The sequence below is a fragment of the Phocoena phocoena genome, chromosome 12, assembly GCF_963924675.1.
Source record: "Phocoena phocoena chromosome 12, mPhoPho1.1, whole genome shotgun sequence".
NCBI lineage: Eukaryota > Metazoa > Chordata > Mammalia > Artiodactyla > Phocoenidae > Phocoena > Phocoena phocoena.
Window position 1 is genome coordinate 59,040,408 of NC_089230.1, and position 144,179 is coordinate 59,184,586.

Genomic DNA, 144,179 nt, shown 5'->3' on the forward strand with positions numbered 1-144,179 from the left:
ACTTTCTTTTCTGGTTCTCACAGCTGCAAGTGTTTCTGAGCTTCATCATATGTGATCATTTTAAACAACTAAGCTATAAAGCAAGTGTGGCCCTCTACCTTCTATGTCCATCCCTGCCATTGCACACAACATTCACAGCTTCAAAGGTTTCCCCAGGGGTCCTAGCCCAGCAGAAAATCATGATTATAAGCGACATTTGAGTGGATTTTTAGAATTAGTTTATTAACAATTACATCCAACTCAAGGCTCTTTATTAACAGTATCAAGACAGTCGCCCAGGATAGAACTCAGTGCTGCTGTGTTATCCTGGCATGAAAGCAATTTCTCACATGGGAAATGATCTCAAAAATTATCTGAAGGTCGGTATTGGGAGATGATACCTTCTTCTAAGATTAGAGAGGCTGAAGTCATGGAGGCCAGTCTGGGGCATGGGGGTGGGCTTCACTTTGCCATGCCATCTTGCTGGTCCCTTAGGACCAGCATTTCCATTTGAGAAATTAGGCAAGTCTTAGGGTTTGACTGCAGCGTATCTTCGACACACTTCTCCCACTAATCCCACTGTTACAAAGGAAGCCTGGAGTGAAGCATTTCTGTTGCCTTGAATACAAACTAGGTCGTCACTTGTCCCTAAAAGTGATTTAATTGACTCATAATCGTTTAGAATATTCCTTGAATATTGTTCTTTTACCAACAGATTGGTGCATTTGTAAATTGTTTCTTAAATATAAACAATTCATATGTGACAATTTTATAAAGACAGCCCTAGTGGAATCATTTCAGCTTCTCTTATGAGCCGGAAACTGAGACATCTCCAATAGCAGTGTGCTCAGGTGAGAGCAATGCCTGTTCTGTTTTCAGGAGTAAATTTTATCTGCCCTGAAGTAAAATGCAACGAGGTGAGACCTTTTATGAATCTGGATTAGAACATCTAGTTTTGGATTAAATCTAAATGGAATTGAGCCATTAACACTCCAGGAAGAGGGAAGAAAAACAGCTCTTTCTCCTAATGTTTTATCAGTAATCATGCCATCGGGGAACAAATGGGGGAGTAGAATATTATCCAAAAAAAAATCTGTGATTACAGAGTCCAATTATGGTTATTTCATATATTGATTAACCTGCTTTTTTTTTTTTTAAAGGTAATAATTACGTTACCATTTGATTTCTAAGAAAAGAGCACATTTTCTCTTAAGGGTTTGTAATACTGAAGATTATGGATAAGTCAAGTATCAGGACAAGGTGATTACTTAACATCTGTGACCAAGTAAAAGGCTAAAGGAGAAAATCAACCAACATCTGCACCGTCAGTAAAATACTTGGCGGAAAAAAACACAAGTGAAGTGTGATTAATCACCGTGGATGTATGATTGAGTCAATTGACTGTTACTTTTTCATGATGATTAATCAGCTACAAAAATTATAATTGTCCCACTTCTAGTGGCTGCATGCTGTGCCCGATGACATCAGCTGGGGCTATAGATCCTCAATGTGTGGTTTTCAAAAGAATATGCAAATACAGCTGAGTAAGGAGGGGTGGGGCTTCAACTCCATTGTCAGAATCACCACGGAGTCCTCTCCCTTCTATTATGGTTGGAGTTTTCTTAGCAGCTTCCAGAGAGGGCAGTTCTTGTGCTATTATGAGTATTTCATAACCTCATCACCACCACAAGGGAAAATTAGAGAAACCCATTTCTGCAAATTGGCCATTGTGATCTCGTTCGGGAGATGATCAGATCCTCAGTGACTTATTTTCTTCCTTTTCACTGATTTCTTTTGTGATTAGCACAAATATATGTGCAAGGAATGATACTCTGTAGCAGGGAGTGGCTGGGGACCTGGGCTTTCAGTTCATTCCCACATTTCACTCCCTTAGCACATTTGTGGAGCTAGTCGAAGGATCGGGGTCACAAATGTCCATCAGAATTTATCTAGGAACATCAGTTTACTAGCCATGACTGTGTGGTGAAGTGCGATTATCAGAATAGGCTTGCTTGTAAGTGTGAAGATATTTGTAAAGACTATTTTCCACGACATTCCTAAAACCTCAAGGCTGTAATATGTTTTTTGTCGTTGGCTCTGCACACCTGTTCCTCACAGGGAGTACAGAGAACAATCCAGTACAGAATGAAGCAAAGCACCCATTTTCTCTACAGGTTGGGGTCTTCTGGTATCGCTGGCAATGACATGATAGTGTTGAATGAAACCCTTCATCATTCTACCTGATCCACTCTTCTTGTAAATTGATTGTTATCTTAAATTCATGGTTTACCTGAAGGGCTTAAGGTACTAAGGTCTGACACAGTAACCTGATTAATGAATTATCCCAAAGCAACTTTGTCTCATCAAGCTAGATCCAAGTATACTATTGAATTCCGCAGAAGGGCACCACAGGGCAAGACCCCTGGTCCTCCATGCATTGTAGTTCACTTTCACCATCTTTCACCCTGAGAAATCAAACCACTTTCAGAAAACGTAGTCCACTTAAGGCTGGAAATTCAGGCTGTTATTTAGACGTTCAAAATGGGCTGATTTACTTGAAAAAATCCTTAGAGATAACACCTTTAGAGAAAAAAATCATCTTTTACATTCATTAAAAAATGACGGGGATTTCAAATTTCTTCTCAGCTAGTACTAAGCAGACAATACCTTTCTGAGCCTTCAGCTGTACATAAAGTTCACACTAATGATCTGTAATGAAGTGCTTCATTTTTGCACATCCAGCATTTTCCCTTTAAAGTTCAAGAAACAGCACAAATTTGCCAACACTATTCCCCTTTTAGCACATTGGCTTTACTTCCGAACTGAAGCACTAACATGCCTGGAAAAAAATATTTAGTAATTTTTCTACTTGTGGGTCTTAACATATCTACAGATTCCAATGCGGTTCAAAGACACAGCCTTTGAACACGCATTCCCCCCCCCATTTCTTTCATTTTAAATAGGAATTATTAACAGCGCTCTCTTATATACACATGTTCTTCAAACCCACAGAGGCCTTCAATTTTATTAATATGAATCACTGAAGTCTCTCTAACTTCTTGTATTTAGATAAGAAAGAGAAACGTGGGAGCTCTAGTCTCTTGAGCTTTCTCTAGGTACCTACTAATTGTTAATTATTAGAGACTAACTAAGTCACTGAAGTGAGTCATTTGGCTGGTGTCTCAAATGCTGTCATTTACTACTACACAAATCAGCCTGGTGATAGAGTGTCTTTAAATTAGGTTACAACCATGCCGTTATTGGACAGGGAGTAATTGATAAAACCATTAGTAACACTTGTAGAGATAACAGCTAGCAAAATCATGCAACCATAATTATTCCTAATGGATACATGCTATAAATTGTGGCAAGAAGAAATGTTGCTTTATCTTTCAATCAAATCTGACAGTCCTGGAAGATTACTGTAGACTAAATGCTCATGTATGAGAAAGTGACCTATCAGAATCTCTTTGCTTTTTCTTCTCCTTCTTTCCCATCAAATTATGGGTTCTTCTTTTGTAATTTCTTTCTCTGATAGCTTTCAGTGTAAGTCAAATGTAGATCTTTTATTGGTTGTCTTTTTTGTGGGTTTTAAAGTATCTGTATTTTTTTCAATGACACATAAGACACCACGAGGCATTTCAAAACGTAACACAGAGACAGTTACAGATTAAGGCAAAGAACTTCGAGTTATGGTTTATTTTTCAATAGCCAAACTTACTGTTTGGCAATATATAACTTTTCTCTGAATTTTGATGTTAATATTCATTTAGCAAAGAAAGATCTCTGGTTGTAATAAAAATTTTCTATTTTTGGCTTACTTCGATTCTTTGATTTGAGAATGCAAAAAGATAAATCTCTATGGGGAAAATACAGAGATAAGTCCAAACTTCAGCAAAGCTTTCTTACTCTACTGATACCCTCTATGATGTGGCATTTCCAAGACATGTGAACATGGCCAGCAGTAAGTGAGGAAAACATACCTAGCTATTTTCTGAGTTTAGAATTGTTTAAATGTATAAATAAAAGTTTCTTTTTTTTTTTTTTTTTTCCTCGGTACGCGGGCCTCTCACTGTTGTGGCCTCTCCCCTTGCGGAGCACAGGCTCTGGATGCGCAGACTCAGCGGCCATGGCTCTCACGGGCCCAGCCACTCCGCGGCACGTGGGATCCTCCCGAACCGGGGCACGAACCCGTGTCCCCTGCATCAGCAGGCAGTCTCTCAACCACTGCGCCACCAGAGAAGCCCAGTTTCATGGTTTTTTAATCTATTTTGTTGATATGATAATCATCATAGGTTGAATAAAATCTTTCAAAGACTTCAGTGGCTTTCTCTATCTCTGTTTCCAAGTATCAAGAGATTTCAATTTGTAAAGAGTTAGTGATTATCTTACCTAAACTTCTCAAGAATCAGAAATATAGAGAATTTAAATAATTTTCTCAGGCTAAAAGAAAATCTTAGTTTAGGCAAATCTATATCTGGAACTCAGTTCTCATGGGTTCTGTTGAGTGTTACTTTCCGTTTTCACAAAATTGTGGATACTCTTAAACATGAAGTAGATTCTATGGGATCTTGTACATGATAAGTGTTCAAAACATGTTGGTTGACATACTAACAAATAATACAGGTAAAAATTTTGTAAAGATGAATGATAAATATATGGTATTTTAATTTTCTCTTAAAACTGGGTTTTAAGAAAGTACTTGGAGGGGAAACAAGTTATAAATTACTAACACATCCACACACATGCAGGTCTGCACAGCTGTTGGTCAACTCACTCCATTTTTCCTATTCCTCTCACATTATTCTTTAGTACATAGTAGGCCTGGATAGAACAGCCCCTTTCAAACAGGGCTAACACTCGAAAAGAAACTCACAGATTACCTTGTATACATATCATCAAAAGAAGAGAAAGCGCATAACAAAACATGTGCAGGCAAAAAAAGTACAAAAGGAAAAAGAATAGCTACAGTAAATAACAAACTTCAGACAAATATTTGTCTTTATTCTCATAATTTAAGGAGAAAATTATTACTAAAAAGTCTTAAATGAGATATAAAAGCAAAAAGAAACAATGATAACACACTAGAAGAATATAATACATAAGCTAACAGAACTCAGAAGAGAAATTGAGTCAAACAATAAAACCATTTCATAAATTAAAGCTACAAGATGAAGCATAAAGACAGAATAAATACTGCTGCAAACAGTGCCATGCAGTTCAAGCTTGAAAAAATTATATAAGACAGAATGTAAAAGAACAAAGAGAATAAAAGAATTAAAATGAACATTATAGATATTGGAGAAAGTTAAAGAATATCCCATGTATACATACTCCTGTCTCTAAAGAAGATAACAAAGCAAGTGGAACAGAAATAAAGTTGTAATAGAAGAAAACTTTTTTTAAAAAAATAAAGAAAATAAAGAAAATAGAATATGGGATATCTGAATGCCACATGAGATTTTGGGGGGAGGGGAAGTGCATTATTAAAACAATCAACACTCAGATATATTCTAATAATTGTATTTAACTGCAAAGATAAAAAAGTTCATCATATGAGAAAAAGGACCAGAAATATTAAATAATCTCTAAAAGTTATGGCCAAAAGTGTTCACAGGCACATTAAATTTCCAAAGACAATGAATGAATGGTCATTGCACACTGAAAAAACAACTTAAACAACTTAAAAAGTTGACCCTAAAAAGTTATGACCAGTCCAATTATGGTCTATGCATAAAAGCAACAGAAAGATGTTCAAAACCTTCAAGAACCCCAAAATAAAGAATATAGAGATCTTTTTGAAAATAACTATTTAATGAAAATACCTAGCCATTAATCAAAATAAGGAATTTGAGAAAGAGGAATCTGTGGTGTAAAATTATTGGTATAGAGCTAAGTGGAAACTGATATTTTAAAAATAATATACCTAACAAAATATCGAAGATTGTCAGGAAGGGGAGGTGGAAGAAAATGTAAGGCTACTCATTTTCTTTATGTAAGGTTGCTGGGAAAAGATGTAAGTTTACTTAGAGTGAGGTTATATACTTTCAGGAAGTTAAATCAGTGAATAGGGTTCTATTACTTTTTGTTACTCATTCAACAAAAAAGATATTGATCAAGTTCTTTTATTTCCACTCCTCTAGGTGCTAAAATCAGTCCAAGAATAAAACCTTTGTATATACTTAAAAAGTTACTGGGGGGAGGGGGGTTTAAAAACAATAACAACAAAAATCATTACATAAAATAATAAACTTAAGACAAAATACCTGCTATAGTAAAATAGAAATAGAAGGCATTTACCTTTTAAAAATAGAGTATTGCTGGATGGCATAACATAATTCATTTTTATGTGGTATATAAGACACTAAACTAACAGAATATCTCAGAGAGTTGGGAAATAAAAGAAATGACAAAGACCTAAGGTAGTAGAAGAGGAGGAGTAAGAAGAGGAAGAGGAAGAGGGGAGAGAAAATCAGGATCTCAACTTCTAAAATGGCTTAAATATATGAAAAATGCATTATAAAAGACCAACTTTGTAATGATAAGGGTATAAGTCACAATAAAAACATAACTGTAATAGAGATGTGCCAAAGGTCAGAGCATCAAAATGTGTAAGGGAAAGATCATCAGGATTATGATAAACTATGGGAACACAACTCAGCCCCTAGCAAAACAAGTAGATAAAAAATAAATATAATTAAGATTAGCGATAGGGGTAATTGTGTACTTGAAATTACTTAGTTTTCATGTGCCCATTGACTATATATGAATATTTACTTAAAATCAGACCATAGAGAAAACCACAATAAAAAAAGGATAAATTAGGAGGTTGGGATTAACATATACACACTACTATATATAAAATAGATAACCCAAGAAGGACCTACTGTACAGCACAGGGAACTATACTCAATATTTTGTAATAACCTATAAGGGAAAAGAATCTGAAAAAGAACATATATATATATATATAAAACATATATAAAAAACTGAATCACTGTGCTGTACACCTGAAACTAACATAACATTGTAAATCAACTACATTTCAAGTTAAAAAAAAGTACAACTAATATTGATTACATTCTATGATTACAATGTAGTAAAACTAGAAATTAATAATAAAATCATAGGCAAAAATTCCTATAACTTGGAAATTTTTAAATATGAAATCTCTTTAAAAATACAGAAAAAGTAAAAAATAAAACAAAGAAACTACATACTAGATTGGAGATTATATAGAAAATAAATTGTATGAATATACTTTACAGCAGAACCTGTAGGACACGGCTGAAGCTACACTCAAAAGAAAATTTAGAGCATTAATATTTAGAAATTAGAAAAAGATAACTAAGAAAAAAATTAATTGAGATAAAAGCGAAAGATAAACTGATTGAAATTGTAAAATAGGTCAAAAAGCTTCCCCTCTGAAAAAGGAAAAAAATGTGATCAATAACTAGTCGGGGCTTCCCTGGTGGCGCAGTGGTTGAGAGTCCGCCTGCCGATGCAGGGGACATGGGTTCGTGCCCCTGTTCCGGAAGATCCCACGTGCTACGGAGCGGCTAGGCCCGTGAGCCATGGCCGCTGAGCCTGTGCGTCCGGAGCCTGTGCTCCACAACGGAAGAGGCCACAACAGTGAGAGGCCCGCGTACCTCTCCCTCAACCAAAAAAAACAAACTAGTCAAAGAAAAAATTAGGAGTGATTGAAACATGGAGAAAACATACATTAGAAATAAGAATTTTGTTATAACCACAAATACAGAAAAAAGTAAGAGAATGCTTTGCCCAATTTTGTGCAAATGTATTTCCAAACTTTATGAAGTAAATGAATTTTAAAAAATTTAAATCAACAAGAATTGGAGAATGACCCTTGTCTTTTTATTTTGGCATAATACTCAGATACATTTTATCTCCATCTTATCAGTGCTGTTATTCGTGATGCTTTTGACACCAAAATGTATTTTAAACTCTGTACAGCAAGCTCATGCTGAGAGCTACAGACCTGGGGACTGTTTCCTCCATGTTAAGAGAAGATAGACTCGCAGTATCAACTGGACAGAGAAGTCTGAGAGCTTCTTTCCTTTTGTTTAATTGAATAACTAACTCTTGGAAAATTCTCCAAGGATTTTAGTGACAAAATAAATAACATCAGGCATTTCTCTTATTATTTAATTATAGAAATATTTTCTCTGTTCTATTTAGATCTTTATAATGAGGCAATAAATTTAAAAAATAAAGACAAAACAAAAAATAACAATGTCATACTAGGTGCTATACCATGTCCCCTTCATTCACATTTGTGCGTTAATTAGGAGTTTTGTTTTCTACTATTCCTTCCTTTTGAAAAGAATGCTTGAGAGCTTATATTATAGGTACTTAACATACTAATCATTTCCTTTATATTTGAATAGATGGTGCTGAATTTATCCCTTGAAAATTAAAATATCATTGTGCTTCTATCACTCTCTACCCTGTGCCACAATTTCCTCCTCTCGTAAGCTCCTTTCTTTCCAATACCCACATATTTCATTGTTTTTAAGGCAGCAAGATTTATCCTGGTAAATATCACTATAATTTTCAACTGGTAATGTAATTATCATTTTTTGGTGTTTTATCAACAATACAATTGCAAAAATAATTGTGTAAAAATGTATGTCATTTAAGTGTAACAAAATCACATTTGTGAACTTTAAAGTAACTGCAAGACAAGCGCCTATTCTTTTTGTATCATGGGGTAATCCATGTTTTTTGAATCCATCAAGTTCAAACTCCAGCCCTGTTTGTGTGTAATTAGCAAACATCATTTCTTGAGTGTTACTGTGGTCCAGTCATAGAGGAACTGAGGGAAAGTAAAGGAAACAGGTACCCAGGCTCTGACATAGAGACTATATAGCTTGATAAGAGGAAAGAACAATTATTGGAAATAACCTTAAAACTCTTACGAAGCTCATATAGAATAAAACAAATGTAAATATTGAATTTTGAGCAACAAAGTCCAAGAGAGATGGAATGAAGTAGGTAGGGTTAATCAAGAGATGTTTCAAGCAGTAAAAAGATACGGAAAAGATTATTTAAGAAGAAATATTGCGAATATAATCTTCAAATGTGCACTTGATTTTTTTGTTTTTGTTAATTCAGGGTTCTTACAAATCCATATACATTAGCAGATTAAGTACAAAACAAGCCAATTTATTCTTATATTTACTTATGTGATAAATCTCCGAGCAGTAATCTTTCCTGGTAAAAAAAAAAAATGAATTTCAAATATGTTTCCATAACATGAAAGTCCTAATATATTGCCTTTTAACTGATCATTTTGATGTGTTTTATGACTGTTAACTTGTTAATTCTCAGTATACCCCTTTGAGAAAGATAGAAGAGGGAATTATTATAACCCCAGTTTATTAGTCAGAGAGTGAATCAGAGAAAGGTGAAGCACCTCATATCGGGTCACACAATTGGTTAGTAGCAAAGGCAAAAAATGAACCGTGTCAGAAGTCCCCAGCCATAGGCAACTGTGGCTGCCTTCAAAACATCAATCAGCAAACGTATTATGTTTTTTTAATGACATGTTAATGGTTTTAAAAAACCTCTCTTGGTTTAGAATATAAACTGGTATGTGAATATCACAAATTAAGTCAGTTAAATTAGTTCCAGTGAAACCCTTTGTCCTTTAAATGAAAAATTAACCAACTTGGTACATAGATCAGAGCCAGACTAGCTTTAATACACTCAAATTCATATAAACCTCACACTTCCCTGGAGAAAGTTGAGTGTCTAAAGATTTAATTCAAGTTCCAAGGTCAAGCTAAATAGATGTGAATTTCTTCTTAAAATGAGAGTTTCATTCCAATAAGTGTCTGACTTCAATTTGCTGCTTCTTCTCATATTGGGATGGCGTGGCCCAGGTCACCAAAGAAAGATCAAATCACACAGAATTGCGGAGGAATGCCCTAGAAAGGTTATTCTTCCACTGGTCAGGCAGGGGGCAAATAAGCAATTAAGTGAGCAGCTCTCTCCAAGAAGATGAGGCAAGGTGACAACCCGTCTGCTTTGCATGGGGAAACTTGGGTGAAGAGTGTCCTACCTTGCTGTCCAGATGCTTTCCGTAAACCTGATAGCTTTGATTGTATTTTGTGGGCTTATAGTATTGTTGAATGATATATGACAAATAAAGCTATTATAAATAAAATGAATGAAAAAGTCAACACATTTCTATTCTGCTTTTTTAAATGCCATGTCAAAAAGATCAGATATCCAAACGTGTAAACATATATGAAAAATCTCACCTTAATCTCTAATTGATAACCATGCTTCATTTTGCCTGAGTATCCTCTAACGCTAGGTTTTGTTTTTGTCTTGTTGCTGTTTTTTGTTTGTCTGTTTGTTTTAAATAATTCCTCATTGTTTGGAAGTGTTCTAATAAGGAAATGGCTGAAGTTTACAGTTTTGTAATGGTTTTACAGATTTGAGAGAGGGTGTGGGTGGGCAGTTTCCCTGATTTTCAATTCACATTTTATTCTAAATATCAAAAGAGATAACAGGAAAATGCTAAATGGATAGAATCAGGTTTTGTTGAAATTTCTAGCAAAGTGTGGTCCTTTGGTGCTCTAAAAAACTTTTCAATAACAGTGATGGCAATGTGTAATTTAGTGACAGGAAAAAACAATTTTCAAGAACTTTATTAGTGAGATAGTGCCATATTTTTAACATAACCTCAGATGAGACCTTATTAAATTGAAGAAAATGATGAATCTCCATTAACAGTATAACTTTTAATCAAGCTCTTAAAAAGAACATTTAAAGTCATAACTTAAAAATAGCAAAGTCTTGATTTTGTTACTAAGAAAATCAGAACTTTGACATACATTTTAGAGAGACACAGTCTCAAAAATGCAGGACGACTTCTCTGTAGAACTTTAGAAAGTCATTTCAAAGACAAGCAGACCTAGATAATTAGAGCACACGTAAAAAACTGCGAGACCATCAGTCGATGGTGCTCTTCAGAGACCGTGTCAAACTAAAGAAATTGCAGGAGATATTGCTGAGCTTGAAAACGTGGCAAGGTTGAAGACAGGAAGTCTGAGGACCACCTGGAACCTGCAAGTGTGAGGTCTAGAAAAAAAAATCACCTGAGTAGAGTTAGTTGAAGTATTTAATATTTTAAATGGCACAGATAATAGCAACATGAACTGCTATTTTCAGGGCCAGAAGAACATAAATGTCAATTAAAAGAAAACAGGTGCAGAACACATGGAAGTCTCATCCATGCCGGGAAGAATAAATGCGCAGAAAAAAAGATTTCACAAGAAGGAATATTATGGTAAAACTCCTGACGTGAGCTGGAGCAGAAGGCATGTATCCTGAGAGGAGAAGTTGGTAAGCAATCTCTGAGTGTACAGACCATGCTATTTCCATTTTCCCTTCCTCCTAGGCCAGAACAACTCAATGTCCTTGCTACCTCTCAGCAACCATCACAGCTCATATATGATGAACATTTAATGAAATCAACATGCTGTTAAAATTAAGAAACATGACTATAGTTATCTTAACTAACTTGCTCTACTTCACTAACTCGAATTGAACTTTAAAGCTAAATTGAAAGAAACCAGCATTTAAAATCAAAGATGTTCTCTTTCAATGAAAGCCCTGTGCGTTGTTTCCCACTAGCTCTGCAACCAGTTCAATTAATTCTGTGGATCAAAATGTGTTCTCATCAAATAAAGCTTGGAAACAACAGACTCTCCTCTCCTCTTGGAGAACCACAATGCGCATGAGCTTATTAAAGGCCCTGGGAAGTTTTTCAGTAAAAAATAAATGCCTGCTAATTGAGTTGAACCCGGAGTTTCTAAAACTTTTCCACACTTTTTTTTTCTTGAGGAGGTGGGATTACAACTACTTATTGACATCTCAGGAAGTTAGAAAACAGTGTAGAATGTGATGATCTAGAGTAATTGGTCCTTAGTTACCTTTGATGCCCCAAATGTGAGGGGTCCATTCAGTCTAGAAACTTCTAGAGATTTAGATCTCAGGGGATCTCAATAAGCCTGGGTGAAGTCAAGAAATGTGGACTTGCCTAGTTAATCTAAATTCCTTTGAAGTCTACAAACTAACCTTGCATTACCAGGAACTTAGCAGACCATTTTCAAAGGTCTGGAAAAGATCTGGCTCCCTAATGATAATTCCCATCCTTTCAGATCTTTCTCTTTGTTACTTTCACCAACAATCTGATCATACAGAAACCTTCTTAATCTATCATTTTATCCAGTCTGGCCTATTTCTTTTTCCACCCATTATGGCTGGGTACTTATGTTATCCTCCGAACTGCTCTTTCCCAAGCACCTCAGTTTCTTTTTATTCCTACTCTTAGCTTAATCTTCAGCCCTTCTGTATTGGGTTGCCAGAGCCTTTTCCTCAGCCTGAAAACACGTTCAAGTCTCTCATCCTAGAAAGTGTTCCCTTGATTCATAATTAGCTGCTGACAGAGCTTGACCTTCTGTTTTTCATAAATTTCTCTGAAGACTTGTCCTCCCACACCCACCATTCCCATCTCTTTGCTGCCATAACTTTAGGTCTTACCCTCTCAACTCCTATAAAATTATTCTCATTAAGTTACTAATATACCTTAAACTAAATGCAATAAATATTCTAAAGACTTTACTTGAGTGTAGTTTTCCCTTCATTTTTTTACCTGATTGGTTATTTGTTCTATGTTGAAAGTCTTTAATCTCCCTGGAATTTATGGTACCTCACACCCATGGTTTTTCTTCTATCTCCAATTGTTCTTCTCTGACTCCTTTGTGAATTCCTTTTCTTTCCTTACCTGTAAGACTTTGTTGCCCCAGTTCCATCCTTAGCACACTCCTTTTTACTTCGGACATCCTCCCCAAGGATCTTAATCACACTTATCTTGAACAGTTTCACATTGTAAACTGATGTCTCCTGCATTTACCGTTCAATTCAAGCTCCTTTCATCTCTTGTCTGGATTACTGAAACAAGAGGCTGACTAATAGTAGTCTTATCTCTGGTCCCTTCCTCAGAACATCTGCCCTCCATTTGGCCAGAGTGATCTATCTACATTCAAAGCTGACTCCTCTGTTTCTCAAATCTTATAAGTTCAGAGGAGACAGGAAACATGTGTCTGTCTACCTCTCCAACCTCTTTTTTCTCTATCCCCTGCCTTATTGAATGGCTTGTTTGTGCTACTCTGCTTACGACATGTCATTTACTGCTTCTCTTCTTTGCTCATCAAGCCTGTGAAATTTGCTCAAAGACAACTACTCCCTGCTCCCACCACCTTTGTGCCTCGTTCAAAACTCAGCTGATATGCCACTTCTTCATAGAAACTTTTCATACCCCCACCCAGGTTGTCTTAATTATCTTGCCTCTGTGTATGGTTTTACTACCTATAGCTTGCTGTATGTAGTTTGTTTCAGTTACTACACTGTAATATAATTATAAATTTTGGTCATTATTTCCTCTCCTAGATTGGGGATTCATTAAGGTGAAGTGTCATATCTAATTCATTTTGTATCTCCAGTGCCTGGTAACCTTGCCTGAAACAGAGCAATTGCCAGTAAATGCTGGTTGAAGGTAGTGTTGAATGAATGATAAGAGCTCAGTTGTTCAGGCCTGCTGTTACATGGAGCATTGCTGCATCTTCCTGGAGATGATGGAATAGACAACTTCCATTCCCAAATTAAGATACCTGAATTAAGCATTCCTTGTTTAAGACATGTGATCATCACATTTTGTCTATCACTTTGACTATTCGTTTGAATCATATTTTAAATGTACTCTGGAAACCTACAATTTAAGGAAAATAACAGTGAATTGAATCATTTGCAAAGCCAAGAATACTCTAAACATAGGAATTATTCCACTCCCTCTTCTTTCCTCTTTCCTTCATGTATAAAAGACCTGATGTGGCTTTTTTCCTACAAATTTGGATTTCCAGGTTTTGAGTTACTTAAAGTGATATACCCTACACTAAATTGTATTTATGAGTCCAGGCAAAGAGCCCAGCTTAGAATATGTGATGAAACTTCAGGTTCCTTGTAGTTTTTCCAGTTTTGTGCCATTCGCTCATTAGGATAATGAGGATTTCAGCAGTTCCATGGGAAAAGCTTTGAGTTCCTCTAGTGAAGGGAATCATATAAACATAAAGTATTCTGCACTAACTTCTGTCTGACTGTCATTATCTTTTAAAAAAGTGAGTGGATTTTTCCCCTGGAATTATCTTCAAAGACCTCTTTGTAGTTGTATTAGTCAGGAAAAATTCAATGTCATAGCCTGAACTTTCGTTTTTCCCCACGTAGTCCATATATGTTCCATTGTTCCACAAATAAAGAGAGGTGACTGGATGATAAGGGGATTTTTTTCAGTCATTTTCAATTAGCTGCAGAATGTTTCTTTACAGTAGCTTGGTTTCTGGTTAGCTGACCCACAGAACAATGACGACCACTTTACACTGCAGAGACAGTGCTGACAGGGGGATAATGAGAGAAACTGTCTCGGGGTTTCCCATTAACAAGTGTAACCAAAGCCCCCATTGGCCTTGCTAATGTGTAATAGCATATTACGCTATTGGTGAAGGCCTTTAGGAGATGGCAGACAAAGTTGCTTAATTAGTGGCATCTGAAGTGTTACCTCTACTGCTCTCCCGAATCTTCAGTTTCCCTACAGTTTCTAATTATTTTCCTTTGAATAAGAATACAGTACCAGATTTCCCAACTTCATTATGCTCTTTCCCCCCCTCATCTGAATGGGTAATCAAGCACTACTTATTTCAATCAACATACACTCAAATAGAACCTAACCACAGACGTATGAATACAAGCAGTTCTGGTATTGATATTGATTTTCCAGTAAATCATCTTAAACCCAAATGATCAAAAATCAAGACAGGTCAACATCAAAGAAACAGGAATATTGGCATGAAAGCAAGCTCCGTTGATTGGTACAAATTAAAAGATCATTTATTAGTGATTATGCTGTATAATACTGCCAGTGCCAAATGAATGCAATTAAGATGAAATGGGCCCCTGCAGCTATAGGGGTTAATAAAGACTGAATTCCTAATGATTTTTCCATTAATTATGAAGATGTCCACAAAACAGCCTTAACAAAGTGGTGGCCACCTCAGACAAATCTTTGTAATCGGGATAAAACACCTTCTTTAATTGGCACATTACTAAGATAATGTAAAGATTTCAACAGTTCCTAATCATTACTTTCTGAATACAAGGTAGGAAGAAAAAGGGTTTAGAACTTATGTGAGGAACAAAGCTAGGAAAGTTGATGTTTTGAGAAATCTGAAATAACTCTTATGAGAGTCTGATTAATGGCATTGTTTCAAGCCCAGAAGACCCAATGCAAAGAGCATCTTCCTATTTTGCATAATTAAATTAATCCCTCGTATACCAACAGAGTTCTTCTCTTGTCTACAAATATGATTTCTGTAAGCCCTAAAGTGGTGAGGAGGGAAGAAGGGCAGAAAGAAGGAAGAAAGGAGAAAATAGAAGGGTTGAATTTGTAAATGATTCTCAATTGGTTGGGGAGCACATTTCATCTTCCAGTGACTGGGAACAAAAGCAAATCCATCCAAAGATGTACATTCAATATGCAACTAAGCTTAGATTTAGAATTGAATCTGTGGCATTTACCTGGATGTAACAACATGGTCCTATCCATGAGCCAGTCTAATCTAATCCTGGTGGAAACAGAAAATATAAAATCCAAGTCTTTCTATTACTTAGTAGAAGTTGTTTAACTGATCTCAGAAAAAGAACATTTTTGTTTCTCTTTTTAAGAAAAATATTTCACAACATGCTTTTTAAACTGAGGACTTCTGCAAGCTTGTATCCCTCCTTAAAAACAAAGAGGCAGCCAGTGCATCAGTGAAAAAAAATCCCAGAAGAAAAAGAACATTAGGAAAATGTGACAACTCACGTTGCTCAAAATGAGTCAGGGAGAGCACTTGTTTGGGGGGGGGTGTGCATCTGTGTGTGTGAGAGAGAGAGAGAGACTGAGAGAGAGAGAGTGAGAGAGAGAGAGAGAAGATGAGGAAAACTGAAGATGAGGAAAACTGAAATCTTATTTCATACATGGTACAAGTATAAAATCTCAAAAAAAAAAAAAAAAAAAAAACCCAGTGTTGCAAGAGGCATAAGTTTCTGAACTTTTGTGTCACGGTTGACACACTTTAAGAAGTGAACATGCCAACTATAACACCTACTGATGGCATCCTCTCTTGTCTCTCATTCTACCTTTTCTGTGGTTTTCAGTTGGGCATGTGTGACAGAGATTTCTGTTGGATCAACAAGTTTATACCTATTTTGCAACTTGATGCATGTGTGTGCATGGCTTAACATGTGACCATCTGCTACTCATGGGCTGCTAGGGACAGGTGTGCAGATGTGCCTCAGAGCCAGACAGTCTTGAGTTTGGATTCTTTCTCTGCTACCTATAATATTTTTGACCTTGAGCAAGTCACTTCATGTCTCTGAGTCTTTGCTTTCCTACCTGTGAAATGGACAATTAATATTCCCTGCTCATGGTCTTGTTATGAAGTCTAAAAGAAATAGTATATGTAAAGGGCAAAACACAGTGCCTACCACAGAGCAAATAGTCAATAAATGATAGAAATAGTTTGTTCCTCTCCTTTAATTTTCAAAGATTGTTAGGTTGCAATCATTCGCATAAAAATTTCAAATTTGTGTTGCTTAGCAAATTAGAAAGTATGAAGGTTCTAAAGAGCCTCACGAAACCTTGGGTGGGCCTGGAGTTAGTTAATCATGAAACTTAATTTTCAACCTAATTAGTTATCTAATGTGCTTCCAAAATTGTTTGTTATGTTTGCATGTACACCTTTTTGTGATATACAGATGCATTCTGCTCCTTGATTTATATATTTACTTACATGGTAAATATGTAATCACGAGGAAGAAGAGAAAATTAGGGGAGAGATTTTTCTCTTAATTCTAATATTTTTAATGAAATTTCATTGTTACCGGTTGTTCTTCAACTCAGAAATAGAAATATTCTCTTGGGTATGTGTACATGTGCATGTGTGTGACTGCTCGACTGTGATATAAAATGTATTTCCTAGGGTGGATATGAAAAGAGCTTGAAAGCTGCTAGAGTGTAAGCTTCTTAAGGGCCAGACTGGGTCATTTCCACTCTGAAAAGCATCGCTTATGCTGTCAGAAGCAGGAAAAGTGATAGAAATCACCAGAAATAATGCTCACCTCAAGACAGGATTTATGAAAAACTAAGTATGTGTGGAGGAAGTCTTTTCCCAGGAGACAGGAAACTCAACCCCAGCCGGTGCTTTTACTTTCCAGCTTTGATAAACAGCAAAATTTTCTGCAAATTTAAAATACAAATATCTCTATGAAGATGACTGCTCTGGAGGTCATTTTCTGATTTCCTTTAAAGTCATTTAGTTCACTCAAATGTATTCTTCTGAATGTCTTGAGTGCCTTCCAATTGTGCTTCAAGGCTAACCACAAGGGCTGTGTAGCAAGTGTGGAGTTTTGTTTTTTTTTTTTTTTTTTTTGAGAAGAAGCTATTTCATGTAATGCAAAAAAGGGTTATACCCTCTCAACCTCAGGCTTGAGAAGCAAGCGAGCCTGCCTTCAACTGAAGAAACTTTTTTAGAATTATTATGGGGTTGGCTGACTACTCTTTTCTTTCTTTTTTTTCCCCATCATGGTTTGAATTTGTGCTTTCCCTGAGATGTGGTTTTCCAAATTTTATTTTTATTTTGCACATGTTGTTTCAGACTGGTGAAATGTTCATGAATAATGCTAGTTTATTTTCATAACTTTGTTTCATGAGAAGAAAGTTGCCGAGAGACATTTTCTCAGAATGGAGCAGATATGTGTGGTAGGTGAGGACAGACAGATGGTGTCAGGAGAATTTTTGTGTTATGGGGAAGAATAATCAGGGCTGTGCTTTCCCAGATATCCACAGCCAGTCAGGCTCCTCTGAGAAAAGGTGCAATTTGCATGTTTCTTTCATCAAATTTTTCCGATGTCATTTTAATAGTTCAAAGGAAGGGATGTGAGTTCCTTCTTTATTTACTGTTATTTTAATGCCGAACAGTCTTTTTGTATAGCATTTGATTTTAGTTTATAAATAAAGAAAACACCTGAAAATGGTCATTCATGATATATCTCTACACTTCTGAGCCAATTATGGAATTATCAGATCCATGATAATTTAGTAACTTTTATTGCATGCTGGCTAATTTGTACTCATCGTATGCTGACATATGAGCAATACCACTTTTCTGGGTTGCTAAAAAGGACTCTACCTTCTTTATATTTCTGGTAATGAGTTTCATTGCATAATATGAATGAATATCTTTACCAGGTTTATACAGTTGGGTCACCCTTGACATATTAGTGATTTTGAATGTATAGGTAGACCTCGTATACAATCTTCAGGCAATAGGAAATTACAATAAGGTTTAGTTGCGAATTTTTAGTCTCCTCCCAAGTATTTTTGGTAGCAGGTCATTTGCGAACACCCAAATAGATAAGATCAATTTCCTTAAGTACACCAAAAGAGGAGACCTAAGGAACATGATTGCTGTGTTTGGAACAGTATATGCCCAGATTTCAGAAGACCTCGGGTTTAGGTTTCTCAGTCAATGAAATCATATACATCACCCTATGTCTGAGCGAATTTTGACCAAATACATATTGAATTTGAAACCAATCTTACCCTGTTTGCTGAGCTTGATAAACACCCTGCTCAGCCTTTCCACTCCTCAAAAGCAAACCTTTTCACGTTTCACAAATACATTTACACACACACACGCACGTACACGCACGCCTTCAACAACTGTGGTCACCCCCTGCGAAGTTTAACTATTTTTCCAGCTTTCACTCAATCAACATGAGCTCCCACCAAACCCACACCTGTACTTTCCTACTCTCGTTTCTTACACTCCATTATCCCCCCAACCCTCCCCAACCCCTAGTTAATTGTATTGCAGAACTTATGTTCATCACGCTATACTAATTAAGTTCCAGATGGTGGCTTACAGTAGGTAAAGCTCTGGGATGTGGCAACGAACAAGTGGACATGTTATTGCCCTCAGTTTGCGTTTCTGACAGTAACTAAGCAACTGCACTACAGTGGGACATGCGCTGTGATGGGCAGCAGCAGGGACGCTTGAGGGCAAGCCTCAGAGGGCCAAGAGTGTTAGAGAGGACTTGCTGGACTTGAGATTGGCTCTGCCTGTGGCTCGCTTCTCTGATCGAGGCCCATCATGAAACTGGGCAGCCCCGGTGGGGTCTCCTGACTCCGGTCCTGGTCCACAGCCTTGGTGAGAACTATCCTGCTCCGAAACGAAGATGGGCCCAGATCTATGACCTTCCTCTACACACGGCTGGCATGGCCACACCCAGCCTGTTTCCTTAGGTTCCCCTGGGCCAGACCCAGTTGGAGTCAGCTTGCCCTTCTGAACACTGTGCTTGGATCTGCTAAGCATTCTTCTCTCTTTCCCTTCTTCCCTCTGACCTCACTACTTCACAGGCCCACTTTACCATTCGCCTGTGACCCTTAGCTCTGTCCTTACTCCTCATTGTGTTTTCATATATAGGCCTCATATACACCCATCAGGCATTAATAAATTGTAGTAAAATTTTGTTCTTAAATTTTGCAGCTCCTTTCTAAGTTTTCTCAATAGCACCATCTTTATACCTAATTTACACTGGACCTGATCTAGAGGATGACATTCTCATCCTTGAGCCCGAGCCCAATGACATAATGGGCTGAGACTTTGAAAGGGTCTTGAGGAGGTTGTGAGTATATTTTGAATTTGGTAGGGATCTAAATTTCGTGGTCAGAGTGAATGTTACAGAATGTATTTTCCAAAAATGATCAGAGCAATGTTTTTTGTCCCCCGGGTTGTTCCAAAACCTTGTGTTAAATGATGTTTTAAAAGAGTCTATCCCCCAGCCCACCCTGAACGTGATTGGGACATTGTGACTGCCTTGATGACTATAATGTGGACATGCTGTCTAACTTCTAAGACTAAGTCTCTAGCTTCCAAGTGGCTCTAGCTTCCAAGTGCCTAACTCTCTAGCTTCCAAGTGGCTCTCTGTGTGGATACTTCCACTTGGAGACAGTCCACCAGGCTGTAAGGAAGCCCAAACTATACCATGCAGAGTCCTCATGGACAGACCCACTTGAAGAAGAACTGATTGTCCCAACTGATAGCTAGCATCAGTCACCCAGTCTGTGGGTGAATGAGTCTTCAGATGACCCTATCCTCTTGAAGCTTTCCATCTGAGGTTACAGTCATTAGGAAGCAGAGACAAGTCATCTTATGCCATGTCCAAATTTTTGATCCACAGAAACCATGAGTATGATAAATGACTTTTATCACACTAAACTTTGCAGGTAATATTTTTTGCAAAGCCGTAGCAACTAAAACACATATCTAATCATATGTTTTCTAATCTTATTCCCATATTTTCCCCACCTGAGATAACCACTATCTTGAATCTCAAATTTATCATTCCCAACATTTCATGTTTTATAGCTTTTATTGCGTCTATATTTTTACCATCAACAGATATGATTTTTAGTTTAGTTTTCTTTAAGGGCTGTGTGCCACCTTTGGACTTCTTTTTGCAGTCAATAATTATTGCTAAAATTCACCTACATTGATGCTTGTCACTGTAGTTCTTTTGTTGTGACTATGGTATAACATTTTGTGTGAATATACCACGATTTATTTACTTCCTCAGCATTTTAAGGACATTTGCTAAGTTTTTGCCACTGTGAATAGCACTGTTATGAAGAGTTGGGAATATATCTAAGAGTGAGATTTCTGGGTAATATACATGCTCAACATCAGGACATAAATATTCAAATTTGTTGTACCTATTTACTGGTCCTCCAGCAGTTTATGAAAGATATTGTGGATCCAAGGAAGGATTTGGATGAAAAAAGAGCCATAAATTCAAATTCTCCTGCCCCTGATTAAAATGCTGCTTCTTTCACATGAGATACCTTGTCTCACTGTGTTGATGTTTCCACATCTGTCATCATCATAGTCAGACAGTGATTTTGTTATTTTAATTCTCTCTCTCTCACATAGACACACACACACAGATCAAGAAGAACATCCTGCTTTGCATTTGTGTACCCAATTCCTCCTTCCCACCATCCTAGTTGATGATTCCAGTAATTTCTCTAACTCTCCCAGCTCATGAAAGAAGAGGAAGAAATGGGAAGCTTCCAGATACAAAGTCCAGATCTCCAGAGAAAAAGTACAGACCGGACAAAGAAGCTATTGGCTGGCTACTGAAGATTAAAAAGTATAAACTTCTTCATAATTAAATTGACTTCTGTTGACTGATTTATTTTTGCTGTTTCAGAATTAACACTGAAGGTTTGCATTTATTTGTAAGGTGATCTTGCAACTGGCATTATAAAGTGCTAAGTAAAAGGAGGAGGAATGCTTAAGAAGCAAGCAGCTGCCGCTGCAAAACAGAGATGAAGTGAGACACGCAAAGAATGCGTGTAAGTCAGCTCTGTTATAGCAAATCAGGAGAAAGGACAGTAAAGCCATCAGTGGAGAATAGAAAATACTAAAGTGTCCATATATTACTTTGAATGACCTCAGTAATGTAGCATAACTGCAGATGTAACCTTGAGGATTGAAAGGGGGAGAATTAGAAAAGTATTGAAGACTTTTTAAAGTAGAAATTGACCAATTAAAAATCCTGTGTAATATCTTTCTATTTCTTTAGTAAGCTATTGATCAGATGAGAAGAATTACAGAAAAGGACACCAGATAGAAAGATCAGTCTGTCTGTCTATCTACCTATCTATCATCTATTTATCTATCTTTGTAATATAATAAAATAAGTTATAACTTTACATGCATTATCTCACATTCTTTTTAAAACATTTTCCTCAAGTGCTAATTGAACAAAACTTCACAAAACATAAAAGATCAATGAACCCTTAATATTTGTAAAGAAAGCATATTTTTATAAACAAGTGAGATTCCCACAGGAATTCATCCAGGAAAGCAATTTATTGTACCTCACAGACAGTGACACTGCAAAAGAATGTGTTCATCAGTCTCTTTATTTTAACACCAAGATATAGCATTTAATTCAACAAAAGACACCACTGACCGTTCTGTTTTTTAAAAAATAACAGAATTTGATGTTTTCAAACATGCAGTTGTTGTGTCACTTTTATTTGGTTCACTGTCAGTGTACCTTTATGGAAGATGGCTCATTTTAGTACCCTAGAAATACTCTATAAATTCCCTATCTGGGTAATGTAACCGTAAGCTGAAATGCTAGGGAATCACATTTGTAAATAGGGTGGATAAGGATGAAAACAAGAAGAGTTACACCCAATGCTATACCCTCACATAGGCAGGAGTCTAAAGAACATTCGGATAAAGCTGAGACTACTTTTAAGTCACTAGGAATGGTTTCCATGACTTTTTCACCAGAGGGCCTCTGAATGATGTACCCACCAAGTAGCTCAAAACCTTTACACTTATGATGGTTCCTGGTTTCATTTATTTAAATTCAATACAGAAATAATTGCTCTTGATATTGGGTAGTGGGAGATTTATTTTGGAATCTTCAAAAATAGGAAACATAGGGAGGGTGGGAGAGAGGGAGACGCAAGAGGGAAGAGATAGGGGAACATATGTATATGTATAACTGATTCACTTTGTTATAAAGCAGAAACTAACACACCATTGTAAAGCAATTATACCCTAATAAAAAAAAATAGGAAACATTCTGTTGTAAACAAAATGGACTAGATCAGTCATACTCTTCTGGGGTACCCCAGACATTTCTGCTAAAACTGCCTCTGCTAGCGTAGTAATGGGTCTGTAAGAACTTGTCAATGTTATCCAACAGCTAACAGAATCATTTGTGTTCTTGTGTTTAGACCGAAGAGGCTCAAAGCTATAAGCTTTATTTTCTTTTAGCTATAATTACTTCAATTTAGTTTATTAATGATAAATAATATACAAGAAAAAAGTAGTTGATAGCAAGAAGATTGGTAAACAGGACTTGGCCCTATTTCTAAGTTTCTTACGGATAAGTAAGTCTATGATCTTACCTTCCTACTCAGAGCTCTGATTACAACTTGCCACTAAAAACGTGACTGCTGAGAAATGCTGCTAGCCCTTAGTAACTGCTATAGTTTTCACTCTCAAGATAAATGGTTATGTTTTGTAAGGTAGTAGTTTCGAGGTACTATAGCAGTGATGAAGAGTTCAGACTCTAGCAATAGACAGTACTTGATAGAATTCCACATCTTTCACTTGTTAGCTTTGTAATCATGGGCCAGTTTCCTCATTCTTGCCCTATAAAGGATGACTTCAGTACTGGCATCACATTACAGAGGGGTCCTGAAGTTTAAACTAGTTTAAACACGCATGTAGAACCTTTCACATAGTGCCCATTACAGAGTAAGGGTTCAGTAAGTTGGGAGTTAATACAGTTACTTGAACCGGGAGGGCTCTGGATACAAATTTATGCAATAAACTGTAAAGTTAAAATACAGTTAAGGTGAGTTTGAGACAGTGAAACAACAAAATCTGCAGGTGATTAAATAGTGCTTAACTCCAGAGGCAGACACTTTTGCACTGGAGGCATTCAGGGGCAAATGCGGGAAAAGGCCACTGAGTATTGCGAGAGACTCTTCCAGGGAGTACTCAGTCTGGAACATATCCTGGTTTTGTACTAAAGCCAGAGAAGTGTAGTTGAGCATGTTTACACTGAAAGCAAGCCACTTGGGAGAGTAGCACCACCTAGAGAACCTATTGTTCTGTACTAATAGAACTCAATAGGAATAGAAAGAACTAAGCCAAGCCATGTAATTGCCATAACTGATGTCAGTGTGGTTGGGACACAGGGCTTTTCTTTAAGAAGTAGCTTAGAGAAGTCGAGGCAGGGAGACTGAGAGCCCTCTATAGTACTTTGTGGTTAAGAGCTACGACTTTGGACCCGGGCCAACTTGTGTTTGCTCCCCTGCTCTACCAGCTACTGGCTATATGACTTTGGCAAAATGATTTAACCTTTCTGAATCTCAGTGTCTCATCTATAAAATAAGGATAATAATGTCAATTTTAAAGAGTTGTATTAAGGATTAAATGGAATAGTGAATATAAATTGCCTTGTAGAGTTTCAGCTTATTGGGAGTTCTGTAACTGGTAGCAATTACATGGCATTTATCACATCAGCATTGCTCTAAAGAAACAAACATCCATTAGTTCATCAGTGGGTATTAACTGAGGGCCTCCTGTGTGACAGGAGTCATGCATGCTAGTGTCATAAGAAAAAAAAATTCTGTTTGTAGCTAAGGACCCTAGAGAGTTGTTATAGAGGATCTATGGAAACAAAGAGACAGGAATATCTAAGCAAACTTGGGGACTTCAGGCCAGGCTTATTAAAGGAGTGAAGCTGAAATTAGGAGCTGACAAATGAATAGCAGGGGCAGGAGACTTAGTTCTAGAGGGCCTTCCTCGGACTGGGGACAGCATTGCCAGTTGGAGCACAGGTGTGTGGTGTGTTCAGAGACTGGGTGCTGAGCCAGACCAACATAGGTTGGAACAGAAGGAAAACACGGCAATAGATTTTAAAAGCAAAAGGAGTATAACCCTGGAATATGAGCTGTAGCTGCACTTGCCCAAAGCCTTCATTAATTGTTAGGAATAACAAATTCACATGCCAATACCCAGACTGATCACTGGCCTTTAGACTGAAGAATAAGTGTGACAAGTATGGAGAAAGAGTAGTCTTTTTGCTTTTCTTATTTTCCATGTTGTATTATTTGACCTTTATCATGCCTCCAATGTTATTCTCTTGTTCCTACACTTGTAAGAGGAAATGAGAGAAAGTCAAGGAAGAGGGGACAGTAAAGAAACACTTTATAATTTAGCAAGATATAAGTAAAGGTACTGCATTAAAGTACCAATAATAAATGTACTGTGTATATATTTATGTTGAAAATGTGTACATAGTTCATTTCATATGGGATCGATTGTCCAAGAATAATAATCTTGTTTCTGTTTTCATTTTTTAACTAAAACTTAGGAATAAATTAAACCAGTACCCAATCTAATGCTAGGGGGTATACCTATGACATCACTGGAATTTCACATAACAATGAAGTATCTACATTTTTCATTTTACATATGTATAAGGTGAAATTCAGAAAGACAGTGTAACTTGTTCAGTTTTCAAGAGCTAAAGAGTAGAAAATTTGGTACCTGAATCCAACTGGTATGAGTCTGAAGTCTGAGCTCTTTGCATGACATTAGGCAGTGCTGCGCTGTCCACCAGGAGGGGCCACGCCAAGGAAGAGCCCACCTGCTCTTCCTGACACTGTCTGGGTTCCTGAATCTGCCGTTCAGATAAGCTATGTCTGACATGAAAAAAACACAGTCTTATTAAACAGCTGTATTTGTTTTAAGTTCTAAGAACCATTTATCTCAGTTCATTTGACCCAATGTTTCTCCAATATTTGAAGGGTCAAAAAATGCTTTGCCAGATGATGGAATTATGTTATAAAGAGATAAGTAAATCAGTGGGGATGAAAAAATAAAGGGCTTGAGATTTTAGCAATAAGAAAGTGAACAAAATCTTACTCTTGTTTATTTCTCCAAATATTCTAAAGTACAGTCAAAAATGTGTCACAGAAACTCATGCCTAAATTAAAAGCAGTCACTTGCTTTGCAAATGGGGCTATCAGTGCTCCTCTCAAGATGGACAGTCACTTGTTGCTTCTGTTTCATCGTGCAAGAAAGTGATGGACAGTGTGTGTCTGACTGCAAGTTTTGACGCTTAATTGTGATTTCCAAATGTCACAATATGAGGTAGAATTCTTACAGATTGTTAGGCTATTAACGGTGGTAACACATATTTTAAAATCATCCATTAATACAAATAAAGTCAGCTATATTATTACTTAGTAAATATTGTTGTGGTGTATCTAGGTTAATAATAATGCCAGTCTACCCCTCTAATTCCATTGCTTGTGTGCTATTCCAGTCAAGACATTTACATTAGATGAATAAGTTAATAAATATCAGTGAATCAGATTTTGGAAAATATTAAACAAGTATAACTGAGCATGTGACACAAAGTAACTTCAAAAACTCCATAAATAAAGCAGGACTTAAGTGTGAAAGCACTGAGTGTACTTTCTTAGAATACTCTTCAGAATCGTGCAGGGAAGCATGTCATCTGTATTATAAGTTGAGAAGAAGATAAACCAAACCATCAAGTTGCAGTGAGTAAGAAGCTATAGCAAAAGATAACATGAGACAAAAGTAACAAAGAGATTATAGTAAGGAGAAGAGGCTCTCGGGAGAAAAGCCTCAAGCTGTTCATAGCTTTGGTTAAGTGGAGTGCTCTGAACACAGTAGGGACACAATCAATGCCATGACCAATGAACTCATAAATGTGGAGCATCTTGAAATTAATGACAACTTTAACATGTCTGACGCCTTGAACTTATCTTATAAATTGGTCTTTGGAAAGAAGAAAAGAAGTATTGGGCAATCAGGAGGTAATGAAGATCTTGTAAAAATAGCTATCTGCTAAAAGCAGGCTGAGTCCTTGGAAAGTCGGCGTATCTACAAATCAGCAAGCCCAGATGATATACCTTCTATCTGCGGGATGAAAGAAACTGGCAGGCATGCTAACTGCATCATTTACAGTTAGTTTTGAAAAACTGTGGGGATCTAGGGAGCTACAAGAGATGAAAGGGAAAGAAAATACAATGCTCTACTTGCATTTACAAAAGAGATGGAAATAACCCCCAGAAAACTCAACAATAATTAATGTTAAAAAGGGGGGATATTCTAATGGCCTTTATCAAGATGACATTTTGAGAATATCTTCATATCCAGATGGAAGTATTTTTAAGGTTAAAATACAAAAGGAATTTGAATACAAAGGATTTGAATTTGAGTAACATTTCACAATAAAGTGTTTTGTTTGTTTGTTTATAGTTGTTTGTGCAAAACAATTTTCTGGAATGAACTCTGACCACCTAAGCAAAAAAAAAAAAAAAAAAAAATGGTTGGAAGATGGTAAATAGTAATTATAAGTATGGAGTTATCATTTCAAAAATACTAAGGAGATATGACAGTCTTTGATGTCATTTTTATGTGGATAAAATTATTGTGTTTTCATTGAAAAAACTGTTAATAGAATACCTTTTACGTACCAAAAACTGTGCTATGTGCTAGGGCCATAAAGATGAATGAGGCAGGCTTCCTGACCAATTACACAGAAGTGTTTACTTAGCACAGGGGTTTCCACATAGTAAGAATTTAATAATGCTGACTATTCCTATGACTATTTTAATTCTTAAAAAATCTTTACCTAGGGGCTTCCCTGGTGGTGCAGTGGTTGAGAATCTGCCTGCCAATGCAGGGGACACAGGTTCGAGTCCTGGTATGGGAAGATCTCACATGCCACGAAGCAACTAGACCCGTGAGCCACAACTACTGAGCCTGCACGTCTGGAGCCTGTGCTCCGCAACAAGAGAGGCCGCGACAGTGAGAGGCCCGCGCACCGCGATGAAGAGTGGCTCCCGCTTGCCACAACTAGAGAAAGCCCTCGCACAGAAACGAAGACCCAACACAGCCAAAAGTAAATTTATTTAAAAAAAAAAAAATCTTTACCTAGTGGAGAAATTCTACTAGTTTTCCTATTTGGCCTAAACATCATCTTAATTACTAGATCCTGACAGACAGATCAAAGCAGGCAATCTGTGAAATTTCAAATGCATGGGGATGGGATGGGGCAATGACCTTACCCATCCTCCTCTTTCCAGGACTGGTGACTCATGGCTTCACTCAGTTCTGTGACCTCTTTTCACATTCCAGTTATAGAACCAGGACAAATCTTACACATGATATGGACATTGAACATATAGCTTTTCATGTGGATTCCTATAGGGAGTGGGGAACTCTAGCATTATTTTATCATGCTATAGGACTTGTTTTGTACTTTAGACTGTGATGCTCCATGAATATCCATTTTAGAAATACTCTTAGCACTGAATGGAATTTCTTCTCAGTTGTTTTATGTCCTTCCCATATTTTTTGCAACTGTGTCGACAGAAGGTATCATGGACCTTGGCATCTTGTAGTAAGTGCCATCGTTGACATAGAGTGTATAATATGAATTTCAGTTTTTTGGATGTGTCTTATTTATATTTTATTAAAATGAGTTTTAATATTTTTAAATTGCATATTTGGGGGGCAGAGGTATCCCTGATTTTAGAATATGGCAATTTTGCATTGAAATTAACAATCTTTTAATATCATTTAAAGCAGATTAGATTAAATAATCCGTGAGTATATGAAATGTATATTTTATTCAGGAATTTTTATGCTCATAGTTTTGTTGGTCATAGATAGTAGAGAACTCATGATTGTTGTTGTAAAAACACGGCCCTATGAATTATCTTCCCTATTTTACCTAACCGAAACTGAGATCTGGAGCAGTTTTGTTGAATGGTCAATGGCACGCATTTAGTTGAGTCTAAGATTTGAGCTTAAATCCTTGACTTCAGAGCCTGAACTCTGAATCATTCTTATTTATTGACTGCCATGACATGGGGTACCAAAGTACCACTAGAATTCAGGTTCCAGGAGAGCAGGACCCTTCATCTTCATCACTGTGTATTTAGCGTATTACTAACTTAGTTTTTGAACTGCCTTTAAGGTTGATCTCATTATTACACCAACTTATATACAAGAAAATGTTGAAGCTCTATCTAATTTAGAAACCCAGGCTCTTAACCTCTGTGCTGCTTAAGCGTTTCATGAAGTGGCCAAGAACAGAGTCTGAGAATTAATGTCCTGAGATACATTATAAGGTGAGGGGGGAGGAGCAGATCTGTGACTACTTCTGAAAGGACAGACACGGCAAATGAGAATTTGATTTCAAAGAAAGATAAATTAAGTTGTATGTAAATATCCATCTATCAACAGAATGGAAGCATGAGTTTCTGGAAACAAAAGGAACAAGAAAATAAAAGTTAACATTTCCTGTGTGCTATGCCTTGGGCCATATGTACCATCTTTATAATCAAGGACCATGCAAGATAAGCATTTCCTTATTTCCTTGACACTAAGATGCCACTGATTATAACATTCAGTAGTCTTAGTAATAGTGTTTTTCAGTAAAAGAATAAAGCTATACATAAAATATACACATGAAGTATAAGATTCATCCTGCTTATGTAACTTTAAAATGTGGAAAAATAAGTTCACAGAACTGAGTAATTACAGTATGGTCCCCACTTTGAGACATGTAGAAACTAAAGTTCAAAGAGCTTAAGGAGGGGCTTCCTTGGTGGTGCAGTGGTTGAGGGTCCGCCTGCCGATGCAGGGGACGCGGGTTCGTGCCCCGGTCCGGGAAGATCTCACATGCCACGGAGCGGCTGGGCCCGTGAGCCATGGCCGCTGAGCCGGCATGTCTGGAGCCTGTGTGTGGGAGAGGCCACAGCAGTGAGGGGCCCGCATACAGCAAAAAAAAAAAAAAAAAAAAAGAGCTTAAGGAACTTTCTCAAAGTCATAAATCTAATTATGGTAATAATAAGAGCTGAGGTTTATTGAGTACATGCTATGTACCAGGCACTGTTCTAAGCACTTTTTCTATATTAATTGTTTCAAAATCACAACAACCCTCTGAGGTAGGTATTTTATTATCCTTATTTTGCAGATGAGAGAAATGAGATCCAAGAGAGGTTAAGGAATGGATATCTATGTGGCTGGGAATCACCAGGGACCCAAGTGCCCCCTACCCAATATACCAAGCTGTCCTGGCCATGTTAGCCTTTGTTCTGCAGTCTCCAGAGATGGTGCCACCCTCGAGAATGGTCAATGTTAAGACCTAGTTCTTTCTCATTGGCCCTGGTCCACTGTAATTAACCCTTCAATGACTGGGCCCTCTTTGGAGCTATGGCAGCAAGGTTTTTCCATTTTCATTAAAAGCTGAAATATAAATCTCTATAAATCTTAAACCCCTATTAATTGTTCTTTCAATGATTTTCTATATTGCCAGAAAAATCAGTCCTTCTACAGAAGCATTCTAATCATTTCACTGGTATGACCCCCAAAACTTCAATGTCTCCTTATTGCTAAGTTCAAAATTTTTTAGCCTGTCATTGCAGAGATTTTGAGATCCGGTTCCAGTCTTTCATGACCTTGTCTTTCACTGCATTCTGGTGAAGAATACAAAATTTTGTGCCGTGCTCTTTGAATATGAATCCAAGTTAGACCATTTGCTAGCTGTGTGACTTTAGGCAATCATGCTGCCCTCCTGGATTTCTGTTTCTTCATCTGTAACACAGTACTAGCCAAAATGTGTTGAGCACTACTTTGTGCCGTCCATTGCTCACTATCATATTTAAACCTTACAACAGCCCTATGAATTATCTTCCCTATTTTACATAACCGAAACTGAGATCTGGAGCAGTTTTGTTGAATGGTCAATGGCACGCATTTAGTTGAGTCTAAGATTTGAGCTTAAATCCTTGACTTCAGAGCCTGAACTCTGAATCATTCTTATTTATCGACTTCCATGACATGGGGTACCAAAGTACCACTAGAATTCAGGTTCCAGGAGAGCAGAACCCTTCATCTTCATCACTGTTCAATCACTATTGGGAGTCTGAGTGTGTGAACGTGCAGTGCATATTTCAAAAGAGATTCTATAATGAAAAATATTTTGAAAAGACCTGATTTATACCCACCATTTGGGAGATAATCAAGCACTCTTTATATCAACTGTGTGCCTTAACGAGAGAGGAATTGTGTCTGGCGCTTAGCTGAGGTCCAATAAATGCTTGTTGATTAATTCATTGAATAATAAATTCATATCAGGTCATTTACAAAAGTATTACTCACAGACAGGTAGTGTCTGAATATCAACCTTTGTAATAAATTCCAGGTCTATAGTTTCCAGCTTAGTTCAGAATGACTTTCATTTAATACACTGTTGTTCTTCCTCTTGTGTGTATCAGGAGATGAGAAAAACGCAGAAGGCAACAGCTTCTGTTCTACACTCAGACAGCACACTGGTTGCTTCTTATTCCCTAATTCTGTCCTGGCTGCCAGGGAGCTCAGAGCTAAATGTGGTACACAATTGCAGAGCCCAACTGTTACTCATTGTTTCTGATAGAATGATGTTCCCTTCTTCATTACCTGACTTTGATGCATTTATTTTTATTTTAATGGTTTTCTTATATCTATGTTTTTCAAGCAAAAATTCTTAAATTATTTAAAAGAACACACATTTATACATAATAGGCAAATAGATCATAAAACGCTTGCCAGTACTTGCCTCATTAATGCCGACTTCTCAGACTTCAGGCTCAGCCTGTTGAGCACGATGGCTTCTACCTGAAGACTCCGTCCTTATTCAGTGTCCTTGGGAGTGGACTTGTCTGTCTAAGTATTCTGTACTTCTGAAGGTCTTACAGAGCTGTTGAAACCCAACTAAGAGCTTGCCAGAGAATTCCTGCCTTGTTCTGTTCATGGTTTTTTTTGATCACTTCTCAACTACTCCTACTCATGCTAAAGATCCTTTATCCCACTCAAAACCTTAAATATCCAAACCACAAGCCACTAGGGCTGGTTCATTTTGAAACAAACCCCCTACCACTAAAGAATATAAGATTACTTTTATTCACAGAGTTGATCTTGTTGCTCGTGTGGGAATAAAAAGAGCAGTGGATACAGTTTAGGAGGCAGATTCTGACCCCATAGAAGTAGGAAAATTCTAATAGTTATAGCTTTCCAGGCATTTCATGGCTGGCTCTAAAAGTGATGGTCTTCTTTTCATAGGACATATTTGAGCGGATATTCATCTTCCAGGACTGACAGAGGAGAGTCTTCTGAGTTGAGTGGGAGTTTAGACAACACGCCTTCTAACGGGTGTCTCAAAACACAGCTGCTGAATGTGAGAGCAATCAACTATGACGTCTTTCTGGGTTTCATGGTTCTATTTATGTCCTTTTGAAGCTACATCCTTGGTTGAAAAGGCCATTTTTCCTAGAGAAAAGAGGACGATTCTTCAGTCAAGGGCATGTCTAAAGTTCAAGATCTTAAAGATTTATTCACTTATTAAACGTTCATTGGGTTCCAGGCACAGTTCTAGATGTGAAAGGGGGATTAAAAAGATATTTCCTTATTTGGATATTATTTTATTCATTCATTCATCTATTCATTCATATATTTCTCTTTTTTTCATCCCAAATTACAACTTTTTACTGAACGTTCTACTAAGTTTATGGCATTGTTTTAGGCTCTGGGGATATGCAGATAGAAACACTGCCTTCATAGATTTTACGTTTAAGTGGGAGGTACTGACAATAAAACGTTACAAATTAACAGAATAATTTTATTTAACTCTTTGGATTTTCTTCATACTTTAAAAGAAACCCAAAATATGATTTGCAAAATGTCAGCTTGAACTCCCTTCAAAAAGCAGGAGACAAATCCCTCCTAGATGAAGTCTCTGTCAAGGCTGGTAGACCCCAGCTGCACCTTTGTCTTCCTCTCCTGCATCTCAAAAATTGCAACATTTGTTAGATCATTATCTTCACGACATCTTTCTTGGTGGGATTTAAGCTGTGATAGTTTTATCTGAGCCTTCTTCTGTAAGCAGAAACTAACACAACATCGTAAAGCAACTATACCCCAATTGAAAAACAAACAAAAAGCAATGTATATTCAGATGGGTAAAATCATGTGTCATGGTTCACCTCCAGCCAGGTAGACATGTTCTGTTTTTCCATTTTACTTGATGATCATGTATAAAACTGCTATCATTGGCAAGGCCCAGACCTTGATGGTAACGAGAGCTTAGGTTTTCAGTTTTGAGGGTGACAGATGATTACTGCACGGGGTCTGTTAGTTAGCTCCACTGTTTCATCTCTTTCAAGTTTGTCTTTTGTCCATACTTGGATACGCATCAGAGAATGGATAAAGAAGACAGAGAAAATGGTGCCACACTCATAATTAAACCTCGTAATTACTGAGCGCTGACCACATGCCAGGCTCCACCGCGTGTGCTTTGTGTATGTTATCTTAGGTAATCCTCATAAAAACCCCATGAGGTAAGCATGATTATCTCCATTTACACTTGAAGAAATCAGGTCCCTGTGTCATACAGTGTGCTCCAGGTCATCCAGTCAGAGTGTAAAGCCTGGACAGATGCGCGAGGCCTCCCCACCCTTTGCAGGGACTTTCCTCACCTCTTTCCTGCTCCAGCTTTAGGCTGAAATGTAATGTGATTTAAAGGGTGACTGTGTAATGTGGCTACGGAAAGCTACCTGCCCTAGAATTGTGTCACTGCAGGTAGCTTTAGCTGTGTGTGCTGTGACAGAGAAGTAGTTTTCCAAAGAAGTAATGTTGCAAGTTTTCCTTAAAAAGGTATTCTTTAATGAATATGCCTTTTTGTCTCACTAGGCTGTCAATTTCTTTCTGATTTTTCTCTCTATGTTTACCTTAAAGAATAAATTCTTTCATCTCCCCTGAATTGGCTTAGTAATTTAGAGGAAAAGCTGGCTGATACATCATCTCTATATAGAAGAATGAAACCTCTCTTAATTCAAGGAAAACTATTTTAAAGTAATTATCTGCTGGCAAAAAAATAAATAAATAAATAGGAGAGGTTACTTGAAGAGAATTCCTGATACAAATGATAGGATGTAAGATATTTCTAATCTCTAAAGAGAGGCTATCATTGTTTGAATGATTTTATGTTAGTAATGAAAACCCAAGAAAATCAAGGTTAGCATTTTACATGTAGCAATAAAATCGGGAAAATAAAAGTAAGGAAGAACGAAGGTAGAGAAAGGAGAGAAAGAACAGTTAAGTCCTCAGATAAGAAAGAATCTGGAGTGAGACAGACCATCAATGGACACTTTACAGCTATCATCCTTATCCCATTACAAATTCCTGTTTAAAACTGCATTCGAAGGCTTTCCCTGACCACAGTATTTAAAGTGGTATCTGCATCTTGTATCCCCTTACCCTTTTAATTTTTTCTGGCAACTACCAATTTCTATCCAAAAAGATATTTAAATGTCTTCTTATTTGTTTATTGTCACATTTTCCCATTAGAATTACAGCTATGCAAGAGACTATATTTTATTTATCCACATATGCTTAAAAATGGGTCTTGTATAAGGTATAGACACTCAACATCTTTTGATAAATGAATGAATTAATGAATGCATATCAGTGTATGTAAACACAAACCTGTTTATTCAAGTACTGGAATATTTTTTTATCTTACGTAATAAGAAGAAAGCCAATAAACCTATGTATGTAACATAAATTGTGCTCAAATTTGTTGCACATACTCGTGTGAGTACATTCATATAAAAATCACTATGCCTTTTCAACAATAATCTGAGTGTCAGATTGTTTTATGCAACAGATTATATATTATAAGTACACAGAAGAAGGTGCAGATAATACAGTAGTATTGCCGGATGTGGATAGTATGATCACAGTTTAGAATCAATAAAATTGGGAGCATACGGACTGTTAGGATGGAAAAACAAAAGGGTCTGAAGGAACTTGGCCATCTTCATGAAGATGGCTTGCTGCAGTCGCTTTGACACCAGGCTTCATATTTGAAGGGAATGTCCAAGTTATGATTATAAAGATTAAACTGTAGTCATTGTTTTTTCATGAAATTTTAATATAGACTTAATCCTACACTACATATCATGTTCTTATTGCTGTAACTTCTATGCTGTGTGAGCCAAAAACCAAAGAATGTTCTAATGTGTTGTCTGATACAAACACAAGGATATGTCCACTTTCAGTCCATGAAAAAATTAAATATATAAATTTATTATACTGCTCTTTGGTCTATGCCCTCCCTTTTTACTCCTGAGTGCATTAGTTACATTGATGTGAATCCTCTGATTCATATGTTTTGGGCTCTAATTATTGCCCTTATTATTCCAATGCAACCATGCAACTTAGTACAAGCTATAAGCTTGAGGTTTGAAAGAAACAAGGCCAAGCCAAGACGATATTAGTGCATAAGAAGTAGGGTTTTGGGCTTCCCTGGTGGCGCAGTCGTTGAGGGTCCGCCTGCCGATGCAGGGGACGTGGGTTCATGCCCCGGTCCGGGAGGATCCCACATGCCACGAAGCGGCTGGGCCCGTGAGCCATGGCCGCTGGGCCTGCGCGTCTGGAGCCTGTGCTCTGCCATGGCAGTGAGAGGCCCGTGTACCGTAAAAAAAAAAAAAAAAGTAGGGTTTTAACAGAAAATGGAAACAGGGCTTCTTGTGCTGATGGTCCTTAGATGCTATTGCTCTTTAGCATCAGGTCTGTCATCCTGACAGGAAGCAGGAAGTGGAGAGAACAGAGTTTTGCAGGTTCTCTGCATGCTCCCATGTCCATCAGAATAAGGCATGGAGAAAATCATAAAATGCACAGTCCAAATTCAGTGACTACAAAGGAACAAAGTGTCAGAGAGGATGAAGGGGATGCAGCTACAGAGTGCCTGGAGAAAGACTAGCTCAGTCCTCACAGACCACAGGGCATCATGGTTCCCAGCGCCTGATCACTGTGGAACACTCTGGTCCCACAGCAAGGTGAAGTAGAGGAAAGAGCCCTGGGTTAAGGCCAGCAGATCTAGAGTGCACTGCTTATACACTGGAAACATCTGGACTGCAAGGTCTACTTCATAAGAAGGTGGTAAGGCTCACATGGGGTAAAATGTGGAAATGCTCTGCATGGAATTCAGCAAAAACTGATCTGCAAATATGTCAGCTGTCTCTAAAGGTACCTCCAAAGTAATGGGTATATTTGAGGTGCAATCACCAAGTAGTCAGACAGGCCTTTATGGCTTCTGGAAATCAGGTTTCTAACTGTAGTTCACACGTATGTGTAAATGTGTGCACCATTTTGGTGTCTTGGTCTCAAAAGTAAGAGAAATAGTTCCTATTAGTTCCTATTAGAAATAGTTCCTAATAGTTCCTAGACTGTAAATCATTACTAAAATGTAAGTGTTTTGAAGGCCGGGATTATGGTGTACCCTTTGGTACCTCTCCACACCACCTAGCAGAGTATTAGATATTTAATGACTGTCTACTGAATTTAATCAATAGAGGAAGAAACATGAGGAGTCCCTGTTGAACATTTCCATAAACTTTTCAGATTTACAGATATTTTCCAGATCCTTAGAATAACACTCAGCATATGTTATCTTGCAATAATAAATAACCCCCAAAACTTAGTAACTTTCCAAAAGTTTTTCTTTCATGTTCATGTTCCATGTCTGTTGTGGGCCAGTTGCAGTTCTGTTCTCTTTGTTCTGGGACCCAGGCTCTTGGAATGTCCCTTTTCCGGAATATTGCCTGACTTGTAGCAGAGGGACAAGAGTGGAAATACAGGATGTTTTTCATACTTCAGTTTGATGTGTCATATGCCACTCTGTGCGCATTTCATTCGTCAAAGGAAATCACATGACCACTCCTGATGTATAATCCTTTTGCTGAGAGGGGCAATGCCAGTTCCATGATTAAATCTAAAGTTATGGGGAAGTAAAATCTCCCCCCAACCCCCTCGGGACAGCAGCAAATACTTCGGACAATAATAAAGTATACTACAGTTAAAAAAATGAAACCAAAATCCAATCTGAAAACAAAAGAAGATTAAAGTGGGCTTCCCTGGTGATGCAGTGGTTGGGAGTCCGCCTGCCGATGCAGGGGACACGGGTTCGTGCCCCTGTCCGGGAAGATCCCACATGCCGCGGAGCGGCTGGGCCCATGAGCCATGGCCTCTGAGCCTGCGCGTCCGGAGCCTGTGCTCCGCAACGGGAGAGGCCACGGCAGCGAGAGGCCCGCGTACAGCAAAAAAAAAAAAAAAAAAAAAAGATTAAAGTTAAAAAAAAAAAATTCCTGTACTGCCTGCCTGTACTGTAATGTTCAAACTAAATTAACATCAAAATGATACATTTTATACTTGTGAGGAGTTTCTGTGACCCCAATGCTTATTTTTATTACTAACTCAGTGTCTACTATCTTCTTATGCTATTCTTTAACCTTTCCTCACTTTACTGATAGTCTTGTTCTCCATAGTTGAACTAAGAAAACCCACTTTATAAGAGGTTCAGCATGTCATCGTGATTAATGCAGAAAGAGGGTGGGAAATTCTCCTCAAATATCACTCTATGAGCAGTGCCTAACCCAGATGAAGACCTGAAATCTCTCAGCTCAACCCGGTGTCTCTTTTTTGTCAACTATACCAGAGTTGAGTAGTTAGCTTAAAATTTATTGATGGTAGTAAGTAAAATATTTTGGTATCACAGAAAATAAGCAAGTTACCTTATTTCCCATTAATGTTTCTCCTAAGAACCATGTCCTGTGTCCTGTCTAGGATTGTTAGCTTTGAATTTCCTTTGAATCTTCTAACCTTTTGCCTCTTCACTACACTCCATGAACCGGGAAATAATGATATCACTTCTTTTGGTTTCTCTTATTAAAGTGTGTTGAAACTGGCTCACTCCTCCCCTCTGTTGTTGCTTATTCAGTCCTTAGAGGAATGCAACCACAGCCAAGTTCTACAAATGAGGTGTGATAGCTTCCCTCAGAAAATGACTTCACACTTTAATTATTTTTTATGACATTTTCACCAATAAATAATCACACATTTTCAAACAGCACAACATAGAGTTTGAACTCTGAGCCTGGAGGTTAGGAAGCCCTTCATTTATCTCTGTCCACATGATCTGAGTTATTGGTTACTTGCTTTTCAACAAAGACCCATTATAGAAAACTTATATTCCAAGGTAATCATGTCTAATGAATTTTGCTTAATCTTTGCTTACATTTGATTTGCTAAATTCCACACTCATGGCATTTTTTTATCTCTCTTTTTTTTTCCATTGTTAGAAGCTACAGATTTTCCTGAAAAGCTATTGTAGTTCAATATGGCTGTCTTCCTTGACATTTACATGCATCTCAACTTTATTTATTTTTCTGCATAGTACCTAGCTGTCCAGCTGGAGAAATGAAGATCGCACATTCAGCAATTTATGCGATCTCAGCCACAGACTATTTTACTGTCTGTTGAATAATTAGCAATGTGTGTAAAGATAGAATATACAGTAACTTGCCAGACTTTGGGCAAAAAAAGATTAGAATGACAAATAGTCAGACTCTAGGGTCAAATGCTTTGCCAGTGGTTGCATATGTTTATGCCAAAATACATAAAGGAATGTCACTTCAGCACATGAATGATGACAAACACTCCAAGTGGAGCTGCAGTTCATCAATCATTTCAAATGCGCAGATTGGGTTTACCTATATAAACAAAAGCAATAAAAGTACTCAAAGCCTCACCTTAAACAATTCAAGCATGACATGAACACTGTTACTGCACAGTCAAGCCCCATTTTACTTGAGAAGCAGTGAGAAAGGACCCAACAAACTATGATTTATTAAGATTAATAAAGCATATCTTTAATTTAAAAAGTTCTGCTAATATTTTGTATAAATATGAGAATCTCATTCAGCATCATAGCACATCAGAAAGCATATGCGGCAGGGAGTATGATTAATGAACCTTAAAACTGTGGATTTGCAATCATTCTCAACAAAGTTTCAGGTTCAGGTTGGGGAGCAGAGAGAAAGCTTGAAGCAAGAATACACAACAGGTAGGTTGCTCTGGGCTCCATTTTAATGATTCATTAAAAAGGTGACTTAATAAAACTATTACATGTTTCCAAATCATTCTTTTTTCCCCAGGATGCTTTCGAAACTTGGATCTTTTAAACTCCTGCTAATGTTTTAGGAGAATGAATACTATATTTTTGTCCCTCTTTGGTAAAGAGAAAGCCAAAATCTCCAAGGTCATAGATCATAGAGCAGAGCTGAAGTCAGAAGTTCATTCAAGGTTACATACCATTTCTGTTTTTTGAGAGGGTGAGAAAGTATAATTTTCTCATTTACCTATCTTCTTGTTTTCCTCTTCCAGCTGAGTGCTGTGTCTGATACTAATTCTATGATTGGCTCTTTAGAAGACATAAAGCAGATATGTAAGATGGCAATGCCACTGTTCTATAATTAAAGAAAATTCTGCTCAGAGGAAGCAACACAATTTACTAATAATGAAGGCTCTTCTAGGTCTGCATGTTTCAATTCCTGAAATGAGGGACTCAGTTTAGTTGAACTGTACACTCTCAAATTTGAGCTCAAATTTAACAAAAGTGAATAGGGTTCTCTCTTCTTAATTTCATTGAACTTTTAGAATGTAATTGAATGACATGGGGAAAAGTTCCCTGTTCAGGGTATAATTGAAAGATCAGAATGCTTTTGACAATTTTTTCTTCCCTTTTGGCCAATTTTGTAGATTCTGAGGGGTTTAAAGAATTCAGACAAGATATGCCCCATATCTGAAGTAAACCAAATCCCTTACAGGAAGTCATTTTGTTGTCTTGCCTCTTAAGAGGTAGAAACAAACTGGGTGGGCTTTGAGATACTTCTCTGAAGGTGCGAGGGAAAAAAGACTGAACTGATGATAACATTCAAACAGAAAAGTTGATTAAAGTAAACTTTTAAAATACCCCAAAATGATAGAAAAAAATAAGAAATACATCCTTAGGGATGACAAAGGAATAATAGTTTAAAATGGCTAATTGGACATTTGTATGTTAAATATCCCAGGCTTTCCACATTCCTTGGAAATAACAGTGGATGGGGTGGTGGGAGGGGAGGTCCAACAGGGAGGAGATATATGTCTACATATAGTTGATTCACTTCGTTGTATAGCAGAAACTAACTCAACATTGTAAAGCAACTATACCCCAATAAAAAAAAGAAAGAAAGAAACAAGGGACTGGGGCATAACTTTGTTCCACCACAAATTCAATAACTAATTGAACAATTGCCGAGCAGACAAAGTGTAAGCTCTGAGAAATTCAGAGATGAAAGAGGACCCTGTCTCCAAAGAACTCACAGTCTACTGTGGAAAAAAAATAACCATTCCCCTCAAAAATTATACTTTGGAGTTGCCATTTAGAACAAGAAGAGCCTTGATTCATGGAAAGTTTTGTGTAAACTTTGGCTTCATCACTGTCCAGACCCAATTACTATGAAACTCATTCAGGTTGAATTTAAATTGCTGATTTTCAGCTTTTTTTTTTTTTTTTTTTTAACAAACATCATTAGATTTTAATTTCTTTCCCCAAAACCTGTTTGCATCAGATTAAAAGGGCAAGTGGACTTTTTCTTGACAAATCTAAGATTGCAGTTTGAGCTGATAGCTGATATACATACACATATGTATATATGTGTATATATTTATTTTTTAAGTTAAAACTACTTTGTAGTAGGTATTGATAATGTAGATAGACCCCAGTAACCTCTATCTTGGTCTGGATTTGCCTAAAAGGCAGAGCCTTTTATTTGGGATCGGATAATTCTCTTGTAGGGGCTGTTGCATATATTGTAGGATTTTTAGCAGCATCCCTGGCCTCTACCCACTACATGCCCATGGCCTCTACTCCGGAGTTGTGACAACCAAAACTGTCTCTCAACATTGCCAAATATCCTTGAGAAGGGGGAGGAGAGCAAAATTACCTATGGCTGAGAACCACTGGCATACTGTGAGACTCAGAAGGAGGAAATGTCAGTCCATGGGTATGCTATTAAGCTAGTCACAACTGAGGCATCTGGGGTCTGTTTTTCTGGGGACCCTCTGTCATGCATAAGATGTAACTCTGATTTGGTCACCTCAAGGATGGAAGAAGCCTGTATTTATCCATTTTGTAACATCTGTTGTTGGTCAAGGATCACCCTATGGGGGGCTGACTCCTTGTACTGCTTTGTGCTTGTGTCAGAATGGCTTGGTTTGTTCACACAGGCGTCTCATAAGTCATCACAGAAGTCCTGGGTCAAAAGTATGGAGGTGTTGAGACCAGCTGTTTCTGGTTACACCTGTGTGAGATTGGTTGACACAGCCATGGTTGGAGTAGAAAATAGGGGGAATGTGAAGTGGGGTCCAAAGAGTGTCAAATGTAGCCCAAAGATACATTATGCTACTATTCAGGACTTTGGAACTCTTGGAGGGATACAGTTATGGGAACCGCAAGAAAACAAAATACTTTGGACTGCAATTCAATGGTCTGGTCATTATTTTTCCTCTCTGGATGCCTTTAGAGACAACTAGGGTACATATGTGGGTGCATATGTATAACCTGAGACTGTTTCTCTGGAGAAAGCAAGCAACAGTTAGATGGGCCATGGAGACACAGAAAGTATCCACAGGGTAGAATGTGCCAAAAATAGACATAGTGCACTAAAATTAATATTCACCTTAGTCAGTGACTTTGGATTTTGCCCTTTAATTCATGCATTTAAAATGTATTTAAACTATAATGTCAGGTAAGAGAAGCACATAGAAATTGTGTCAAATTCTTACAGAGTAGTGAAATGTGAGGTGCATAAAAATAAGACAAAAGTATAAAATCCAATTAAAATTTCACAGGAAATTTGCAGCAAGAATATATTTAGTAAAAAAGCCTAATCATGAGTTTTCAAATAAAATGTACATTTGTATTTGATTTTTGTTTCCTTTTTAAAAAATTAGCTCATAAGGTGCATGTTTAACTAAATGTTATATATTTATAATGCTGAAAAACAAGAATGTATGCATATATAGGTATACACCTATGTATGCATTTGTATACGTGCTCAGAATTCTCTTCCACTTTTCATTTAGCTTATTAAAAATGAATACAAACAGACTCTGAGCTCCAGGACCCTCTAAGAGCTTATAGCCTGTAGCAGCTTTCAAGATAACAGCGTCTTCAACCAGAGGAATTCTGACTTCTCGGTCAGACTGTTTGAAGTTCCCAAGGCTTGGGGAGAGGGTGGTCTTTTCAGAAAAAGCCAGTATTTCAAAGAAAAGACATACCTTTTTTTCCCCCTCTTTAGTGCCAAGATTTGAAAGTGCTCTGAAGAGGGGGAAAAAATATTCCCTTTAAAATGTAGTATTTCTCTAAAGAGACCCATTCCTCTGCTCGGCAGACTCCATATGTGCTGTCTGCCAAGTACTCCGTGCTCAGAGGCTCTGGGCCATACCCTAAACCAGCTATGTGAATCAGGTCCTTCTCATAGTAATGACTTAAAATCAATTCTCATGACAGTCTTGTACCACAAGAAGTTTATTTTCCCAACATACGAAACTATGTTGGAATGACACCCATTAATTGGTTAAAGTAGATTATTTATTCTTAAATACCCATAAACTATTTCTTCAATCTGTATTTGGCAATTCTTATTTAAAGGGAAGATGTAATTTAAGTTTGGTCAAACCATATTACATTGTAATATAGTATTTTTCTTTCCAAATCCCCGAAGCAGCTACGAAGACAATTATCTTCAAGAGGAGGAAACCTGGAGTCTGAAAGCTTGCCTGACCTTGGCCAAGTGACTTAACCTCTTGGAGTTGGATTTTTCTCATCTGTCAGATGAAGCCATGTCACAGGATTATTGTGAAAGTTAAATGATGTCATGTCTATACAGTATCTGGCACAGAGAAGTCATCAACCTGCGTTAGTATCTTTCCCCATCATTCAGTCATGAAATATCACTTTAATACAGCATCTCAAGCCTCATTTTCTTTATTTGTGAAACAGCAAAGAGCACCTACCTTAGAATGATGTGGAAAGAGTAAATAAAGGAATCGATGAAAGGTACTTGGCATAGCACTTACTTGATGATAACTGCTCCATGCACATTAGGTAAAGAGTGGTATTAGTAAGAGTAGTTACACAACTTTGTTATCACCAGTAACAAATCTAAAGAGCATCTAAAACATGCATGGTATTGTGTCAGGCGCTGGGGGTAGAGTGTTAGAAAGCATTGGCTGTTAAGGAGCCAGGGCATACACATATGAAAGAGAAATACTAGGAAAAATCAGTATATCTTTAACAAATGACTAATACAGATTTTAAGTGACATAGGGGTAGTGAGGAAGGAGAAATCGCTGTTAATGGGAGTACTTGGGGGAAGGAGACATTTCAGTTAAGAAGAAATGACAAAATGATAGTAATGTATAAAGTGATTTGGGAAAATAAAGGATCAACCAGTTTGTCTAGGGCAAGAGATTGTGTAAGGGACTCATGAGCATCAAGACTGAAAGAATTAGAAGGGATTCAATCATGAGAAGCCTTGGGGCCAGGCTTAGAAGTTTGACTTCTATTTTCAGGAAGAGAATGTCAGTGGAAGGGGTTAGAATAGAAGATTGACAAGCAGAGCAAAAGTTTAGGAAGACTGAGAGCAATATATTTCATTTTTTTCTTAAAATTTCTTAGCCAATTAAAAACTCATCAACAATTAATATGTGAGCTGGTAATTATTGCTATTTATAATTCCAAGTAGAGCTCTTAAAATTTAATTTTAAATATGAGAAAATTGGCTTTCCTAAAAAAATACTGTAAAGCAAGAACCTGGGGAAAAACTAGTTTATTCTCTGGCTCATATGGGGACACGATTCTCCCCTCCCTTGTCTCTTTCTTTATCTCTACTTTTGTCTTTGTGTCAGAGAGAGACAGAGGCATTTATTCAAGAAGTGTCCTCTTGTGAGTCCTGAATAAGAATAACTAATAAAATTCTGTAAAAGATTATAGAGTTTTTGACAAAATTAACACAGCACTCTAGGAGAAAAAGGAGGAGGAGATGGACAAGGGGAATAAGGGGAAAGAAATAGAGCCAAGTGGTAGGCACCACACAATTTGGAAGAACAAAACAAAGGAGAAGACATTTACAGTATAAAAATAAAACTAGCTCCATTTGTGCAAGATTAAAGCTAGAAAATTTTGAGACAAAATAAAATCAGGTGAAGTCTAAAGTTCTTCCTTTCCTGGTGCTGTCCAGTGTAGCCTGGACATAGGCAACAATCACCAATGGTGTGCTCAGCCAGTGAACATGTATTATCAAGGACGCTTTCATACTCCATTCTTTGGGCAATGGTAGAACTGGATAGCTTATAAAAGATTTGAGCTTATCATTCAGTCATAGACCAAAAAAAACAAAAAAGGGAAAGGAAACATAGCTGTCTTGGCTTGCTTGGGCTGCCATAACAAAATACTATAGCCTTGGTGGCTGAAATAAGGGAAACCTATTTTCTCACAGTTTGGAGGCTGGAAAGTCCAAGATAAAATTCCAGCAGGGTTTGGTTTCTGGTGAGGGCTCTCTTCCTGGCTTGCAGATGGCCACCTTCTCTTTATGTTCTGATGTGGTGGAGAGCGAGAACTCTCCAGTCTCTTTCTCTTTATACAAAGCATCAGCCCTCTGGGATCAGAGCTCCACACTTATGACCTCATTTAAACTTAATGACCTCCTTATAGGCCCATCTGCAAGTACACTCACCTTGACGGTTAGGGCTTCAACATACGATTTGGGGGACCTTTGCAAAATTCAGTCCATAGCAATGGGCTATGAGCTGAACATCTGGTCCAAATTTCAGTTTGGTAAATAACTACCAGTGTGTCTTTGAGCTGATCATTTAAACTTTCTGAACCTCATATCACTCATCTTTAGCAAGGGATGGGATGGAGGAGTATTGTTGGGCTAGAGACTTCTGAAGACCCTTTTAGATTTAATATTTTCAGACTGCATCATTATGAATTTTGGTATAAACTGGCTTTATAGATTCCTGCAATCTATCAAATAGTCAGACTGCATAAGTAAAGATTAACCTGACAATTTCTAAGGAATGAGCAAGCTTAAAATAAAGCAAGAGAAAAGGAAAGAACCTTTGGTGGAACCAATAGAAGTGTGACCACAAGTATTACAGTATCGCTGCCAACAGCTGGAAAGGGGTGACGGCAGCAGCAGATGGACTGGGCTAGCGGGCTTCAAGTTGAGAAGTGATTGCTTGTTTAGTTAAAAAATGCCTGGATTTTTGTTGCCAAAATTCTATAGTTTTTGAAAAACAAAGCAAACCCAAATATTCTAATCAGTCTTTTTAGATGGGAACAAAAGCTCAATGCCATCTTCCACAACTAGATTCTCATCCATTCACACCATTAATCTTTGGATGCACATTTTTATTGACAACAACTAATTCTTTGCCACTATAATTGTCAAAGTTTGGTGAAATTCAGATCACTTTCTACCCTTTTTTGTAATTTTTAAAATAAAAAATCTACAAAACTAAAGAGAAAGAGTTACAGCGAGCTTGTCAGAGAGACATCGATAAAGATAGGGATAAATCACATTTAAGATAATTTAAAACTGGTAATTAAAGGAGTGATTTCTAGTTGATGGAGAAGCTTTGAAACTTAAGCATTTTGTGTCCAGTGGAAAAAATATGCCAGCGACTGTCAGAGTACTGTTTTTGTATTACATTGAATTCTATAATATTAGAAAGCCAAGAACATATTTAATAAAGCCACTGTTATCTGTTCTATTATATCTACCAGAATTCACGCCCAGACCAAAGAACCTGAGGAAGTAGGAGAGAAAAATCCTAGAGACAAAGGTGAGAAACTCAGCAGAGCAGAAGTAAGCGCTATGGGATGGATTTTCTCCATCCAGCATCCTAACTGGGGAGTAAAAATACCTTCTGCCTCTTTAAGGTAACTATTTATTTGCCCTGGTATGGACAGAGAACATTTGCTTTAGCTTAAAGGAACAAAAAAAAGAATGTGTGCTCTAATGGAAGAATCAAATTATATCAGAAAAGGAAGCACTTTAAGCTTTATTGCTGTAGATCACTCTGCCTCCAGCTGTGAAACTGATTGATGTTTAAAACCCCTGAGGCACTGGCAGCTGTGGTGGCTGATTCAAATAAGAAAAAAACATGTGTGTGAGTGTGCATGTGGGTGTGAGTGAATGAGTGTGTGTGTGTAGGCGGGGTAAGAAACTATATAGGTAAAATTTATTTTCATAATTCTTTGTAAAATTCTTCTAAAATAGATGGAAGGAACATACTTAGATTAGATATTTAGACAGATAAATAGAAAAATGTGTGTGCATACATATTCCAATGAAGAGTATACTGGGAGAGAGACATATATATACACACACACATACATATACAAAGAGAGAGGGAGAGAGGAGAGAGAGATCTATATGATCAATTAGATGAATGTTTTGCTTCTATGCCACTAAAAAATGAAGGGTAGATGAGTAGTTAAGGAATTAAGTGGTAAGGTTCTTGGCCTTATTTAACATACGCTGATGTAGTTTAGGACAGGAAAAGATTCAGTAAATAGTTGCAAGGTGTAATTGAATTGAATTAGAAAGACACCTAGATTAGAAGGAATGCTTTGCTCTTGATTTCCCAATGCTAGGCTTAGGCCCAAGGAATATTTAATATATGACAAAGAACAAGGCGTGGCTGGGAGGGACACTATGCCCATCAAATAATCCAAATATTTGTTAAACTTACTCTTTCCACCCAGCATTACAGCTGGAAACACAAAGGCTGGGTGTGGAGGCGTTTCTGCCCCCATGGTCTAGGTGAGTGCGAATGAGAACATTTGCATTGGCTTACGTTTGCATAAAACATGTACAGCTTTATCAATCTCCTGAAAAATCTACAGATTTCCTCCAGGTATCCACTCTTTTGTGCTCAATCCAAGAGATCGAAGCTATGATATGACAAAGATACTTTTTTTTTTTATTGAAGGAGTAATGGGAATAACAAAGAGAAAACCAAGAGTAGGTGTTTATTGTGTGTATGTGGAAAATCCTGGAATAAACAAAATTTGAAAGGAAAGAGATATATTCTAGAACCTACAATGTAAACTTCTTTAAAATTACTTTTAAAGATATGTTAAAAAAAAAAGAAAGAAAGAAAACCTCTCAACCAGGTTAAATCAGCTAGTATGAACTGGTTAGAACTCTTATCTTAGGATGAGTTCTTGAAATCTCAACTATTCATAAGAGTATAATAGTGTTTTTAATTGGACCTCTTACTACTCTTCAGTGAGCACTTTTCCCAGAGGAAAAAGCCCTCCTAATCCCATTATAAACCTGCAGTTTTCCTTCCTGCTGTCTGCTGAAGGCTTTCTGCACATAACCTTCAAAATTCTTCAGCTTGCCTCCCCCCCTTTTTTTTTTTTTTTAATAATTTCATTCTTGCATGGTGAGTTAAATAGTTTAAACTGATTTCTGAGACCTATCAGCCTGGAAATTAATTTAAAAATTTATTAAGAACTTTTCAAAGGAATGCTTGTGCTTATTTTTTCTCACCCACAACTTTCATATTATTTCAAGCTCCCTTCCTAGAGCTTGTAAACAGAGGCCTCGAAGACAGCAGAGAAATATGCTGTTTTTATCATCAAAATAATTGTAAAATTGTATCTTGGTTGCATGGACAAATATTGCTGTTACCTTCCTAGTGGCATAGCTAAAATGGAGAAGAATATGATCATTGTGCCAGATGTATCTTTAGCGATTTTATTTTTCTGGTGAAATATTCTTTTTTCTTATATTGGATTTGTTAATATAATTCTCTTGCAGTTCAGGTGACAATGACCTGTTCCCTTTCTCCTTACTCTCCAATATGAACATGAATTCCCCATTACTCTTTTGGGTCTTGTCACTATCTGTCATGGCACGTGTCTCCTGTCTCCCTTTGATTTGTAGCAGGGGAGAAATCAGACTGACTAAGCTTCAACTAGAGTGCCCTCTCCGGAGTTTCAATATAAAAGGGTTTAGGGGTGAAAATCTAATTGCAGGGAGAGCTACTTGTCTTAAGGCTGCACTTGTTTAGAAAATACACGGTTTTAAATCTAACCTTGTGTTTTTTAGCGTGTCTTTGGGGTGGGAGGGGCTGAAACTGCATCAAGACTCTGCTAATTACCTTTAGAGACACTGCCACCTATCAGGCTGCGCTTTTGAAACTCTCCTCTTCCAAATCAGTTCTCAGAAGGAAAGGCAGTTGAGCTTCCTGACATTCAGTGTCCCATAGTGATGTACAGGAAATGTGGTGATATTTGGCAAATAAGTAACCCAAATGTACTCATTATGGAGCGTGGAACTCTATTATGGTACCCCATATTTTCATACTTTTGTATTATTTTTGTCGAAGGTTTCTACATACATTATTTCACCAGATCATTTGTTCCTTCAATAGATATTTCTCTGCCTACTTGATGGAAGGCTTTCTGCTAGCAACTGGATATATACTAGTGGACATGACATCAGTATTATAAGAAAGGCATGGTCTACACAGTTATGAGGTATATATTATAGCAGGCTGGACAAACGCTGAATAGCCAACTATAAAGTGAATAATGTAACTATAATAATTATTAATGCTTCTGAGAAGTTTGGGAGCCCTGATCTTGTTTTTTCTCTGTGAGTCCAGATTTCTCTAAGGAAATGGTATTTAACTGAGATCTCAAAGACAAGTAGGACTTTACTAGTGGAAGGGCTGGTGATGATGATGACAGTACCTTAAGTGAAGGGAGAGCATCTGCTGAGACCACACGGAGACCAAAAGGGACCTGCTTCTGAGGAAAAGGAAGAAGGTCAGTGTGGCTGGAGCCTCAGGAGTGAGCAGAGGAAGAGAAGCCGATTCTCACACTCACTCTGTAAGGGATGTGAACATGCATCCTCTATGCTGTTTTAACAGATGCAGGTGGCAAACTTGGTCAGATTTCCCCAGAACCTTTGCTCTTTCTCTCTCTCAGCCCCTCTCTTCCTTCTCTACACACCCTCTGAGTTTCAGTTACACATCAGGTAGCATTTCCAGATTGCAAGAAATAGAAATATTCGCTGACACTTAAAAACAAGGACTTTATTGGAAGCAGACTGGGTAGCTTCCATAACTGAAGGAAAAGTTAAATAACCAGGACTGAGTTAGATAAAGAATGAGAATGATTCCAGAGAATTCAATAGTAGCAACTCATGAAGAGTCATCAAAAGGCCCAGTTACAACAATGTTATATCCTAGGAGAGAAGAGTTTGACTGGCCTGGTTTGGGCTAAGTGCCTATGTCTGGGTTTAGCAGAAGGAAGGTCCCGGGATTGCCAGTTCCAGGAGAATTACATGAGGGGTAGGAAGTATTGGGCACACTGGGCACCAAATGATTGCTTCAAAGCAGGTCTGTTACCTCCTTCTCTACTTCCTATTTTGCTCCCAGCTAAACTCCCATTTAGTGTTTATTGGCTGCTACATTCCGGAGTGACTGCAGGGGGATCTTGAGTCTACATCTAAGTTATCTAAGGTGTGAATCTCTTATGTAAGTTCAAGGGCTTTGTGTCTCTGGACTTCTGACTGAACTAGTGACTGGAGCCCTTGGGAGCCCACTGTCTTCCAGAAGATATTTATGCTGAGGGACTCTATTCTGGGAAAGTTATGCTTAGATTACTAAGATTATTTTCCAATCAGTTACACAAGAGCTACTTTAAAAATCATTGTAGCCATTTCTCTTTTTATTTTCAAATGAATCATTCTTTTTTTTTTTTTAAATTAAACGTGTTTTTTAAATGGTGGCTTAAAAAATGGCAGCACAAATGGCTGTGCGAACAATGACAACCTTAGAAAAGGAGATTTGATATTGAAAAAGCTGATTTAATACACCTTTAAAAACACTTTTAGGATTATTAAGCGTTTATTTAAAAAATGTAAGCCTATTGGAAAAAATGTATAAGAAAACATAAAATCATCCATTGTAAGATAAACACTGTTAACATGTGGCTGTACTTCTTCCAGTCTTTTTCTTTGCATATTTATGTGTGCTTTTTAAAAGTGGTTCGTATTGTACACAGTTTGTATTACTGCTTTTTTCACTTAAAATTAGACAATGACCATTTCTCTAGGTCATTAATCTTCAACAGCACGTTCTTTCAGATGCCTGCTTAGAATTCTATGTTATGGATAAATCACAATTTATTTACTCATTCTTCAACTGATGAACATTTGGGAAAGTTGTAAGTTTTATTATAAGCACTGCTTCAGTGAGCATGCCCAATACATGAAACTCGGTATGCATGTCTGATGATTTTGATAGATTATCTTCCTAGGAGTACAATTACTAGGTCAAGGAGTAAAGACATTTTAACCAGAAAATTTTACTGATTTACTCTCTCAGCAGCCATGAACCTCTGGGGCACAGCACCAGTTTCCCACTTCTCACAAAATTCATTGTAAAGAATTTGGAAAATGCAGAAATGTATAAGAAAATAAAAAAATCCTCTGTCATCTCATCAGCCAGAGGTAACTGTATGTAACATTTCAATTCTAATCCCTTCCAGGATTTCTTCTCTATAACTATGGATATACACTCTGCATGTGTGAAAGTTTATGCAAAACCTGGAGCTTTGCTCTGTCCACAGCTCTATTTCCAGCTTTATTCATTTTTTTCCTATTTAAGAATAATCTTTAGGAAATTTTTCTTAATGGTTTGCAATATTCTCCCCTGTGGATTTTATGTGTTAAATATTTAGGTTGGTTACTTCTGATTTTTATCATAAATAATGCTCACAAATCTTAGTGTACAGCTCTGATGAGATCCTTGGCGTTAACTTCTAGAGGTAGAACTATTCTGAGCAATGAGCATAAGTATTATAGAGATTTTTGATACATGATGCCAAATTACCTTTTAGAAAGGTTTTAGCAATTTATAATTCCACTAGCAGTGTATGAGAGCATCCATTTCACTCTAACTTCCTTAATGGTGAGTATTATTAATATTTTCCCATCCTGGTTATTGAATATTCAAAAGTGGTACTCTGTTTCTTTAATTTACATGTCTTTGATAACTAGTGATTTTGATTTTTTATATCAACTGTCCATATGTATTTTCCTTTTGTGGCTTTCCAGTTTAGCATCCTTGCAATTTTTTAAATTGAGAGACTCATCTTTTGCTTTTCTTTTCTTTTTTTTTAATTGAAGTGTAGTTGATTTACAATACCGTGTTAGTTTCAGGTGTACAGCACAGTGATTCAGTTTTATATATGTGTGTGTGACACATATACACATATATATTCTTTTTCAGATCCTTTTCCCTTATAGGTTATTAAAAAATATTGAGTAGAGTTCCCTGTGCTGTACAGTAGGTCTTTGTTGGTTATCTATTTTATGGATAAAATCTTTTTCTAGTTGGCTTATAAGAATTATATAATAAGAACACTTTCTCCGAGGAAGAACAGAAAGCAGCTGTGCTCTCAGTGATTCCTGGTCTAGCAGCAGCAACACCTGGGAACTTTGTTAGAAATGGGAATTCTCAGGCCCCAGCCCAGCCTCCTGCAAGCTGGGCCTTACCAAGCCTTACAGGTGACTGGGGCATGCTGAAATTTGAGTGCCACAAGTTAGAATCAAGATGCCTTCTAAACACAACAGGATGTAATCACTCTCTCCTCTGAGTGCCTTTAACACCTGGTTTGCATAGAATGAACTCTATGAAAGTGCTGATACGTGTTCTTGAATGACAAAAATGGCAGTTTCATGGGCTCCAGACTTTTTACAGATTTAACAGTCCTTTTTACCAGAGATGATATTCAAAATATCTAAAACCTGCATCCTCATCCATCAGAAAGAGTGCCTTCAGTGCGACAGGGTCCTTCATGGCCCCTTGCTGTGCAGGTTTTTAACACTTCAGTTGCCAGAGGAAGAGTTGGGAAAAGGAAGGTCCTCCCTGAAAAGGAGCTGGGTGGCTGGGATGCGGGTGGGCCCTCGTGGGGTTTGGGGCAGTATTTATTTACCAACCTGTCCAGAAGTATACAATATTTTAATAATATATACAGCTGGACCTGTGCCTACATGACCTGGACGTCTGCTCTGTTACTAGTCTCTGTTCTGTTTCAGGTTTCTTGATATAATTTTATTGTCCTCCTTCAATGACGACAAACTCTGTGGAGTTAGAAATTGCACCCTCTTAATCTTTTTTACAAGCTGTAGAGCTAACTATTATTCATTTCACATAATAAGTACTCAAAAAGTGTTTGTCGAATGAATATTGATTTTCAATTATGGCTCATTTTGAGGAGGAAGAGATGAGATTTTGAGACGACGCTGCTTAAAGAGAATACACACAGAGAGAGGAATGAAGTCCTTGAGGATTTCATATTGTAACTCACCTAGCTTATTTATTTTCCTGGATCTGTATATACATGACAGAACATTCTGGTGTGATACTTAATTGCTGTCTGTAAAGAAACATCCTCTGGGAACAGGACTCAAAAGTAGTCTTAGTGCTTCTTGCATCAGGAGAATAGTTTTCTTCAAGACCCTTTGCCTCCAGCACCTCTGCAGGCTTCTCCCCAAAAAGTGAGTTAAATGCTGGGCTCTTTGGTGTTTGTGTCAGTCCTTCCAACCCCACCGACTAGGCCAAGCGTACCCGTGTTCTGAACCCCACTGGAACACAGTTGCATCTTTGAGCAAACTGAGAACATTGCCAGTGACAAGGACATCTGTGATTTCAAAGCTTTTTTAAAAATATAAATATTTGTATATACTTTAAAAACATATTTCTGTATAAGATGGTCCAGAGTGAAACTGTTTGATATTGAAACATGTAACCAGAGAAGAACTTTTACAAACGTTATTGAATCCTCCTAACATTTTCTTATAATATCTAAATCAGTGCTGTTTTCCCAAATTCAGCAAGCAAGAGTTACTGCACAATATATCAGGTTGTTATGACAACTGATGATCTAGAACAAGTAAAACCTGTAGGGGTGAAGCGCACCATTCAGCATAACGCACTTTATTCTGTTCAAAAGAAAAGTTATTTTTTCCTCTGCAAATGAGACAATATGATGGGGAAATTAAATTAAATGGTGATGTTATTCCCTGAGGGCAAAACAATTCCATTCAATAAATTAATTTTACATCAGTAACTCTTTCTTTTCTTGAAACTGACAGTAATAACCTGACAGCTTGAAGCTCTAATAAACTTCAAGATCAGAATTACTACTCTACTTGTACAAAAGGGAAGTCAGGAGTATCACAGGTATGGTAATCATTCCCTGTTCATCACAAACAGGAGAAAATCCTCCAAATTCAATTGGACTTATTGCATTTACCTGATGAAACAGGGTACTTAAAATAGTTTTTGACAGCATGTGGTTTGAGCATCCTGACATTCCCTCCCATTCTTTGGGAAGGTCTCTAAACTTCCCTGCCATATTACATTAAGCTATTCTAAATAAATAATACTTGAAGCCTGGAAACCCATCAGAGAAAGAATTGTATCATCCTAATGAAAACAAGAAGGAAGAAGGAGAGGAGGGAGAAAGGTGTGATGGGGATCTGTGGCTTAGATAAAACCGGCCAGGGCCAATGTTTCAATCTAGTGACGTAGGGATTTGTTGGGGCCGCTAAATTTGGGCCAACTGAGCGCATCTAGAAGCTACTTTTTATATTGAGCAGCTGCAATGGGGGGACTCGAAGCTTTGCGCCTTCATTTCCCCATCTCAACCTCTGCTACCCTCAACTGAGCCAACAAGAACAAATACTAACCCCCAGGCGTAGAAGAAGTCGTCTCTTTTACTATTCTTCTCATAGAAACTTTATGTTTCTCTGAAAGTATTTTACAAGCATGACAGAAAACATTATTGCTAATTCCAGTAGACTCACACTGGCCGAAACCTGGGAATTCAGCCAGAACTGAAGACCAAGTCGCCTTTGCATCCTCTCCAGGGTATGACTTCATCGCTAACGCTTCTGTACCTAGACACCAACTCTTGGGTAACACAGCGGCTGCACTGTGCCAAACATCCCGTGCTTATCATTTTTCATTTCCAGGTGATACTGATGAGCGATTTGTGAATGTTAAAAAAAACCCCATTAAGTGGAATATAATAAAGTTGCTTGGTTTCTTTGTCTCACTGAGTGGCTCCAATTAGAGGCCGAAGGAGCCCTGCTGGTTTTTCATCATTCAAGTTTATGACAAAGCACATAGCCCAGAGGTACCGGGATCCTGAAGACTCAAAGAGAGATGTCACCTGTACATCCAGATAGATTACAGAGGTTGGCTAACCTGCAAAGAAACGCGGGTCTCTCTAAAGCAGGAGGCATGTGCTGCCTGTTTTGCAGAAAGTACAATTTAATTGCCATGGTTCTGCAATTATTCACAAATCATGTTGAACAGTGAACAATTAAACCCCAATCTTAGCCCGGCGGTCTTTACTCCAGCTAGTGAGTTATATTTTTAAATGTTTAAGGCAGTTAGCTGAGCACATTTTTCAGCTCAAGCTAACAGACTACTCAAGGTTTTGTCATCTTTGCCATCAATCAGTCTAACCTAGAAACCCATGTTTTTGAATGGAGTATGGAGGTGTCACATAAAAAGAGGGGAACACTTCTGCCTGAAAGAGTCCCAACCCCCCTTCTAAAGAGAAGGGTCTTATGTGCCATTTCCTCTGTGAATGGTTCCCTGGGAAAGAAAGGAGGCATTGATTTTGGTTTTACTACTGAAAATCTCTAGTGCCACCAGAGATCAAACAAAATACTCTCAACCTTATCTTTTCTTTGGAAGCAATAGCTTATTCTGTTGCCTAAAAGTGCAAAGCCAGAGAGGTACTATATTTTTGGCTGGACTCAAATGACCTACACCTACTATAATCTTAGGTTCAAAATGGTTTAGCTCTTGTCTCTCGCTCAGTGAGTAATAAGATGAAAACAGGCCTGGAAAGGACATGCAAGTGATTTCAACTGGCACCTTAAGGCAATTTTAGTCCTAAATAATGGCTCTCGAAGGGCTTGTATAATTGCCCTATTATAGGTGTGATTCTGTAACAATAAAATTGGCATAATAACAATACCTCCACCAGTTGCTTTACATTTCAATTAAAGTCAACACTACGAAATGACCACTGTTACTTAGAATGAATGATATAAAGAAAATGACTTTCTGATTTGAAAAACAACAAAAACAACTTCAGCAAGACCCTCCAAAATGTCTCCTGTGGATCCCTAGTCATATGGAAATCCAATTCAACTTCATTCTCCTGTGAAGTTCCTGAAAATGTAGGGCCAGTTGTATTTCATTCATTCATCATTTATACACCAGAAAGGAGATTGTTGTCAAATACCTAATATGCACCAGGCATGACTCTGAACTTTAGTGACAAAGAGGAGAGCAAAATAAACAAAAACCCATGTTCTCCTGAAGTTTATATTCACAATGGTAGAGAAGCCTTTTCTTCAAAGGGCTTGAATAATAAAACATTTTTGGCTTTGGGGGCCATCTGAAAGCAGCCATATAGATAATACATAAACAAATGGGTGTGGCTATGTTCCAATACTTTACTTACAGAAAGAAGCGGGGAGTTGGATTTGGCCCCTGGATGGTAGTTTGCTGACCCCTTTGCATCCAATGGAATAGTCAGACAGCATAAGAAAAAGATAAATAAGCGAAATCTTTATTAAGAAGAAAACCAAGCGATGAAATACACCGACTTGGCATTTTTTTTTTAAAGGTTCTATCAAGGAAGTGAGGTGTGCAATAGATGGCAAGAACACAGTTGTGTTTTTATGTCACACTGGAATTTCTGTTAGACCTTCTACTCGCTGAATTTTTGCTGATGGCTGCATTCTTATTGTGGATTAATAATAGGATACTGCCCTTCGAAAACGTTTTAGTTTTGTTTTACATTTTAAATTAAGAGATTCTCAAATGCCCTCTTTTCCCTCATCTTAGGGTGGGATGAATTTTTTGTATATAAGCAGTATTTATTTAACTATTCTATAAAATTATCGAGTGCCTGCAAAGGCTTTTAAACATTCCTAACCTTCCTTTCCCTCGTTCTTAAATGACATAAAGTAATTGTGCAATGTTCCTGATTCTGCACCCAGCAAACTGCATCCAAACTCAAATCTGTTGTAATGAGTAAGCCAAAAAAATGCAGTTTGGATTACATCGCCCTCCTTTGACTTTGTATGAAAGAAGTACTCTTCTACTCTCCTTTCAGTGAAGGATTAATCATCACAGTGTTCGCTGGATGAGACTGACCCAGGGTCTTACTGTGTTTTACATGTGCCTGTAAACTATTTTCAAAAAAGAAATAAAAAGGAAAAAAAAATAGTGTCTTAACATGGCAACTACCAAACTTCCTTAAAAATGAATGTTGCTGACGTAGCCAAAAAAAAAAAAGAAGAAAGCCAAGGAGGAAGTGATGATAGAAGTGTTGAGTGCATGCACGTGTGTGTGTGTGTGTGTGTGTGTGTGTGTGCTTTTGGTGTCCAGTTTGCAATTTTAGATAAGGTGGCCAGGGAAGTTTGATTGAAGACCTCAAGGAAGTGAATGAATCTGGAGTAATAGCCCTCCAGGCAGAGAGAACTGCTGGCGCAAAGGCCCTAAAGAATCCTCCATCAGATGCGCCAGCCAATGGTGTCCAGTGATCAAGGGGGACAGGCAGTAGGAGAAGATGAGGTCCAAGAGGAAATGAAAAGATGGGCAGCAAATGTGGGAAGTGGGGCCAGATAGGAAATTGCAAAGACTGTTTTTTATCTGGGTGAGACGGGGCCACAGAAGGGATTTCAGTAGAGGAGTAGAATGATCACCTTGGTTGCTGCCCTGATAAAGAGATTGCAGGGAGGCAAAGGTGGAAACAGGGAGACCAGGTAGGAGGCCAGAATGGTTATCCAGGCAGGAGCTAATGGTGACCTAGACTAAGGTGATAGCAGAGGAGGTGATGACACGTGATGGGTATCTAGGTTATGTTTTAAAGCAGAGCCAGGATTTCCAGAGCATTTGTAGAGTTTAAGAGAAAAAAAATGAGTTAAGAGTGGCTCCAAAGTTTTAACTCAAGCAACTGGAAGAGTGGAATTGCCATTTATTGAAATGACTACCCCTGCAGGAAGAGCAGAGTCTGTCAGGGCCATGGTTTTGGAGGTAATATCTCAGATTTCTTACACCAAAGTGGAGATGTCAAATAGGCAATTAGATATATGAGTCTGGAGTTGAGGGGAAAGTTCTAGGCTGCAGTTATAAATTTGCGAATTGTCAGCATATAGATGGTATTTAAAGCCATGAGATTGGATGATATCACTAAGGATATGAATGTAGATAGGAAGGGAAATATCTGAAGACTGAGCCCCAGGCCATTCTGATGTTGAGAAGTCAGGGAGAATAGCAATAATCAGCCAAGAAGACAGAGTCCCTTTACACTTAGGTGCTTTAGATATCAGTTTGCATCTTTGAATATATGGCTTAAAATTGAAAATTTAATTGAAAGCTGAACATAATGGCAAGTATTTTGTACAAATTTAAAGAAAAATTTTAACATAACAATATCTTGTTCTTCATTAGGATTTTGTACATGTATATTTCTTGGCCTGAAGTCTACCAAATACAAACAACACTTGGCAAGATCTATGTAAGTGGGCCTGGGTCTTTTCCATCTTTCTGTTTAGGGTCTGGCACATACTGAACTTTCATATCCTTTTCTGCAGCGTAATTGATTTTATGTTGGTGCTTGACCGAATTACTTATACTAATCTGAGAATTTCTATGTTTGAGAAAGTACAGCTAGGTCTATGACTCTTCCATTTCATATTCAGAATTTTATGTTTTATATTTGCAATAAGTTTTTGCTAATGTCACTCCCACGCTGCCTGCACAACGCAAGAGCTACCTGTTGAAAAGCAAATCAATTGTTTGTTTGATGTCAAACAATTAGACGTATATGATATTGTAGTGACAAGAAGGCAAATGACATATTCTAATCCTGGTTCTGCCATCAGTGTAATCTCGGCAAATCAGTCTCTCCGGGTACAATTTTCTTATCTACAAACTGCACGTGCTAACATTCTTTCATAACCTTTTGGACCTTTTATCCTATCGCATTGATAAATTGTTTTGGCTTGGGTTAAATTTTCCAAATGATATATGCTATAATAATGGATCGTAATGTACGTTACATAATTCTTTAACTGTATTGTGAATTCAGAATTTTTGCAAAATATTCCACAAACTTTTTATATTTTACACAAAATTCGAGGGGTATGTGTGGTTCTCCATTTGAACAGATGTGGTATCTTCTAGGCTGAATTTACATTTTCTCTACACAATAACAACGAAACAAAACAAGGAAGACTTTCAAATAAAGGTGAAGAAGTAGATGGAAAAGATGGTCACTTAACAAGAGCTGCACTGACTGCTTCCATCTTCCTTTTTTCTCCATGCTCTTTTTGTGTGCTGCCAGATTGTCTCCTAGCTGGAGGTGACAGACAGCCCCAGTCCAGATTGCATCTACAGACAACCCATCTGGGAATTGTCTCTGAGAGTTTCAAAGATGTTCCCTGTGGCAAAAACCACTTTATAAGTCTCTTTTCAAGCTTGAGGTTCTGTTTAAACGTGTTTGAACAGTTATGGTCTGCTGTGTGATGGGGGTGGGCAGTTCTGCAGAGGCAGGGTGGACACTTCCTACTGTCGTTTCTCAGGAGCCGTGCCCTGTGGGATGCACCCTGGGGGTGGAAATAGGCTTGGGCTGACTGCCCTTTACTGCCATTTTGTGTTTGACACTCCTGCTGTCTTATTCTTTCTGTGAAGACTTACTTCCTCATTTTTTTCAGATTCTCTACTTAGGTATACACAGGACAAGGGGAGTTTTTTTGGGGGGGGGACAATATCTTTATCCACTTAAACTTTTTGATTTCTCTCATACTTACCCCTGTGGGTACAGGTCATTTATGTAATGACTTGTGAAACATTTAATATATATAATACAGGGCATTTTATAGTTATGCTATGATGGGTAAGGGAGGCTTGGAGTGTTGGTTCTTTCAGCTGAGGAACCAGGGTGAAAAAATATGAGTTTGTCTTGGCCAAATGAGATGAAAAGGAATTGCTGACTTAAACACATGGGATGACAGTAACATACAACTGGGATCCTGGGTTGGGAGGAGAGAAGAGAAATATAGGAAAGCAACGAGGTAGACAGGGAATTCAGCGTCTCCATTCAAAGTGGAATGTCCAGATGAAAACTCAGTGGAATCAGTAAAGAAATATTTTGTAGCCTCTCTTTGCTTCTCAGAGCATTTGGCTATAAATACAGCTATTTCTCCCCCCTTTCTGATAGAAGATTGGGCCTATATCGCTTTCAGTTATAGCAGGATGGGATGACGTAGTTACGTTTGTGAAGGCTAAGTTTCAAGACTATTGAATTTTGGACAGTAGCACTGTTAGCTATTCTCCCAAAAAAGTACACTACAGAAATGAGCTAGTAGCACACTGTGTCATTTTCGGTGTTAGCAGAATGAGCCATGGAAGGAGAAAAGTTCCAGTGTAAACATTTATGGTATTAGCAATATTCCCTTCTTGGGAGAAAAATCATATGGGGACAAATGTAGTCATAGAAGAGCCACCAAGTGAATGCAAATTTTAAAAATGGAATGATGCTTTATTATGTGAGTTTCTTCAAAACATTCCAGTTAATGTTCTACAGGAGATATTGAGAAGGAAAACCCATAAAGAGTGATAAATTCCTTGGGAATTTTTCTTTTTTAATAGTGGATTTTTGACAGGTAAAGATAAAAGACCTGGGAACAATGTGGTGACACTGGTGGAGATATCCCAGCCAGTAAGAGATCTGGCTGTGAGGAGATGTGAGGAGAGCAATAGAGTAAGTGATGCTACGTGATGCTCAAAGATTAGAATTTGGGGGACAAAATAGATCAGCTGCCAAGGGAACTATGGATTGAACCCACTAGGGTAACATGATGATTTACTTTATGTGTCAACTTGACTGGCCTAAGGGATGCCCAGATAGCTGGTAAGACATTATTTGGGGATGTTCCTGTGAGGGTGTTTCTGATTAGCACTTGATTCAGTAGACTGAGTAAAGAAATCTGCCCTCACCAATGTGGGTAGGCATCACCCGATCCCTTGGGAGGTCTGAATAGAACAAAATAGGCAAAGGGAAGGGAGAATTCTCTCTCTCTTCTTGAGCTGGGATGTCCATTTTCTCTTTCCTTCTGACATTGAAGCTCCTGGGTCTTAAGCCTTTGGACTCTGGAACTTACAGCAGCGGTTCCCCCAGTTCTCAGGCCTTTGAACTTCAACTGAATTCTATTATCTGTTTTCCTGCTTCCCCAGATTGCAGATGGCAGACTATGGGAACTTCTTGGTCTCCATAACTGTGTAAGCCAATTCCCATATAAAACTTCTCTTCTATCTATCATCTATCTATCTATCTATCTATCTCATATTGCTTTTGTTTCTCTGGAGAACCCTGACAAATACAGGTCATGTTACCAGAATAGAATGCTTCAGCAACTTAAAATGCAGGCAAGCATTGGAAAACACAGAACAGTACACATTTAAAAGGGTGGCTCCTAGACAAGGCAGGCTGTTGATTCTAGAATAGACATTCAGAGTAGAAATCACTGAAGAAACATATCCCAATATCTTGATCTCCAGGCAGAAAGAATATAAAAGAACTTCCAACTTTACATTAAGCCTAGAGAAATTTGTAACATAGGTTAGTTGAGATTAGACAAATCAGCAAAGACCAAAATAAGTTCTGGCAGTAGCTCATGAAGGGCCAGGCTCAGCTAGCCAGCCTCAGAAAGCTTGAGAGTCATGTGTGCCCTCCAGGAATCTCCCTGTTGTTACAATAAATTCTGATTGAAAGAAGAGAGAGCTAAGGCTATCAGGAAGAAATAGAATGGTAACTCAGTTTAGAATTCTTCCTTAATAAATAAGGAATATTTATTCCAGCAGTAACTCTACAGAAGCTAGTAATTGCCCACTGCCTTATAAATGGTTGGAATTGGGAATTGATAAGCTTTTCTTTTATGAAGATGAAGGGAGTCGGGGACATCTCCTGCCTCCTCGTCTCCCCTCCTCTATGCATGGAGCATCATCTCCCATCTGCCTACCAGTGTAGAGAGGCACTCTATAGGCTGGCAAACTGTGAGACACTTGCAGGATTCCTCCCTAATGTCAGTGGGGAAAATGGGAATAGTGGAGGTGGCTTGGGAAACTGGTGTGGAGCTCAGGACTGATCAGATGGCAACAAGAAGCAAATGGTTCAAATCCCCAACAGCATCCCAAGCTCTGAACCTTCCAACCTGCGCTATAAAATTTCAATCAGGTCTTTCTCATGGAGGCTGGGAGTTTCACAGATTTTAAAGACAATACCAACATCTGCACAAGAGATTGGTGATTCTTATCCTTATGTACACACATATGCCAAATTGCTGAGTGTGGCACAGGTGTAGAGGTTAAATTTCTTCTGGGTTTACAGATCCATTCTGATCAAGGGAGAAATTTGGAGAATTGTGCCTTTGGAAAGAAATCTAAATGGCAGGAATCAAAAGTTTAAAGTTATGAGGCTAAGAGAACCTTGGTAACTCTGCTGGGTAACCTTGTGCATGGGCAGGAGAGGCAGGAGAGCCTGCAAATATCCATCTAGATCAGACCACATGGAAAGAAACCGCTGGTTTTACAATTTCTGTCTTGAGATTTAGAAGGAACTCCAGCTGCCGATTGACCTGTGTCTTACGATTAGTGGCAAAGGAACAGATTGGGAAGACCTGACTCAAGATGCAGCTAAACCAAAGAGAAAAACCTCAAGACCCTTTGCGGATGGCAGCCCTGGCCGTTTATCATAACACAGAACACTGTTAACACCTGGGTAAGGTGTCCTGCGTTTCAATCAGGGATTGAGATCTTGTACAGGATTTGGCAGTAAGAGATCAACAAAGCTGACGGACTGTAGAAAGTGCTTGCTCCCTGTATATATCATTGTGTAAGGATATGATCACTGCCTCTGTACTATAGGATCTTACAGCCAAACCTGTTGCTATTAAGAACATGCAATTCACCACGGAAAACTTTTAGGAAGGGGAGAGGATTCATGTAAATCTAGGATAATGATAATAAAATCCACGATTTAAATTAGTTATCATCAATCATGTAGGGTCAGAAAAGAAACCCCATCTTCACCCTCACAGAGGAGACAGAGACAAAAAACAAACAGAAAGAAAGGATAATGAGTGACTTGCCTTAAAGGTACAGACTCAATGCCACTGGCCTTTGGGGGATGGGGTGAGATCTCCCACTGCCTCAGATATCCAGTCTGCAGGCCCTTGTCTGTCTAGGAGAGGAATGTGAGGAATGTATTGTGTTAGAAAGGACGAATACCAATGAATCAGGAAGAGCTCCCCAAAGGAATTTTGGGTAAAGTCACTGACACAGTGACTATTCGAAAATTAGTGATCTCTCTCCAAGAAAATGTTGGCTGGATGTCTATGGAACACTGATAGAATCCCAGTCCAATTATTTGGAAAAAAATGACACTTTACTCTGGGAGGGCTCAAGTAATTTCCAGTTGGCAAGACAAAGGTCTTCGTCCCCTTAACCTCCCCATTCTTTCCTGTTCTCACCCACAGTGGGGAGGGTGTCTTTTAGCTTACTAACACTGCAAAGTATCAGGGATGATTTTTCGGGCCTCTCACTGTTGTGACTGACCTTTCCCGTTGTGGAGCACGGGCTCCGGACGCGCAGGTTCAGTGGCCATGGCTCATGGGCCCAGCCGCTCCGCGGCATGTGGGATCTTCCCGGACCAGGGCACAAACCCGTGTCCCCTGCATCGGCAGGTGGACTCTCAACCACTGCGCCACCAAGGAAGCCCCAGGGATGATTATTATAATGTCACGTGGTTTCTCCCTTCTGAGTAACAGGGAGAGCTAGGATGAGATCGCTGGGTGAATGGACTGTGCTGACTTTGACCACAAAGGAAAAACAAAACAAGAGAATGTGACATATCACCTGGACTTCCAAGGCTGATTTTTTTTAATATGAAAAGGAGAAAGATCATTCAGGGATAACAAAAAAGCACTCTCACCATCCTCCCACTTCAACCATGGGTTATCTAGATGAGGTTCTTTTCAGGACAGAATGTGCCTGCATAGCCTTCAGACATGGCTGGTGCCGAGACAGAGTTACCTATTGATCACCCTCCTAAGCTTAGATTCCCCCATTTTTTTCTTTTCTGAGTAAAAGGGTTATGTGGTTCCAGTGAAGTAACAAATGACATTGGTTACCTGGTTGGATATAACAAGGATGAGGAGGGCAGTCTCCATTCTAACCTTAGATTCAGTTTGTACCTTCACATAGAGTGGTGGTGACCTTACATCACCCCAAAGATAGGATCAGCCCCCAGAATGGACATACACAGAGGAATACATGTGCTTTTGCTAAATTAATTTTAATGAAGTGAAACTGTTTGCAAAATGTTTTGTTTCCTTGGCCATTCTGAAAACTGCTTGGGTGGGGGCCAGGCATCTTCTCAAGACCCTTCTCTGGGGTTGTGTAACTGCAGGGAAATGTGAGCTGGATTCTTCTGACAAAGACATCACCCTTCCTCCCTACCCCAATGACTCCAGGCCAGGAGAAAGACACCTTAAACTATTTCCATCACAATAGGGTTATAAAATAGTGCTTCTGATTTTTGTCAGGCTAATTCTCTCTTTAAACCATCAGATTATTTCTCGCCTTAAAATAGGGAAATTCTGGTAATATAAATAATAGTATGCATATAACAAGATATAAAATACAGAGGTAGAGCGCTCATCACCAGAATCAATTCAGGGGGTCTCTGAATAAAAGATATTTCATTCATTTGTTTTAACTAGTTGAAAACTACATTTTATTTTACTAATTTAAAACTGAATCATGGCAGGAGGAGTGCTATTTCAATTTTTTAAAATTCTTAATTCAGTAATAAAATCAATCCAAAACAAAGTTCTTACCAAAGAGTTATTTTGTATAAACGTATATGGCTACTAGTTCATGAATTATATATTCATGTATAATTTATAGCTACAATATTTCAGCTTTTTGTAGACGAGAACATTTTACCCTATGATTTATTGTCAGCATATCACCTGCAACTTTACAGATAGTTCCTATCAATTATAGCTTCATATATATATCACTGAAAATGAAGGATAACATTTAAAGGGTTCTACTTCAATCAATTCTTATTCACAGACTTTGCTAAGGATGCCAAACTTCCCTGGAAACATAATACTGTACATTTGTATACTACTTTACAGTTTTCAAAATGTAGTCAGACATAATGTGTCCAAAATAAATTATTTTGTAGTCTTCTTCATAAGAAACGATATTTCATAGTCAAATGTTGGATTTTAAAATATTTTAAAAAGTATGAGTGTGTTCAAAAAATATAAGAAACTTGACAATAAGGAAATAATAATAAACAGGTAGTGCAATGGTGTGAACTCTTTCTAGCAGCCTTCAACTATTATTATGCAGTGTCCTGATTAAGTCTCTGAACTTCTCTGACTCCAAAGTTCCATGGGTAAAGTAAGACTCTACTAACTTCACCGGGGATGTTGTCAAAACACACTTAAAAATACCTGATTTTATAAGCCAGTTAAGCAGTATTATAACAATACGGCAGGGAGTTTAGGGGGGAAATATGTGAGTGCATATTTGGCCATTTCCTGCAGGCTAAGGCTGTTCAAGCAGAAGCTGAAGACTTGAGTGATGCATGCGACTAGTTGTGTATGTGTGTGTGTGTGTGTGTGTGTGTGTGTGTGTGTGTACAGGTACAGGTGGGCATGCGTGGATGTGCCCACATGGAGGGAATACTTGCTGAGAGATTTGTTGATGGGATGAAAGGTTAATCCTTTTGTTGACAGTATGAAGTTAATAAGGCCTACATTACCACCTTATCAAGGTGCTTTGGGAATGTGAGAATACAGGTGAGACTTGGTTCCTGACTTCCAGAAGCTTAATCTCATTAGAGGGACAAGAAATTTACAGATGAAACAATTAGAGAACAAAACTTAATATATAAGTTTCTAAATTGACTCTGTGGGCTGTGTGTGTGTGTGTGTGTTTGGGGGAAGGCAGTATTAATAAAGGAATGTTCTTGACCAGGAAGAAACAAATGCTCAGACAAATGTTCAGAGTGCCACAAGGCAGTCATTCATTCAACAAAGCAGAGGATTGAAAACCCACCAGCTCTGCGCCAAGTATGGAGAATACAAAGCACATATTTCTCTTTTCGTTATCACTTATTTACAAAAAAAATAAGTGTATTCATGATTCAAAGTACAGTTTATAGATCCTAAGGTAACCAGTGGGCTGACAGCTCGACAGAAACCCCACCTACTTTCCTTTCCTTAAGGACAACAAAGGAACAAATGTATAAACCCCAGAGCTCCAGCTCCAGCATATTTTAAAAATCTATCTGTTTTTATTTTATTTTTTCAGAAAATTAGATTAATTATCTTCTTAGGTCTGAGTGGATCCTTTTAGAATCAAAAGGCTCTGAGGGCTTGTAACAGAAACCACTAGAAACTTGTTATGAAATGATGCATTAACTTAGTAACCTGACAAGCCCTCTCTGTGCTTCCTGCTTACTTCACAACAGTTGAGGCACATCCCATTCTAGGGATCCTTCCCCTCCTGCCTCCCTTCTGGGCTCCTTGGGTACCCCTGCTTCCCAAGCATCTCTCATACTTTCCTATGGTTCATCAATGGTTTATGTATTTGACTTCCCCGCCAGACTATGAACTTTTATATTTTCAGTACTTAGGACTAACATCACATCTAGCACCCAGTGGGTTCCCATGAAAATCTGCTACACAGTGTTAAACAATTCAGAGTCCTGGTTAGAAACTGTGCGTTTTCTAGAGCTATAAGCCATAGGGAACCAGCTTTTGCAGCTGTGGTTTTGAAGAGACAAATTTCACAGACTCCTAGACCTGAAGGGGTAAAAATAAGGTTATAAAGGTATATATTTAATTCTTTCCTTTAGGAAATATATCACACAGGTGGAAAGGGGAAAAAGATGGTAGGCTGTGTCAACAGAGTCAAGTTTTTCACTCTTGGAATATAAAGTAAAACTGAACTGAATGTTACTTGAAATTTTGTCTTTGGGTGGATGGGGTCGGAGGGCGGGGGGCAGAGAGAAGGAGAGAGAGACACTCACTACCATCTGAAGTCTAAGTGAATCCTTTTGGAAACAAAGTGTCAGGAGTGCTAATGCTCACAGCAAGAAACAGATTCCAAGAGTAAAGATCCGGGCTTTGAACCCTGCTGTGAAAGGCGACTCTTTCCAAATCAAAGGGTGCGGGAAGGCTGTAGTTCTGCTCTTCAACTCTGGCACTGATCAAAGCCTTTATTTGCTTCTGCTCTTTCAAACCGCAGATTAGTGCCCTAATCTTTGTATTCTCAACGCATCCAATTCCAAATGTAGAGAATGAAGATTCTCTAACTCCCCCAGGATGCAGAGCCCTCTACACCTGTATTCCTTCAATACAATAAACTCTCATTCATCTGGTTGTCAACGGTTTATAATTGACCATCAAATGAATACTTACTTGTGATGCTCGTTGGACAGAGCTCTCAAAAACATCTTTCTTGTTTAAGCAAAGCCTGATGTGTTTAAACAATAGCAAAATAAAAAATTCTCAGGATGGGCAAAACAGAAAGATCGTCCTATTTCCCTGCTTGACCAATACAGCCCTGGGGAAAATGACTGGGATGTGACCTGCTTTAAGCCTCTGTCTGACTCTTTGCAGTAGTCCTTCAGTGCTCTCTTCCATTAGGGTTCAAACTCCTCTCCCATCTCACGCAGTCCCTCTGTGCTCTCTGCATCAGATACCCAAAGCCCTCAGGCTGTTTCCATTCTCCCCTGCGGCAGGCAGGTAACATTGGAGGAAGAGCAAGGTGGCTAGTGTGTCTGGAGCAGAGAGTGAGAAAAGTAGGAGAATAGGTCAGAGATATGGGGCAGAGGTGGGTCATGTATCACCTTGTATTTTTTTTTTTTTTTGCGGAACACGGGCCTCCCACTGTTGTGGCCTCTCCCGTTGCGGAGCACAGGCTCTGCGGCATGTGGGATCTTCCCTGACCGGGGCACGAACCCGTGTCCCCTGCATCGGCAGGCGGACTCTCAACCACTGCGCCACCAGGGAAGCCCTCATCCTGTATTCTTTAGTAAAGACTTTGGCTTTTACTCTAAGAAAAATGGGCTATATTAACAGGGTTTGAGCCATAGTTCAATTTATCTTGGAAAGGACCCCTTGGGTTGCTATGTTGAGAGTAGTCTAGGCAGCCATCCAGGTGGAGATTACAGAGGCTGGACAAGGTGATGGCGGTGGAGTCTGGATCTATTTTGAAGGTAGAACAAACAGAATTCCCTTGTGGATTTGATTTGGGATGTGAGCGAAAGAAGCATCAAGAATACTAGAAAGGTGGAGTTGTTGCCAGCTGAGACAGAGAAGGCTGAGAATGTAGCAAATTTGAGACATCAAGGGTCCTACCAGAAAACAGGTGAAAAGAGAAAGCTTTTCTTTCTTTTGCAATACGAGATGCACATGAATGGGATTCTGCTCTGCCTACTGGCAATTAGAAGAGGTTTTATAGTTTATAAGCTTTAGGTTGGTCACAAAAAAGGGGGATGAAAGAGAGATTGGTCTGGAGATTACACTTTAGGAACCACTGGCCGAAGAGCAAGAAAGTCTGAAACAAGTACATTCTACAGTTCAAATTTATCAAGAAAAGAAACAGTGTAGACCTAAGCCTTGCAATTCTTTATTGTAGGAAGATCTTAACCCTTCACATGGGGTAATATGAGGAGCTTAGTTTTGGACAGACAGTTCAATCTGTGAGTCTGGAGTTTGGGATGGAGGTCTGGGCTTGAGATAGTAATTGAGAGTTGCTGTCATATATACTTGTCCCTCTGTATTTGTGGGGGATTGTTTCCGGGACCCCCTGAAGATACCAAAATCCGAGTATGCTTAAATCCCTTATTAAAAATGGCTTAGTATTTGCATATAACTCACACACATCCTCCCGTATACTTTGAATCATCTCTAGATTACTTATAATACCTAATACAATGTAAATGTGCACAGGAAATTCAAGTTTTGTTTTTTGGAAATTTCCGGAATTAAAAAACAATTTTTCCATCTGAGTTTGATTGAATTCACAGATGTGGAACCTGCGGATACGGGGGGCTGGCTGTAGATGGAATTTAAAGTCGTGAAAAATGAGAAACAGATGTTCAAAATGCTTAATAATATAAGAACAGAAAGGTGAAATAAAGATTGGAGGCAAAGAAGGAATGATATTGATGTCAAATTTGATTGATACATGTATTTAATAGCTGTTCTTTTGTTATGATGGATCTGTAGAGGCCCAGATCAGGAAGTTTTCTTCTCTTTATTTCTTTTTGTTCTCCTCTTCTAATGTGAGGTGTCTGAGGCTCTGAGATGTTGTTACATGGACACTGTTACACAGCTAGTGTAGCACATTATATTTTCAAAGATGGCCTCAACATTATCTCACATTCCAAGTGCTATTCTGAAATGTGACCTCGACACCCCCTCCATTGAAATGCGAGGTCTTTGTTCCCATTCTTAAATCTGCGCAGGCTTATGACTTGCTTGCGAACAACAAAAGGCGGTGGATGTGAAGCTGCTTGACTTCCAAGGCTAGGTCAGAAAAGGTGATGCAATCTCCACCCTATTTGGTGAACTACCTCTGTTAAAAACCTGAGCCTCCATGCATGAGGTTCAAATGCCGTGTGGCTGCCATACTGTGAGGAAGTCCAAAGCAGCCCTCATAGAAAGAGCACATGGAGAGCTCGGAGGCTACAGTGAGAGAGAGAAATGACTGGCCAGCACCCAGCTGCTTGAGCTCTTCACTCTTCCAGTGCCAACCATTATATTGCTAGCATGGCAACTACATGAGAAATCCCAAGCTTTGCCCAGCCAGGCCTTTTCTGAGTTCTTGATGCACAGAAACTGCAAGAAATAATAAAATGTTATTAAACCACTGAGTTTGGGGATGATTCATTCTAATTTGTTTAACTTTTCCAATTTGCTTGATCACCAAACCCTTTTTTTTGGAGATAAGGGAGGACATAACACTCATTAACATGACTTAAAATTTGTGTCCCATCAAACAAACTTTGGAAAATATCCCCTGTATTCATCAAGCAAATTTTGGTTAGTGATTTGGTTGCTCACAGAGAACTTTCTACAGGAGAGAGGATTGCACACCAGTCAACATGTCTATTTGCAACTCAGTACAAATGTATAAATTAGGATTTCTCTATCATGATTGAATTTGGTTACCATGAATTAGTCCTCAGGGCCTCCTCACTTGGGGCAAAAATATCAAGTACTTAATATGCAAGGCTGAGCTCCATGCCTTGGATGTATGGTAGCCATTCTATGGAATGAGGCAGACCTTCTACTGATATTTTCTAAATGTAATAGACGTACCTTATTTATTTATTTACTTACTTACTTTCTTTCAGAGGTAATTAGTTCTCTAAAAATTTGAGATTTGTCATGAATCATTGGAAGATAGTTTACCATTTTATACTTATCAGACCCTTTTAAAAAATATATATTTAATTATTTATTTATTTTTAATTTTGTCTGTGTTGGGTCTTCGTTGCTGTGCATAGGCTTTCTCTAGTTGCGGTGAGAGGGGGTTACTCTTTGTTGCGGTGTGCAGGTTTCTCGTTGCTGTGGCTTCTTTTCTTGTGGAGCGCGGGCTCTAGGTGCGCGGGCTTCAGTAGTTGTGGCACACGGGCTTACAAGCTGTGGCTCATGGGCTTTAGAGTGCAGGCTCAGTAGTTGTGGCACATGGGCTTAGTTGCTCCGCAGCATGTGGGATCTTCCAAGGCCAGGGCTCAAACCCGTGTTCCCTGCATTGGCAGGTGGATTCTTAACCACTGCCCCACCAGGGAAGTCCCTATACTTATCAGGCTCTTAATTAGGAATTTCAAAATTTTCAAGTGGAGTTTCCACAAGTGTCTTTGTTGGATTCTGGGCACAGTGCTGTTTGGAACCTAGGGCGTCAAAATTTGAAGAGCGGGTACTGACTTCAGCCCTAAGCTCTGTATGTCTCTTGCTACCTTAAGGATGATAGGTCTTGGGAGTCTCCGAAAAGAGCCCCTTTTACTCTGATAACTGACCCTCTCATAATGGACTCCATCAAAGCAATAATGCAGAATCTTTCCGGAGAGAACCTCAAAGACAAGGCTGTATAGGAATATCCTCTGTTCAAATAAAAGTCTACTGACCAGGAAATAGATACAGAGGGAGAAGTTGTTTCTTTTCATTGCAGAGTCACTCATCCATACACATGGCTTTTTCTTAACATCTATAAGCTGCTTATTACCATATTTCTATTTCTAGTCTAGACCTCATATAAGAACTATAAATGATATATAAAATTACCTATATGTCAATTTAAATCTCTCAGAGGTATTTCAAAATTAACATATTTAAAACTTAAAACATGCAAGAACCCCTAAAATGTCACCCTCTTCCAACGTTTCACATCTCAGCAAATAGCAGTCAGCCATATATATAAGTTGGCAACACAATATATTTGATCTCCTTACCATTGTTTGATTCTGCTAAGTTCTTTCTCTTTCCAGCCTCACCATTGACTGGAGATTACCATTAACTCTTACTTGAACTACTCCAATTATCAGAATTCTGTATTTCAGGCAACAGAAACCAACTCTGGGTGACTTACTTAGAAAATTAATGTAGCCTTAATATTGGGTAGGTAACTGATGGTTGAATGCTGGAAAAGTGGTTTTAGCATATCAACAGAAACCATGGGAAGTAAGACTACAGATATCAAAGCCAAGGTCTCTTCATTCAAAGTCACACTTCTGTTTGAGAATATTTGATTGGCTAAGACTAGGAAATATGCCCATATCCCAAGTATCAGGGGATGGACATATCCGACTTATTTTGACATGAGACTTTCCTCCAAATTAGAAAATAGACTTTGATGAGATGACAAAAATCATGTTATTTTCATAATTGTCAACTTCCTCTCTATGGTAAATTAAAGATGGTTCAAAATTCTTCTTCACCCATGGCAGGGGAGGGGAGATTGTGTTCTAAATCTCCTCCCCGTGAATCTGGGCTGGCTTCTCTGACTGCTTTAATTCATGCTGTCCCAATTTCCAGACTCAAGCCTTAAAAAACTAGCAGCTTGTACCTCTTGTTTTTGTAGTATTCGCTCTTGGAACCTTGAGACTACCATACTATTAGAAGCCTAATCCATGGACAGAGACACTGGAGGATAAGATGTCTTGGAGGGAGAGAGAGGTGAGGGAAGGAAGAGAGAGAGAGAGAGAGAGGAAAGGGGTAGGGGGAGAGAGGAAGGGAGGGAGGGAGAAAGGGAGGGAGGGAAGAAAGAAAGAGAGAGAACGAACCAAGGCAGCAGACATTTGATTTTGGAGGCAGATCTTCCAGCCCCAGATGCCTAAACTGGCACCACACGAATAAGAGAACTACCCAGCTGAATCCTTCCCAAATTCCTGACCCATAAAATATGTGAAAAATAAAAGAGTTGCATTAGATCACTAAGTTTTGGAGGTAGTTTGTTAGGAGCAATAGATAACTAGAACAGCCTCCTTGCATTCAACTTTGAATTTCTTCTATTTTCTATACTGCAGCCAGAGAGTATTTTTAATGGATTTTTATCATATTGATATGCTGATTAACGCTTTTTAATAGCTTTCCAATACTCTTAGGATCAAAATCAGTTCTTCAGCATTATCTCCAAGGTCTTGAATGATGTATCTCAGCTGTGTCTCATCTATTTCCACTGTCCGTCTCACTCTCTGAACTACAATCACATTGGCTATTTTAAGTTCCTCCAAAATGCCACACATCTTTCTGTCCTGCAGTCTTCACATCGCTATCCCCTCTCCTAGAAGCCCTTCTTCTATCCACAGGCTTTTCCCTAGCTAACCCTTACTCATTCTTAAGATCTTAGTTCAAACCTCAGTTTCTCAGAAAAACCTTCCCTCATTTCCCAGATCTCTCATAGCTCCTATACTTCTCCAACAGAGCGATCATTATATTCTAATTAAATAAGTCATTGTAAAAGAGTTTTTACCACGTCTTTGCTGCTAGAAATACAAACTTTATAAGATCAGTACCTATTGTTTTTCATTTAATCCTCAGTGCCTTGAACCATTCTCTGCACATAGGAGACACAATAAGTGCTTATTGAAAAATAGATACATGAAAACTGACCTAATATAGATGAATCAATGCTTCTCAAACTTCAAATGTGCAGGTGAATCATATGGGGATCTTGTTAAAATGCAGATTCTGACTCAGTAGGTGTGGGATGGGGCCTGAGAATTGAGTCTATTTCAAACGAGCTCCTAGGTGTTGCCGTTGCTATTGGTTCTGTGGATCCCCCTGAGTAGCAAGGCTATAGAAGAATCATAATTAAGTCGTGAGGGTAACATGGAGCAACCAGTTGGGATTAGTTAATATTTTAAACCTGTGCTATCATTTTAATTTGATTCAATTAATTTCAACAAACAATTATTGAGCCAACTATTTCCCAGGATAGACTAAACACGAATAAGATATGGTTAGTGCCCTCAAAAAGCTCACAGTATAATGGGCATAACTAAAACATAAACAAACTAATGTGAAAAATGTACTATAATAAAAGAAGCTTGAAAATACGGATTTGAGTACAAAATAGGCAGTTGCCAACTCAATTTGGGGAGCTCAGAAAATTTGAAACACATTGGTGATCTAGCATGAATATAAACCACTGTTTTGTTTTGGTTTTGTCTTTTGTTTTGTTTTCTTATTCTATATATGCCCACCTGAACTGAGTTATTGGAGAATTAGTGATTTAAACAATTGGCCTAGCTTCCATATTCCATTCTCAGAATGAGCTGTGTAACTCTTTAGTCCTCCTCTGTACTATGGAAAACATGTTTTTGTTTGTTTCTTATGTCTGTTTATCTCTTTCATTTTCAAGTTACTGTACAATCTGTCATTTCTATCTTCAACTTGGTAAATCCTTTCTAGTCTTTATAGTTAGACTTGAATTAGAAAACAAAATATGCTAGAAAAACAATACCAGAAAGATGAAATGGACAGGAGCTGAGGTGGAGTCGGTATTAGTTAGGGTTCTCCAAAGAAACAGAACCAATAAGATATATGTAGATATACATAAAAGGAGATTTACCATAGGAATTGTTTCACATGATTATGGAGTCCCACAATCTGCAGTGTGCCAGGTAAAGGCCCAGGAAGCCTAGCGGTATAATTTGTTCTGAGTCCAGAGGTCTGAGAACCAAGGGAACTGATGCTGTAAATTCTGGTCCAAGTCTGAAAATCCAAAAACCAGAAGCCCCGACTTCCAAGGGCAGAAGATGGGTGTCCCAGCTCAAGCCTAGAGAGCAAATTCACCCTTCCCACGCCTTTTTGTTCTCTTTTTTCAGGCCCTCAGCAGATTGAATAATGCCCACCCGCATTGGTGAAGGTGATCTTCTTTACTCAGTTTACAGATTCAGATGGGGGTCTCTTCTGGAAACACCCTCACAGAGATACCCAGAAATAATGTTTTACCAGCTATCTGGGCATCCCTTAGTCCAGTCAAGTGAACATATAAAAGCAAGCATCACAAAGTCTTTTATTCAGTAACTCGGTCTTTAATGAGAAATAATTCTTTTTTCCTTAAACATTTTTCTAAATGTTTAAGAATAGGTTGAGCTTTTTTTTTAGACGGGTATTTCCTCATTCACAGGTTGGGACATAGAACCTCATTTCAACCTCTGTGCCCACCCTTAGCTTTATTGCACTAATGATCTCCTGGCTTCGCTAAGGAATAGTCTTCATTCTTTTAAGTTCTTCCCTTTCCAGCACAAAACTTTCCTTAAACACTTCTAAAACGTCATTTCTCCTGAGAGAAGCTAATTAACTATATCCTTCTGGTTATTATTTAATCATTATTTTTGGAGTACCCCAAATGTGTTAAATATCAGCCATTTCTAGCACCAAATCATTACTCAGAGTTTAGTCATTTCTTAATTTGGGGCCTTGACACCTCTTTATTTATCCTATTTATTAATATTTATTAGGACCCACATTGGGTCCTAATAAATGCTCACCTTTTTAGGAAAGCCACATTTCCTGTCCTCTAAGAGTTCTCCAGGCCTTGCTTCATCTCACTTTTCCAATCAACCCAAGGTGTTACTTCAAAATAAGTCTCTTTGACCCAACTCTGTACTCTTTGACTTCCCTCCCCTATTGCATGCATCCACTAGCTTTTCACTGCCCAGGAATGAAATTTAAATTTAAATTTATCTGTGTCTAAAGCATTTATTTATTTTTATTTTTTCTTGCTCTTTCTGTACCAGTCATCTCCTACAATTCATGCCTTTCTAAGAATGTCTGCTGTATTAAAGAGAGATAAACAGAGGGGAAGATACCTTCAGGCTTGGAGTTTTGTGCCCACTCATATCCCTTTAGATAGAGGCCCACTTTCCTCAAGGTTGTGACGGCAGCTGTTTAACTCAGGAGTCAGTGATGAAATGTTTTTACATAACGTATGCCTCTTAGGAAAACAGAATGCCTCTGTTTAGAAGAATCAGCACATTTTCACCTACCACTTCCCAAAATGCAGCCACAGTACTCAGCCCTGAGCTCGTTCTGTGTCAGTGTGATGGAGGGCACAGTTTCTCCAGTTGGGGTTGTAGATCATATTCTCAGGGGTTGCACTTTACTACAATGTTTTTTTCAGTTTATGTTTTTATATCTTCATTTCAATACTAATATAAATACAATTCTGCATTATCTGCTTGATCCCATTATAAGTAGGTCCTGCCTATGGGAGTTCAGTGAACATTTTGAACTTACTGATGAATACATTGGTGCCCATTGCTCTACACAGTGACAGTAATTTTAAGCTTTGTGGTATTGATAAGTACCACTACTACAATGAATGTTATGTGCCTAATGATAGGCATGTATATTTTTAAGTCTGAAAGAATTTTCAAACTTGAGGAACTTTCATCAATGCGTAGAACATGGGCTCTCAGGAAGACATTCCTATATTCTAATTCCAGTCCAATTTACTAGCTCATTGCTCTTGAGAAAGTTGCTTTGCCTTTGTAACCCTCAGCTTCCCAGTCCATAAAATGAGGTTAAAAAATGAGCTACTAAGACCACAGGAATGCAGAATGAATTCAGATCACACACATATGCTTATTTGGTATATAACAGGTATTTAGTAAGCGTTATCTATGATTATGATTATATTTTGTCCTGTGAGCCAGTTTAAATTAAACACCTTCTGCATTATCTCTTTCCCTCTCAGAAGGAGAAGATATTTAAACTCACAGGCATAACTTTTAAAACAGAACTGACTTCTGAAGTGTAGCATGAAGCCACTGGCCACATGCCTATTATAATATAGTACATTATCTACTCTAAATATAGGTCTTTGTTATTATCACCTACAAAGTGTAGCAACTCGTACCCCGATTAAAGAGACTTCTGAAGGTGGTAGGAATAGGGAAGCCCAGTCAGAAAAAATGAAAACCCAAAAAGGCAAGGGTAGTTACCTGCAGAATAAAGAATGAGCAATTCTAACACAGTTTTGCTATATTTATCTCAATATTACTTTCTGTGTGGTCCTAAACTAGTTCTCTTGTTCACACAGGCGGCCAGAAATCTTCCACTAGGCCTAATAAAATAAAAAGGGAAAATTGCAGGGGAAAGATATAGCAAGACAGTAATCTATTGGTTTAGATAGATGAAATGTCTGCTGATACTGTTTATAGGAAATAAGTGTCATCCCTCCCTGCTAAAATTCACTATTTTCTAAAATGAATCCACTTTGAGATGTGATTTTTTTCTCCCACGTTAGACCAGTTGGATTCTATCGATCATAATTGTGACGGATAGCAAGTGATTTGTTTCATTACATTGTTAATGGCTGTAGTGGGAACATTTGAGCTATTACATGAAAAGCTGTGGTTGTGTCGTTGTGAAGCTTCCAAGGATAGAATTTTCTCTTCACTTTTTGTTTCTGCAATAGTCTCCCTTTCCCCTAACGGGGATGCACACTGAGTTTTAAATCCTTTTCCGCTTGGCTTGAGGGAGTTTGCTTTTTACCTGTGTGTCATTGAAAAGTCTGGTATACACGTACTTTGTAGCCAGCCAAGACATGAAAGTGGCACAAGCAATATGCTGGAATTGATGTAAAAAGTTACCATTCCTGATAGACAAATGTGGAAAAGAAGACATGCAAAAAGGAACACATGCATCTGAAAAATTCTTATGAACCTCTCTACTTGGCCAAGTATCACCTCTTACCTGTGTGGATCTCTCTTATAAATCAGTAAAAAGCTGAGTGGAGCTGGGCCCGTCGAAGATAAAATGCATAGGATGATGAACAGCATTTGTCTGATATATTCACAAAGAAGGTGGGCTGGTTTATGCCTTTCATGACAAGCATAATCTAAAACAAATTTCAATCTTAACTTAAAGATATTTTAATGTATCTACTTGACTCACAAGCTCAAGCTCACATTGAACTTAAAAGAAAACCCCTCAGAGCTCAGTTTTCAAAATGCATCAAGTAAGATTTTATATATTTTAAAATTAGTCCAGATGTCATCAAGTTAGTTCTTAATTAACCATTGTCTCCCCTTGAATCAGTGACAGTGGTGGTTACCGCTGGGAGCAAGAGAGGCAGAGACACCTCTGAGTCATTTTAAAGGTGATTTTAACATTCTCAGCAGCCTTCATCCCTAAGGGTAAAACCCTATGTAATGCAGGCATTGAAACCCTAGCCCTTTTGAATACAGGTCAAACATATTCACTTCCCCAGTAGTTAAAAATTTTAAACTAACCTACAAACATATCTAAAAGTTGCTAACAAATATTTACCAGAAATTCGAAGATGAGAATCATTAATTTGAATCACCTTGAATTCAACGATGCTTGTCCTAAAGTTTAAAGTCCTTTCCTATAGGTTATATAATCTGTGTAACTATACCATCCTTGGGAAATTGGTAGGAGAGTTGGTCTGTTTGCCCCTATTTTAGAAATGAGGAGAGAGAAAACCAAGTTGGTGACGAACTCAAGGTTATGCAATATCAGAACGAGAGCACACACTTTCAGCCTGTTCTCTGCCGTTAGACTGCCCACTGCCCTAGTGGGTGCCTCTCCTCCCTTTGAGGACATACATATTCATGTGTTTGTAGTCAGCCGTGGATATTGACACAGACTACAATGAGTTGAAAAGAGAGGGGCAGCTAAAAGAACAATTAAGACTACTGAAAGAAAATAAGAAATTTAATAATTGAAATGTCTTCTATTTCTTAAAAAGAAAAGGAGAGAGAGTAGATGAACCAGATAAGATTCAAATAAAAAAAGAAAACAAAATACATGTAAAATGAAAAATGCAATTGGTTTTGTATCTTCAAACGCTTAACTTACAGGATGGGAGAACACACAATTTAGCTTGTTTGGGTTTAGTTCTCCTAATATATTCTACAGAGTAATTTATTTTCAGGAGAAGCCTCACTGCAGCGCTCCTATTATGATAATGGGAATTTATGCACAAGAGTATTTGTGATCACATCGCAGAGCAATTTTTGGAAGAACTAAGGGGGGAGGAATTAGCATTTTAAAAATAGGGATGAAGGCTTAAAATAAACCTCTAAATTTTCAATCTTTCACTCAGTCTATCTACACACACGCACACACACACACAAAATTCCACAGTGAATTGTCTTATTTGGGCTAAGTGCTTCTCTGGTGAAGAACAAAACTTGTGAGTGAAAAACGGCATAATGCAGAGAATGCCTGCATGGATTTGTTGATGAGAAGGTGGCCGCCCCTGAGGTTGGAAAACACAGCTCCTGCAGCCCCAGACCTCTCTGACCATGTTCACTTTGCTTACTCAGGAGCAGACAATGACAGGCAGGGACTTAGGGGGAGGGGATGAATCAAAGTCCCTCTTACCCTGTGTCTCTCTGCTAGAATTGCTGTCAGCCTGGTGAGGTGACATGAAGTAGGGGATCAATCCAGTAGACACAGGATGAAAATGTAAACAGGGATAAGCTCTCTGTGCAGGCACTCTCTTTCTCGCTCTCTTTCTTCCATCTCATTCTATCTTTTTACACAAATTCCAGGCATTTGAGAGGGTAGGTGTTTTTTGCTGTCATGAACAAGAAAACGCTCAGCACTCAAAGTCACTGAACAGTAGGATCATCTTTAGGGCAAAGCCACACTGCTTTTCGTGAATCGTGTGTGGCGATTTCAAGACTGTGTTACAGAGTGTGCCAATATCAGTGTGTATATTAGATCACTGCAAATACGAATACCCTCGGGGAATATTCTCGCAGAGTCACAGCTTGGGCATATTAATGAAAATAAAGCTGATCGAAGTAGGTAAACTCAGGTCCGTGCACCAGTTTACGGGCACAAGTCAGCTGTCACTGGGTAGGCAAAGGGAGACATAATATTCCAGTCATTTCTCTAGTGGAAGGAACATTAGCCTACTCTCTCTCTTAATTGATATTCTGTGACTGAATCAAGCTCTGCTGATTGCTGACCAGCTCACACGTTCCCCATATGTCTCCAGATTGCTAAACTCAGAAATGTGAGACAGCATCACTGAGTTAGTCTGAGGACAGCCAACCTCAGTAGTGGTTGCTAGACCATTTGTTCCTATAAGGAACAGATAGATGCAAATCAGGAGTCTGGAAAAATGTGTATTTTCAGAATTTTCAATAAATATATTATCTCATATATAAGGCACGACTCAAGGATTCAAATTAATTTCACTGGACAAACATTATTAAATAGTGTCAATTTGCCAGAGTAGGTGAAATATACTGTACAAGAATTTTATTTTCTTCTTTTATATTTGTCCTTTGATGTACATTCCTGTTCTTATTTGCTTGTGAATAGTGGAAACAAAATTATGGATATAGCTAGCACAGATTAACTTCAGAGCAGAAAACTTGTATACTTCAAGTATCAGTTGTTTACTAAAACTTGAGTTGTTAAAACTGAAAAGCAGAATGCAGAATTTCCTGTTCTCATCAGAGTCAAGGGCTAAAACTGTAACTTCTTCAATATTTTACATTTTATTTTTGGAAAAAGTATCAAATATAATGCCCAAAACCCCAAGATGCGTGTTACTACTTTAAGATAATATCAGGGTGTATTCCCACATGCAAGGTCCTGAGCTCTTCTAAGTGTATTAATCATCCCAACAACCATACAGGACAGGGACAGTTTTCATTCTCATTTTACAGATGAAAAAACAGGGGTTTATAAAGAGGTCAGAATCTTGTTCATTGCCCATAGCCCATCTGTGGGAGAGCTGTGATTTGAACCCAGGCAGTCTTGCACTGGAGCTGAAGTCTAATCTCTTTGCTATATGGATCCTTCAGTAACATTAAATAAATTCTTATAATTGAATCTGGCAATGTGTTTCATGCATTATGAACATTGAGAATGTTTATCAAAATAGGAGAATGGGTACCATTTTTTAAACATAAATGCTTAAAAATGGATTGTATCTGAGGTTGCTGTTATGACAGATTGAAAAGTAACATATATACAAATACATTTAATCAATTTAACAAAAGAGACTTACCTTTTTATTAACCTACTTCTTATTATTTAAAAAAGGGAGAACATGCTAGGTTACTCACAGTAATTAGGGGTCTCATATGTGTTTACATGGTTAGCAAGTGTAAATTATGCTGACCTGCTTAGGGTTTGCAAACAGCTTAGATATGATGATGGATCATGGTGTGACTTCCTGTGAGATCTCCTTGATTTTTGCTGGGAATATTTAAAAAGTAAAGGATGTGGCCTTCCCATAGGGATTATAACACTTCTTTGATTTAATCAGTTTGCTTTATGCTCTCAGAGAGAGAGAATTCTCTAGTTTCACTCATCTAGAGAAAACCATACTATTCTTGGTATTTGCAGTAGTGAAGAAAATCACTGTTTTCCTCAAGGGAAGCATTTGGTAAAAACTGTAAATAGTTTCTCGGCAAAATCTGATTCGTTAATGTAATCTTAAAAAGGAAAACCAAATAACAGAACAAAAAAGATCTTATAAAATTTAATAACCTCAGTACATAATCATGTAAACAGTAACCTCCTTCTCTCATTAAAATCAAGGAGAAAGAGCTCCTAGTTTGAAGGTGTTACCATAAAACACAATAAATTGTTCTAAAATATTTTGGAGGAATTACGGTGAAATTTTTCAAGAGATACAAATCCCTTCATTTAATGTATTGGCTTGTGCTGTTCTTGAAATCATTCCATTTCTCCATGATGAGATAGGATCCATGAGTCTCGCTCACTTGTTTTATACAGTAGCGTTTGAACAGAGCTATCACTTACTGCATGTTTGCTCTGTGTTTCAAGAAAATAAAACAGCGAAATGAGTAATGCTTTATTACCACCAGAGTCTACTGAAAAGCAAATAATATTCTCAGGCCTAGAATGAAATCTTACTGAGTGTCGGTGATGGAAAGGAAAAGAAAATGTAGAAAAAAAGATTTCCAGAATTTTATTAGGCAGACAGCTGAAACAGAGTCACAGGAAATGATTTGAAAGCATTGCTTGAAATAAAGTTTTTCTTTTCTGCTCATCAATTAAACGATTAGTGCACAATTCTCTCCTTTCTAGCAATGTTGAAGTTAGGGATGAGAATTCTTGATTTACTATTTTCTTCGTAATAAAGGCAGCGTCCAACTTGCAAATGGATTGTTTTACCAAAATGCATTTGTTAGATTGTTGTGTGGGACCCAAATGCCCTTTTCCAAAGAATCAATGTTATAAATCACTGCTTGATTTAAAGCTTGGTTCACATAAGCCTAGTGAACCAAGCATAATGCTCCTCAGCTATACTACTGTAACTATTAGCCTGAAGTCTGAGGTCTGAGCTGGGGGTAACTCATTTTGAACTAGAAGAGGGAGGAAGAGACTTTTCTTCCCTTTTTCTGGGCACAAGGCAATTCCAGGATATGGTGACCATGCCTTCTGAATTAAAAACTGGGGCATATGGCCCAACATAGGAAGTTGTTTTCTATGAAAAAAACAAAATTAGAAAATAAAAAATTTTCTCCAAGGACATTCTACAGATATATGGAGGTGACTTTTAAAATCAGTACAACCCCAGAAAATCCAGTAGATGTGGACGCTCCACACTAGTAACATTTGGGGAGAGAAAGTTTTGCTTTGTTTGGTTTGGTTTTGAAAGCCCAGCTAGAAGCAGGAAGCCCAGGAGGCTACTGCAGTTGACCAGAAGAGAGGTGATGGAGACTGGAATAAAGCCAAGCCAGAGGGAACAGAGAAGAGACCAATTTATTGATATGATAGATATTAAAAGCTGGAAATATCAAAACTTGGTCTTTTGGTGTGAGAGATAGGGAGGAGACAAGATGCTTGGGGGAGCTGACTGGCTGGACAGACTGGGGGTGGTGGTGGATCAAAATCATTGGTGGGGGCTTCCCTGGTGGCGCAGTGGTTGAGAGTCCGCCTGCCAATTCAGGGGATACGGGTTCGTGCCCCGGTCTGGGAAGATCCCACATGCCGCGGAGCGTCTGAGCCCGTGAGCCATGGCCGCTAAGCCTGCGCGTCCGGAGCCTGTGCTCCGCAACCGGAGAGGCCACGGCAGTGAGAGGCCCACGTACCATAAAAAAAAAAAAAAAAAAAAGAAAGAAAATCAAAAATCATTGGCGGTAAAGGAAAATAAACCAATTAGCAGGGAAGATGAGTCTGCCCAAGGTCAGTTCTTTCAGCCACTCTTGCTTTAACACAGCTCCATTTTCTTCCCTACTTTGGACTTAACACATTCTCTAAAAAGCACTGAGATTTGGGCATTTGATCTTCACAACTATCCTAGGAGATTGTAGGTGATAACAAAGAATCAGAAAGGTTAAGTAACTTGCTCAAGATTACGGTTAAATGGCACTGAACTTCTATTAAAGAGATCTTTCTGACCAGTACTCTTTGCATTACTTAATCTTGCTACCTCTGTGTAAACAACTAATCCTTCAATTCAATTCAATTCAATTAATTCATAAATTCAAAACGTGTTTGATGAGTCCTTACAATAGGATATACTTGATACTGTCTCTAGGAATAGAGAGAACAGAGACATAGGCTCTGCCCTCCAGAAGTCTCATTAATGAGGTAGGCTTACAGAAATTTGAAAGCAAGCAAACCTCTCCTGAGAAAGAACCATATAAAGAAAGAAAGGAGTAGATAAACTTGATCCTCTGACTACAGGTGAGCAATATTTCCAGCAGAATTACTCACAGACCCTTGCTTGTATCATTAAGTGGTGGGAAAACCTTGAAACTATCAACAAAACCTCTATATATCCCTGAGATGCAGGCAGTGCTGCTTTGGTGATGGTTGTCTCCTGTGGTGAAAAGAATGTAGACATTGAAGCCTAAGGATGTGGGCTTGAATTTCTGCTTAGTTAATTGTTAACAGTGTGACTTTGGGCCAGTCATTTAACCTCATGTGAAGTGGGTATAATGCTGTAAGAATTAGATGTGGTCTATATAAATAAAAATCCAACCTAGTGGCTACTATTATTACTACTATTAATAATAGTAGTATACTACTATTATTATATCTAGTCTTATTAGATACTGCTCACCCACTTCTGAATGGCAAATGGGACAATTTAACCATGTTAAGGACCCCAGTTTATCAGACGCATGTGGCTGAGCAGGAGATAGCAGACATAGCAGAAGTGAAGCCTTTTAAGTGACTAATATGGGGGAGGGGGGTACTGGCAATGTGTGGGTGAGATGAGGTAGTTGGTAGCTGTGGCAGAATCCAGGAGAAGTCGCAGAACTCAGGAACAGTTAATGGTGATGATGCCCAAAGGATAGAGTCAGGCAAAGGAGGGGTAAAGAGGGAAGGGCAGAAGTCCCATCGTAACTCATTCATGACCATGTTGGCAAATTCACTCATCTATTCCTTTAGTCCCTCAACAAATATTCACTGAACACCAGCTATGTGCTAAGTACTGCTATAAGCTGCAGGGATGAGGTGCTAAATAAGGTAATCAAGAATCCTGTCCTCAGAGAGTTCACAGTCTAATGGAGGTAAGAGAGATAAAGTAAACCGGAAATAGTCAAGGTAAGAGAAATCAAAGTGAAGATGCGCTAAAGCACAGAGACTCCAAATTGGAATGTATGGGAACAAAACACTAAAACTCTCTTTATATGCTGTTTGTGTCTATAAATTCATAATATTTCATTAACACTCTCCTAACACAGACAGGGCAGCTGCTCCTGGGTCTGGCGTGCACAGTAGATGATGCCCTGTGTCCTGAGAGAAGGGTGGGAGCTCTGGTCCCTGGGGACTAGCAGAAGTGTTCTCCCTTTCTCTCTCCCCATCTCTCTCTCTCCTTCTCTCTCTCTCCCTCTCTCTCTCCCTTTCTCTCACTACTGCACTATTTATTGGTCTTCTCTGATGGATCTGAGACCTGGACCCCTTATATGGCACTCTTTTCAGCCACATTGATATAAAAATGACAACCTAAACATATGTAACAAGAAATTGGCCAATATGTTTTCATATTATCAGTAAAGTTTGAAACGTGCATATATAGGCACAATGAACCTCACCCTGAGTGTAAATTTTACATCGTTTTTATAGGCCCTATAGACATGGCATAGAGGTCATTTATGTAATGAAATAAAATATAATGTAATAAAATGAAAGCAATAAGATAAACAACTTAAAATCAGACTTTACAGTTGCTGTATCAAAAATATTAAACAAGATTCTGTACCATGAACACAACCTTCTACATAAAATCAAGAAGTGTGCTCTCATCACACACCATGTCTGCTGGCACCTTGATCTTGGACTTCCCAGGATTGTGAGAAATATACGTTTGTTGTATAAAAAAAATTAAAGCAAGATTTTCAAAAATAATGATGCACAGTCAATCACAGTGTTCTCAGCTAAAAATTAATATTATTTTGGAGAAAGCAAAATTTTATTTACTTAATAAAATAAATATCTTTAAAATATAAGCTATAATATCATATAACAAATAATATATCTAAAACATGTTCCAGAAACATAATGTTTTAATAAAAGTGTATTATTATTTTCATGAGTTAAATTTTACTTACCCTCCACTCTGGAAATGAAAGCATTCATATTTTTACTATCAGCATTTGCTCAGCTATTTATAATCACTTAGAGACATCAACATCAGGTTTAGAGACATTTTCTTCTTTTATCTTTTCTTCATTCTTTTTTCTTTTTTAAATTACCTACTGGGTTAAGACATTATCTTAAAAAAAAAAAAAAAAAGAGATCACCCAAATAATGAAATACTCAAACTAGTTTGGACACAAACCACAGTTTTCGTTCTAAACTTTATTGAATTTTTAAATTTCTCCTAATTCTCCTCGTATACCGGTGTTAGGATAAAGTGCATGGAGTGTTGAGGTAGAGCAGAGGTAGGGTGAATTATGAAGCTGTGTATCTACGTTCTCCAGCTTCTTCCTCTCAAGTAACAGCCCTTGAACTTTTTTGCCTGGCATAAAATGGGGTAGAAATTTTTCGCCTGTCTGAAGACAGGAGCTGGATGAGATAATCCATTGTGAAACCTGGGTGTTTAGGCTGTACCCTAAGTGGTCAGTAAAATCATTGGGAGAGTCTCCTAAAGTTGTTGAGTTATTCGTTTTAAAGTTTTTTAGCTATGAATATGAGCATCAACTCATCAGTTTTGGCTTGGACTTCAGTCCTATATCTAAAGAATAAATAATATAAATTTAATTATCTTCATCTAAATTGACCACCAATGCAGTAGTCATTTTGGTTATTCCTGGATCACTCAGTAAACCATATTTTACCTTATTAGTAATATGGAAATTTTAGAGACGAAATCCATTGGCTTTTGAACGCACAGACCACACGAATGATCCACTTTCTTTTGACATGCATTTAACCCCAGGAACAGTTGTTGATTTAGTAGTGGTCAGAGGACAGGGACGGTCCCTACGTAGAGTTCCACGGCCCTAGCAGGCCTTCATTAGAACCTTGCTCCTGAACTCACTGGCCCAGAAATGGGCAACACTTTACACTAACTGGCGAGATAGGATTATTCAAAGCGAGGGCTGGAACATAGCCATTGTGCCATCACAGAAGTGTCGTGGCTCATCACAGCATAACCTTCCCAGGCTGTAGTTCTCTGGAGAATGAATGACAGATTCCTGAGCTGCTTTTGTACAGTGGACCGAAGAGAAGCAAAGGCAGGCAAAGGAAAAGAAAATAGAAAAGCCTGGAAGTTTTCCTAGCTGCTGAAAGTCCAAGCACGTGGTGGGGTTGGGGACCATGGGGGTAGACAGAGCAGTTTGGCATGCTGCAGTCAGAAGCGTGTGGATCTTTTAAAATAAAATATCTGGGCAGTCGACAAGTCTAAGAGATACTGATAAGTAAAGAGCCATCTCTATATGTGGGAAGCATTATTGTACATTGGTTTCTTCCTCAACTCTTACATTTGGAGAGCAATCATGATGGGGTATGTCATCTTCAAATACTGAGGACAGTGGCAAGCTGTGAAGTGGTTTCGGGAGAACTTTTCTCATATGTGAGATCTGGCCTAACAAATAAACAAAAATAATGCCACTAGGTGAAATAATACATTATTAGAAATTCATCATTTTCTAGCATCCATGGTTTTTATGTTGAATAATACTGTGGGGAAGAGAAGACTTCTAATCAGGGTGGTAACTCCTCTTCAGAAAATATATTTATATTTTGCTTTTAAAAAAAAGGGTAGTAGGCGCTTCCCTGGTGGCACAGTGGTTAAGAATCCGCCTGCCAATTCAGGGCACATGCGTTCGAGCCCTGGTCCGGGAAGATCCCACATGCCACAGAGCAACGAAGCCTGTGTGCCACAACTACCGAGCCTGTGCTCTAGAGCTTGTGCTCCACAACAAGAGGAGCCACCACAATGAGAAGCCCGTGCTCCGCAAAGAAGAGTAGCCCCTGCTCGCCACAACTAGAGAAAGCCCGTGTGCAGCAACGAAGACCCAACACAGCCAAAAATAAATAAATAAATTTATTAAAAAAAAAAAAAGGGTAGTAGGCTTTTGGTTCAAAATGTAAACAGTAGCATATATCAAAGAATGGTTAAAGATATTGAGATTATAGTCTCTGTGTAACTTTAAAATTTTTATCTTGGCATATGTAAACGCTAGTCTTGAGGTTTGTGTTTCATGTGAAATTTCTTCAGTCATCTCGAGGGTCTGTTACACACCTTCCAATCTTCCTGTAATTAAGGCAGTAGTTTTGTTGTCATCTTGTCACAACTCATGAGAAAAACTGAAAACTCAAGAGCAGATTCAGTAGTAAGTCAGTATTAGACAGCTATATGTAATTTGACTTTGCATCTTGAGGCACTTCACTACACTTGTGAAGAGTCAGCTATTCCTTTCCTATTAACTACTTTTTCCCTCTAAAGATTCTTTCTTTTTTCTTAAAGTTTCTAAGGGGCATCTTCCAGGATATTCCAGGAACTCAGGTGTTGGTAAATCTAGCAACAAACTCAATTTAATTTTTCTAGGATTCACTAAAATTAAGACTTTACTGTCTAGTTTTAATGGAATTCTAAGTAATATATTATTATAAAATTAAGTCGGAGCTCATTTGGATGAATTTGTAACTATCCCATAATGTTGGCAATCATGTACTGAGAAATTCTTTTGTAATATTTAATGTTTTTTGGTAAAAAAAAAACCCAGATCCTTTCACATAGAGAAAGATAATGTGGAATTTAAAACAATAAATTATAAACTTGTATTTATTATTTGATAAGCCTTAGGCAGAGCCATGTACACATTAAAAAATATTTTCTTTGCTCATATTACTTCTAAACATTGAAAATATGTTGCAAATTTCTAGAGGTTAGATAATGACCAATAATTCATTACTAAACCAAAAGGGCCTTCAAGGAGAATCCCAAAGACCTGAATTTATTTGGTTTATTGTAACTTAGAGCAGAGATCTATTATCGACACAGTGAACACAGCTGGAGAACAAAATTATAATTGGAGATGTAGTAGGCAGAGTGACATTAAATCCCCAAATATAAGAAATCTCACAATGACTTCACAGATATAAAATTGGTCATGACTGGGAAGAGCACTGTGGATTAAAAAGACCTGAGAACTGGGCTTCCCTGGTGGCGCAGTGGTTGAGAATCTGCCTGCCGATGCAGGGGACGCGGGTTCGTGTCCTGGTCTGGGAGGATCCCGCGTGCCGCGGAGCGGCTGGGCCCGCGGGCCATGGCCGCTGAGCCTGCGCGCCTGCAGCCTGTGCTCCGCAATGGGAGAGGCCACAGCAGTGAGAGGCCCGCGTACCGCAAAAAACAAACAAACAAAAAGGCCTGAGAACTAACCATGAGTCAGTAATGCCTGTAGGTAAGAGATTATTGGTCTTGAAAAATGTATAGATGAGGACATAGCATCAAAGGCCCCACAGAGTGACTCTCCCTGTATCCAACATTGTTTGCCTGCCTTTGAACTCTATATTTTAATCAGCTGACAAGAGAATAAAGGGGAAAAGTGGAAATAATGAAAGTACTGAAAAATGGGTAACAAAAGAATAGCAAAGTGACTGGGGTTACTTGGTCTGTATAAGAGAAGGGGGATGATGATAATAATGTTGAGTACATATAGTGATACCATGTGTATGGGAGAGTATAAATTGTTTATCATTAGTACCAAATCTAGACTGTAATGTAATTGTTTTGAAATAATCTGTAATATTTTTCTCCTTAGAAAAAACTTTTTGATTAAAAAAAAAAAATGCCCTGGGACTTCTGAGTAAGTTAAGGGGAACAAAGGAGACTGATTAATTTACTGTTCATGAAATGCATACAAAGTTAAGTTCTTCACTTAAAATGGATAGATGAGATTCTTAGAAGAAATGGGACATCTGATGCACTTTGAATCGTTTCCAGGCCTTTTATCTTTGTGACAGCTGTAGCCAAAGTCGAAATTTTAGTCATTCCAATCCAGCTTTTTGAGCTCTGTAGACCCATGTGCCTTTAACAAGTAAAAAGAAATATTTTAATGCCCTGAGAGGTACCTGATTCAGTTTCAGTGTAATTACCTTCCTGTTTCTCTTGCCTCTTTCTGCCATCCTTTATTTCTGACTTCCATGTTATACAATGCACCTGTCATTTAACTTTCTGTGCTTTCTCAGCTTTGGAACAGTTGGTGGTAATCCAAACCTAACAGCAAGCATCATTCTGTAAAGAACGATGCTTTCTTCCTTTTTATCTTCTATTTTCTTTTCTTTTTTAAAAATAATTTCTAAATGAAGAAAGATAAATTGCTACCCAGTTTCTGTCACCTGTTCATTTCTTACTGTTATGTCTGCTTTCAGGTTTCTCCATGGAGTATCTTTGATGCTATTTCTCCTAGAGCCAGGAAAAATCATCTCCTGCCTAAAATATTTTTTTCTGCAACATTCATTCTTGTCTGGAGATATGACACGTTCATTTTGACATTTGGTGATAGAGGAGCTGAGACCAGCACTCACAAGACTGAGATTCTTGAGAAGGTGGAGATTAGGATCTTTGAGAGAGAATCTTAATCTTATAATGTAGGAGGCAGAAATTTTTACATTTGAGATCGAACTTGATGAAAATGCACTTTAACAATTACCGTTACGCAAAACATTGTTAATTTCATATATATGAACGTAGCATCAAGGACTCCACAGAGTGACCTCTGCTGTTAACCGTGACCTCTTCAAATAATTTTTGACTTTTATTTAAGCTTTATTTTACCCTGGGGAATAGTCTCCATCTTTTTAAGAAGTTATGCTTCTTGTGTGATTTCATATATTATACTGGTCATAGCCTCATTCTGATCTTTAGAATGACCTGAAGATTTGGAAATGAATTCATGAGGTTAAGAGAAAATTTAAAATATCGCCATGGATTTATTTATTTTCTCTTTTTTACCAATACAGCTCAACATTGAAATAAAGTAATAGTTCAAAAGCAATTTTATTTATTTTAAAAAGCCACATTATCTTTTAAGTTTATTTTTCACCTTTATTCAGTTTTATTTCTTATTTCCTTATTCTTCTGCTTTTGATTATCAGATACTTTTATCATTGTCTCCCTCCAACTCAAATTGGTACCTATTTCTATTCCATATACAGTTAATATTTACTCTGTTTGAGGATGTTATCAACTTCATGTTTTCAAGTCCTACTTTCTAAAAATATTTTAGTGAAATATTTCTAAAGATGAAAAATACTGTAAAGGTCAAACTACTTCATATACTTCCCACTTCAAAGGTTTTTCTATTTAATTCTAAGGTAAAATCATCTCGATTTTTTTCCCCCAAAGTGCTTTTCTGTAGTAAATATAAGAAATAAAATTTAAAATTTTAATTTATATAATGCTGAAGAGAAAACTGTCATCAGACTTGCTTATTAGTTTGCTTTTATTTAGATTCAGCTTTCAAGATGTAAGAAACATTTCCTCTGTTCTTCCTACATGAATATTTGTGAACTGGTTGCCACCAAGTAGCAGGTTGTGTTATAATGTATCATATTCATACCTTTAAGGCTTCTTTCATCATTAAAGGAGTCACTATCTTTAATTTTTGTAAGGGTTCTTAATTATTGGTGCTTATTTCATATTTTGATTAATTTTGGTTTTTAATTTCCACTACCTGTCATGGCATGTTTTGCCATGATCTTTCAGTTGGGTGTCATTTTAATTATTATTCCAGGGATTCATTTTCTCATTTATCATTACCTCAGTCCTTTTAGGTGCTTTCAGAGGGCTAATATCAACTTTCAAGGATAAAGTGTGAAGAACAGATTGCCTTCACACATTGATAATTTTGAAGATTTACAAACAAATTTAAAAACATGATTTCCATTAGTGCACTTAATAAAATTTGCTACAATTTAAGTAGTATAATCCTTGAAGTTTGCATTAGCAAAGTCTTAAGAAACCATATGGTGTACATCAATAGGTACTAATAATATCTACAACTAATTTTAATTTACAGAAAGCATTTTAAGTGAGAGTAATGTAAAAAAATAATAATTACCAAAGCTGTTTTCTTGTAATATAGCATCATTGGGTCATGAAATGGTATTAATCTTTGGTCTTGGGTAGAGAAACTGTGTTTTTACAGATTAAAAACAATTTAGCTATAATTTTATATGGAAGTATCATGACATAGTAAAAATAATTAGGATTTTAGAATTAAAAGAAGTGGACTGAATCTCTACTCTGACCATTATTACTTGGAAAGGTTATATAAACTGCATTTGCTTCAGTTTACATATCTGTAAAATGGGGACAATTAACTTTAGCAAGTATGGGGGTCCTCTTTAGGAAAAGGAAAACTAATTTAAGGTATATACCAGAGCAACTAGAATGACTGAAAGACTCGAATGTGCTGTCAAATTACTATTATACTACATATACGACTTACTAATTAACATATGTAGGAGTTTTATCTCCAGATTTCTTCAGGCTATTTCTTCACTGGTGGTAATTTTGCATGCCATTTCCTTTGGAACCAACAGACTTTTTTCTCAGAACAAGATGTGTCAGGTAGATTAAGAAGTGATTCAGTATGTTGGGATGCCCTAAATATGAGGTTCTCCAACATAGCACTACTATAATATTTTGCCCTAAAATTACAGGAATTTGATAAATTCCATTTTATTAAAAAAAAGAAAAATCCATGTTGGATTTATAATTATATTAGCTGTAGTTTTTAGCATATTCCTGACATGACATAACATCCATTTTGACCAGGGATCAATGAGACATGAGCCTTCCACTTATATGCCTACATTTTTGATGACTGGAAGAAGTTTTCCACAGAGTAGATTCTGTGCCTGTGCATTTCCAATCTAGTTTGTCCTCTGTTGTACACATACTTCTGCTTCTGGAGCCACAGGACGTGGTCACGTCATGACCTGAACTATGCATCAGCTGCTGTGTTTGACCACTCTGGGTGAGTTGGCACAGTGGGGATATTCCTGGAAGCCATTCTTAGTCCCAGATGGTAGCAATAATTTAACTCCTCACAGAAGTGATCGCTAATCACACAAAGCTATCCTGTAAACCCAAAGTAATATATTCCCAATTCACCATCCTCTTAGCCAGAGCTTAAACAAGGCTACTCAACTTAAAGAAAAGTGCTTTGGAGAAGAAGTCAGTGTGGAAAGAGACAGGGAACTGACCTGATTGTGGTCAAAATATCTTACGTAACAAATTGGCAAAAAAATATATAACTATTGGAGCCCACTGTCAGATCCCTCCCAGGGCCTTAGAAAAGGAGGGGCCAGAAGCCTAAGCTTCATTAGGTTTATGTTACATGTCTTTGAACCCTACCTCCTGTGTAACAAGAGAAGCCCAGGAAGTTAAAAGGCACTAACTAGGCCAAGGAGGAAAAAGAGTTGAGAAATATTTATGAGGTAAATTTAGAAGGACTTGATGAGGGTCTGTAAGGGAAGGAAGGAAGGAAGGAAGGAAGGAAGGAAGGAAGGAAGGAAGGAAGGAAAGCAGAGTGGAAGGGAGGGAGGAAGAAGGGAATTTTAGAATGACCCCTAGTTCTCTGAGTTAGACACATCCTAAGGAGCAGTAAGTTTTGACATGAATAGGGTAGACGGAGGAAGAAATGATGAGGGAAATTTTGGACCATTTTGAAAATGTGGAAATATCTCTGGCACAGCCAAGGAGAGATATCTTGTAACATTTATATTCAATTCTGAAACTCAGAGAACACCCTAGGGCTAGAGATTGCAGATATAAGTATATAAGTTGTAGTTATAACCTTGAGCATGGATGAGACAGCCCCCCTGCCCTCACTCCTAACCCCTACCCCCAACACACACACATATCACTATGGACAATGTGCAGAGCAATCAACCACAGAGGGAGCCCAAGAACACTGGGGGTTTTTTTGTTTCTTTTTTTTTTTTTCCGTACGCGGGCCTCTCACTGTTGTGGCCTGTCCCATTGTGGAGCACAGGCTCCGGACGTGCAGGCTCAGCGGCCACGGCTCACAGGCCCGGCCGCTCCTTGGCATGCGGGATCTTCCCAGACCGGGGCACGAACCCGTGACCCCTGCATCGGCAGGCGGACTCCCAACCACTGCGCCACCAGGGAATCCCAGAACACTGGTTTTTAAAATGGGAGCAGAGGAAAGGATTTGGCATCAAGAGAAAGAGAAGAGAAGAAACTGGAATGAACTATGCCAAGGAATTCCTGCAAATAAAGAGTTTCTTAAAAGAAAGAGGGTTCAAAACTGACAAAGTTAGAAAAGTTTTAGTTAAGTGGTGTGATTGAAAGCAGAGGCATTATAAACCGCACACGGAAGAAAGCTGGCTGACTGAGAGAGTGGGAAGAGCTGGGCACTTGTTAGAGAGAAACACCGGGCTGATGAGAAGATTTTCCTTTCTTTTAGTGAGGGAAAAACTTGAGCATGCTTACAGAGTACAGGGAAAATATCAGTAGAGAAGGAGAGCTTTGAAATTCAGGGATAACAGAAACAGCTCCCTAAGAAGCTTTTCCTAGCACTCCATCTTCTTAATTCCCTTCTACTTGCAGCATGGATTGAGTATCCCTTCTATCTGTACTTGTGACTCTTTACATATATATTAGACAATTACCTATTTATTTGTCAGTATATCCCGCTGGAGAAATGGGGGCCCTATTTAGTTCGTCTTTAAACCTCTTTTGCTCAGAGCCACGTTTATTGAAGGAAGAGACAGAAAGACAGGTTAGAGAGCAGAGAAACAGGATCCGTCAACCAAGGGGACTCTTCATAATATTTTGAAATTTGAGTGAAATGATAAAGATGGGCTTAAATCTTGAGTTGAGTTTACAGAGTTCAGACTGTGCTCTTACTTACCACGTTTGCAGACCTGGATCAATTTCACCTCTAGGGTATCTGACTTTAATATTTTTTAGACTCTTTCCTGCTAGCCCCATTTTTTGTGTTCTTTACTTCAGAGGCACACTCCTAGCTGTACAGAGCATGTAGAGAGAATATATAACAAGTAGTAGTGGTGAATGAGACCATCAAATAAAAACATTCTGAAACACAGAAACCTATGAGTATCTGAACTAATTAAAAACCCTCCAGGTCACTTTGTACAGGGAGCAACAACAAAACAACTCTGTTTCACAATCAAGAGCTACTTGTTTTGTCCTGAGCAGCTATTTCTTAAATTAAAGCTGTTGGTCACAAATCAGACAAGGTAAGAAACTGGGGATTATAGTCTACTCATCAGCGATACTTTTAGCCCCCTAAAAGAAAGAAGAAGTAAATGTATGCCCGTTGATTGTGAATCGATAGCGTCATCTTCATTTGCGAAGGACAGCGCATTAGAACATGTTGATTTAGAGTTCCTTATTCCTGTTGAATAAACACACAGGTTGCTAATCATCAGCTACTAAATATATTTTCCAAAGGTGAACAAAAGAAGTGGGTAATTTGATGCTTCTTAATTAAGCTCACAACACAGGATTTTTTTATACTCTTAAAAGCATTTGTTTCTGAAAGCTAAATGAGTATAGATTTCTAATAGAAAGATTCCCATCCCCCCAACACACCAACAGCTGTGAGTGATTCTGGCTAGTAAATTATATGCTATCCTCTACATTGCCTTGTAGATGACCTCAACCCTGACCTTGATACAGCAGTATTTCTAAGAATAATAATTTATTCTCTGTGTTAGATGAACTAAGCCCATGGTGATTCTCAGCTATAATTCCATACTATTTACTGAAAAACTGGTCCTATATATTCAGATAAATTATAGGTGGAGGAAGAGAGAAAGACAGAGACAGAGAGACACAGATAGGAGACATATAGACAGATTTAAAAATAGAAGCATAGATGGATTGGAGGGAAGGTGACCAGGAGGTAGGCAGGGATAAATAGCTATCTTAGTAGTCATCTAGGTAGTGTGGTTTCATATATGTGAATTTTTTCTAATTCCATGCACATTAATTAATTTATTTTTTATTTGTTTTTAATTTTAAAAATCTATTTAACCCAAGACATGCAAAATATTATCACTTTAAAATGTTGCTATAAAAATTATTGATATTTTACAGTTAATTTCTCATACTAATTCTTTTTTTTTAAACGTCTTTATTAGAGTATAATTGCTTTACAATGGTGTGTCAGTTTCTTTTTTATAACAAAGTGAATCAGTTATACATGTACATATGTTCCCATATCTCTTCCCTCTTGCATCTCCCTCCCTCCCACCCTCCCTATCCCACCCCTCTAGGTGGTCACAAAGCACCGAGCTGATCTCCCTGCATGCACATTAATTTAGTGTTACTCCACCTTATGTCAGACTTCAAAACCTGTTTTCCATTTGTAGGGTTATAGCCACAGATATAGGTATAGATATAGACATAATCTCTGAGGACTTTATAAGGTCATAACACTAATTTACATTCATAGAATTTCTATACCTTAGATTAACATACCTGCAATGAAAATTCCACAATTGTTATACTGACCCATAAACATTTCCATATATCACAGCTCACTTTGGCCCATTTTAAAGCTTTGTTTACGTGTATGTAAAGCTCTACATTAATGTTTTGTATTCTGAAAATTTCACCCGCACAGCACCATTCACTTAATTGCGCTAATTATTATTCACACATTAGCGCCTATTAGTCAGCATGGGTTTTTTTCCCCATTTTTTAAGAATGTTTTAGCCAGCATTCAGATTGCACTTACTTGGCAGAAACGACTTGTTATAGTGGTTTTCAAAATCTGGCAGTAAGCCTAAGAAGCAACCTCTTTTGCTGTCTGAATTTCCTATTCCAGTCATCGTTACAGATCTAGACAATCTGTTAAACTCAATGAAACTTTATGGGGAAAACAGTGAAGAGGAACTTCAGAAGGTCCCCAAATGCTGTTGTCAAAGCAATGGAGAACAATTTTCTAGTAAATGGGGGTTCAATTATACTGTGTTTGATATGCAATTACTGGTAGGAATTCATCCTTTATAAAATGTTATAGATTTGTTTTTAGTCAGTGTTATTTCACAGAAATCTTAGAATAACATTTAAGCATACTCAGGGGCATGACCTATCTAAACTGGATCCCAAATATAATATATATTAAGATAGAACATTGAAGTTGTCTATAATGAAGATTGAGATTACTCTAATTTAAGAATTTCGGTACATATAGTAATAATGAAGTTGAAGTAAATTATAAATACTATATGTAGCTTGCTGGGGATACTAACTTAAGAGCTGGCATTGATAGAGAGGCTATTGTATTAATTACTATTGCCTGTACAATAATAGCGGGCACTTTTATTTTTCTAAACTCTATTAATTAAAAATCTTTCTTTTGGTGGTTTAAAAAAAAACCCTCTCGGGGCTTCCCTGGTGGCGCAGTGGTTGAGAGTCCACCTGCCGATGCAGGGGACACGGGTTCGTGCCCCGGTCCGGGAAGATCCCACGTGCCGCGGAGCGGCTGGGCCCGTGAGCCGTGGCCGCTGAGCCTGCGCGTCCGGAGCCTGTGCTCCGCCACGGGAGAGGCCACAACAGTGAGAGGCCCGTGTACCGCAAAACAAAACGAAACAAAAAAAACCCTCTCATTTTATGGACTGAATTCCTAGAAGGAAACAACAGATTTGTAGACAATAGAAGCAATAAAACAAACCATCACATTCTCCCATATGCTCAGTTTAGTTGACACTGCATCTTGCTGAATCTCAGACTTAGAGGGACTTTAAAGAAAATGCCAGTAGAGGAGGAGAGGTTGAAGATTCATGAGTGTCTTAGTCCATTTGGTCACCTATAACAAAGTGCCGTAGCCTGGATGGCTTATAAACAAAAGAAATTGATTGTTTACAGTTCTGGAGGCTGGAAGTCTGAGTTCAGGGTACCAGCACGGATGGGTTCTGGTCAGGTCCCTTTCCTTCTTCTCTGTGTATCCTCACATGATGGAAAGAGGGCAAGAGAGCTCTTTGGCGACTAATCCCATTCACGAGAGACCTCTACCCTCATGACCTAATTATCTCCCAAAGGCCCTCACTTCCATCTCCATCATGTTGGGGATCAGGATTTGGTCCATTGCACTGAAGAAGAGGAAGCCACTTCCTGACACTCTGTTCCCTGTTAGTTTCTTACCCAGTAGCTGAAAGTCTGTAAGTCTCTGCTTGCTGGTCAAGCTAAATCTGGGTTAAATCCTTAGCTCACAGTTCCTGGTTTACTCCATTTAAAATAAAGTGTTAACTTCATCTCTTCAAAATATTCTACAGATTCTGGAACACTTGTTCCAAGGCAGTCAGTACTGTAGCATCCCAAAAGGATTAAAATGGAAATCTCTGGGCTCTTTGAAAGCTGGAGAGAACAGAGTGGAGCAAAGCCTTCAGGGAACCCAGATAGTAACTGTAGCAGGGCTGTCAGTATAATGCAGTACAGGTGGGCTAAAAGAGTTAGGGGGCGAAAGCAAAATCAAAGACAAGGCCCAGTTAGTACCCACAGGATGAAGGAACGAGTGAAAGAAAGAACAAACTGGGAATCACTTGGATCTGTTGGGGTTAGATAAAAACAAGATCGCAATATAGAGAGGATTAAAGTCAAGCCAGAGCCATTACAAGGACTAAAGATTCAAGAAGCTATGAGAGCCAAGGAGCTGCTAAGAGGTCGTTTTGGTGTGATAACTTGGGGGTTATTCCTGATCTTAAACGATTCCGTAGATGTGGAAAGGCACTGGGATGGAGTGAGAGATTATCGGGGTCACCACACAAAGCTTTTGCTATCACCTTACATCTGGGTGAGAGTTCTTCTGGCTTTGTACCTCCATGGCACTTGGCTTGTCCTCTCTTAGGACCTGTGTTCATCCACACACTTGTTACTGCCTCTCTCCTCACACTTTAAGTTCTAGAGGTCCAGACTATGCATCTATTCTGCAGTTCCTAGTGCATTGTTTTACAAAGTACTAGTCTAAATTAAACTATCGATATGAACTGAGATATAAATGGATTGAATGATAAATATGTCCACGTCTCTGAGGTTGTGTTTCATTTCATGCAGTGTTTGTTAGACTTGTCTTTGGCTATTTAATTCAATTGCTTGGGGTGTGATGAAAATGATGCTGAGGTCACAAGTTCAGTCCTTGTGTGAGCAGCTTGCTGAGCTCTATTTTATGGCCACTGAGGCCATTGGCCAGCTGTTTTGAAAATGCATAACATTGGCCACCAGAGGATGAGAAAAGATATGGGGGAATCAGAGGACCCTTATCACTTCTGATAACAATACACCTCAGAGTATTTGATTCACAGTAAATCGGTCTTTGCACATAGGGTCCTGCTGTTTCCCTCAGGAATACTATTTAAAATATTACAGTACTATCCTTTTGGAAGTCCAGGAAGGAATGAGCCCCAGATAGAATTAGGTAACAGAAAGGAAAGAGCAGGAAAATCATCTTTAGGAGAGACCAAGGCGTGAACCTCACCTATGCCGCTCGTGGCTGATATGATCCCTCAGACAAGCAGTCTTTCTGAGCCTCAGATTCACTATATGTAAAAATTTAATTTATAGGACTTTTGTGAGAATTAGAGGAGATAATATTAATGTCACAAACCTAATATCACCGTCACAGGTAAATACTTAGTAAATGTTTGCTGTTAGTGTAATATTTCCATAACATCTTATGGAAAAACCCAAATGAACTTTTTGGCCAACCCAATAACTTAGAGTTGCAAGTAGACTAAAAGAAAATGGCTGGCCACATATGAGAATAGCAGGGGTGTAAGAATCAGAGTTATCGTGGCTGTCAGGGATCTCAGAGAGATATCCAATCCTGAGTTCTACAGATAAGAAATGGAAGAATCTCAAGTTTAAGTGCCTTGCTTGGTAGTCACAAACTGGCAAAGCTGAGACTTGAACCTCCATCTCCATGCCCAATCTCACCGCTCCTCCGTGCTTAGCAGTAGGAGGCAGTCTGAATTTCAATGAGGAATTTAATATTTAGAATACCTTAGTAAGTTCTCTACTGAACACAGAACACACTCTAACTTGGTTACTTAATGTAGGCAACACTTATTGAGTGCTTATCTTATGCCCAACCTTGCCCTAGGTATTGGGATGTTTGAGATTTGTTAAGATAAATATAAAACTGGCCCTGCCCTTGTGAGGACAAATCTCCAGAGAAAGATCACCATGTAAACAAACAAATACAATTCCATGCAGCAAAAGCCCAAGGAAGGAGCTGTACAGTAAAAGAAGTCCTGGAACTTCCCAGGGAGAGGCAATTGAGCTATGCCTCCGAGCAGCTACGTGATGCTCTGCAAGTGCTATCCGAGAGCGCCAGTCAGTCATTCCTTCTCCTCCTACATTTGTCCATAGAAATGTCTGTCAAAGAATATGTTAAGAAAAACTGCCAGAAGTTTACGCATCATTTTAGTATGTATGGTTGTTCTATGGCCATTTGATAGTAGGATATGAACTTGAGATTCAAACAGAAAACAGTCTTAAGTTTACTTATGTGGCTTTTTAATACCCTGAATTGCTTGGCAATAGCAGAAATTCTATTTTTTTTCTTCAGTGTTCTATTCAGTGTTTTCTTCTATTCTCACTCTCAAAAGGAGGGGGAGGCATCTACAACCACCCTTGCTCACTGTGTGCCGCATCTGCCCTTGGGTCTTATTCTCATGTAGCCACTTACAGTAGGAAGCCTGCACTCAGGAAGAAGTGCCGGAATCATTGTTCCATCGCATTTGTTTGGAGGAACCAATGGTTAGATAATATTTTGCTTGGTTGAAGAATAACTCTGATACGTTGTCTTAACTTTTAAAAGTAGATTTACAACCTTTTGAATATTTCCTCAGCGTTACCTTCTGTGTTCTGCTTTTTGTGATCTTAGGCTCCTCTTTGATCAAAGAAATTATCCCTTGATCAAAAATTAATACTGACAAAAATAATTTGATGGATGTTCTGAGTACTTATGTTAAAATTCAAGAAGCAAGAATTTGTATTATATTCAAGACTATAATGAATTAATCTAATTTGAAAAAAAGGATGCATTTTCAATCTAAAAAATTAATTAAGTAGAACCCCTAATGTTGAATAGAAGTAATGCCCTAAATAAAATAAGATACTGCTAAAAAGATTCTTGTTTGGTTTTTTTAAAAAGGGGTAAGGACTGGGGAGGAAAATAATATTTTTCTTTAGATATTCAAAAAGATCTACTTTGTCAAATGTTACAAATAACCCCTCCTGCCAAAATTTAAAAAAAAAAGCCACCATCTTCAATTTCTTTAACCAAATTGAGCAGGTATCACGGTTTTGCAGCTTTACATTAGGTTAATGTAAAGGTTGTGTTCATTTCACTTACTGTATAATTAGGATTTGAGTCCAAATCCCAGAGTGCGTATGATAGGGATTTTTCTTAACGTGACTATCTGCTCTTCTCAAAATGGTCTTCTTATTTCTTGTGTTTCTAAAATCAGAAAAGTGAGTATAAACAAACAATAGATGACCTTTGTGTGTAAAACATCTGAGCATAGAAAGATTAATCAACCTGCATCAGTCAGTCATTAAATCAAATAGGAGCTTTTCTTGTACTTTTAAACCTCCGATTTACAGTCAGGCAAACTGTATAAAAAGGCTGGTAATACAGTGACACCCAATGCCACTGGGCTTTAGAAAGCTGACAGTTCCTGTAAAATAGTCATTAAACAACCTCTAGAAGAGACTCATGAGCAGATGCCCCCAGGTGAAGGAGAGAGAAAGCTGAGAGAATGAAGGAGAATCTAACATCTTAGCATGACTGAATTAACCAGAGCATATTATGCTGATTTTCAGAGTCAGCCCAGTAATTTAATTTTCAGAGCAGTTCCTTTGATTGTAGCAACCATTTTATGAAACATTAATAAAACTTTGTGTGTGTATATATAACACACATCTCTTTTCCATTTCATTAAGAAAAAGGAGTCAACATAGTCAAATTTGCTGACCATTCTGTAAATGCCAAAAAAAAAAACCAGAAATATTTTTGTTGTTTTTATTTTTGAAAAAGCAAAGGAACAGAATAATATAGCTCCCACTGTATTATTCCATAGTAAGCACAAAACAGGGAAAGGAAATCAAGTACATAAATCTATTACATGTTGGTCCATGGGATTTTACATTAAGACTCTGAGCTAAATCATTACTGCAATGTATAATCCAAATGTGATTTTGTACCTCCTGGATAATGATATCTACCGTGCATCCAAATTAATTATTATAGAATATACATTGCCCTGTATACTGAGTGTTTAGCAAAGACATCTAAGACAATAGATATGTCTGCATCAAGATACCCAGTGGAGAGTTTTTTTAATGATTTTTGTTTTACATTTTGAATAACAGAAGATTCACAGATATGAATGTGTTAAAGAAGGAAGGACCTTTAAATAATTAATACAGATGGGCCTCACTTTACGAATACGTATATTCTTGAAATGTGCATCATAAAACTATTTTCTTTGCAAGTTAACTTGTATTTTCTCATTTATTTCCATCATAAAACTGAAGGTCCATTCTCACTGAAGTAATTTTTGGCTCAAAGACATGGATCACATTTAAGAATGAATCAACCCTTTTAAATCAGTGGTGAATCTTATATTCAAATCTAGTAATTCTCCTTAGTCTGAGCTTTTTGGTTATAACTCTCTTTTCTTTCATGACACAGCCCTTATTTTATTGTTAGATACCTTGTATTCCCCACTCCTCTATATTATATTTTTAAAGAAATAAGCATATATAAATGATAAAAGAATCAGAATATTCTTTCAAAGTAACATATAAATACAAATAATACATTTGTTAATGAATAGTAAAAAATAGCCCACACTGCCAGTCACAGCAAGGATGTGGGGAATGTCACAGACTAGGCAGCTCTAGAGGACGTTAGGGGACCAGAGACCTGAGTTCACTGTAGATGATACAGGTGACTCACCACAGATCTTGCTAGGTCACTTGGCCTCTCTGGGATTTGGTTTCCTCATCTTTGAAATGAGGAGGCCATACTAAAGGGTGAAATGTTTTTTTCCTTCATTATAGCTCTGGGATCCCAATAAGGGCTATGTAGGCCTGGTTAGTACTTTCTATGATTCTTGACATGCTTATTAATGATAATGTTTTTGTTAAACTTGGCAGTCCTTCCTCATAGTATGATAGATACCACTAAAAAGACCACGGCCACATGTTATCATATCCAAGAAAGCCATTTCCCAAATAGTGTGCGTGTTTAATGATTATTCTTATGTTTGATTTTCAGTTTTTATGCTTATGGGTTTTCTCAGCTCTTCTATTAAATTATAAATTTCTATAAATATTTCTGTTCTGAGTTTACAATTTGGACCTTGATATTTGTTTCTATATTTGAGACTCAAAATAATACCCAGGTGGCACAGATAGAATTCAAGTTCTCTTGGGTATTACTATTGTATATAAAAGCCTACAGAGGATTGTCAGAATTTGTTTCATTTCATTACACCAAACATGTTAATTAACTCTTTAAGTTCCATAATCTTATAAAATGAATAACCTGTTGGGAAAATCATAAAGATTCACATTTAAGCACATACCTTAGGCCCTTGTTAATCAGCAACTGTAAAATACCCATAAGATTAAGCACCACACATTCAGGGAAGGAAGGAAATGAAAATCAGTTGTTTAACAGACTTTCATCTGGGAGAGATTTTATTAAGAGCCTCTTTCGTATATGCCAAGATATGAATGCTTGAATATAATTCAATTTCATACAAAAGAAAATTTCATTCAAATCTAAAGATAGAATATTTCTATTCCAAGTTGCTTTCCACTGAATCACTGAGAAGAATTGAAAGATAGCAATCCCAAATCCTAAATGTATGAAACAAGTCTTCAAACAGTTTAAAAATAACATTCGCAAATTCTTGGAGCCATGGTTGACAGCAGAATAAGGCCGACTGCTCAGTGGGTTAAGGTTAATTCCATGGTGTGTAGGAGGAATATAGTCAACTTGAATATTGGTAGCAAACCTTCTTGGTGAGTGCGGCCAATACCCTGTGATTCTTTTAAAAGGGAAACACAGTGTGGGACCCCAAATGCCAGCCCTAAGTTCCACAATCCACGGGGCTACACTTTTTTCAAAAGTTTAATTTCCATTGTTAGGCCTATGAAGAACAGCCCTGCCCTCTCTATTTCCTTACAGAGCTGCTTTTGATGGAAAACTTTGTGGGTGTTTGTGATATTGCTCAGAGCCCATTGGCAGATGAGCCTCTCTTGCTGTGGCCTCCATCATTATTTGCCTGTCTTGTCTATTAACGAGCACTATCATCCCATCGTGGGATGACAGCTGCAACACGTACTCAGGCGCAATAAACAGCTAAATGAGGCGCACAGCAATTTCACTTGTCACCAGCGCCCTCGGCACGACTGGCTGCACAGCTTGATGCATAAATTCATGAGGCTGTTGCATATGATGGAGTATGCTTGGCTGAAAGAGGTGATGGATAGCAGGGCAGCTAAAAATGGCCATCACCTTGACTCTGTCAGGACATTTTTTAAAACTACCCCATCAGCTTTCTGGTATTCAATGCACTATCATAGCAGAGAAGACTCTTAAGGTACTGACTTTTCTTCAATAAAGGTTTTTTTGGGGAGTTTTCTCTAAAAGGAGGTACCATGAACTGAAATGGGTTTCATTTATTCATCATTACCTTTGATGCTGCTAGATTAACTTATGTTTAAGAGTAGAATTTTCTACATAAAAATCTCAGAATAAATTTCAACCTCAATAATGGGATGAAAACAACATGGAGTTTTGAAAACATTTCTGAATTGTCCCGTAGAGCAGTGGATTGGCTAACGTGAGATTTGAAGAATTTGAAAATAAAGCATAGGGAAATTTAAACACATAGATTCCAGAGATAGAACTTAAGTACAACTCTTTATAACATTAAATTAAATTCCAAGATACATCATTACATCAGTGTTGGCAATTCATTTTTTAATTGGTATACAAAACACAAGGACTAATACTTTATAAAAGTACCTCCATCAAAGAAATGCTACAATGGGGACTTTAAATATAATCAATGATACAATGCATTCATTTCTCTAAAAATATCCCTTTAACCTCTTACTTACTCAGCTGCTTGAATTTAAGCTAGAACTCCAACCCCCACAGGCAGGGCCCTGGGTGTCCCACTGAAATGGGCTATACATCCTCCATCTATGTTAGTGGAAGTCATCTAAAGAAGACAAATATAAAGGCAACAAAATCAATGAGGCAGTCTCCTGCAAAGCTTTATGCATTAATCTCTATCACACAGAGAAATATACACACACCAGTGTAAGGGAAGGAAGTCACTTGTTCTCTAATAAAAGAGAAAACCCTTGATAATAAGCAATTAATAAAGTTGTCATGATTAGTTACGCAACTATGAATCAACATGCACAGTAAAAATGACCACTTTCCATAGACATAAAATATCTATGATTCAATCATTGTGAAAACAGTCATTAATGTGGGTGATTATGAATGATTCTTATGGCTACCTTCCTTCTCTTCCTTTTGTAGTAAAGTAGGAACTCCTGAGCGAGAGTTAATCTAACAACTCAGACACATGTAATCCGGATCAGAGAGCAAATTTATTAGCCATTTCCACTTTTGTTCTTATCTTCCCATATCCAGACTCATGTTTCTCAAACACGCATGTTCAAAATCCCCTAAACTTAGCAAAAATATTTTTAAAAGCAAGCAAGAAAAAGGTGAAATCAGTGGAGGTAAATTTTAGTATTCATATGAATGCAATGTGCCATTCCAAATGATGAAAAACATGTCCAAGGATGTAGGAGGAAAATACTTTTGAATTGTTTGAGAGGAAGGGGACTTTTAAAGAAGATACTGTGTTGGCCAAAAAGTTGATTTGGGTTTTTTCCATCTTACGGAAAAACCCAAACGAACGTTTTGGCCAACCCAATAGTTACATGGCATGATATCTGATGATATCCTTAAGATACTGCTTTAATAGCTACTCACCTGGCTAGTCCCAAGACTAGGTGGCTCTGATGTGGGTATGGAGGTATAGATACTGGCCATTGGTGGGGAGGGAAGATGGAGAAGAGAAACTTTGAAAGAATAGGGATGATTAAGAAGATTCCTTACCAATAAGACTAGGTTGGAGGACACTGTGAACTAATAGAGATAACAACATGCATTGTATACCTACTTGAAGTCAAACATTGAAAGATCAGGAGTAGAGTAGGTAAATGAGACAATCTACTCAAGTACAAAAATTAACAGGGTACCAAAAAAGCTCAATAATCAAGATAAGTGATAATTTAATACGATATATTTTAAAATAGAAATTAATGCAAGATATTCATAATTGTATTAATTCTATTGTTGCATACAAATTACTGCAAATTTAATGGCTTAAAACAATAACCATTTATTATCTCAATTTCTGTGGGTCAGAAGCCCATCACAGGCATGGCTGGGTCTACTTAGGACCTTACAAGGCTGAAATCAAATTGCAGCTCATGGTTCTCTTCCAAGCTCCTTTCTGTTAATAGCAGAACTCAATTCTCTGTGGTTGTAAAACCGAGGTCTCCATTTCCTTGTTTCCTCGACCTATTGATTATGCTCATTCCTTGTAGCTGCTCCCCAGTACTTGCTTGTGGCTCCCGCCCTCAAATGCAGTGCTGGTAGGTTGAATCCTTCCCACACTTAGAATCTCCCTGCCTTCTGCCTTTCTTTTTCACCATCAGCCAGAGAAAGCTCTCTGTGAGTAAAGGCTCATGTGATTAGATCAAGCCCACCCAGATAATTTTCCTATCTTAAAGCCAACTGTGACATACAACATAACATAACATAGCAGGACATAAAATTACATAACAACATAGCACAACATACCATAACATAATCATGAGAATGACAGCCCATCATGTTTACACATACTGGGGACTGGGAAGGACATTTTGGGGCAGCTATTTGAGATTCTGCCTACTACAAGGATGAATAAAATATCAACATTTTAAATAAAAACAGGATTTAAACCTGCCCTTGTATGACCCTGACTCACTTCCTCACCCAAGCCCCAACTGTGTTTCTGATAAAATCTTTTTTTTTCAAAAACAGGCAGCTGACCTATGAATCATAATTTCCCACTTTGAATTTTTAAAATATTGAATTAAAATATTATTTATTTATCGGTGCCACTCTCTCCTTAAATTTTTGTACCCACAGTGAGTGCCTCAGTCACCTCACACTAGTCTCAGCCCTTTGTGTCTCACCTGCACCTTCTCAGGTAATTTTCCTCACAACCTTGTAAGGTGGGCCTGACCAATCCCATCACAAATGGGCTCACATTCATATAGGTATTAAAAGACAGGGTTGGGATCCTAACTCCGATTCACCTGATTCCAGAAACCAAGCTACTGTCAGCACATTGTGGGCCTTACTAGGAAGGGTCGATGAACAGAGACTATGTCAGCAACTCAGATCATGGATTCAGAATACTTTACCCAGCACTCCCACACTGTTGATTTAAATCATTAAAATGTTTAAGCCTCAGGTTGAGATAATAAGAGGCAGACTTTATAGTCTATGGAACGAGTAAGTGACAAGACTATAAATTCTTTAAGATCTGGGACATCTTTGAGTTTATATATAGCTAGCATGCAATAGTTTTGTGAGCAAATTAATATAGAAGAAATGAATGAGATAAAATCATATAAAAACTCTCTGACTGCTATGATCTCTGAAGTACCATGCAATCATGATATGCCTTCTGCAGAAACATTAGGTGCTTCTGTTAGGGAAATATCCAATTCTATAATGTTTTATGGAGTCATCTCCCATGATCGGTTTCCTTAATATAATAATTAGTTGAGTCTGAAGACCTAGATTATATATATAGTGTTAGACAAACATAGTGGTTTAAGGTTGGTCTCCTGTTCTCTCTAAACTGATAACATAAGACTAAGCAATGAGCAATGTAGTGACTAGAACTGGCTGTAAAAGAGGTAAACCCTCAATGATAAATTAGCTTTTATTTATTTATCAGAATGCACGTTCTGTTAGACTGTGGTCTATGAACAGGAAGAAACCAACAACCACCTGGTTAGTTTAGCCAAGGAAAGAAAAAAAGAGAGAGGAAGAAAAAGAAAGAAAGGGAGGAAGGGAAGCAGGGAAGCAGGAAGGGGATGAGAGGGAGAGAAAGAGGGAAGAAAGAAAGAAAAAGAAAGAAAGGGAGGGAGGGAGGGAAAGAGAGAGGAAGGAAGGAAAGAAGGAAGGAAGGAAGGGAGAAAGGAAGAAAGGGATGAAAGAAGGAAGGAGGGAAGGACGGGAGAGAAGGAAGGGAGGGAGGGAGGAAGGGAGGGAGAAAGGGAGGGAGAAAGAGAGAGGGAGAGAAAAAGACCTTTCTTGGATAAACTCAGATAATTAGATAACATGATATTTTGAAATATGTTACCTAGAGTCATAACCAACTCTATAATTTGAACTTTAGAATCATTTGCATTTCTTAAAGAACTTACTCTAGAATATTTTTATATTGAAGTATGTTTTCTTCTTTAAAAAAAAAGTGACAATCTAACCTAAATGAACATTAGCCAAAGCAGAGTGCAAAATGTTGGAGAGGAATCAGGAGTACATTTTATACTCAACTTTTGGCTAGGCTAGGGCTCCGCACTAGTGCACTCCAGATGATAGATTGGAGCTGTGCTTGGCTCGTTATGGATTTGGCTGATATCTGGCTGACCAGAAACACTTTCCTCCTCTGGAAACCCAAATACCTTTTTTTTTTTTTTTCGGGTACGCGGGCCTCTCACTGTTGTGGCCTCTCCCGTTGCGGAGCACAGGCTCCGGACGCGCAGGCTCAGCGGCCATGGCTCACGGGCCCAGCCGCTCCACGGCACGTGGGGTCTTCCCGGACCGGGGCACAAACCCGTGTCCCCTGCATCGGCAGGCGGACTCTTCAACCACTGCGCCACCAGGGAAGCCCTGTCGCTTTATTTTTAACTCCTCTCTAATTAGATAGTCTAGAAGATGTTAATAGTAGTTATTTCTTTTTAAAACTTATTTCAGCTTTCAATATTGTTGCGAATTATTCTAGCCATACAAAATAAGAAGTGACTACATCATGGCGCTGAGATTTATAGGTGAAATGAACACCCTGATCACATTACTGTTTCTGTTAGTATATAGATGTCTCTTAAATCATTATAAATTTCAGATTAGCCCAAAATAAACTTGAGTATTGCTTGTCTGATACAAAATAGAATTAGCCAACCTAGCTTTTGGCTTGATAAAGATGAATGAAATTTAAAAATCTAGAGTCCCATTAAAAGCAAATATAAATGAGAATTTCAACTCTTAATTGGAATATTTCCCAATATATGTACATTTAATAACACATGTCCAAATGCCTTGATTTAGGAATAGAATTTTCATACTCATGTGAATATGTGTCACTGTTTTACATATAAAAGAAGTATAAAAATAAGGAAATGTTCAGAAAAAAATATTGTATTTATGTAAAAATATTAACATGAAAGGATTATTCTTAAAGATTATTTGGAAGAGGAGTTTAGAGGTTCATAATCTATCCAAAATATAAGTAAATAATTAAAACTTCAATTACCCCAGCATCTACTGTAGTATGCGATATCCTTTAAATGATTAGTGAATGATATATAACAAGCAAATGAAGGAATGAATGAATACACTTAAAAAAGTGATATCCCATTCTTGCTATATACATCTTCCGCCTCTGGTGCAGGTGACAGAATTCTGTAATTCAAGATTCAACAAAAAGGAGCTGTATCAATCTATAACTTCTAAACCAGTACAGTTTATTATTGTATGTTGGCTTGGTATACAATAGAGATGCTAAGGGAGACTACAATAGATTCAAAACTTAAACCAAAATCATGTTTTAAATAAAAATGCACACACTCTTTCAGTTAGTGACGTTGTAAGTTCTCAGTCATCCATTCTGAAAATCTGAGTTAGTATCTATTCTACTTCTTACAACTAGTCTTTTTTTGTAAATCAAGAAGAGTTGCTGTTTGATTTTATAATATCAAAGCCACATCTTTTCTGTTCTTTAGTTACCACCTAGATTCAGACTCATACAGTCCCTACCCCTCATTCAACCTACCCTCTCCATTTTTCCCAGTTACTTGTTTAAAGGTCTATACTGGACATTTCATTGTCTTGTTCAAAAAATCCTCGTTTGTTCCTTTTGCTAATAGTTGTGTTTTTCAAGCTGCTCCACAGTTTCTAGGGGTCTTTTGAGAGGCCTTGGGGTCTTCTGGGAGTGGGGAGGAAGGAAGATCCAAGGGATGCAGGAGGGTAGGAGTCTAGACCTCAAACCTACTTCAAACAGAGAAGCATTGCTTTATCTGTTCCATAGATGAGGCTTCTGTTAGAGATTTTATTTGATGAAAGCCTAAAAACTGTTTGAAAACCTTAGGTCTATATATGGTCTCAACTCCCATCAGAGTCCCAGCCGTGGTCCTTCTCCAGTGAGTGAGAGCACACCTGTCCAGATTTGTGTTATGCCATACTTTTCCAGGTCTCTTGTTTCAGCCACACCAGGACACTCATGGCTTTTGCCGTGAGTTTTGTATTCTCCCTCAGGTTTCCTTCATAGGCTCTTCAATCCTGAATCCCCTCCAATCCCTCCTTGTTGAATTCCTCCTACACTTTAAAGCTCAGTTCAAATGCCACCTCCTTCTTCTCAACCTCAAAACATTCTCCTTTTGATTCTTTGGAATCTCAACCGCTCTTTTTTGAACCTCTATTGTAACTATTACCATAGTTTGCCTATGTACTTGAATACATGTTTACTTATCCGTGAGGCTGTAAACTGATGTCAGAAACCATAATAAATTCAAGTTTTCTTATTGCACGCCTATGTTTAACTCAATACATTTATTAAGTAATAATCAAAGTAATAATAAGTAAATTAAGGATACTGTACATTTATTAGATTAACTTTATTTATTAGACTAACTTTATTCAGTAAGCCTCGATTACTGGAAAAAAATCTGTATCCTGTTATACTAGATGCTAAGGATTGTATTCAATATTTTTTAAAATAATATTTTAATGAATATGGCTAGAATTGATCTTACCAGTCAAAACTCTTAAGTTTGCCAAAGAGGAATCATTACTTCTGATTTTAAACATGTGGAAACTGAAGGACTAGGAGATTACAGCATTATTTTCAAATAGGAAAATAGGGCTAGAGAACCAGAAAGCTATACTTATTTTCTCTACTTCACCCACAAGGGAGCCCTTATTTCACCTTAACTTTTCGTTTTTAGTTTTCCTCAGAATGTTCCCAATAAGCTTTGCTTAAACTTCCTTGAAAACTTTCCTCCCTTTCCTCAGCATGGGAGCACCTTCCATTTTGTGTGATACAGTCTCTATTTGGATAAGTCATACATATTTAGTTCTTTTTAATCTCACCTCACATCAGCCCTTCCAGCCCCTCAATCATTTTTGTAGCTCTCTGAATTCCCTCCAGAATGATGACATCCCTTCTGCTACTGAGGTTTTCATACATGGACACACTTTTCTGACTCACGATGTGTTATCTCTGCATGTGCTGCTCAAACAGTTTTTATAAACCACTATATCATCCCGTGCAATCTTATACTAATTTTCTGTAATTATCACTCCCAGGTTTCGTTCAATATTACTACTTTCCAAGTACAGTAGCTTCATTTCCCTGATTATCTGTGAATTTTCATCCAAGATGCATTACTTTACATTTTTCAAAACCTAATCTTATTTTGATATTGCCTACTCGGAGCTGTAACCTCTCTATGTTCATAAATATATTTTCATAGCTAGTGCTTGAAAATTACCCAAATTTTGTGATATTTCTAACTATAATCTATGATTCAGCTACCCTTTCTAATTATTAGTCTTAAATCAAGTTAATATATTATACAGACTCTTGCCATTTCCCTTTATCTCTTTCCCAAAAGAGAATACATACAAATCTTAGGTAGTCTCACCACTCAGTCTATTGTCACATATTTTATTTTTTGCTTAACATCCACATGCTTTCATGTGGATGAGTGACTGATGCATCACACATTTCCCAGCCTATTGGGGTTAGTTTTCTAAGTCATATTTTTAATATAACATATTAAAATACACATCAAGCCATGTAACGCATCCTCTATTGCATAAAAAGTGTTTTCTTTCTATTGTTTTTACTAGACTTTGAAAACTGTAATTCAAGAATTACAGTATTGAGCTTAAGTTACTCTTTTGGATAAAAAGAAATAATGATTCCTTGCACTCCCATTTATAATGGAGAAAAGATTTCATTTTAGGAATTATCCCTTTATTCATCTTAGTTGGACAGACAAAGCCTCAGAATTCCTTCTACACTTCCTTCTAAGGCATTCCTACCTGTAGCTCCTGCAAGGGAAAGAGGCCCAGGTGATCCCTTAAGCATAAAATGGATGATCTGATGTTCAGACCTGGGGTGAGGACTTGATACCAAGGTAGTCCATCTGGAGCCTACTAGGTAGTCTGATGCAAGAATTCTGTCCATATATAGATACAATGATGTAACATATATTAATATTTTTATGTATCTGCAAAGGTTATGCAAGTATTGTTATTAAAATTTTATTAGTGGGGGACTTGAGATATAAAGAGTTTGAATGGCTTGTTTAACTCCAAACATATCAGTCGAAAGGCGACTTTTGCAGCACCAGGAATCCAATATTTATAACTGCAGGAAAGCCCAGAGTTAACCCAGTGTTGGATTTCCATTGACCGCAGAAGTCTCTCTTCTTCTGTACATGCCCTTTAAAGCCAAAGCTTGGGGCCACCCAGGACTATAGTTTGCTGGTGGCTACAGGACTCATCTACATCCTGGACCTGGAGGATTTCTATTACTATCTTGTGACGTCATTCATCACAAGAGGATGCTATATGTATTTTAACTGGAGTATTTAGATGTTTTGTAGTGGGAAATTTTCAGGACATCTAGCTTGCCATTTTGCCAGGAGGAAAAGACTGCAATGGCTTCATGCATCTGTGTGTATCCCTGACGTGGAAAGTCCTTGAGGCCTCCTCTGCATGTATGCCCTCTGCTCAACCATGCCCGCAGATTGAAGGTGGCAACACATTTTTTTTTAAGTAATTGAACAAATGAATTCGTCCATTTGACTCATTAGTTGACTAAAACAATAGATCAATGACAATTCATTAAAACCTCAGCCTGTTAAGCATTAATGTCTTGTAGAGATATCTTCTAAGGAATAGGTGGAACTCAGAAATGACTAGGGCATCTCAGTAATGCTGACCTACTCAAAGGCTCTTGGCCCATCCTGGGTCATGAAATCCTTTGCCTATCTGAGGAAATCCAGGGATTCTTCTTAAAGAAAAATGCATGTATGCAGAGAATATATGTGGCCTATGGTTTTGTTTGGTTCATAGTTCTCGGACACTCATCCACAGACCCCAAGATATGTATGGCACAGCCAAAATTCCTCACAAGAAGAGTCTGATTAATTTGTAGCTACTGGCATTATTACCCCTGGACACGTGACCATACCTCTGTTTTACACAGTCACTTAAATTCACCCATTACTCACTCCCAAAGTCTCAGAGTCATGGACAAGAATGTCTAATGGGATCTGCCTATGTCACACTCCTAAAGGATTAGAAGCCAGGCTGCTGGGGAAGGTACCAGCTACCCCTTTTCAGCATCTGTTGTGGGAGACCCTACCTCCCACTTATTCTGGGATATTCTTCCAAAGAGGAAGGGTGTTTGAATCTGGGTAGTCAAAATCACAAATATTCATTGAATCCTCAAAAACAAAGCAAAAGAACAAAATTCTTGCAAAGCTGAAAAGAAACATTAACCACATTCCACTACTACAATTCTGTGTTAAAATGTTTCAGTATTTCCTTCATTTTTCCCCTAATTATTTTTCTTATCATTGTCTTATCCTCAATTTTGTTTTGCTTCTCACTCAATATCAGTATTACATAATAAACAACAAACTATAAACTCTATAATTACAGTTATGTTTATATTTATGTAATATCTGTTTATATATCTGTGTATCTATCTATCAAATAATCTATCCATCTTTTCCTGGAACAAAATGAAAAATAATACTAATAGCATTTATGTCTGGATAGCACAATTTTGATTGTTATATTTTACTGTGTTCTATGGCTTCTAGAGTGTGTTCTAAAGTTTCCTTTTTACTGGGAATTCCCTGGTGGTCCAGTGGTTAGGACTTCTAGCTTTCACTGCTGAGGGCCCAGGTTCAATCCCTAGTCAGGGAAATAAGATCCCGCAAGCCGTGTGGCTTAGAAAAAAAAAAAAAAAAAAAAAAATTATATATATATATATATATATATATATATATATAGCCAAAAACAACCAAAAAAAAGACTAAGGTTTCCTTTTTACTAGAAGAAATGCAGTAAAAGTATCAAAATAAATCAGTTTCCATATTTTTCATAGCATGGTATTTGTAATACTAATTTTCAGTTGTAGCATAATTTCCACTGAGTAATTGAGGGAAGTAATATTAGCTCTTATTTTTTTTTACTGTCATAAAAATGAATATTTTTGGATTACTTTTCCAAAATAATTTTCATAAACGCAGTTATTGGCTCAAAGTTTACAAACATTTTGTTACTCTTAGTAGATATTGCCACACTGCTTTCCAAAATCTTGTACCAATCAATAATGCCTCCAACCAAGAATGAAGGGTGATAATTTCATGGCCTCCTTGTCTACATTTGTAATATAATTTAAAATTTTTGATAACCCAATATAAAAAATGGCAATTGATTTTTGTTTTACTTTGTCTGCCCCTGGTTATCTGAGCAAGGTTTAACATGTTCCATATTTATTTGCAAACTTATTGCATTACTCTGCATATTCTATTTTGTGTAGTTTCTATTCTATATATACTCAAGTATTTCACATACTTGAAAGTGTAGCATATACTTTTAAGTGCTTCATTTACCTAACCATGCATGCTGTTTATAAACAGGGAATCACATATTACACTCATCTGCAATAAGCAAGCAAACTTATATTTTCAGATTTGCTCAAATGGGTCTAATTTTCCTTACTATGGCTACATCTTCCATTTCTTCCCAAGCAGAAAAAGTAAGCAAACACAGGCACACACAAACACACAAAATCAAAACAAAATTGTCAATAGATAAATTCAATGATTTTTTAAATGTTAGTTTTTCTTATTGACAACTCCAGATCACTCATTCTCCCAGATAACTTTTTTTCCCCTGATTCTGAAATAATTTTCTTTCTGTTTGTTTGATGAAAGCAAGTTTGCTTGCCTGATCATGGAGTATCAGATGAGTCAATAGGGTTGGCTACTGGAGAATTTACAGCTTCAGATCAATCATCTGTATTAGAGACAGTGGGGATTTATGATGAAGAGTTATGGTGGCAAAGGGATAGATGAGAAAGATGTTTGTGACCCTGGGGATTTAGTCTGACCACAATGAAGAGAATAGAAGGAAAGAAATCTGTGCTTGTCTTGCATAACAAGAACAATGGATTTGGAAGAGAAGGGTGAAAAGAATTAGGTTTGAATGAAAGTCTGCTCCATGCAGGAGGTATTTGAGTTGTTCATTTGCTCCAAACAAAACATTTTCTCATTTTTACTCCCAGGACAGCAGGAAAAGAGGGAAATGAAGAAAACTTAGTGATAAGTTGGAAGAAGCAGATAAATAATTTTGGAGTAGTCTGGTTATGACTGAATAGCAAATATGAATAAGAGAGGAAAACTTTTGCATATTATAGAGGTGAAAAAATCAGCATGAAATTTTGAGAAATAATGAAGTCTTCAGTGCATAATCATGCCCTGTGAAGGTATTAGCAAAACACTGAGAAAGGCAAGACTGGCAGAGGAGACAGCGATGAAGACAGGAACTGGGGATTTATCTACACAGACGAGGTAGTCAAAACCATCTGTGAAGCATAGTTCTTTAAGAGAAAAAAATTGCATCTATCTCCCCAAATACTATACAGGAAGGTACTGTGAGAAAGCTGAGGAGTCATCAGAAAGGATCCATAGAATCAGGGAGCAGTATTTATGGAAAGGCCATTTTGTGGCATGTGCTAATAAGTTATATACGTAGAAAGATGAATAAGATGTATTTAGTACGAAATTTTTAAATTTTGTTCAAGGAATAGTAGGAAAATAAAACAAAAGGAAGAAAAAAGTTTTATCTAGTCATATTTTAAAAATCCTTTCAAGAAAGTAAAATAACTATGCTATGTTTTATTTGCCCTGAAATCCTAAAATGACAACTAACAGCCAGAAAGCCACAATTATGCCTTGTGCTGAGGTTTCATCAAATAATTTAGTTTTTATAAAATCTAGCATACTGTGTGTTTCTATTATGAATATAATAATAAATATTTTAGAAATTTTGGAAATTACTGAGAAATAGAAGAAAGATTAACAAAACCATCTATAGTCACATCATTTGGGGAAATTGCTTGAATGCCTTTCCACTAATTTAGCCTTGCATGGTATTTGTTTTTAGGTTTGACTCTTTATTTTTTTGGTATACTTATTTTCTCATAGCTATAGTCACGTGTGAAAATAATATTGTGATGTCTTTTTTCACACACTTTACAAACGAGTGCTTTCTAAGTTATTTCTGCACTTCAAAAAAATTCAAAATAGTCAAGCAAGCAGTTAAAATACAATTTACCTATTTTCTCAATATTGAACATTTAAATAATGCTGAACTAGGTAGCTTGATAAATTTTAAGTATTTTTATTATCGTTAGTATTATCCACTCCCATGAGAATTGCTATTTTAGGGAAATCATCAGAAAGTACCTAAATAACCTTAATATAAAGCTAATACCTTTTTTCATTTATCTACTTGTTGCATAATAAACAATCTTAAACTTAAAAAAAAAAAAAGCTCCCAAATCTACAAATTGAACAGGGCTTGGCAAGCACGGTTCAAGAAGACCACAAGCTAAGTCATCATCATTAGTATCCAGAAGTATCTATTGAGCCTCTGTAAGACTTGACGCTTATCTCATTGAAAGACGTGAGATGGTATAGAATTTTCCCAGAGGAGAACATGTGGTATGTGTTCAGGAAGGGCTGTCTGTATTCAGGTATGTGACTGGACTTGAATGCCTTGAATGAGAAACCAACAGGTGGAGAACAATTTCAATATAATGGTAAGGGGCAACTCTGAGGCATCACCTTAAGTCTTTCTAAGGTCTTAATAAATGATATTACCATCCTTGATTTGATCTTTGGCCAGGATTAGTTTCTTAATTTGAGAATGGTTTGCCTTCAGGAGAGATGGGAATGAGAAACAGTTTTATTTTGGGACCCCCATAAGTCCTGGATCATTTATATTTCCTCAAATTTCGCCTATAAACAGATCAGTTCTTAGCTTATCTCTGATCTCTCATTTTAGTCTAGGCAGCTAGAAAAAGTCAGGTGGTACCTTCAGTAGTTTTTCTGGAAATCTTCTTAACTAGCTCATCGAGTTCATTAGACATTTCTTATTTTCCACGTTAACTCAAGCAAGTTTTTTTTTTTTGTATGTTTGTTTGTTTGCTGTACGCGGGCCTCTCACTGTTGTGGCCTCTCCCGTTGTGTAGCACAGGCTCCGGATGCGCAGGCTCAGTGGCCATGGCTCACGGGCCCAGCCACTCTGCAGCATGTGGGATCTTCCTGGACCAGGGCAGGAACCTGTGTCCCCTGCATCATCAGGCGGACTCTCAACCACTGCGCCACCAGGGAAGCCCAACTCAAGCAAGTTTTGTCAAACTTTCTGGTGCTACATAAGAAGGGTCCTCTTCCCTCCAGTGTCCAATAACACTTTTCCACTGATCTTTAGGGTCTAATTGATAGCCTCCTCTAGTCTCGTTAGGCTTCTGCTAATACTCTCTTCGAAGCCCTGTGAGCTTTCACTAACTGTCCTTGAGACTTTTGCAGCTTATAGTTGCTGTCTGATCCCAAAGGCAATGCCACATATTTTAGGACTTTTGTTATAGGAGCGCCCCACTTCCAGTACCCGACTATATTTCAGCTATCTATTGCTGCATAACACACCAACCCCAAACGCCATGGCTTCAGACAACCACAGTCATTTAATTTGCTCAAAAATGTGTAATTTTGAACTCAACTATTACAAAGTCAGCAGGTACAGATTATCTCTGTTGCATTGGGGTGTTGAGGGTAGATCAACCCGGGGTTGGGAAATCTAGTTTCAACTTGTCAGAGAGATTGGTGCTGGAAATCAGCCAGGACGTGGACCAGGACCCTGGTGCTTCTCTACATGGGCTGCTTGGGCTTTCTCACAATATGCTGGCTGGGTCTTGGGAGCAAAGCATCCCGAGAAAATCGGGTGGAAATAGTACCATCTTTTACAGCGTATCCTTGAAAACCACACAGTGTCACTTCTGCTATAGACACAAATCCACCCATGCAAGAAGAGGGAACCTAGCCCGTGCCTCTGAATGGGAGGAGTGGTAAAATCACATTGTAAGAAGAGCATGTGGGAGGACAGATATAGTTGTGACCCCTTTTTGGGTAATACTATCTGTCCCGTACCCACCAATATTCTTGAGGACAATTAAAAATTCACTATTGATAATATGAAGCATTCTGGTTGGTAATGTAGCTGTGGCCATTTGTATTTTGGGAGGGAGTATGTGTGTGTGTGTGTGTGTGTGTGTGTGTGTGTGTGTGTGGTATTATATGTTTGATTCAGGCACGTTGGGGTGGAAGTTGGATAGAAGTGTGAGGAAACGTTTTTTTGTAGAGCGTAAACTAAAATAGACCTTGTCAGAACTGTTGCTTGTTCCTATGGAAATGGGCAATGTGGGAGGTGGGGGCAGGAGAGTGTTTTCTTGTGTGTAGGGCAGACTGAAAGTTACTTTTATGAGGAAAAGAGCAGAGCAGAGCATAGACGCTGAAAGAAATAATCTTGTAATAGTCAGGTGACAACCAGAGTTGCTTAGAAGAACAAGTAATTAAATATGGCTGAGACATTAACAGAGGGGTATTTCTTCTCATTTCCATATAAAATCTAGTAATTCTCTGGAGGGTTTGAGAACATGGAGATCTTTGCTTAAACATATGTGTCTTACGACTGGCACATCAACAGGACCACTGTGAGGTTTCTCTAGATGGACTTGAAAGTGGAGGATGGACTTGAAGGTGGAGGACCTCAACTGGGCACAGTTGTAGCAGAAAAGAGGAGCATGGAAGATGCCCTTAGGAATGGAATTTGACAGAACTTGTTTGTGAATACATATGATATATACCCTCTCTGGGGGTTCAAGAAATAATTACAGAATAATTCTGGTGGGATAATTTCTGACAGAGGAATTGTTTTGACATTTGACAGTTAAAAGAAAGAGCTTCAAGCCAATGTAATGTGGGCAAAAAAATTAATGTGATGTCATTTTACACTCATGGGCTGGAGTGGCCTGGACAGCTCTTTCCACGGCTACTATAAGGTCAAAGACTGTGACTCGCCTTCTTCCTGGAGAGTTGTTACCCAGGAACTGTTGTCTCTGAATGCAAGTGAGACAGTACCTTGGGTGAAGTGGTACCCTGACCACCTCAGTCAGAATAACAATGCCAGTTTGCGTTACTTTTTATTTTAATTTTTTTTTTTTGGTGAAACTAACTTTTTTTTTTTTTTTTTGCGGTACACGGGCCTCTCACTGTTGTGGCCTCTCCCATTGCGGAGCACAGGCTCCGGAAGCGCGCAGGCTCAGTGGCCATGGCTCACGGGCCCAGCTGCTCCACGGCATGTAGGATCTTCCCGGACCGGGGCACGAACCCATGTCCCCTGCATCGGCAGGCGGACTCTCAACCACTGCGCCACCAGGGAAGCCCGAAATTAACATTTTTGCAGTAAGATAGGGATGATATGATTGTGAAAAGAAAGTGGGGAATGCATAAAGAGGCTTCCTATCTGGTGTGTGTGTGTGTGTGTGTGTGTGTGTGTATGTGTGTGTATGTATGTGTGTGTGTTTGTGTTTCAATGTCTTCTTATGTCCTCTAATAGGAATTTGGGGAAGGCTGCTAGCCCCGTGTCATTTTAATTGGGAAGCATCATCTAAATTTTATGAAAAAAACAGGGAAGAACATTTCTGTCATCTGTCTGAGGAGATCATTTTCTGTGAATGATAATCTGGTACAAACAAAAGACACTTTTTAGACCAACATGAAATATTATGAATAAATAATTATAGTGGTACTCTATTGGTTATACTATGAACTCTGTTTTCCATGATTTATTTTTCTCTACTCTCTGAGTTATTTAAAATCCAGGATTTCAGTAATTCCAATGTTCTCTCATATAACACCCTCTGTTCTAGAAACAGTGGGACAAATATATTAGTATAAGAGATAACAAAACACCTGAAACGAGGGCACCTCAGGATGGAAGATGTTTGCCGTGCAAAGCCTTTGAAGAAAGACATTGCTTTCAGAAGGAGTTATAAATTTGCTGTGAACAAGGCAAGATCAGCATGAAGTTTTAAATCACTTCTTACACACAGGCTCTCGACAGGCATGCAAGGAAGTGAGACAAAGAACACTTGAGAAAATCTAAACTAGCTACCTGAAAATTGTACTTTTAAAAAAAGCATCACTAAGAAAGAACACACCTCATCACCTCTTAACTTCATCAGATGCCAGCACTTGGCGATTTTTAAGTGGACATGCCTTCTCTAACCATTTATGGTCTCCTCTATCTACTCTGACCCACCTCCTCTTATCCAGAAAGCTATTTCTTACTCACCTTTTAAGATTCAGCTCAAAAGTTGACTCCTAATGGAAGCTTTGCCTGATTCTTCTGCACAGCCTTCCCACTCCAAGCACTAGCTTTGGCCAAGTGTCCTTCCTTTGGCACCCAGCTAGAATACTTAATCTCCATATTCTCTTTGTTGGTTTACTTTTCTGATCTGCCTTCCTGCTTTGACCCCAACATACATCCAGTGACTAAAACATAAAGTATTTTAAGCAGGAGTGACATAGTCTCTACTTTTCTATCATCCATATTCAGTATAATATCTGACACGAAGCAGATGGGTGCTTAATCACTCTCCCATAAATGACTCAGTGGGCAAGAAGCAAATCAATACATTCAGGGCACAAAAATAGTCTGCTACCTCTTCTTTCTCTTCTTCTAGGAGTGTTTTTTTTAGACAAATGCTGAGCAAAAAGGATTTTTCAGACTCTACACAGATACTATATCATTCTATTACTGAGGAAAGAGATTGACTTGACAGCTGACACAGAGAAAGGAAAACTACACAAGTATTTTGCTTTTGTCTTTTTCTTCAAGGAGAATGACTTGCAAACCGGAAAGGCTAAAAATGATGAAGAGGTAAATGTGAGAAGGCAGTAGGGAAGTACTGAGATTCTTTAAATGAATCCAAATCTCTAGGCTAGGTGAATTTCATGCTACAAAACCGAAGTAAGTTACAGACATGACTGCAGAGCCTCAACTGATAACCTTTGACAAAACCTTGCTAGAAACCAGAAATGGGAAAGCTTTTTCTGATTTCCAAAAAAAAAAAAAAAAAAAAAAAAGGAAAAGAAAAAGAAGTCTGGAAACTTCAGGGAAATGAGTATGACCTGTCACCGATAAAATTCTGTAAAAGATTTTAGAAAGGTTATTAGCTTAGCATTGGGAAAATAAAGTGATGCTCATTACTATGTTGAAAGGATTCACCTAGAACAAATCATTCTAAACAAATCCATTTTTTTCATCTTTTATCCTTTTCTTTTTGGAAAAAAAAATGAAAACAACATAAATGAATGAAGAATTTGCAGTGGACATCAAATATGTGAATTTTAGAACAAAATTTGATCAAAGTCTCAATATTTCCTTCATGATAAGAGGATTTGACTTATCTTGGTGAAAAGAAATTTGAACTGAATTGGTAAGTAGATTTATAAACTGGTCAAATGACCATACCCCCAAAATCATGTGATATACCATTGATACCATGGAGGGATAGGGTCTTATCCTTAGCTGTATCTTATAGTAGCTATTTATTTGGATACATATGTAGAAAGGACAAGATCTTGAACTTGTAGATCAAAAACTGGTAGGTAAGTTGGTTATCATTACATTTTGAAAATATGTGAAAACTTTGAAAAAATTGTCCAAAAGTAATTAGGTTAAAGATGAGTTGAAATAAATGTAAATTGAATAATGACAGCATGGAAAAGACTAGGTCTGGTTTCAGTTCACAGGCAAAAGAGCCTAGAATACAGCAGGCATTATAGGGGAACCCTTATTCCCCCTTCCTCATGTTTCCATGTGGAGGGACCTCCACTGGAGCAGCACTGCTGGTTTCCACTCCCACCTTCACTCACTTGTCTCTGGAAGAAGAAAGTGCTACTAGATTGGTGGGTGACAGCCATTGGTATGTCCCCATCCCCTCACTGGGTAAAACTATTCAAAGAAAAACTTGTAATTGCTGGAGATTTGCTTTCTTTGCTTCTGTCTCAGATCAGTTGACCCTCCTGGGTCAGAGCATTGTGCCTGCTCTGCAGATGAAAAGTTTCCTCCATCTGGTCTCCCCAGTGTCTGCACTGGGGGGGTCTGTGAGTGGTAGCTAGCAAAGTGTCAGCAAGCACCTTCAGCTAGATCCTCAAGATGTGTCCTCCAATCTAACTTCTTCAGGAAAATAATTCACATCATGATCTCCTTCTGTCTGATTCAGTTCATCTCACATTTGTTCACAAACCCCAACAGCAGGGGCTTAATCGATGTTTACTGATTATTAAATGAAAACCAGAGAGTCTAATAGTGACATCACTATTTCCTATTATGTGGTGCTCACAGCAGTGATTGCTTTATTTGGATTGTTTTCTTTGATCTCCCTCTCCCGTTAGAGATTTTTCTCAAATATCTACTGATATCTGAGTGGGCAAATAAAAAGCCAGATAGAACCTCTGTATGTGGAGGTGGGCATTGTCAAAGTGATTTTTTTGAGCCAATTTGGGGTTTGGGGATAAAAACTCAGATGTCAGCATCTTTAGCTCTTTTCTTGTGGTCTGGTTAATAAAGTCAGATTCTTCAGAAAAATTCCTTCCAGCCTCCTGCTTGGATGGCATAATCATGGGTGCTAGCATTTCAGGACTTGGGTGGGAAATACGGTTGGAGATTCCATATTCACGATGAAAGCTTTCACCAACACCTCCAGTTTCAGTGTGGTACTCCTGACCTCAACTGTGCTTAGCTCCCTTGAGTCCAGTGACCTCAGTTTTATTCCTTCCAGAGAATAAACTTCAGTTTATTTGCCAGTTGGTAAGGAGGGTAAGGAGGGTATAAAATGACTGAATAAACTTCAGTCATTTGCCAGTTGGTAAGGAGGGTATCGTTGGGTTCTGATTGCTTCCCAAATAATCTTTTAACCATTCTTTAAGTTTTTAGCCCCACCATCATCCATGCTTTCAGAAATATTTGCTATCACCCAGTTACTGAGCCGTCTGAGAATTTTTCAGGGCAGTGTAAGTCAGATTGCTTCTTGGCTCCTTCCATAGCAAGGTAAGGATTCATCTTCTCAGATCTGTTAAATCAGTTAAAAACTTTCCATTTATTGTCAGTTGTTGCTGCTCTCTTCTTTCCCATTTTCTTTGTTTCCATGAGCACCTTTCTCCTTCATTCCCTTACTGAGGTTATACTAGGGCTTTTCTGGGGAATGGTGGGAGCAGTAGAGCACATAATGCATGTGTCCAGCCTGCCATCCTTGGGAGCTGTTTTCATTTCACAGGGTTCTTATGTTTTTGTCTCCTGAAGCAAGAGTGAAGGCTAAGTTCAATGACTAGGAAATGATGACCAAGTTTTTGCTTTGCAAATCCTTCCCACTATCAAAGGGCTCCCTATTGTCATTAACCATTTAATTACAATATAGCTAATTTTTCATCACTTGTTGGTCTAGGGATATATATGAATAAAACTTCAAGAAGATAATTAATGTCAAAACCAAATATATTTCTTCATTTACGTAGTGCCTCTCTTCATTATCAAGTTAGTGATTAGTAAAAATAGTTCCATTCTTTTCATTGAGGACCTTTTTTCTTAAAGTAGGCATTTAAAACATCACTTATATTTATTGACACATATAGTTAGCTTTGATTTTGAACTGTAGTAACATTTTCATTGTAGTTATTTTATAATTTCTTTCCATTTATAAAAAGTGATAGTGGTGTTTTATTGATGGCAATGACATAAAAACTTCTTTAAAAAAAATTTAGGTACAAAAGGAAGAAAGTTTAAAGAAAATCATCAAGTTGTACTGGTAGTATCTAAATATAGCAAAATTGTGATGATGATATGAGAATGACAGGTTAAGGAAATGCTAGAATACAAGGTAACGTACTGTTCAACAAATGAGCTAACAGAGAACATTATTTGATGTGTACTTTCCACATTAAAGGACAATAAGGTCTTAAAGTGTGCAAAAGAAAAATTGCTGGTGTAGCATAGTGCAAAATTCTAGGATTACGGAAGGAATGGAAACGTTATTTTAGTGCCAATCCCAGTATCTGCCAGGTAGCAGTAACTCAAACATTTGCTGCTACTTAAATGGAAGAAAAATAGAAGGAAGTGAAGATACTTAGCCCAAAGAATAGAAGGTGTGGTGGGGAAGGTGTCTGATGTCTTTAAATATGTGAAATAGTGTGAAACAAAAGACGTAGAGGAGTGTTGAGGTGTAGGCTTACATTTATGGGTAGAATGAGAGGGTTCCAAGTTCATGGGAGGGCTAATTTCAGTTAAATTTTGGAAGAACATCAAGAATTTATGTATCTAAAATCAATACATGCTTTTGAAATCCTCAGTTACTGATCATTAGAAATGTTGGAAGAGTGTCTAGATAACGATCCTACAGAGAAGTTGCCAGAGAGAACGGTACTTGGAAGCTAGCCAGCGGAAGAGTCTTTGGGAAACTGGGAAAACAGGTTCTGGTACTCAAGCCAAACCTACGGAGATAGAACCTGGCGACAATAGCCCTCTCAGCTGCCTTCCAACTCTCATCTGAATCTAGAATTGGGACTGACTTCTAGAGCCTGTGTGCAGGAGTGCTCCCAGCAGTAGCCGAAGTTTCCAATTTCGTTTGGACATGAACCCTGATCATCAAGTCTTTGATGCCTCAAACCTAATCATTCATCCATGGTATGGACACATAATCACTCTCACAGTTACCTCATACTCAAAGGTACAAAATATAACTTATTACCACATTATATTATCAGATTGTTTTAAGTACTGCAAAATAAATAAGTGAGGTTCTCTGACCAAGAGTGATGAAAGAGGACCACTTTAGGAAGAAGGGTCATGGAAGGCCTTCCTGAGCAGGTGGTGTTAGAGTTGAGTCCTGAAAGAGGAGAAGAAGCTGGCCAAGCACCCTGCTGGCCCAAGAGTGTCCAGGCAGAGTCAAGAACAGATATAAAGCTCCTAAGCTCTGAGTTTTCAAGAAAAGGATACATTGTCCTGATGTGGTAGGAGAGAAGTGAGCAAGGTGAAGAGTGGAAAGAGGTAAAGTCAGAGCTCAGCCTGGAGCATATCATGGGTGCCTTATAGGCCAGTGTTCCCTGCTTCAAATCCCATTGGGCTTTATAAGTTCCTTAAGGTCAGGATCCATTTACCGCTCGCCTGAATGTCCTTCATTCTAGCACCTAAAACAATGCCAGTATCCTCTTAGAGGCAGTGCTCAGAATAGCTAGTTGAGTGAAAACCTTAAGGGAAACTGGATAAAACATATTTTCTGTGTTGATCCAAAGTCTTTAGAATGGCCACTGACGGCTTGAGATTCTGGCCGAAGTATCCTAACAACTAAGATGACATATTGCTATTATTAAGCTGATACCACATTTTGCCAGTATTAAAACACCAAAAATGATTTTAAGTTGCTTTTTATATCTGTTGATTTAATCCACATAGACTTAACACAATGGATAAATCCAATTGCTATGTAACTTACCAGGGGGTTTCAGTTTTCTGTTTTTCTTCTGTACCTACTATAGTACATGATAGTGTCTCATTATCCTTGTTCTTCCTGTTCACTCTGTTTTGACTAGTGCTATGCCAGAGGCTGTTTCTGAAGGTGGTACCACTTTTGAGTGAGCCTGGAGTCAAAAAGGCAGGGTATAGGAAAATCTTGGCTCCATCACACACCAACACAGTAGTTCAGTGCAAATCACTTAATCCATTTTAGAATTAGTTTCTTTACCTATAAATTGGGGATAACAATTATACTTCCCTCCTAAGATTGTGGCACAATTAAGAGATGATGTGTATATAGCGTTTAGCCCAGTCTCTGGCATTCTGGGATCACCACATCTATGTCAACTGCTACTATTTTCATAATTATTGTAACATATACAATATTCAAGCTTGGCCCCAGGTTTTTTTATTTAAAATGATCAAAATTTATACAAAAAAGTCTTACAAAATCCTGGCAGATCAAGGATGAGACAACTAGTAGGCAATAATACAGTAATACATTTACATCATGTCAAAAATGACTGAAAATAAAACTTTATGGAAGAGTATATTTTTATAAAAATCTTTGCTTCAGAGTTTTCTGATAAATATTCGTTTTGGCCTGAGAACTACATAGTTGATTTCTGTATGAAACTGAATATTTTTTGAAAGTTAGAACTAAATTAGTTGGGTTATTTTTGCATGATGAAAGCGTGAAAACAAAACACCTTTTTTGCTAAAATATTATCTGGTCCTCGTTTCAGCCCAGAGGACTGAAAATACTATGAAATTAAAATTTCAAATGTGGGAAGGAAATTCTATAATATTTGTTAATTCTAGCCCCAAAATGTTCAAAGTTATTTTTGCTTCAAAATCTGGAACTGAACATGCACTTAACAATTTATTTCAATTCATACTGTTAGAAGCTTGCCCTATCTGCAGGTTTGAAGGTGTATTTGAAGTATTTCGCCTTTCTTTAGAGAAAGTTGCATAAAGTGGTAAGAGGAACAAGTCAAAACGGCTGTCTTTTAACATTGCTGGGGTATGCAGTTGTAAAATTTTTAAGGAAATAATAAATTATCTATATTTTAAACCAGGACATCTAAACACCATGTCATTGGTGTTCAAGGTGACGTTGTGCATGATCGGTGACATTTTTCAGAAAAAGAACAAAAAGCATCTCATTATATATCACCCTTAAATAATTGTCTGAGATCAAATAATTTTACCCTGGATTCTCTATAGAACACTAGGATTATAATGAGCTTTATATATCAGGTGGGATAAGGAGTTAATACTGCAAAGGTGTTGGTTGAGAAATGCCACAGATACATGCCATTACATTCCTGGGTTTGGGGGCTCAGCAGCAGTGACCATTTGGGTTTTCCTATTAAAGGAAAATGTACTTCATATGGCTACATGGAATGCACCGAGTAATTGTGCTAATGTGGCTTCACTTGCTCTACTTTTCTATTTCCTTCTTTGAGAAGCTTAAATTTCAGTAGAACATGAATTTAGCATATATCTTGCATTTGATTAGATCACATTTTATATATTTTATGCATTTTAATCCAAGTTTGGCTCTGTGAACCTTACCATCTGTCTGGAGTTGTCATTGCATTTTATTTTTAATTTTAATTTACCCCATTATATTTTTGACTAAAAAGTGGTTTTATTTTTGGCAATTTCCTCACCTAGTGTCTTCTCTCCCTCTCATCCAGTTTCCACAATGCATCCAGAGAAGACCTTCTAAAACATAAATCTGATCACATTATTCCCAATTCAATCCCATTGTCTTTATAATAAGTCCAGAATCTTTAATTAGACTCATAAGACCTTGTATCATCTGGACCCTTTGAATATATCTCTGTACCTTCCTCTAGCCATGCTCTCTTTTGCCTCTGAGCCTCTGTACGTGCTCTTCCCTCTACCTGGAACCATTTCTCCCACACTCTGACTCAATAGGTCCTATTTCTTCCAAGAAGTCTTCACTTACAATCTTACCTTTTCCCCACACTATATATACTATAGCCTCCCATCTCATAGATTAAACAAATTGCATAAGGTCATGTAGCACTATGTGTCTGCCATACTAGAATGTAAACTCCAAGAGGAACCAGATACCATCTACCTTATTTACTGTTGAGACTCCCACATCTAGTCTAGGGCCCAGGACATGACAGTGGCTCGGTAAGTGTTTATTAAAAGCCTGGATGGATGAGAAAGAAAAGCTACCATAGAAAATACTATACATATATTATTTATGATTTTTACTTATTAAATATGTACAAATTAAAAAATAATCTGTAGGTATAACTGAAATCAAAAGCACTTGTAGACTTTTATTTTATTTTAATCTTTTATTCTATAGGAGCAGCAGCTAACTGAACTGCTATATTTTGTGGGCTAGTGGATGGTAAATGCAATAAAAACTATCTCAGATCATAAGATGTTCTTTGTAATTAGACATTGTTATCTGAGTTTCAATTATTTATGATAATGCTTCATTGCATCTAAAATAAATAGTTATAGAGATTTAAAAATCAATACTCCAATTAGAAGCTTACTACACATAAATCTACAAAATTGCACAAGTTTAAGTTTGTGACCAAAACACCCTATAAAAATGCCTCTAGGAATCAAGAAGTTTATGAGATACAATTCAGATTGCTGCTAAATCCAAAATGAGAACTGCAGTTCCAGTCATAGGTAAGGTCTTTGGAGAACTTTCCTATGCAACTCTGCTGATATGTTGAATATGCTGATTATGTTGACAGCTGCCAGCTTTTTCTCTTGACAGAAAACACAAGGTTGCTTAGCCATGGACCCAAAGAAAAAATAACTATAAATTCTAGAGTTGTTTTTTTTTTAATTTTTCATAAGAATTTATTTACTAATTTAGTTTAGGTTTTTTTTGTTTGTTTTCACTACTCTTTATTTATTTATTTTTTAACATCTTGATTGGAGTATAATTGCTTTACAATGGTGTGTTAGTTTCTGCTTTATAACAAAGTGAATCAGCTATACGTATACATATATCCCCATATCTCTTGGAGCCCCACATTTAGTAATATCACATCTATTGGAATCAGGTGGGGAAGCCTATTCTCCTGGATGTGGATGACCTTGTTGATATCATTTCCGTCACTGTGCTGCCAGTCCTGTGGGTTCATAGTTTGCAGGACAATACACTAAGCATTAAGGAGTTTATAAATTTAGTAAATATTTACTCATCACATATTTTGTGACACACACTATGTTGGGAATACAGTGATGAATAAGACAGAGAAAAAATTTAACATGTAGATTACAGATTGTTACGGAGGGCTACAAGGGAAACAAAAAAGTGATGGGGGACGGTTACCAAAAGGGAGTAAAGTGGGAACCAAATTTAGTATAGCTGGTCTGGAATGCCTCTTAGAGGAGAAGCAATCAGTGAAAACGCTGGGACACACGTTCTAGGCAGAGAAAGTGGCGAGTGCAAAGTTTCTGATGTAGAAGAGGGCTTGCTGTATTCGAAGATAAGAAAGACTAATGTGACTGGGGAATAGTGTGCATGAGATCAAGCTGGAGAGGTACTCAGATGTCAGATGAGACAGGATTTGCAGAGGTTTGGGTTTTAGTCTAAAAGCAAGGGAAGCCCTAGAAACGTTTTATGCAAGGAGATAACATAATCTGATTTACATTGCTAAAACTCTCATTCTGGCTACTGTATGGAAAATGGATACTAGAGGAACGAGAAAGAAAGCAGAGAGCCCTTTTAGGCGGTTATTGTTGTAGTCCAGGTCTGAAATACGGCAGCAGAGATGATCAAATATATATTTTGGAGACAGAATTGATAGGACTTGTTCAAGGGTTGGATGTGAGAGGTGGGGCAAAGAGAAGAATCAAGAATGACTCTCAGATTACCTGATTTAAGCAACTTGGTAGAGAGTGGTCTCAATTATTGCCGACGAGTGAGTCTGGGGAAAGAATAGAATCCCGGATAAAGGAAAGTTCAACACCTCCACATTGGGCATGTTAAGTTTAATAGACATACACACCTGAAGTCACTTGCTGACTCAAAGACAGTCTTACCACATGGGAGAAACTTGGTAGCTGAAACAAATCAGGGAGTCAGGTAATAACTGCTTTGTGCTTACTTGTGAAAGATATGTTATTTGCCTACTGGTAGGAGACAGAGACAAGTGCTTTGGATTATTTGTTATGTGAAAATGACATACTAAACTCTAAAATCCCTCATGCACAACATCTGCATTCACAAGACAGAGATCAGGGACTCGGGGTGTTATTGTGGCGGTGACATTTTAAGCAATGGCTGCGGAATCCCTCCAAGGTCTCCGACTACACTCTGCTGGCAATAGTCATTAGTGAAAATCAATCTGAAATTCTCTCACTTATTTGCCTCTTTAAAAAATAAACTCCATTTCCTTCCAGTGCTATTCCAAAAAAGAAAATTCTATTGCCTTTTTAAAATCATAGATTTTTAGGAATATGTTTTTAAAAGAGCATCTGGTTTATTTCGCACTGAAAGCTGGTGATGAGAAGTGAGAAACATGGATCAATTCAGCACCAAACACAGAGACTGTGAATAATTTACTTCATAATTGGCAAAAAAATATTTTATTCAAGTTATGCGCCACCATTACCTGTTATTAAAAAGCCTTGGTATTCATTGAAGGACAAAATTTGGAGGACTTTCTCTCCCCAAGCATTATATTTCTTACCTAGACATTTCCCACAATAAGAAAGTCAAGGTTATGAGAAAATATCTCTTTTGAGCTATTAATTTAAGTTTTCACCTGGGGTTTTCCCCTTTTTTCTTCCCCTATTAGCCACGAAACAGAGCTCTGTGCTTACTACTTCAGGGTTCAGTGAAAGCAGAATTTGCCTGCCAACTACTTCCTCCCTAGTTCACTTTTAGCGCCGAAGCTTAAGTCCATTTTGCTAAGCATCCTGGAGAGACAGTAGGGTTGGAACAGAGAAAGAGAGACGTCTATTGAAATAGGGTGTCCACATATATATGGAATTTAAGGGGAAAAAATGTCATGAAGAACCTAGGGATAAGACAGGAATAGAGGCGCAGACCTACTGGAGAACGGACTTAAGGATATGGGGAGGGGGAAGGGTGAGTTTTGACAGGGCGAGAGAGAGTCATGGACATATACACACTAACAAACGTAGTAAGGTAGATAGCTAGGGGGAAGCAGCCGCAAGGCACAGGGATATTAGCTCGGGGCTTTGGGACAGCCTGGAGGGGTGGGAGGGGGAGAGTGGGAGGGAGGGAGACGCAAGAGGGAAGACACATGGGAGCACATGTATATGTATAGCTGATTCACTTTGTTATAAATCAGAAACTAACACACCATTGTAAAGCAATTATACCCCAATAAAGATGTTAAAAAAAAAAAAAAAAAAAGAAATAGGGTGTCCAGATAAAATGCAGGAAACTCAGTTAAATTTGAATATCAAATAAACAACAAATAATTTTTAGCATATCCCAAATATAGCATGGGATATACTTAAATTTAAAATTATGTTATTTATTTGAAATTCAAGTATACCTGAGCATCTTATAACTTTTGTTGTTGTTGAACTGGCAACCTTACCCTGAAAAAGACTTAGAAAGGGAGACACCTCCTCTGACTAAAAACAAAGAGGGGGAAAGTTTGGGACTTTGGCTCTGTTCTAGCAATATAAGACTGTACATGACAGGGAGGTAGGAAGACCTCTAAGAAGAATGGCTGCGTGTAGTGCCTGTGGGACAGAAAATTTGATACATATTTATAAAATTGATATTTTAATTATTTTTAGTATTCTGATTCTCTATACTCATAATTACTCCCCACCCAAATGAATAGCATGTCATTTCATTGACAATATATTTCTATCACCTTCATACATGAACGACAACTTCACTGGATATAGATCATTTGCATACAAACTTTTATACCTTAAACTCTGAAGATATTACTCTATTGTCTTTTTTCATCTAATGTTATGAGCAGGCTTAGTGTAGGTATGACTTTTCTTCCTTTATAAGTAACTTGTTTTGCCTGCCTGGTTATTTTCACAATTCATTCTTTCTCCTTGGAGTTAATGACATTCAACAGAATATGACTAAATATCCATCTTTTCTAGCCCTGCACAATGACTCTGCTTCCTAGGCCTATTTTGACAAAGATCACTGCTTCTAAAGCACTCCCCCTCCTGCCATCACCTCCACCCTTGCTCAAAGGTGACTGCTCAGTAAATATAAGCATTTGAATCTCTGCCTGTTCCAGCAGCCAGTGTTCTCTGATGCTCTGCTTTCTTGGACTGCCCCACTCCCTGAACATCAATTAACATTAGTTTTCTTTACTTCTCTTGACAATATGACCTCCCTGTGCCAGTGGCAGCCAAGGAACTCTAGGCATACCAGCATGAAAGAGGCCACTAGCTTTTTTTTTTTTTTTTAGCAGACTTTATTTTTTAGAGCAGTTTTCAGTTCACAGCAAAATTGAACAGACGGCACAGAGATTTCCAATATCCTCCCTGTTCCTACACATGCACAGCTTCTCCCAACATCAACATCCTCCATCAGAGTGTGCATTTGTCCAATCAATAAGCCTACATTGACATTTCCCTATCACCAAGGTCCATAGTTTACGTTAGAGTTCACAAATGTATAATGACATGTATCCCTCATTATAACATGATACGGAGCGTGTAACTTCCCTAAAAAAGACCTGAGTATGAAATTAGTGGTTAAGTCCTATCTGAAAGTAGCTAGAATTTGGCATCTTTATATCTGGCCACCTGCTTATACTACCTGTTGATGAACTTAATAAACAATACATCACACACAGTAAAGATCATCTACGCCTTTGGTCCTGACTATTTCATAGCTACTTCCCCTTGTCTGCCATTGTTTTTCTAATTGTTCTTCTACAGGAAATAGAGGAACAATTCCCTTGTGGGATGAGCCAGGCCACTTCTGTAGCACTAGCTATATGGGAGAAGTGAAGGGAGAGCAACACAAAATTTTTTTTTAAGAGTTGGAGCCAAGATACTGAGATGCCAGTAAGGAAGGAGGGGATAGAGGAATGCTTGCCCATTTCCCAATAGAAACTCCTTTGTTTAGCACATTAGCATATGTGGATGGGTTTTGGGAGTTCGTTTTTTTTATTTACTTGTGTAAGAGTTTCTCCTTCTTCTGGGGAGTGGATTAAGGGATAGAGAAAACTGCTCTGGTTTCCAAATTTGTCTGCATGTTAGAATCACCAGGGGAGCTTGAAAAACATTGATGACTGTGTCTCCTTGCCTTGCCTTCAGCTATTGTGATTTAGCTGGTCTCAGATATGGCCTGGATCTTAGAATTTTTAAATCCCCAAGTCATTTCAGCATACAAACCACTTTGGGAATCACTTCCATAGAGTTGTCCAGCCAGGGGCCAAGACACATCAAAATCACGTGGAAGAGTTAAAAATATATACATTGCCTGAGTTTCCATCCTAGACCTCCTGAGTCAGAACCCCCAGTTGAAGGGCCAGAGCTCCTCAAGTGACTTCTCTGCAAACAGTAGCGACTATAGACAACAGCGGTCCTCATTAGCATGGCTACTACTCGAATAGATAGACCTTCATAGATGCCTGGAGCACCTTCTTTACTTCTCTCTAAGAATCCATGCCTCACACCCCCTTTTACAATTTGAACTGAACATAATTCCTTGTCTTTTTTTTTTTCATTTAAAAGTCACAGTGACCTGACTGTTACCTGCTGTCAGTTGTTCTGCCCGGCCTGGTTCTTAACATGCTTCCTGTGCCTGTGCTTTCGCTCCAGCTAACCTGAAAGCTTCCTGAGAGCCAAGGCTTCCCCATGCTTTAGTCTGGATCTCACATCACCCTTCCTCTGGTTTTCAATATAATGTCCTGTAGGTTACAAATCACAATACAGACATCATACGTATATGGAGAGAAATTTGTTCAAGGGGCGTAAATGTAACTGAAAAGTATAAAAGAAAAAAAAAAGATATTCATTTGTCCATAATTCTGAACGAAAATATTAAATTGATAAGTGGCTGGCAAATATTTAAAATTTTGGGATCTCTGAACTATAGTCTGTATTGTGCTTTGTACTTCACCAACCTATGTGATTGCTACCATAACCTTACTGGGAAGTGGACAAGACCATTTCATAGATGTATAATGATGGGGCCCAGAGGGAAGGTGACCTGCCCAGATCCCACCTGACAGCTGGCAGACCCAGGTATAAAACACAATATTCCTGACTTTCAGTCCAGGTAGTTCCCTCCTATTTCCGTGATCTCAACTGCCCTCCATTCACCACTGACTCTCCACCTGCATCTTCAGTCCTTCCCTCTCTCCTAAGATCCACATTTCTAATGACATTTGAAAGAATTCCACCTGCATGTTCTAGCGATAAGTCAAACTCATTAGGCCTCAAAGGGAGACTTTATCAGTTGATCCCATCGCTTTTCTCCCAACTCCTATGTTTCTATATCCCATTTAACAACTTGGCCATTTTTCTCATTTCCCTTTTCCCTTTTTCATTCACTTTTCTTAGCTTATCACTTGCAAGGCCCCATTGATTCAGTTTCAACAATATCTCCCATTTCTGTCTTCTCTTTTCTGTGCCCGCTGCTATTTTCTCACACTGGCAGGATGACAGCAGTCTTTTCAATGATTTCCTCCTGGCTTATTAACGCTCCAATCCTCACCTCTCATTGCCTCTTAATTTAAACCACAGATTTAGTTACCATATTCCCCTATTCAATGATCTTCCATTTCTTAAAGAAAAATTCAAAAGACTTTTAGGATCTTTCATGGTCTGTCCATAAGCTATCTTTCTAACATTACCTTTTCATAGATCTTATAGTCCAGACACCCAGAACTATTCACTGTTCCCTATCAGGTCACATACATTCAGTTTTATGCCTTTTTATACTTTGAAGGGTCTGTGCTCTCTCATCCTAAGTGAGCTTTTCCCTCCCTCTCACATCCTCACTCTCTTTATTGTCAAAAACTCACTCCTCCAAGAAAGCCTAAGTTTTTGCATATCTTCTTCCAATTTCCAGCTTTAGTTCTGGCTGATAGCATATATACTCTTTTAATACTTTATAGTTCTCTTACCACATTTAATTATTCTTTATATCATGATTTTATATATATATATGATATACAGTACATATTATATATATTTTATAATATATGTTATACTTTATATGTATATATGATATATATGTATATATGTATAGGTAAATATAATCTCACCTAAAATGAGGCTTCTTGGGAGCCCGATTCAAGTTTTGGTTAACTTGAGACAAGATGGCTCATAAATATTTAAATGAACTCATTTTTCGTATTTTTGACCTATCAGCACAATCTTGAAAATATATAAACAATTTCTGGATTGAATTGTAGAACGATTTATGTGTCCCATAGTGAGTTAGAATTGATGACTTCTAAAAGTTTTAACTTCAATATTGAATAATTGTTTCCAAATTTATAATGGATGAGTCATTTAATAAAAATTTGCTTAATTAGAAATGTTTCTGTGAATTGTATATTTTAATTATTGGAAGAAATCTGCATATCACACATGTAAGACAGGTCCTGACTCCCTCCCCTTGCTCACCTGCCTCAGCAACGCATCCAGCTGCCCACCAAGACTACACCTGAGTCAAGCCAAAGTCAGTGAGAGAGGGGCTGAATATGGCAAAATGTGTGAAATTCATTATCTGCAATTTCAACTTTGCCTTTTTATTAAAAACTCCTTTTTTCTTATAGTCTGTTATAAATCAGCTCCACAATTTAAAAAATTTGTAGCTTAGCTGAAAAACTATTTGTATTGAACGAGAGTGAATCAGGATTACATATTTTGAGATAAATTTTTTATTAAAAACTCAAAACAAATTACTATAAATATCATTGCCTAAAAATACATTATTTAATTTGCAATTTGGTTTTACCAGGGGGAAACATTTTTCTTTTTCTTTTCCTCTTTCTGGGAATTCTACTTTTGCCAAAATTTAGTTATTATAATAGTGGAAGTAATAGAAATGGTAATATTTTACAAACTAATATGAAGTTATTTTGATAAAGTGCTATTGTAATAACTATTCACAACTATATACTCACTATATAGAATTTAAATGGACAGTAAACCTAAAAGAAAAAAAATCAGTCCATAGAATATTGATGGAACTTGACAGAGTTTGACATTTTTTTTCATTTGGGCAAATTTCTATTATTGATCTGTTATTGATATGCAGATTTTAAAAATAAATCTTGATTTAGTACCAGATATTGAAATATGTTAAATTTCCCTCCTCTCTTAGCATATATACTCACACTTTCAACTTAAGAAAACACTGTCATTAATATATTGATTCCACTGCAAAGTATTTAAAAAATAGCTAAAAATAATTGCTGAAAAATGATAACACTACCATCAACAATAATAAACACCCAAAAGGGGTCATTCCTTTTAATGACATTCCCTGTTCCTCTGAAAGAAAAATGACAAAAAAAAAGTTATTGAATGCAAAAGGAAAAAAAATGCAGCATTCTTGTTTTAACTTTGGATCAAAGACTGGGCATTAAACTAAACTGACCCATGCCAAATATTAATTCTACTGAGAAACTATATTATGCCGAACATCAATTCTCTTGAGAATTTTTACTGAATCAACAACTTATGCCTATTATACATATTAGCAACACTATTATTTAATTTTATCATAAGAATATTCAACTTCTTTTTTGTTGGCATCCAATACATAGACCAATATGTTTGAAATGAGTAGAATATTTTCACTGCCAACTAGTTTATCAATAGTAAAGGGAAAGCCACATTTGGCTAGCTATTTTGACCTGAGGCCACAGCACTTTTCAGCCAAACTTTGGACACATCACAATTTCCATCTTTTCAGTTTGACATTTTTCCCCACCAAAACCACATTTAAAACAACGAGAAAACTGATGTAGAGGAAGGAGGCTACACAATCATAGTTATGACATGCCACTCTTTGGGAATCCAAAAATAGTAAAACTAGCACCACTTGGACTTGTCCATTTGACCATGAATGAAAAAAATACCCAAAAAAACAAGCAAGCATATTTTTGCTTACAGAATTCTATTAGTCCATGAATATTGTTGCCAAGATGGGTGATTTTATACATTTTTTTTCGGCACCATGTGGAAAGGTTTTTTTTGTTGTTTGTTTTTTAATCAGGTAGACCAAATTTTTCTTGCTGGCATAATTCTCCCATAGCTTAAACAACTTATTGGATTATGTAATAAAACATAATATGCTTAAATGCTGCATTTTTAATAACATTTTTAATGGAAAATTTCCAATATACACACAAGAATAGAAAATTTTAATGAACCCTCATTTACTCATCGTCCTAGTTTCAAAGCATTATCAATATTTTCCAATTTTGTTTCATTTCTACTCCATCCTACTTCTTTTTCTGGAGTTCATTAAAGCAAATCTCAGACATCCTATCATTTTAACTATAAACACTGCAGTATGTATCTCTACCAATAAGGACACATTTCTTCTAATCTATCACATAATGGTCCCATATCACAAAAATGACAATAATTTCTTAATATCATCTAATACCCAGTCCCTATTCAAATCTCCCTAATTATCACAGAAATCTGTTCACAGTTGATTTGTTCGAATTGTGACTATAAAATGCTATTTAAAATGCTAGGTTTTATACAACCATACATTGCTTTCAATGTTATGTTTCTTAAGTCTTGCCATTTTTTATTAGTGCCCTTCCCCCTTTGGTTTTAATTTTATTGATTTCTTGGGGAAAAAAAAAACAGTTTCACATTAAATATTTGATTGATTACTTTCTTGTGATCTCATTTAACTTGTTCCTCTAACTCAAGTGTTCTCAGTGGGGGTGATATATGTCTACAGGGGAGATGTCCAAGGGGCCACAGTGCAAAGGCAGATGTACAGTATATGGAGAGTATTAACATTTTACAGGTGGGACAATTAGGAAAAAAATGCCCCAAAGCTCTCCTTAGTGGGGATATAATGAAAAAATGTTAATAAATACTTCTCTAACTCTTAATTCCAATAAAGTTGTAGTGAGATTTAGAGACCTGGATAAATTCAAGTTTAATTTGAAAGGAGAAGAAAAAGTGATACTGTGTGCATTCTATCACATCCTATTATGAGTCACATAATATCTAGATTTCCCATGTTTAGTGATGACAAGATTGGGCAGTGGGTTAAGGGGTTTTTAACCATCAACTAGTTCCCAATTAATTTTTCACCTAATGAATTTAGCTTTCATTGGCCAGCAAGACCTACCACCATTATTTCATTAAGGATCAAAAATAACAATTTTCCACTCCTATCTTTTCTTCTGCATTTATTAGCTGGAATTCTTTTCAAAACAAAGAACTTTCCCACATTGACTATTAGGCTACCTTGGAATATAGTGCATAGAAGAAAGGTAGGTCAAATGCTTAACTCTTTTTCTTTATTTATAAAAATTAAGATAATGTATTCATGTGCTACTAATGGGTACCAATGAGTTTTGTTTTAATGTTTTTATACATTACAAATTCATGTATTTTAATGTATTTGATATGTTTTTCTTTTCCTTTCTGACACTTGCTTTGTCTCAGGCCAGAGGGAAACTCTTCAAGAGGCTTTTGTGTCCTTTAGTCTTTGAATTCTTTTTCACTTTCTAGAATAAGCTTAGTTTGCGTATTGCCTGACCAAGACCTGGAATTAGTTGTTTTCCAAGGAGTCCTGGTTCCTCTCCCTAGACGCTACGGGTGCTTTATATAGATTTTTCATTGTTCCTAGGCCTTTTTCTTAAACAGAGGTACAAACTATATTCTTTTTCAAAAGATAGAAATAAGCCAGGAGTTCATCACAGTTTTTAGCTAACCTCTTTGATTTTATAACTTTGTGTATTTTCTGTTACTAAGAAAGCTTGATTCCTAATTATAGTAACATAATTTTTCATTAACCCTATCTATGTATCTATCTATCTATCATCATCATCTATCTGTTTCAAAATAACAAGGTCACTGTTATAATTAACAATAAGTCTAGTAAATGTAGTTGAACATATCTTTGCTGGTCCTCTTAGATTCCCATTAGATTATTTCTTATGATGAATGTGCCCATAAAACACTATTTTAATATCAATTAAAGTGATTATCTTCTTTGTGTAGTTATGATAGCAATATGGTTCAATTCATTTTTAGTTTGCTTTCAATTTTTAGGAATTCCTTTTTCCTTTGCTTTTGTTTTTTTACTCACACCAAACATTTACATAGTTTCAAAATCAAAGCTATGTGACAAGGTACATTCACAGATGTTGGCTTCTGTCTCTACCCCTTTTATCCTCTTTTTTTACCTTGTCTTCCATTTTCTTACACAAAATATAGCATGTTCTATATATATATGCAAGTTCTATCTATATATGTTCTATCTATATATGCAAGTTCTATATCTTGCATTTCCCTTAACAATTTATCCTGTAGATCACTCCATGTCACTATGTAATGATCTTCCTTGTTTCTTATTTTTACTACTATATCACCATATAGTATCATCGTTTACTTAATCAATTTCTTGTGGAGAGGCATGTGGAATGCTTCTAGCCTTTTGTTATTATAAATAATGTCAGAACAAATAGCCTCTGTATATAAGATTTCATATTTTTGCAATGAAACTTCAGGATAAATTCCTAGAAGTAAAATTTCTAGTTCACAGTGTAATACATAGGCAATTGTCAAATTCCCCATAGGTGTTATATTATTTCATCTTCCCACCAATAATGTGCGAGTGCCTGCTTCTCCAAGGTCTCATCGACAGAGTATATTATAAAACTTTTATTATTTTATTTAATCTGATAAGTGAGAAATGATAACTTAGTATAGTTTTAATTTACATAGTTTTGTTATAGGATGAGCACCTTTTCATATGTTAAAGGATCACTTGCAATTACGTTTCTGTCAATTTTCTATTCAATATCTTTTGACCATGTTCAATTGAGCTTTTGGACTTTTTCTTCTGTTTATAGGAAGTGTTAAAACTTCTAACCTTAGGTTGGACCCAAAGTGGCTCTGGGCAAGTTACCCTCTCTACCACCAGTAAAAATGATGGTGGCCTTTGGGAATAAACAAACTATTTACCAGGTTGAGAAATTGATTAACAATAAAATAAACAATTTCACTTTTATAATTACTCATTTGTAGTTGCAATGGTGTTATGTAACACTCAAATAGCTTTATCTATTTTAGTAGTGAATGAAATTGTGCAAATGGAAATCTACATGAAGAATCAATCAGGGAAAAACTGATGATATAAAAATATATTATTTTTTAACCTTCCCCATGGAAGTGAAGGAAGACCGTCACTACTCTCATTTCACATCAAACTCTCACATACAGAAGCTAATTTATGAATGTAAATCACTTGGGAAATACAGTGCAACAGTAATGTAAAATAAGAATGCATTTTTGATTACATGATATAGGAAACACAGATGTAGGGACTTAAATAATTCTGTAACCATAATTACAGCTTCCCAAGAACAAAGCTGTTTATTAGATAACTCTACCTTTTTGTTATATAATAAAGCTAGATTTTCTATTTTCCCCTCAGGAGGACACAAATTACAAGACTCCTGACCTCCAACCAATTGAATCCATTAGCATAGCTGTGCCCCAAGAGCATACCAAAGAGGACTGAAGCTGAGGAAAAGCTCCATTATGTCAGCTAAGTGGAAGGATCAATGGAAAAGTATAAACCAGACTTCTAGGATAGAACCATTTCAACCTAAAATGTAAGTGGAAAAGATGAAAATTAACATCTCATGAACCCTAGATACAATGAATTCTAGATTATTTTGTATTTTATTTTCCCACTTGATTGTGGACTGATCTAAACTAATTTGGTCATACAAATTGTTAGGTTCTTTTTAGTATATCTGGAAAGCCACAGAGAGATCGAAGTAGGTGAAGGGTTAAGGTTAGCTACTTCCCACAAGTTGCTACCAGGTTTATAACAATAGTAACATACACAGATCTTTACTAATAAGAAACAGTCATATAGTCAGTCCAACAGGTTTGACATCCCCATCATATCTGAAGCTCTGAAAAACCCTTGCATAAAACCTTTACCTAAGGCAAGTGCAATACACCTCTAGTAGCAGAATTCAGCTAACCCTTTGTCAGAGTCAGAGGACCAAGAGTCCTCTGACCCGGCAGTACATAAGAAAGCTTAAAGAGAAGCTCACATTGCACTCATAAAGGCATAACCAAGGACCCATGACTTTGACAGTTTGTCCACACAAGGATGAAGAAGTGTCTAAAATATTCCAGAGAATGCATTTACATTGAATAACATTAATTTTACCAGTATCATTTATAATACCCATTATTCTAATTAATAAGCCACCAGTATCACCAGTGAAAACCCATTTCTCCTTTAGTCTCTACACAAATTGGCAAAGCCTCTGGTCTTGATGAAAGATAAAGATACTCAGAGTACTTTTATTACTACCTCTGGACAGTGGTCTTCCTTCTGATTAAATAATTGTAATACCCGTGGTGTAAGATTTTCTGGTTAGATAATTGTTTGCCCCTCGAGAATGGCTTAAACTTTATCTCAGACTGTTTATGCTGAACTTTTTACAAGTATATTATAGATGTTACCATGGTTTTATGAGGAAGATACAGTAATGCTTCTTTTCTTCATTTCCCTTTTTATTTTCTATTTTTAAAGGAAATTTTTTAAATCATCAATTTCAATAGAAATATTTCAATCTTGAGAACAAATCATCAAATTTCATAGTAATACTTTTATCTTGAGAATAAGATGTGCAAGAATTTCAAGGTTTACTTACACAGAAATCTATTGCAATTTCTTGGCAATTGTAATTTCCTCTCATAAGTTTCTGGTGAGTACTAACTGACACAAAAAAAGGCAGCAAGTCTTCAAACACTACTTAAAATAAATACTTTTCTAAGTGCACAGACAAAAATTCAACGTGTTCTAACGGTCTCAAGTCAGACAATGATCATCTGATTTCTTGAACCCCAGGCATCAGAGCATTATAGGCACAATAGCTCTGAGTAAGTGTGTTTATATGTGCTGAGATCAAGAGGGGATGCAGGCATGAAGAGGGCAAGAGAGGCCTTAGGAAATTCTGCTCTAGGCTTTGCCTGAGAAGATTTCATTCCTTCTATTAGCTTTTCTGCTCAACTGCCCTTCAAGTTGGGCTGAGGATTTTTAAAGTACAGGACAGTTGTTAAGGGACAAATACTAAAGTGTTGTGTGGGAATAACCAGTTGAAGTTGACCAAGATTATAAAGTAATTGGCAAAGCTATTTGCCTCTACGCAGAGCATTTAAGTGTTAGAATATCATGGCACTACGAAAGAATTACCTAAAATGAGGTAATATGCTGTATTGTACTGTATGGGCTATAAGCAATTATGGAGGGATATACTTTCTTCACTTGTATTAATAAGGCTGAGCAGAATACAAAGAAATAAAAGCCTGGAATATATTACAACTCCTGAGGCAAATTGAAAGAAATTATGAAAGAATTCATGGTATTATTGAAACAAGGCAAAATGAAATGCATTGTGACAACATGATATAAATCACAGGATAATATCACATCTTAATAACCAATGCTGAACAGAAGAGAGACTTCTGTGTTGATTTACTGTGTAGAAAATGTGACATGACAGAAGACCCTTCACCAGCCAAATCTTTACATACTAGTACTGTCAGTTATGCTTTCCTTTCAAATATATAACTGAGAAATCATCCAGAGCAGAATGGACATGGGACGAACAAAGTGTGGTCAGTGATTCTTCTTACCTGCCCCATTCCACTAAGTTAATGCTCTGATCCTCTACTAGCCTGAAATAAAACCCCAATGCCAGTTTTTTATTCAGCAATATAAACCTACAGCTAATTACTATGTGCCAAAACAAGGCTGCAGAAAGTATAATCTATTAGCAATAACTTGTGTCTAACAATATAATTGCATCTGGAATAATGAAATGTTCATTTTAGTATCAAAATTAATAATGCCATATCAATGCCATTAATAATTAAGGATTCTTTTTATAACATCACATCATTAATAACAACTCATTATGAATAATTCTATTAATATGAACAATAATAATATCATACTGTCTTTCTATACAATTTTGCAAGGATAATGAAAATGCTGTACACATATTGGACTAGACCCTGCTGTGTCTGAGGAAAGCAGTTCTGGAAATATATTATACCTGTAGATCAATAAAGTATCTTTTTGTTTTCCTAGATAGTAATTTGTAGGTGCAAAAATTCATCATTAAATACTCAGAATACATATGAAAATTCTGTTTAAAATTGTCCATTTCTGTGTTTACAAGGAATAGAGGATGGGATTGGGGCAAGTTCTAAGTTTAATGCAGGTAATATTACCTAACTTAAAAAAAAAATTCACGTACCTGTCTTCTCAGGGAACCAAATCTCAGTTATTCAACACAGGTAATTTTTTTATTTATCCAAGTATCCTCTATCTCCACAATGTATTCTAACATATCAAGGTATCTCTAAGTCAGGTATAAGCAAATTATAGCCTGCAGGCTAAATCTGGTCCACAGTCTGTCTTTTGTACATAAACTTTTAATGGAACATAATCAGTTGTTTAGATATTATCTGTGACTCCCAATAACAGCAGAGCTAAGTAGTAGCAACAGAGACTACCTGGCCCACAAAGCTGAAATACTTACTCTCTTGCCCTTTACAGAAAAAGCGTGTTGACCTCTTCTCTAGATGATAGGAAGGAACTAATTTTGACATTTCCAAAACATAGATAAGAAAAATAAAAAGAGAGAAGAAAATCAATAACATATCTTTAAAAATACTCATGTTCATATTTTAGATTTCCCCATATTAGAATAGTAAACTATAGCTGCATTATTCATTGTTATTTGCTGTTAATGGAATGAGTTTAAAGGTATAATCTAAGGTCAATGCTGGGAACAGAGATGGACTTCAATAAAAGCTGTTGAAGCAATGAAAGAGTACAAGTTTTACATTAGGATTAGAAAGCATATATCTTGAAATAATGATTTATTCTTGTCATTATTTACTTACCAATATGTTTTCATTGCTTTCCATCCACATTAACCCTTGTGAATAAAAGATAATACCAAGATATTTTCTACATCCAGGTTTTTAAAAAAAATTTTTTTTAATGAAATGAAAAATTTCAAACATAAACAGAAGTTGACAGAAAAGTTAAATAAGTCCCCATATGCCCTCTCCCAGCCTTCAGCAATTTTCAGCTCATGGCCTACCTCATTTCATCTACACTGCAATCTCTGTCTTTAATATTATTTTGAAACAAATTATATCATTTAATCTTTAAACATTTCAATAAATACCCCTCAAAATTAAAGAATTTAACTTAACTATAATGCCATCATTATTCCTAAAATTAACAATAATTCCTTAATCTTATATCTAGTTTGTGTTCAAATTTCCAATCATCTCATAAATTACCTCTGTCTTTTTTTTAAACAATTTTTAAAATTTAAATCAGGATCAAATAATATCTACAAATCTTTGCATCCAGTTTGGGGATTCACAAGGAATGTCCTTATCTTGCTTTTTATTTAGATATTTTTTAGCGTATATGGGGATATGGGGGGGGGTGACGGATAATAATAGTATAGCTCAAAAGCCCTCGAGAGGGTGAGGAGCAGGAAAAAGCAGGTATGGCATGACCAAGTGTACTGTACCTCACAGTCACTCCAAACATTGAGGCCTGCATTAGGACAATCCAGGGAAATGCAATGTTACTAAAGACCTTACAGCCATCCCCGATTAGTGTCCTCAGCTGGTGCCAGGTAACAAAGAGGAGTTATCAAAACAGGTTCTGTGGTACCTGGGGTTCCACTTCCTGGACTCATTCCTTCCCCTCTTCTCAAATTCATGTGAGATGGAAACTAGGCCCTCAGCCCTTCCACAAAGCAGTTAGGAACAGGAACAGGCCAAAATAGCCATGTAACTGAGAAGTACAGCTACCTCAAAAAGAAAGCAGCATATTAAAGGTGACAGTGTATAGCATTTGAAGCAGAACTGCTGAAAGAGATAGACCAAAAATATAAAAGAAACACCAAAAATCTACTTAAGAAAATGAGGGAACGTATGAGCAATCCAAAGCAAAACCAAGACATGATTAAAAACAAAAAAGAATGAAGTGAAAAAATATGAACAAGATAACAGCTATGAAAAGACATAAAGAACCTCTATCAGATATAGAACAAAGGAGTCAGTTGTAAGACCAAATTGAAGAACTCTCTCAGAAGGCAGCAGGGAGGGATAAAGACATAGAAATACAAAGGAAAACATAAAAGAATAAAAGCAGAATTATCAGAGGAGATATTTTTTAAATGAATAACAATAAATTTTCCACAATAGAGCTGAATGAATGACCTCAAGTACAATGAGTTCATATTGGCAATCATGAGGAGTAAGGAAGCAACTTCATACCTGGACACATTATATTAATATTAAGAACATTAAATAAACACAGAAAAAAAATTTAAATCTCCCAGAGAGAAAGAGCAAATTACCCCAGGAAAATGAATCAGAATGTCATCAACTCTATTAAAGCAACACTGGATACAAAAATAACGAAATCATATTTTTATAGTATTAATAGAAGAGAAACTTTGAACTTAGGTTTTATATACAGCCAGAGGTCAATGAAGATTGTCTCTTGTAAAAACCAACCAAACAAACAAGACTTCACAGTTTTAGCATTGAGTGCAAAGACTAATATAAAAAACACTAATGTGGTAAGAACTCAAAAGAAGAAAAAAAATCCAGGACAGTACTTCTAGATGTATGGAAACTAAGGATAATCAAATGCCTTGTGACAATATATTGTTATCTTAAAAAAAAAAAAAAAAAAAGCCTAAACAGAAGAAAAGGAAAGACCACAGTGACTCCAGCAACCAGGATCAATTTCAAGAAATTTTCAAGATCTTTGTGGATGTAGTGGTGAAGGAAGACCAAAGGGACAGGACAGCATACCCAAGTAAATATCTGATCTGGGAGAATAAATACATATTGGCACATTTAAGAAATTAGTAAGAGTAAGTAAATGTGTGTAAGTCCCAAATTAAGAAAAACCACTGTAAAAACAAAATCAATATATAACTTTAAAAATAGCTAAATAAAAATTTAATGCACACAAAGGAAAGTTTATAAATGAAAATACATTTGAA